The sequence below is a fragment of the Balaenoptera acutorostrata genome, chromosome 15, assembly GCF_949987535.1.
Source record: "Balaenoptera acutorostrata chromosome 15, mBalAcu1.1, whole genome shotgun sequence".
NCBI classification, from domain to species: domain Eukaryota; kingdom Metazoa; phylum Chordata; class Mammalia; order Artiodactyla; family Balaenopteridae; genus Balaenoptera; species Balaenoptera acutorostrata.
Genome location: NC_080078.1, coordinates 78,158,988 through 78,303,166, shown reverse-complemented (window position 1 = coordinate 78,303,166; position 144,179 = coordinate 78,158,988). Strand labels below are relative to the sequence as shown.

Genomic DNA, 144,179 nt, shown 5'->3' with positions numbered 1-144,179 from the left:
AGGAGGGGCAGATGGACATCATGTTTCTCCAAATGTGATTCCCTGAGAAAGATACAACATCACTTAAGCCATATTTCAGCCAGGGATGCATAACTTAAATCACACTGGGGCAGACTGTATTTTCCAAAGATGGTCACACCAATATGTGTCTCATCTCAAATACTTTTCTAATGAAGTGACATCAACATGTCTTGTCTAGAGGTGGAGTCCAGGTTCCTTGGCCTTGATCCTGGGCAGAACATTGTAACTTCTTCAACTAATAGAATTCAGTGAAGGTGCCACTACATGACCTCCAAGCCTAGGTCATAAAAGGCAATATGGCTTCCTCCATTCTCTCTGTCTCTCACTTGGATGCTTGTCCTTCTGTCCCAGCCAGCATATTGTGAGGAAGCTCAGGGCACATGGAGAGGCCTGGTATAGGTGTTCTAACCAACAGCCCCAGCTAAACCCCAGCCAGCAGCCAGCATCAACTGCCAGATATAGGAATGAATGAGCCTTCAGATAATTCCAGCCCCTAACCTTTGAGTGTTCCAGCTGAGGGCCCAGATGTAAGTCTTCTTTACTACCCCCTTTCTGAATTTCCGTCCTTTCAGAATTTGGGGTAATCTGTTACACAGCAATGTTAAGAGAACAAATCTCAAGTGAGGAACATTCTATGCAAAAACTGGCCTGCTTTCTTCAAAAGTGTTAATGTCATAAAAGACAAAGAAAAGCTAAGGAATCATTCCAAATGAAAGAAAACTAAAGAGACATAATAACTAAATGCAAAACATGGTCTTGAACTGGATCCTGTACTTGAGGGGAAAGAAAAGTGCTGTAAAGGATGTTATTGTAACAACTGACAAAATTGGAATATGGATGGTAGATTAAAGTATTATATTAAGGTAAATTTCGTGAATTTGGTAACCGTGCTTAGTTACACAAAATAATATCCCGTTCTTAGGAAAGATATGTTGAAATATTAAGGGGTACATGGAGCATGATGTTTCTATTCTATTCTCAAATGGTTTCAAAAAATAAATATTAGTAATCCATAAATATATTCACATGAAGAAAGAGAAGATGATAAAACAAATGTGGCAAAATATTAAAAATTGGTGAATCTGGGTAAAGGCGTACTGGAATTCTCTGAATTATTCTTACAGCATTTCTATAAATTTGAAACTGTCTCGCAACCTGTAATTGTGGTTGCGTCTGGGGTGGAAAAAGGAACATGGAGGAAGGAGCCCCACTTTTTTAACCCTTCAGTAGTTTTTGGAAGTATTACCTGGTTAAATAAATAACTAAAAAGTGAAAAGTAACTAAAGTTCATTTATTAGACACATGTTCTAGGCACTGTGTTACTACTTACGTGCTCCAGACCATTCTCATTTATTCCTCACAACTATGCCCATTGCACGGAGGAGAAAACTTAGTCTCCAAGAAAGGCGGTGATTCACCCAAGGCAGAACTCAGAACCAGGAGTTAACCCAGGTCAGTCTCATCTCAGAGGCGTCAGCTGGGCAGGATCTTCATTGTTTAAAGGAAGAAGAAAAAAGCATCTGGCTCTTACTGTGTGGGTGTGGATTGTCCATTGTGAAGATTAATAAGGGGTGTAGCCATTTGACCAATTAGTCATTCAACAAACATTTATTGAAAAATCTTTATTGGGCTCAAAGGCAGATTGACTATGATTTACGAGTACTGGGCGGTATTAGGAGTTCTAGAGTGTTCTGGGGTGAGTGAGGGGCAGCCAGGGTACAATCGGGAAGTATTTCTGTGTAAACTGCCTAAAGAGATTCCAGAGGAAGGGGTCTTGACTCTCCAAGTATCCAATAATTTGAGGTGAGTTATATGTTTTCCTTGTCAATAAATACTTTCTTACCTATTTCATATTTATAGTTTGTGTTCTTTTTCTAAAATTGCATGAACTTCAAAACCCATAACCACTAAGAATCAAAGAGCGATCTCACAGTCTCGGGGGGTTGAGCAGTTACAACACAGTGGCAGGTACACTGCTGGGGGAAGTAGAGGTACCATAAGTAGCCCTGATCCAGTCACTCAGAAGTACCCAGGCTGTCCTTCCCATTTCCTCACAGTTGCCCCCAAACTCCTGTTTGACCAGCAATTGATATTTTTATCATCTACTTTCTTGCTGTCCCAAAAGTGACACGGGTAACTGGCGATGGCTCTGTAGCACGTGTGTGATAGTATCAGATAATATACTGAATACTTGTCTGCTAGGCACCCCCCAGTCTGAATTTACTGAATTCATCTCATTTAAGCCTCAGAATAGTCCTATGAGGTACACACTATTATTATCTCCATTTTACAGACGAAGACATTGAGGCATGGAAAGGTTAAGTACTTTGTCCAGGTCACAGAGGCATGTGGAGGAAACAGGAATCAAACTTGGGCAGTGTAGTGTTGCCCAATACTGTGGGCATCTGCGGCTCATACCCTCCCAGAATCCCAACTTTCCTTTGGGGATTCACCCACTTCCACTTTGGACCATGTGGTTTGGGTGAAGCTGACCATGCCCCTTGGCTCTGGGGTAGGTCATGTCATCAGTCCTGGCCCATCAAAGCTAGCCATGGAGATTAATTCAAAGGCGACCCCAGCCAGGTCAATGGGAACCCTCCCTCAAAACCTTTATTAAAACTAGGTTGAAAAAAAGTACTCCCCAGGGTGGCGGGGATGGTAAGAGAGAAGCAGCCTAGAGCTACTGAGACCTTCTTTGTCACCTGCTTGAGAAGGAAGGCAATACAGGCAAATCTGAGCATGACAAAGCCCCACTGACATTGCTTGAGTCCTGGATCCAGCCATACCTGAAATGCCTGTGGGCTTTTCCATTAAGTGAGCTAATATATTCTGTCCCCCTCCCCCCTTTTGTTGGCTCAGTTAAGCACATAGTAGGAGCAGACGTTCAAACAGCAGTTGTGGTTGCTGTCATAGTCACAGGTCCATCCCCTTACTTCTTGTTTAAAACTTTCTTTAACAGCTTTATTGAGATATAATTCACATACCACATAATTCACCCATTTATGGTGTCCAGTTCAATGGTTTTTAATATATTCAGAGCCATGCTGCCATCTCCATAATTTTAGAATATTTTTATCACCCTAAAAAGAAATCTTGTATCCATTATTAGTCACTAGCCATTTCCTTCCCATCCCCCCACACCACCCCAGACCTAGGCAACCACTAATCTAACTTCTGTTTCTATACATTTTCCTATTGTGGACATTTCATATAAACGAAATCATATACTATGTGCTCCTTTGGGTCTTTCCCTTAGCACATTTTCAGGGTTCATCCATGCTGTAGCATGTGCCATTACTTCATTCCTTTTTATTGCTGAGTAAGATTCCCTTGTAAGGGTATATCACATTTTTTTTTTAACATCTTTATTGGAGTATAATTGCTTTATAATGGTGTGTTAGTTTCTGCTGTATAACAAAGTGAATCAGCTATACATATACATATATCCCCATATCTCTTCTCTCTTGCGTCTCCCTCCCTCCCATCCTCCCAATCCCACCCCTCTAGGTGGTCACAAAGCACTGAGCTGATCTCCCTGTGCTACGCGGCTACTTCCCACTAGCTATCTATTTTACATTTGGTAGTGTAGGTATGTCCATGCCACTCTCTCACTTCGTCCCAGCTTACCCTTCCCCCTCCCTGTGTCCTCAAGTCCATTCTCTAATAGGTCTGTGTCTTTATTCCCGTCCTGCCCCTAGGTTCTTCATGACCATTTTTTTTTTTTTAGATTCCATATATAGGTGTTAGCATATGGTATTTGTTTTTCTCTTTCTGAGTTACTTCACTCTGTATGACAGACTCTAGGTCCATCCACCTCACTACAAATAACTCAATTTCGTTTCTTTTTATGGCTGAGTAATATTCCATTGTATACATGTGCCACATCTTCTATATCCATTCGTCTGTTGATGGGCATTTAGGTTGCTTCCATGTCCTGGCTATTGTAAATAGAGCTGCAATGAACATTGTGGTACATGACTCTTCTTGAATTATGGTTTTCTCAGGGTATATGCCCAGTAGTGGGATTGCTGGGTTGTATGGTAGTTCTATTTTTAGTTTTTTAAGGAACCTCCATACTGTTCTCCATAGTGGCTGTATCAATTTACATTCCCACCAACAGTGCAAGAGGGTTCTCTTTTCTCCACACCCTCTCCAGCCTTTGTTGTTTGTAGATTTTTTGATGATGACCATTCTGACTGGTGTGAGGTGATATCTCATTGTAGTTTTGATTTGCATTTCTCTAATGATTAATGATGTTGAGCATTCTTTCATGTGTTTGTTGGCAATCTGTATATCTTCTTTGGAGAAATGTCTATTTAAGTCTTCTGCCCATTTTTGGATTGGGTTGTTTGTTTTTTTGATATTGAGTTGCATGAGCTACTTGTAAATTTTGGAGATTAATCCTTTGTCAGTTGCTTCATTTGCAAATATTTTCTTCCATTCTGAGGGTTGTCGTTTCGTCTTGTTTATGGTTTCCTTTGCTGTGCAAAAGCTTTTAAGTTTCATTAGGTCCCATTTGTTTATTTTTGTTTTTATTTCCATTTCTCTAGGTGGTGGGTCAAAAAGGACCTTGCTGTGATTTATGTCATAGAGTGTTCTGCCTGTGTTTTCCTCTAAGAGTTTTATAGTGTCTGGCCTTACATTTAGGTCTTTAACCCATTTTGAGTTTATTTTTGTGTATGGTGTTAGGGAGTGTTCTAATTTCATTCTTTTACATGTAGCTGTCCAGTTTTCCCAGCACCACTTATTGAAGAGGCTGTCTTTTCTCCATTGTATATTCTTGCCTCCTTTATCAAAAATAAGGTGACCATACGTGCGTGGGTTTATCTCTGGGCTTTCTATCCTGTTCCATTGATCTATATTTCTGTTTTTGTGCCAGTACCATACTGTCTTGATTACCGTAGCTTTGTAGTATAGTCTGAAGCCAGGGAGCCTAATTCCTCCAGCTCCGTTTTTCTTTCTCAAGATTGCTTTGGCTGTTCGGGGTCTTCTGTGTTTCCATACAAATTGTGAAATTTTTTGTTCTAGCTCTGTGAAAAAGGTATATCACATTTTATTTATCCATTCATCAGTTGTTGAGCATTTGGGTTGCTTCTACTCTTGGCTATAATAATAATGCTGCTATGAACCTATGTGTACACGTTTTTGTGTGGGTGTATGTTTTCCGTTCTTGGGCATATTCCTGGGAGTGGAATGGCTGGGTGATATGGTAATGCTATGTTTAACCTTTATTATTATTAGTTTTTATTGGAGTATAGTTGCTTTACAATGTTGTGTTAGTTTCTGCTGTACAGCAAAAAGAATCAGTTATACATGTACATATAGCCACTCTTTTTTAGATTCCCTTCCCATTTAGGTCACCACAGAGCACTGAGTAGAGTTCCCTGTGCTATACAGTAGGTTCTCATTAGTTATCCATTTTATATAAGGTAGTGTATATATGTCAATCCCAATCTCCCAATTCATCCCATCCCCCTTCCCCCCCTTGGTAACCATAAATTTGTTTTCTACATTTGTGACTCTATTTCTGCTTTGCAAATAAGTTCATCTGTGCCATTTTTCTAGATTCCACATATAAGCGATATTATACAATATTTGTCTTTCTCTTTCTGACTTACTTCACTCTGTATGATAATCTCTAGGTCCATCCGTGTCACTGCAAATGGCATTACTTCCTTCTTTTTATATGTTTAACATTTTGAGGAACTGCCAAACTGTTTTTTGAAAGTGGCTGTACCATTTAACATTCCCACCAGAAATGTATGAGCCCCCCTCCCCCACCTTACTTTTGCTGTGTAACTCTGGCAAGTTGTTTCAATTCTCTGGGCCTCAGTTTTCCATATTTGAAATGGGGACACACCATTGTGAGGATTAAAAAGAGATCATGCATATGAGATTTAGGGCAAATCTCTTAAGTTCTGGGCCTCAGTTCTCATCTGTGAAATGGGGATAGCAAAAGCATTTCCTTCATAGGGTTTTTCTGAGGAGGAAAGGAGACAGCTGCTAGAGAACAGGACACAATCAATACAAGGTGGCTGTACCCCTAGTTACAATGTGATTCCCTCTTTCCAACTGAGCAAAACTCGCCTGCACACCTGTGTGCTATGCACTGGACTGTGTATGTATCAACGCTCCCTTGATTTTCTTTCTTTTTTTAAAAAATTAATTAATTAATTAATTTGTTTGTTTTTATTTTTGGCTGCGTTGGGTCTTCGTTGCTGCGCGCGGGCTTTCTCTAGTTGCGGTGAGCAGGGGCCACTCTTCATTGCGGTGCGCGGGCTTCTCATTGCGGTGGCTTCTCTTGTTGAGCAGCACGGGCTCTAGGCACGCGGGCTTCAGTAGTTTTGGCACGCGAGCTCAGTAGTTGTGACGCATGGGCTTAGTTGCTCCGCGGCATGTGAGATATTCCCAGGCCAGGGCTTGAACCCGTTTTCCCTGCACTGGCAGGTGGATTCTTAACCACTGAGCCACCAGGGAAGCCCCTCCCTTGATTTTCCAGTTGGAATTCCTTTGCCTTGTGCAACCCTGGAAGATCTGTGGTCTAATCGTTGATAATTGGCTGACATTCCGGAACCCACAGAGTGTTTCAGTGGGGTGACATGATCTGCTGATGAATGACACATCCCCTTAGATATAGAAGCTGCCAAGCTTGAAGCAGGAAAGTGTGAAAACCCCATGACTGAGTCATGATCCCTGGAGTGGGATGGGGGTGGGGAGGTGGGGGAAGGAGTGGGAGGGGGCTGGATAAAATCTCAGTTCCCTAAAGGCATCCGGCCTTTCTCTCTGATCTCATCTCTTCCTCTCCCTCCTCCTACAGTAGCCATCAGTCAGAGTAAATCCCTCACATTTTCTGGAACAAGCAGTGCTCTCCAGACCTTCGCGCATGCTGTTCCCTCTGCCAGGAGCACCCTTTCTGCTCCTTACCTCCCCGTCACCTCTCATAGTCCAGTTCATCCTTGGGTTTTCAGATTAGAGGTCAACTTCTCCAGGAAGCTTTCTGCAGTGGGGATCTTTTATCTTGCCTATGCAACATTTGTTTCCTCTGGATCAGAAAACAGCATCTCAGTTTTCCTTTGAGGAGCCACTGCCTCCCCAGCTCTTATCCATGGGGTTCAGATATGGGCCCCTGGCTCCGCGGGTGAGCCTGGCCAATGAGCATACCCCATTCCCCTGGCCACAGTGATTGGCTCCTGGATGGGCACGTCATTCCAGTGAGGCCAATGAGACTCACTGGAGTTTTGTTGGAATTGTTGGGAGAGAGGATTTCCCTTCCCACTGGGGTTGCCAGTTACAAGAATTAAGCAAGCTTGGAGTTGCTTCTGGCCATCTTTGGCACCATGTGCAGAAAGCCTGTCTGAAAGCAAATCCAAAACAGAGGAAAGCAGAGCTGAAAGGTGGAGAGAGAGATGAAAGAAGAGACAGAGACATATATTTTTTGACATTGAGTCCCTGGAGTCATGCCTCAAGGCAGTTTTACATCTTGATTTCTTATAACTCAGTAAGTCATCCTCTCCCACTTTTATTTCACTAGTTTGGTGGGTATTCTTTCACTTGCAACATAAATACACCTGACTAATACTCCCTGATTCCATACACACCCTTGAGCTGGGATGGATACCCTTTCTGGGCTCTCCCACAGCTCCGTTTCTTCCATTTTCATTGCATTTAATAGACTGTATTATAATGATCTCTTTGTTCGGTTGTATCCCCCACGAGACTCAAGGAGCAGTTGTGCCTTGTTTACTGGGGTATCTCTAGCACCTAGCCACACCCAGCACATAATAGCACCTCAATAGATTCAATTTTCATTCCTTTTTTAAAAATTACAGACTAATTCATAGTAGCATATATACACATACACAAAATGATTCTATACTTTTCTATGGGTCTGTATGGAAATGCACAAAAGAAGTTTGGAAAGCTACCACCCATGCATCATGGTGTAAGTTACCTTGCATCATGGTGGTCACAGGGAGAATGTACTTATGTATCACTCATTATTAAAAATTAACTAAAAACGAAGCTTAAACAAAAGCGGGACAGGCTCTTTGTAATAACGAATGCAAACAATTCAAAAGTGTATAGTTAAAAGCGAGAGTTACCTAGCCTCTCCCAATTAATATTTGTTGAATGCAGGAATAAATGTCACAACTATAAATAGTTGATGAATGAATGATTAAATAAGAAAACATTTCCTTCCAGAGAGACCTCAATTCAAGGTGACCTCCCTGCCGCCGCCCCCCGCCCAGCCCCTAAGAGGCCAGCTGGTTTCCCTGAAAGTCTGGGCCTTGAGCCAAGGTTTTATTTCTTTCTGGACTGGGCCCCTGTCTGGGAGTCCTTTTTCCCCGGAGCCTTGTAGAATGACTCACAGGGTTTTTTGTGGACAGAGTCCCCTAGTGACCAGAGGGTCACCTCCTATTCTTCAAGCAGGTGGGTTCTGTGTAGACTTCCCAGGGACTGGGTTGGTGAAGGACAGGGGGTTCCTGAGCAACTGTGTGACCAGTGGCTGAATGCTGTTCCCTAGGAAACAGCCCCCAGTAGACAGTCCCCAGTTGTAACAGGCTGTGTGGAGAGACTGACGGCCTAGGCAGTGGGCCCGAGGTCCAGTCCTGCCAGTTGACTTGTGGTGGGCCCTTTCCCGTCCATGAAGTGAGGGAGGTATGCGGTGGACACTGGTGGTGCCCAGCTAATAACAGTCCTGCGCCTTCTTTCCTGCTCGCAGACCCTCAGTGCGGGCGGTGGGGGAAGGGACTGGATTGCCATGTGTTTAAGGGGAAGGTTGGGCCTCTCCCCATCCCCAATCCCCAATGTTTCTGTGTCCAAGTGAGTGTGCACACACACGTGTATCTTCGTGTACACACACACACACACGCACACACACGAATCTTAAATAGTCCAAGAGAATCATTTTAAGGCCGTAACATCCACTTGCTAGTAATGGGTTTAGCGTGTCATAACACCTTCGGTGTGGTTTTGGACAAGTCACTTATTCTCTTTGTGCCTCAGTTTCTTCTTTAAAATGGGAAGAGTTCTTACTTTCCAATGTTTGTTGTGGGCCTTAAAATTAAGCCAGCTAAAGGACCCAACGTCCAGCAGGAGTTAGAGTAACAGTTCTTAGACAAACACTGTTGGCTTAATTCCCCGTTTGAGGACTTTTTGTTCTTTTCGTAGGTGACAGCTAGTGACAATGACTTTATTAACTCCATTTGCTAGTCCTACTTGGAATATGTATGAATTATTATGTTAAAGGCGCATTTTGTTCAATGAGCAAGGTGATCTCATAACATTGGCGGTGCATATGAGGAGAAATCTCTAAGGACAGAGGATGTAGGCGGTGAAATATGGAGATTTACTTGTGTCTGGAAATTGCTGATGTCTGGAAAGCCATCCTGTGGGAAATACGGAACGCTGGCCCCTTCTCTACAGGTCCAGATGCAGTGGGGCCTCTGTTAACAAGAATTTTATCAGTTGAAGAATTTGGGAAACCGTGGTTTTAGAGATTCATTCTAATCCCTGATTTTGCCCTTTACCATCTGGGCAAGTCATCCTATTTCCATAAGCCCTGGATTCCTCATCTGTAAAATGGTAATGATATAACCAACCTCAGTGGTTTGTAGTAAGAGTTAACAGTGGTTCCCAGCTGGGGGTGATTTTGTCCCCCAGAGGACATGTGGCTGTCTAGAGACACTTTTGGTTGTCATAACTGGATTGGTGAAAGGAGGGTGCCACTGGCATCTAGTGGGTAGAGGCCAGGGGTGCTGCTAAACATCCTACAGTGCACAGTATAGCCTCCGCTACAGATAATTATCTGGTCCCAAATGTCAACAGTGCTGAGGCTGAGAAGCTCCAGGTTAAGTGTGTTAATGGGCCTACAGAGGGTGTAGGCCAAGAAGACTTTTTTAATTGCCTTAGAACAAACAAAGCTGCCCATAACATAAAGGCCTTCCCCCAGTCCGGTAAAGCAGAGTTAAGTGCGGGGTGTAGATAAGGTTGGAGAGCCAGAGAGAGCGCCACTGTTCCGTGTGAGCTGTGGTGGGGAGAGTGGCAGCAGTGCCAGAATCTCTGTGTGTGACCCACTGGGAGAAGCCAACTGGCTGCCAGGGGTTGCCAGGGCCTTTACTCCAAGCTGCATTGTGTGACAAGTTGGAGGTTTTTACATAGATGGTATCTACAGCTCAATGAATGTGACTCTGTTTTCTAAAGTTGCTTGTTGTTACATTTTATATAATATTAAGAAAATATCAGTGGTCCATATCAGTGGTTCTCAACCAGGAGTGACTTTTGTCTCCCGGGGGCCTTTGGCAATGTCTGGAGACAATTCTGATCGTCACAACAGTGGAGGAGGCTGCTGGCATGTAGTGGGCAGAAGCCAGGGGTGCTGCTAAACATCCTGCAGCACAGAGGACAGTCCCTTCCTCCCTGCAAAGAATTATTTGGCCCCAAATGTCAATAGGGTGGATATTGAGAAACGCTGGGTTATATCAGGATGTTGTTGTTATTGTGTACTGGGGTCTAAAAGCCACCCCAGCTGTCAGAGGATGGGGGAGGGGCAGGTTTGATGGAGTGGAAATGATAAATTCTGTTTGGACAGGTCAGGTAGTTCCTGAGATCATTTGGGAGCCAGAGGGGGACCCTAGAGAGTATTTCACAGAGCGCTTCTTGAGTGTTTCTTTTACATGCCGTGTCCTCTGCCCTCTGCTGACCACAAGGACATCTTAGAGAGAGTTCATCTCGGCTCTGGAGAAATGTCTGGTCAGTTGAATGACAGGCACTAAGGATTTTGAGGGTACAGAAGGAAGAGCCCTGGGCTGGGAGTTCAAGTCCTGACTTTGTTTCAGTGAGACCAGCAAGAGCCTCTCTCCTGTCGAGCTCTGCAAGCCCTGGACTCTCAGGGGCTGAGATGATAGGGAAACAGGATGGCGGGGACACGGGGAACTTGGGAGCAGGACTGGCACCCCTGGGGTTCCCAGGAGACAGGACACAGCTGAGGGCCAAGGAGGTCCAATAGTAAGGACTAAGTGTAAGCAGATGCAGGGCAGGGCAGAGGCCTGGCCACCTTTTAGCCAGAGAGGAAGTGATGAAGGGAAAGAGAAGGTTGTCAGGGGGAGGAGACAGTGCAGAGGATACACCTCTTGAACTGGAGTTAGGGTCTCAAGTCACATAGGGGTGGCTGCAGTTCCTGAAGTGGCTTTTAACACTGTGTCCCCAGAACCCCCTTAGTCCTAGGCAAACTGGGACAGTTGGGCACCCTGCTCAAACTACCCATTCCCACTCCTCCTTCCTCTTGCCTTCCTCTACTAGAGAAGCCAGGAAGCTAAATATTTCATTTTCCTAGCCACCTTCTGGCCAGCGGAGACCATGAGACACAGTTCAGGCCAAGCAGAAGTAAGCTGAAGTCCACTGGGAAGGCTTTCCTTCTGGAAAATAAAGACAAAGCCTTGCCAGGACAGGACGTTTGGACTTTCTGTTTCTTTTAGTAGCAAAATCCCTGAATTTTAGCTGGGTGGCCAAAGACTGCATTTCCCAGAACTCCTTGCAGATAGGAATGTCTGTGTGACTATGTCCTGGCCAATGGGATGTGAACAAAAGTGACACGCACAAACTCTGCTGAAGTTCCAGCATTCACTCTGATTGGACTAATTTAGGTCATGGCCTATCTCAGAACCAATCACTGTCACTCAAGGGAGGCAATGCTTTGATTGTCCAGGTCTGGTCACTTGTCTGTTGGGGTAGGGACAGTCTCACCTGAACCTCAGGGACTAGACATGGGGGAGGGGAAGTTCCCCAAAGAAATACTGGGTGCTGTGAGCAAACGATAGGGGGATGAATGCTGGACAGGCAAGAGGAATTGTTTTCTGTGTAGAATTCCTGTTCTAGGCCATATATCTCCCCTACGTGCTCAGGGGCTCTGGACTTCTTGGCACTCTTGTGGGTCCAAGCTGCCTTTTTGTCCAGATAACAAAAGGAGAACTAAGGCACTGACTTAGGAGACCATCAAAACCAAGAAGCAGACTTTGTGGATTGCTTTATTCCCCTTCTTCCTTGCCAACAGAACCTAATTTTGTTGTTGAAGAGCAACATGCCAGGTCCAGAGAATGAATTCTGATTGGTCTAAGCCAGCCATAGCAATCCTGTCTCCCTTTGTCTTAGTCTTGGGGTAAACTTGGGACCCAGTCCTGGCCAATGAAGCAGCAGGGAAAGTCTGCCAGGGGCTTCTGGGAAGGATTTTCCTTCTTGTTAAAAGAAAGAGAAGTTTTCTCCCCCAACCCCTTTTCTTTCACAGATGTCTTCTTATAGCCTTTGGATGTTGTTGTGACATTTGGAGCTGTAGCAGTCATTCTGAGACCATGAGGGAAAGACCAAGGGAATCCTCCAGAAGCTGACTCACTGCCCTAATACTGAGATGCTGAACTATCCAACCCTGAAACATTCCACCTGTTGGTTTATTGTTACCTGAGATTAAAAATGTCCTCATCATTTAAGGCCCTCTTAACTGAGTATACAGTTATCTTCAGCCCAAAGCACCCCAGTGGATTTACCTCCAGCCTATAAATTTTAAGGCAAGGAGGCTGCCACTTCTCAGAGATTATTTGGTTCTAAAGCTGGTCAGGCCTCTCCTACTTTGCTCTCTGAATGTTCTATTATGAAGCTCTTGCATGTGATAAACATTAATTATTCAGGCTTCCCTGGTGGCTCAGTGGTTAAGAATCTGCCTGCCAATGCAGGGGACATGGGTTCAAGCCCTGGTCCGGGAAGATCCTACATGCTGCGGAGCAACAAAGCCCATGCGCCACAACTACTGAGCCTGCACTCTACAGCCTGTGAGCCACAACTACTGAGCCCATGTGCCACAACTACTGAAGCCCACGGGCCTAGAGCCCGTGCTTCGCAACAAGAGAAGCCACCACAATGAGAAGCCTGCATACCACAATGAGGAGTAGCCCCCGCTTGCTGCAACTAGAGAAAGCCCACGCACAGCAACGAAGACCCAACGCAGCCAGAAGTAAATGAATAAATAAATTTATTTAAAAAAAACATTAATAATTCATCAGGACCCTACCGCCATGGACTGAGTTTTGTACCTTCCTTGTAAGTCTCAAAGTTGCCTGAAGCTCTTTACAAGCATTCACAACACAGAGAGTAAGAGTGGGCTGGCCTAGGAGTCTGGTCTCTAACATTTTAATTTTTGTTTCTAATTTTTAAATTTGTTAATAATATCAAACCTACAGGAAAGTTAAATGAATAAAAATAGAACAAAGTATATCTATATACCCTTTACCCCAATGCACTTATTGTTAATATTTCTATAATTTCTTTATCATTTGTGTTCTCTCTCTTTCTGTCTCTATGTTTACATAATTTTTTGAACCTTTTGATTGTAACTCCTAAGAGCAATGGTGAGTCATGGGAGGATTTGAAGCAAGGGAGAAGTAAGTGTCATATTTAGGCGTTGGCATTTGGCGATGGGAGGATTTTCTAAACATCTTTCCAGGAAAAGTCCAAATACCTCAGCTGGAACTCTGAGCTCTGTACCTTCAAGGGTTTGCTAGCTTTGGTTTCCTTCCTTGCAATTTGGGCAATAGGGCAGGGGTCCCCAACCACCAGGCCATAGACCAGTACCGGTTGGTGACTTGTTAGGAACAGGGCCGCACAGCAGGAGGTGAGCGGCTGGCGAGTGAAGCTTCATCTGTATTTACAGCCACTCCCCATCACTCGCATTACCGCCTGAGCTCTGCCTCCAGTCAGATCAGTGGCGGCATTAGATTCTCATAGGAGCACGAACCCTACTGTGAACTGTGCGTGCGAGGGATCTAGGTTACGTGCTCTTTATGAGAATCTAATGCCTGATGATCTGAGGTGGAGCTGAGGCAGTGATGCTAGTGCTGGGGAGTGGCTGCAAATACAGATTGTCATTAGCAGAGAGGTTTGACTGCACCGAGACCATAATAAATCAACTGCTTGCAGACCCATCAAAACCCTATCAGCGGGACTTCCCTGGTGGCGCAGTGGTTGAGAATCCGCCTGCTAATGCAGGCGACATGGGTTCAATCTCTGGTCCGGGAAGATCCCACATGCCACGGAGCAACTAAGCCCGTGCGCCACAACTACTGAGCCTGTGCTCTAGAGTCCGTGAGCCACAACTACTGAGTCTGTGTGCCGCAACTACTAAAGCCCGTGCGCCTAGAGCCCATGCTCCACAACGAGAGAAGCCAGCGCAATGAGAAGCCCGCGCACTGCAACGAACAGTAGCCCCTGCTCACCACAACTAGAGAAAGCCCACGCACGGCAACGAAGACCCAACATAGCCAAAAATAAATAAAGAAAATAAAGAAAAAATAAATAAAAACCTATCAGTGAGTGGCAAGGAAAACAAGCTCAGGGCTCCCACTGATTCTGCATAATGGTGAGTTGTATAATTATTCACTATATATTACAATGTAATAATAATAGAAATACACAATAAATGTAATGGGCATTTAAATGTAAGTGCATATTAAATGTAATGAGCTTGAATCATCCCGAAACCATCTCCCCACCCCGCCCCTCCCTGGTCCGTGGAGCAATTGTCTTCCACCAAACCGGTCCCTGGCGCCAAAAAGGTTGAGGACCGCTGCAATAGGGCATTGGGAAGGTGACTGCATTGGTTATGATATTTTCAACTGCAAGTGACAGCATGCCTGACTCGTAGTGGCTTAAGCAAAGAAAAAAATGTTGTTACCTTTTATAACAAAATGTCTGGAGGTTGGCAGCTCCAAAGATGTTGCAGTGGCTTGATGGTGTTCTCAAGGACCCAGGCTCTTCTCATCTTTCTTCTCTGTCATCTCCAGCAGTTGGCTTTAGTTCTCAGACTCATCACCCACGACAGCTGCTTCCAGTGCCCCACATCATGTGATCACAAGACACTGATCAAAGCAGGAAGGAAGGGGCAGGGGCAAAAGGCTCTCACCTCCTGAAGTTCTATGTTATTAATGAAGTTAATCCCCAGATTTCCCCTGACCTTCCATTGGGGCGAAGAGCTGGATCATGTGCCCATCCTGGACCAATCATTGCTGAAGGGGAATAGGATTACTGCTCTTACTTAAGATGGATCATGATTTATCAGCTGGGGCTGGAGAGCAACCTATCTTTCAAAGATCAAGGGATTTCTGCCTCTTAGCTGAGCCTCAAATCAAGGCTCTTTGGTGAGGGAAGATGTGGAAGTGGAATGGGAATGCCTGTGGTGTAGCAAAGGGTGGTGTGTCAGTTCGGGTGCTCTGTGAAGCAGATGCTAAAGTGGAGTTAGGAATGCAAGAGGTTTATAGTGGGTGGGAGGAGTGTTATACTTATGAAATATAAAATATGGGAGAAAGCAGAATTGATCAAGGGAGCTTCAGACTTCAATACAGATCTGATAAAGTCTTCATCAACAATGTGGGGAGCTCCAGAGCAAAGGCCATTGGTTAGAGGAGCCCCATGTTGGGCGGAAATGGCTGGCCCAAGTTCCCCACTATACTCAGTCATTGCCTGGGGGCTACTAAGGAAGAGGCTGGCCTTGGCTTGAAGTTTAGACAGATCCCAAAGATGCTGCAGCTGGAGGCTGTCAGCTAACTGCGCTCTTCACAGGAGAATAGCAAGTTCTTTCTTGAAGCTGTGCCCCTCCAGGACTGTTGTAGGGCGCCCAGCATCTGGCCTGGCTGTGTCCAAGGAAGTCAACTTTGAGGTGACAAATCTATTTCTGCCCAGACCAGCATCAGCCTTTACAGAAGAAGTGAGAACAATTGAGAGATTAGGCTCAATTCAGAAATTGAGTTTCATTTTTAGAAAAACATTTTTTCCCACACATAGGCTATTTTCATTATAGTAAAATTAGAAATTGCACATATGCACAAAGAAGAAGACAAAAATCAGTCATAATTCTTGCACCATTGATGAGGATAATATTAATAAGATAATAATAGGTAACATTTATGGAGTGAGGATTATGTGCCAGGCGCTATGATAAACAATTCATATTCATTACTTAATTTAATTCCAACTCTGCTGCTTGAGTGAGTTGCTTAGCCCCTCTATGCCTCAGTGTGCTCATCTGCCTAATGGGGATATATGATAATATCAACCACATGGGGTTGTTCTGTGGATTCAACGAAGTTAATCCATGTGAAGTGCTTGGAACATGGCCCGGCTCAAAAAATGCTCAATAAATATTAGCTATTATTTTCATTACAAGTCCTCATTCTTTTATCCACAATTCTGAATTTTTTTAAGTTATGAAAACCAACAGTTTCCCAAAAGTCTGGTGCCAAAGCTCATCTGGGAACAAACCCTGACCTGATCTGAGGTTATGTATAGGCTTGTTGAACCCACTTAGTGTGAGTTTTCATGTGTTTCATATCAATGAGTTTGATTACTTTTCTGAAATGTAAAAATTTCTAAATTTTGAAGCACTGATTTCTGATAATGGATTGTAGACTTGTGCTATCAATCCTCGTGACAACTCTGTGAGGTGGGTACTAGTAATATCCTCATTTTATTTTTATTTATTTATTTTTTTGGGGGGGGGTGTGCGCAGCATGGCTTGCGGGATCTTAGTTCCCTGACCAGGGATCGAACCCGTGCCCCCTACAGTGGAAGCGTGGAGTCCTAACCACTGGACCACCAGGGAAGTTCCAATATCCTCATTTTACAGACGAGGAAGCTGAGGGTCAGGGTCATTATGTGCGTTGCTCAACCCACCTGGCTAGTAGGTGAAACGGTGAGATTTGAACACAGACAGACTGACTCCAGAGCTTCTGTTTGGGGGAAATTTTTTTTTATAGTTTCCTTTACTGCAAGACTTTCCAGAGGCTTTAATCTGCTAACATGCTCTATAAATCTCCAGGAGGGGCCTACAGAAAGTGGGAATCCCCAAACTCATAGACTGTGGATGTCAAGGTCACTTTTTCACAGGGGATTTCCCAGTGCTAACACTGAGAACGAGGGAGTCCCCTCGGAGCAGATAAGGAGCCTGGGCTGACCAGGATCATCAAGGGGCCAAAGCAAGTGAACATGGGCAAGCAGGGGAATCCTTGGCAACTCCCACCCTGTCACCAATTGACTGTGTGTGACCTTGAAAAAAAATCCTACTTCCTGACTTGTAAAACAGATGAGGGTTTTGTCCAGTCTTTGAAGGAGAGGAGGCGGACTAATGCGTTTGAAGTATACCTTCAAAAAGAACTTCAAGGAGGTGCAGCTCATGCCAGCCTCCTGGAAATCCTCTGAAACACTAGGCTGGGCTGGTTGAGCTGCTCATTGGCAGGAAAGCAGGCAGGAGAAATTCCGAACGTCCCTCGAGCTCTGCAGTGCTGAGTCCCAGATCACCTTCCAACCCCTTAACAACTGAATTTTTTTGTTTTGTTTTGTTTATTTTTGGCTGCCTTGGGTCTTCGTTGCTGCTTGCGGGCTTTCTCTAGTTGCGGCGAGTGGGGGCCACTCTGCGTTGCGGTGCGCGGGCTTCTCATTGCGGTGGCTTCTCTTGTTGCAGAGCACGGGCTCTAGAGCGCAGACTCAGTAGTTGTGGCGCATGGGCATAGTTGCTCCGCGGCATGTGGGATCTTCCCGGATCAGGGCTAGAACCCGTGTCACCTGCGTTGACAGGCGGATTCTTAACCACTGCGCCACCAGGGAAGCCCTTAACAACTGAATTTGTCAACATTTCTGTTTTGGCTGTCCTACCAGCCTCTCTCAGATTATATCGGTAAGGACCAGGCTTGCCAGATTAAATTTATTTATTTCATGCCTTTAAAAGAAATGTAAAACTCAATTGTTCCACTGGCTTTTGAAGTTTTATTTTCTAGTTTTTGAAATGGTAAAAAGCTGACCCGAGATAAACAAAATTTAAGCAGAATGAAAATATCCAGAAAAAGTAAGTCTTCCTCTCAACCTCTTCCCACTGCCTCCTGCCCCCTTCCCCAGAGCCATTCACTGTCACCACTTTTACGTATCTCCTTCCAGGTAAACTGGAGACATACACAAGCATATATTGTTGTATCTATTGAGATGCTTTGGGCTGCAAAACACCCAACCTGCAAACATATGATTTACTTATAAGACGTCTGGATATAGAAACGTTTTAAAGTTGGTTCATTTAAGGGACCAATGATATCATCAAGGGTCCAGGTTCTTTCCTTCTTACTGCTCGGGCCTCGGCAGTATGACCTCTGGCCCTGCACCTCTGAGTCTTGATACTGGGTGAGTCAGAGTGTGGGCAGCCAGAATATTCTGGAAGCTACTCCTATGCCAGGACAGCAGGCAGTACTTTCACAATGCATGGAAGAGCATGTGAGCTCTGTGATCACATCCACTGAACACAGACTGAATGTATCCCCAGTTCAGCTTCTCTTTAGCTGGTCCCCCCAGTGCCTCTGCTTCCCCAGTGCCACCTGATGCCAGGGCAGGAAATGGGGGGAGGTGGAGAGACAGCAGTCTTGATGATTACAGTTAAAATTCCTTACTTTGCAGATGTTACAGAACCACATGACCCTGTGGACACATTGAAAGGGCTGTGCAGCTGAGGGACCCTGAACTTTTCCTTCATTCTCTTCATGGTAGAGCTACCTCTAGATTTACAGGAAAGCCAGACAGGACTGAGTGATGGATTGGATGTAAAAAGTGAATGAAAGGCAAAAGTTGAGAGTGATTCTAATGAGCTTCTTAGCTTGAGCAACCAGATGTTCAGTAAGGGAGAAGTAGGTTTTGGAGGATCAGAAATCAAAAGTTCAATTTTGACCATATAATGCTTGAAATTTCTATTAGACATCAATAAGTAACAATTGCACACATGTGACAGGCCTTTATTATCTCCAGACTTCTTGATAAGTAAATCATACATTTGTAGGTTATTATTTTGTACTTGCAGCCAAAAGCATCCCAACAGATACAATATATGCATATATATGTGTGTGTGTATGTATATTAGGTATAGGTATACATATATACATCTAAATATATATACATCAATCTATTTCTTTCTCTCTCTCTCAAATTTACCTGGAAGGTGATAGATGAACCTAGTAACAGTGCATGCATTCTGGGGATGGGGAGACTGAGGGCAGCAGGATGGGCATGGGAGAGAGCCTGAGAGACTTACTTCTCCTGACTGAACAAGGTAATGGAGGCTCAGATGTAACTTGCCTGAGGTCCCACAGCAAGTGAGTGACAGAGCTGCCATTTGAAATGAGCTTGGCCTGTCCCTGGAGTCTAAGCTCTTTCTATGCTGACAGACTCACTCTTTTTTTTTTGGCCATGCCTCGTGGCATGTGGGATCTTAGTTCCATTACCAGGGATCGAACCTGCGTCCCCTGCAGTGGAAGCGTGGAGTCTTAACCTCTGGACCGCCAGGGAAGTCCAGACTCACTCTTAATGGAAAGGGAAGTGAGTTACTTCAGGACACACGCTGGTCTTCTCACCTGCCTCTCCCAGGGCTGACTCCTTTGTATGTCTCACTATGGCATCTCCTGTGGTTGAACATCAGTAACTGACTGCCTGAAAGGATTCCTGTCTGTGACCAGGAAAGGCTTTGTGCTCTCTTCTCCCCTCTTTTATGGAAACCACAAAGCCTGTGGCTACAGATGCAAGTGAAAATAATCCTGGAAGGCCCCCAGACTACACACCTTCCCCAAATGGATGAATTTCTCCTGCCTTCCTTTACTTAAGGATTAGAGCTGCTTGGGATTCTGGTTGGAGAGGTCTAACATCAGTTCTACCACTGCTGGTGGAGCTGTGTGTCCTTGGGCAAGTTACTTATCTTCTCTGTGCCTCAGTTTCCTCATCTGCAAAATGATACTGAAAATAGTAACTACCTCATAGAATCGTTGTAAGGGTTCACTGAGTCAGCAGATGTATTATAAATTGAATGGTTCTCCGCCTGCCTGGGTCACCATTAGTCCACCTACATCACTCCTGCCTCACCTACTCCCTTCCCCTACAGGGCCTTAGCACATGCTGTTCCCTCTGCCTGGAATGCTTTTCCCTTTCCTCTTTGCCTAATTAATGGCTATTTGTCCTTCAGATCCTCCAACATTTGACCATAACCTTCTTGAGGGCAGGATAATTTTTGCCCTCCACTGTGGTCCCAACACTCAGGACACACGTATTTGGCATATAGTTGGCATTCATTAAATATTTGTTCAGAGACTGAGTGAATGACTAAACGAATAAATGAGGCAAATGATCTGTTAATGCTAATTCAGTCAACAAATGTTCTGTAAATGAGGAAAATAAGTACCTACCTCATTGTATCACTGTGAGGATTAACAACATTTTGCATGGGACTTCCCTACTGGTTCAGTGGGTAAGACTTCGCCTTCTAATGCAGGGGGTGCGGGTTCGATCCCTGGTTGGGGAGCTAAGATCCCACATGCCTCGTGGCCAAAAAACCAAAACATAAAATAGAAGCAATATTGTAACAAATTCAATAAAGACTTAAAAAATGGTCCACATCAAAAAAATCTTTAAAAAAAATAGTTAGGCATTTAAAGTACCTAGAGTGATGCCTGGTAGTGGTGCTGAAGATGGATTACTAGTAGCACTATTTTGTGTTGTTGTCATGATTATTATTTCCTGCAGGTGTTCTTGTGACTTCCTGGTGGGATCAGGCTCTCTTGGTCCTGTTCTGATTGGATGCTCCTCTGGGGATCCTGCGGAGCTCCACCCCAACACCTGGGTCCACTTGTCCATCCAGGCAGCTTCATCCATTCCCCAGAGGCAAGAATTTGTCCTGTCCTAAGGAAACACATTCTTGGTTTCCTCACTGCTTCTGCAACTTGGCTTCAATCTCTTTGTAGATCACCTCATCTGGATACAGAGTGTCATGGACACATTATGTGGTACCTGCCCAGTCCATTGGTGACCTCTCTCTTTGAAACAGGTGTGGGCACCCCAGGAAGCCATGCTTACAACTACATGACCCTGTCCTCCAGCCAGAGTTGACTGGATAAAGATGGGCGCCTGATTACATGAGTCAATCAGATCCTCTCTCCTGTGAATCTGGGATTATGACCTAGTGATTTTTGTGGGTAGTTGTTTAAAGGAAGGGGTCATGCACTCAGGTGCTGTGAGGCAGCCATGTTTGGTCATGGGTTTGGGGAAGAGGAGGAGAGAGAGAGGGGGAAAAGGGAAACAGAGGTCAAGGAATGTGTGGGCAGGGTGATAAAGGGATGCAGAATATTGCTCCCACAATTCCTGGTGGTTTTTCAGACGCTATTTCCAGAAATGTCTGAAGCCACTGCTCTTCCTGCCCTCGTGTTCGATATGATAACAGTGGTTCTCACATAAGGATAGCTGGGTGATGTAGTGGACACCTATTGTCTTAGCTTTTCAGGTCTTGATATTCCCCCTTCTTCCAGAAATAGCACATTGATTTTCCCAGGGGAACTACCCCCCTTTTACTTCCTGTCCATGGTGTTCAGCAAAGCTGATTCCATCTTCACCTGACTCTAAGCTGGCCCAGTCATAGCATTTTATCCCCTGAGGGTGATAAGTGGTTCAGAAATGGACACATGACCCAGTTAGAACTGATGAGGACTCCATTCTGGGAGTGAGAAGACAGTGAGAAGACAGACTCTCCTGGCCCTGTAGTTGCTGAGAGGGCTGGAGCCACTGGTGCCATATTGTTCCCGGGAGGAGAGGCTCACTGCTGAGATGGAGAGAATGTACCCGGAGCATCATTTAAGCCTTAGATCCAGCTGTGCCTGAAGCTGGCACTCATCCTGGTCTTTTAAATTAAGTGAGCCAAATGACTTCTCTTTTTGCTTAACCCAATTTTAGTTGGTTTCTTCTGTCACTTACAAAGGAAATGCTCCTCACTAATACTCCACACAGTAAGCTCCTCCTTTTCACTTGAGCTAGTTTGAGTGGGTTCTGTTACTTACGATCTAAAGATTTTGGACTAGGATTAGGATTGAGTTTCTATTCTGATGACCATGCTTCTACTCCTTTCCCAATGACTCTGTTGGTTCTTTTTCCTTTCTCTTTTGAGAACCTGCCTGGGAAAAAGAGAAGTGGGAACGCCCATTCATCAAATGATTACAATTTTAATGGTAACTCTGAAGAAGGGATTGTAATCAGCCAGAAGTGAGCTGAGGATCAATGAAGGCAGGGCTGTACAGATGAGGAAACCGAAGCTCAAACAGGTGAAGTGACTTGCCCCAAATTAGCCACGTAGTAAGTAGCTGATCTGGGATTTGAACCCTGATCTATATGACTTCAAAGCCTGGCCTTTAACCACCACCTGTTGCTGCTCAGCAACAAGAACACGCCCATATACCACCACCTGCCAACATTATATGCATGGAAAGTCTCCAAGTTTATGCTCTTTGACCTGCAAATCCCATGTCAAAGTTTTATTTTAAAAACTGAAGATGTGCTGCACAACTGAGAGTTGTGAGTCAAAACTGAAGACAACCTAAATGTCCCCGAGTGGGGATTCCATCAAGTATGATATAATAAATTATGCTAGGAAAAGCTATATTTACATATATTACAGGGTTATGGTTAAGGTCATAGGCTCTGGAATCAGACTTCCTTGAGTTCAGGAACTCTGCTGTTTACTAACCATACACTCTTAGTTAATTTACTTGATCACTATGAGCTTCACTTTCCTCTTCTATAAAATGAGTATAATAATAGTCCCCACCACAGAGCATTCTCAGGAAAGATTAAATAAGTTAAAACAGAGACTGCCTAGAAATATCACTGAGTGTAAGTAAATGTGGGTTCTGGAACTAGACTCTCTGGGTGAGGGTTCTAGCCCTGCTGTTTACTTAACCTCTCTTCTTTCCCCATCTGTAAAATGGGCCTAAGAATAGGATTATTGTGAAAAGTGAACACATACATACAAGTGAAGTGCTTTGGACAAGGCCTGGCATATAGCAAGGACTTAATAAATGTTAGCTGTCTGGTGGGGCAGGGTCCTGGCTCCTCCTCAAGGGATATACATAACAATCTGGTACATATCTCTGAGTTCTACAGGAGCTAAGGCCCCCATCCAGGTGGAGGATGGTAGCTTCAGGCTGAGCACAAGCACTGGACCCCAGACTGGTTGGAACCAGAAGGCTGATGATTCAGATTCCTGGAACACCGCCCTGTTACTTCACCACCAACCAATCAGAGGAAGGTCACACACCCTGCAGACCTCCCCTCACATTTTGCCTATAAACACTCTTCCCTGAGAAACCATCGGGGAGTTCAGGTCTTTTGAGCACAAGCCACCTGTACTCCTTGCATGGCCCTTGCAATAAACCTTTCTCTGCTCCAAAAAAAATTTTTTTTTAAAATAAATGTTAACTATTATTATTTTACCTGTTAAAGTCTTATAGAGTCACCTGTATCTACTTTTTACAAATTCTATGTGTTACTCTCAATATGATAATTGCTAATGTTCTGGAGCACTTATATGTGCCAGATACTATGTTAAGCTCTGTCCTAAGCCCACTGCCTGTTTGTTTGTTTGTTTTCCTAGATGGGCAATTCATATTTTGTTTCTCCAGTGACATATTTATAGTTGAATATAAATTAAAGGCCTCCTTGCACACCAAAGCCAGGTCCTTTGGGTGGACCTCACCTGTTTTTGTGCACCCATAGAGCTCAGATTTGTTTTTTACATTTTTTAATGGTTTTTAAAAATCAAAAACTGGGAGTTCCCTGGTGCCCTAGTGGTTAGGATTCCAGACTTTCACTGCTGTGGCCCAGGTTCAATCCCTGGTTGGTTAACTGAGATCCTGCAAGCCACTACATGAGGCCAAAAAAACAATCAAAAGCTGAACAATATTTGGTGCCACATGAAAATTATATGAAATTCAAATTTCAGTGTACAAAAATAAAGTTTTGTTGGCACACAGCCGTACCCATTTGTTTTCTTGTTGTCTATGGATGCTTTGGCCTCTGATGGCAGAGTTGAGCAGTTGTAGCAGAGACTGTATGGCCCTCAGAGCTTAAGATATTTACTAAGTGACTTTTACCTAAAAGTTTTGTGGACCTCTGTCTTATTTGAGTCTTATAATGTTTTTATCCCCTTTGTACTAATCCCATTTTAATCTACTATCCCATTTTTATTCCCTTTCTATTAAGGAGAAGAATGAGAGGTTATGCCATGCCCAGGGTTATGCAGCAGGAAAAGCTCGTCTTGGAACCCAGGTATGCTGGCTTCTGAGTTCTGGGCCTGCCCACTAGCCTAGAATCCTCCTCATTAGCTGTGCCTGAGACTCACCCTGGGGAACCCCCAGCCTGTGGCCCATCATCCTGGTTGCAGCAGAGGCTGGTCCAGCATGAGAGACTGCAGTGTCTCCTCAGATGGCCTCACGGGGCACCTCGCCAGGCCCTTTTTCCCTCTGGAGCCCGGCCTAACTCACACAGGCTGCTCTGTGAGGCTGTGGGCAGGAGACCTCTCTTGCCAGCTGTGTGCAGTTACCCCAGTGACATTCAATTGTTCCTAGGGGAGGAGGCCCATTTTTGGCAGCTCCTAGACCTGGATTCCAGGAAGTTCTGCCCGACTCCTTTTCTGTTTGTTTCCAATCAGCAAGTCGGCCTGTATCACTTTCCACTGGGTTGCGTATGTCCGCCTGCCGCTCTCACTCTCTCTCTCGCTGTCATCTTTATTTATGCCACTCTGAGCTCACTGCCGGTCAGGGAGGAAGACCTGGGGCCTATAAGGGGAGGGGACAAGATGCAGGGTGCCTCAGCAGGAGTTTATTGCTGCCCAGATAGACCCAAATGGCAGCTTGGCCGAGCCCCAACATTTCCAGGGATGCATGTCTTATCCTAGACAGAGGAGCCCAGGCTCTCAGCGCTGAGAAGAGATCCCTGAGGTGGCAGCTCAGCCCTGCAGGTGAAGAACCCATTTCTGTGTGTACACTGATATAGCCCCTCTACCCTCTGCATGGTAGTGTGGCAGGAGCTTAGAAAACTCCAGGTTGAACACGCAACCCCAGAGGCAACTGCCCAAGTACAGATTCTAGCTCTGCCACTCATTGGCTGTGTGACTTTGGGCAAATTACTGAGCTTCTCTGTGCCTCAGTTGCTGTATCTGTACTATGGAGATAATAATAAAACCTCCCTTATTAGACTGTAATAAGAATTGAATCAGTTAATACATGTAAAGGACTTAGTACTATGCCTTGCACATAATAAAGGCTCAATAAATGTAAGTGATTTTACTATAATTACAATAATAATAATTATTATTGCTATTCACCAGAGAGAAAAGGTCATATTTGTGCCCAAGGAGATATGAAAAGTAACATTTATTGAAGCACTGTTTTTAATAATGGTAAATTGAAAGTCATCTAAATACCTCTCAGTAGGGAATGGCTAAACAAACTATGGTACACCCACACTATGGATTTCTGTGCAGCAGTTAAAGAGAAAGGGGCAAATTAATATGGCCTGAGGTGTTTTCACTTCCAAAATATAGCATTCAGTGACAAAAAGCAAGAAGCTGAAGGATTTACAGACTTGAACACTGATGTAAAACACAAAAATGCAAAACAGTGTGTGAGTAATATATATATGTAAATGCACAGGGAACAATGCCTGGGACAGCACCGTCTGATATGGTCGTCGCTAGCCACACATAGCTATTTACGTTTAAAGGTAAAAGTTTACTTATTTATTTATTTTTGAATTTTATTTTCCTTATTTATTTAAATGTAAAAGTTTATTTAAAATTAAATAAACAATTCAGTTTCTCAGTGGCATCAGCCATACTTCAAGTGCTCAGTAGCCACATGTGGCTAGTGGCTAGCGGCTAGCGTATTGGACAGTGCAGATACAGCCTACCTCCATTACTGTAGAACGTTCTATGGGATGGTACTGGTCTAAATGGTTGAAAAAGCCAAACTGATAATAATGGTTAACTTGGCATGGAGGGGGCAAGGATGGCAGGGTATCATTTATTCTTTTAACAGGTATTTACTGAGCACTAACTCTGTGCAAGGCACTGTCCTTACACAGGGACCACAGCTATGAGTATATCACTGAACTCCCTGCCCTCTTGGCGTTTTCGTTCCAGTGGGTGGTATGTCAAGTGGAAACTGGTGCTTTGGTGAAAAATAGAGCAGGCTCGTGGATAAAGAATGTTGGCAGATGGCACAGGGTGGTCATTAAAGACATGTTTTAGGGCTTCCCTGGTGGCGCAGTGGTTGAGAATCTGCCTGCCAATGCAGGGGACACGGGTTCGAGCCCTGGTCTGGGAAGATCCCACATGCCGCGGAGCGACTAGGCCCGTGAGCCACAATTGCTGAGCCTGCGCGTCTGGAGCCTGTGCTCCGCAACAAGAGAGACCGCGATAGTGAGAGGCGCGCGCACCGCGATGAAGAGTGGCCCCCACTTGCCACAACTAGAGAAAGCCCTCACACAGAAACGAAGACCCAACACAGCCATAAATAAATAAATAAATAAATAAATAAAATTAAAAAAAAAAAGACATGTTTTACATTCACCTGCATTTTTTAAAAAGGAGGAGACTGCCTTACTTGTGTAGTTAAAAACTGATAAAAGGAAACAAAAGTACCTCAGCCCTGGAGAGAGGAAACCTGGATTCCTGCCCCAGTTCTGTCCCTAACCCTTGCGCCCTGTGCCTAGTGGCTTCAGCTTTCTGGTCCCCCAGTTCTGTATCTCGATGTGCATTAGACGAGGGCTTTGAGGCCCCACCAGCCCCTCCATCCTGTGGTTGGATGTTTGCACAAGTCTCTTCCTCTGTCCAGGAAGCCCCTGGATCATTGGAGTCCTTTGGAAGTGTTAACATGTAAAGACTCTGCGGGAACCTGTTGCAAGAATCATAACAAACCAAGGAGGAAAAGGACAGAGAAGAGGAGGAGGATGGGAGGGGTGGGGGGAGAGACAGGAAAGCGGGGAGACCTCCTGCCATCAGCAGAGGCTTGGATTTCCAGCAAACTCAGCCTGAGAGCTGCTTCTGCATGGCCAGGTTAAATTAACACAGAGTTCTTCTTATAGTAGTGCAGACAGACACTTTATAATCATAGCTAATGTTTATTGAGATTGATCATGCTGCAGGCACATTTTACGTGGATTAACTCCTTTAAGCCTCACTACAGCTCTATGGAGGTCAGTACAATTTATCAACTGCATTTTACAGATGAAAAACCTGAGGTTCCAACAAACTAAATAACACCCGATAGTTAGGTGGAGAGGGATGGACTTCAACCCAGAGGTCTTATCCACCGTGCTCCAGCGCCTGTGGCTTAGAGTCAACTAGAACGTGAAAGAGAAGTAAAGGCTTTTGCTTGTTGAAAGCAGTCCGTGCATGTGTTCTGGGGGCATAGACCAAGTGGGGATTAATTCTGATTGAGGATGTTGGGTCTTCTTGCTTTTGCCCTTGCCAGCCACTCCCCAAAAGCTAAAGGAATCTTAAGTCAAATCCTGTCCCTCTGCACAAAATCTCCCACGGCTCCCAACTCATTCAGAGTAAAAGCCTTTCTTTGATCAGCAAGGCCTTCTGTGATGGCCCCCACCCATGCTACCTCTGACCTCGGCCCTCCTGCTCCCCCCAGCCCACTCCAGCCACACCCGCTGTCTCCCTGCTGTTCCGCCTGGCAGGGTGTGTTAGGTGTATTTAGCCTCAGAGAGGGGAAAGGGAGGGGAGGTTTTCAGGGAAAAGGGGTGTGTGGTGGGGGAGAAGGGGGGCAGGGCTCATGCAAGGGACATAAAGAAAACCAGTGAGGTCCATGTTCCTGAGAAAAGAGACTGAGCGGAAAAGGTGGTGGAGGAGTGACGGGTGCCCAGAGATCAGTTCATGCAGGTCTTGGCAAATGTAAGAGTATTTGGATTCTCTCTTGAGGGCAATGGGGAGCTATGGAAAAGGGTTTGAGCAGAGGAAGGACACATTTGAATTTGCTTTTCCCCAGTTCACTCAGTCCTTCCTGGGGGCACGTTGCTGCTCATGGTTGGCTACAGGTGACCCTCAGTTTCACCTCCATCAGTAACTCAAACAATATATATATTTTAAAATTATGTCTTTTTCCCCCTTGAGGAATGTGTTTGTGTGCGTGTTAATTGTTTGTTTTATTTTATTTTTTTAGTGCAGTTTTAGGTTTACAACTAAATTGAAAGGGAGGTACAGAGATTTCCACATAAATTCCCCCCTCCACTGTGCATAACCTTGCTCATTGTCAATATCACTCACCAGAATGGTACATTTTTTTAAAATCAAAGATGAACCTACATGGACACATCATAATCACCCAAAGTCTACAGTTTAACTTAGGCTTGTATGTTCACTCTTGTACATTCCATGACTTTGGAGAAATGTGTAATGATGTATATACACCATTATAATATCATAAAGATTATTTTCACTGCTCTAAAACTCCTCTGCACTCCGCCTATTCATCTTTCCCCCTGCCCCCATCCCTGGAAACTACTGATCCTTATCTTGTCTCCATAGTTTTGCCTTTTCCAGAATGTCATATAACTGGGATCATACAGTATGCAGTCCTTTCAAATTTGTTTCTTTCACTTAGTAATATGCATTTAAGGTTTCCGCTTTGGGGCTTTTATGACTAATGCTGCTATGACCACTCATGTACAAATTTTTGTGTGGACACATATTTTCATACATTTTTTGTGTATACCTCAGAGTAAAACTTCTGGGTTATGTGGTAACTCTATGTTTAACTGCTTGAGGAACTACCAGATTGTTTTCCAAAGTGGCTGCGCCATTCTGCATTCCCACCAGCAGTGTATGAGGGTTCCAGTTTTTTGATACCTTTTTATACTTTTTTTTTCAGTCACACAACCATATGAACATATAGAGAAAGAGGCGAAGAAAGGTGAGGATAGGGTGACCAGAGGGGGTTAGAGAGGATGGCTGGTGGGTACCTGATCCTTCTGGATCCGTAGGCCTCAGTGAGGTGTTGACTTTTATTATTATTTCAGGGCATGGCTCTTGGAAGTTTTTAAGCAGGGAAGAAGCATAAACTGATTTGTATGTGTGTGTATATATATGTGCACTTTCATTGTTTCAACATTTAATCCCTAAATGGGTAATGAATGATTCATATGGTTCCCTCCCCCTGCAACAGGTAATTACTGTTTTATTTTTGTATGTGTTCATTTAGAGTATCTTTTTGAATACATGCGCAAATACAAACATACAGTCTTGTTTTCCTACAGTTTTTATACAAGGTAGGTATCATCACACTTATTTTTTCCCATGACAATGTGTTTTAGAGACTTTTCCATATCAGTACATAGAGAGCTTCATCATTCTTTTTTTTTTTTAGCTGCTGCGTCGTATTCTGTTATTTGATGGATCACAGTTTACTTTACCAGTCTCCTCTCAATGGACAATCGGTTTTTGTTTTCTTTCTTTTTTTTTTGCTATTATGGCCCATGTTTTGTTAAATAATTTCATACAAATGTCATCTGACACATATGCGGGGTTATTTGTAGGACAAATTCCTAGAAGTGAACTTGCTGGATCAAAATGTATATGCATTTATCATTTTGATAGATTTTGCCAAATTGCCCTTCAGAGAGGTTGGGCCAAATTATACCCCACCAGGAATTGAAGGTTCCTGTTACCTCAAACTCTTATCACTCAGCATGTTATCAAGCTTCTGGAACTTTGCCAAAGTGATAGATAGAACGTGGTGATTCCTATAGTTTTAATTTGCATTTCTTAGAATGAGAGAGGCTAAGCAGCTTTTCATATGTTTAACAGCCATTCGAATTTCCTTTTCTATGAACTGTATGTTTATATCCTTTGTTCGTTTTTCTATTGGGTTTTGTCTATTTTTCTTGTCTGTCTCTATGAGCTCTTCTTACATGAGGGAGAGTAGCTCTTTGTGGGATGAGTCGCAAGAATTTTTCTCTGACTTGTCATTTGTGTGTTTTTTTTTGTTTGTTTGTTTTTTGTTGGCCACTTTGGGTCTTCATTGTTGCGCAGGGGCTTTCTCTAGTTGAGGCGAGCGGGGGGCTACTCTTCATTGTGGTGCACAGACCTCTCATCGCGGTGGCTTCTCTTGTTTTGGAGCACGGGTTCTAGGTGTGTGGGCTTCAGTAGTTGTGGCACGTGGGCTCAATAGTTGTGGCTTGCGGGCTCTAGAGGGCAGGCTCAGTAGTTGTGGTGCACGGGCTTAGTTGCTCTGTGGCATGTGGGATCTTCCCGGACCAGGGATCGAACCCGTGTCCCCTGCATTGGCAGGGGGATTCTTAACCACTGCGCCACCAGGGATGTCCCATCATTTGTGGGTTTTCTATCTCTCTCTCTCTTTTTTTGCCATAAGTTTTTTTTTAACATAATCAGATTTATCAGTCTTTTATGGCTTCTGGTCGTTGAATCATAATTAGAAACCCTCTTTCATATTTTCTTTTAGTATTTATAGTTTCATTGTTTATATGTTTTAAATTCAGCCAAATGTTATCCCCCTGTATGTCTCATTTTGTAGCTTGCTGTTCTCTCACATTATTGATATGTAGAGAAGCTTTAGTTCATTCATTTTAACTGTTGCATGGTATGCTATCATGTGACTAAAAAAACCACTTTTTCCCCCGTTCCCCTAATAACAGCTTTAGGTTGCCTGTAATTTTTCACTGTTACACTCTATGCTGCAATGAACACCCTTGTATATATCCCCTTATGCTCACTTGCCAGAATTTCTTTGGAGTACATATCTAGAAGTAGAATTTCTGTCAATCTCTGGATGTAAAACAGTATCTGATTCTGGTTTTAGTTTGTATTTCCCTGATTGATCCTGACACTGAGCACCTTTTCATATGTTTACTGGTCCCTTGGGTTACCTCTTCTCACAGAAATGCCTTTTAAAACTCTCTAGTCCTTTTTCATTGGGGTGATTGTCTTTTTTCTTATTGATCTGTAAGAGTTCTTTATAAATTCTGGATATAATCTCCTTGTTATATTGGTTGTGAATATCTTCTCTGGCTTGTCGCTTGTCTTTTCCCTTTGAGAGGTCTTTTGTCATTGAGGGATATTCAATTTTGATGTAGTCTAATTGGTTAATCTTTTCCTTTATACTTCGTGCTTTTCATGCTTGGTTTAGGAAATCCTTTTCTCTCGAAGGTCATAAAGATATTCTTCTGTATGTTCTTGAATCATTTTAGAGTTAGAGGGAAAAAATTTCTTTTGAAATCGAAATGATGCCAAAGGAGACTGAGGTGCTTTTATGTTCATTGAAAGAGGGGTATGGGTTAAGAAAATGGAAGAAGAGAACTCTAACCTCTGCCCATCCTGTGGCCTCTAGCTCAGGGCAATATTACATTTGCTGTCATATGGGCTGATTGATTATGGCCGGGCTCTGGGATGTTTAGACCCTAGACTCAGATGTTCACTCACTGCCTTTGGTCAACACTCCTCATTCCTGCCTGTGACCCTGGAGCTTAGCTGCCACCACAGCTCCTCCCTCTGACCCCCATTACTCTGCTCAGAGTCATGCTGCTGGCTCAGAGGATGGGAGGGGGAGAAGCAGACACAGCTGTTTTTCCTTCCTGATACCATGACAATATCTGATTGCTCCAGACACCTGCCACAACATAATGTCCTTGGCTCACTGGCTTTCCCTGTTGCGGACATGGGCAGCCTTTCCTGCAATCAGTGAGTGGTATTTGGAGCCCTGTCCGTCTCTTGGGAGTTGGGATATTTTCTCACCCCAGCAGAGAATGAACTGAGCCCAGCTCTGGAATGTCAGTGTTCTGTTCAGGAGCTGGGCTGGCAGGGGCAGCAAGTGGCTTGGAGATGAGAGTCCTCTGACCTTCCCACGGGAACTTTCCAGCAACTTTCCCATCTAGGGTCATTTTAGGATATTCCTGGGCCTCTGGCACTGTTACTTTGTAAGGCCGCATCCACATCATATTAAGCATAACAAAATGCATCCCCATGGCTCAGTAGATACAATTACATGCAATCGTGTGAGTTCAGAGGTAGATGACTAGTTGACCTAACATTATAGTTTGTAGACATTTTTATTAAACCTAGACTAATTTCAATTTTTGCAGTTTCCTTTTTATATTTTGGAGTCAGTATTGGTCTCAAACATCTTTATGTGCACTTGAAACATTTAGAGACTCTGGGCTCTGGCCTTTGGGGTCCATTGATAAAACTGCCCATCCCCCAGCTTTCCTTCGTAAGATCAGATTTGCCAAGCCCGCTACAGCCCACAGAATTCCCAAGCACTTGCCAAGCACTCTCCTGCGTGTTAAATAATGAACTGCTTCCAAATCCTCTTCCTGTATGTAACATCGAGGGACATTTATAGAGATTCTTTGTCTTCTCAGCAGAATCAAGGAGTGTTTGGGGAATCCCTTTATCTGCGTAAAATCTTGGAATGTGTTCTGAACCCTCTCCTACATATAAAATCATGAGATATTTGCAGACTGCCCTCCCCTCTGTGTGAAATCAAGGAATATTTACAGAATACCCTCCTATCTGTAGTATCATTAACTGCACACAGAGTTTCCTATGTTTGGTACCATGGAATCTTTACAGAGCATCCCTGTTCTCGGTAGAATCAGGGAAATGAACACCCTCTTCCGAGTAGAATCATTAATTATTTGCAGATCCCTCTCCAGGATCACCAGCTGTTTGCAAAACACCTTGGAAAATCAAGGAAGACTCACACAGCCCTTTTCTATCTAAAGAATTATGTAATATTTGTAAGTCTCTTCCTAGGTATAAAATCATAAAATGTTTACAGAGCACTCCCTGAGTATAGAATTTTAGGGTGTTTGATCAACTTTTCCTTCCTGTATATAGAATTATGAACTATTTTTGAGGAACGCTCTTTTTTTTTTTTTAAATTTACTTCTTTTTATTATTTATTTATTTTTGGCTGTGTTGGGTCTTCGTTTCTGTGCGAGGGCTTTCTCTAGTTGTGGCGAGTGGGGGCCGCCCTTCATTGCGGTGCGTGGGCCTCTCACTATCGCGGCCTCTCCTGTTGAGGAGCACAGGCTCCAGACGCACAGGCTCAGTATTTGTGGCTCACGGGCCTAGTTGCTCCGCGGCATGCGGGATCTTCCCAGACCAGGGCTCGAACCTGTGTCCCCTGCATTAGCAGGCAGATTCTCAACCACTGCGCCACCAGGGAAGCCCGGAACACTCTCATATATACAGAATCATGGAATGTTTGCAGAACCCTTTTTGTGGCTTAAATCTTGTACTGTTTGCAGAACACTTGCTTCTATAAAATCATTGAATGTTTGCAGAACCTCTTTGCTTATCATTATGGAATGTCTACAGAGCTTCCTCGTCTGTATAGACCCAAGGAATGTTAGCTGAACCCACTTCTTCTTCTTTTTTTTTTTTTGGCTGTGTTGCGTCTTTGTTGCTGTGTGCGGGCTTTCTCTAGTTGTGGCGAGTGGGGGCTACTCTTTGTTGCGGTGCGCGGGCTTCTCATTGCGGAGGCTTCTCTTGTTGCGGAGCACGGGCTCTAGGCATGCGGGCTTCAGTAGTTGCGGCACGTGGGCTCAGTAGTTGCGGCGCACGGTCTTTAGTAGTTGTGGCTCATGGCCTCTAGAGTGCAGGCTCAGTAGTTGTGGTGCACGGGCTTAGTTGCTTGGTGGCATGTGGGATCTTCCTGGACCAGGGATTGAACCCGTGTCCCGTGCATTGTCAGGATTCTTAACCACTGTGCCACCAGGGAAGCCCTGAACCCCCTTCTTCTGTGTAGAGTCATGGAATGCTGACTGAGGCCTGTATGGTGTAGGATCATGGAATGTTACTAAGCACACTCCTCAGTATAGAACCTGAAATACTTATTCTCCATCCCCACTTACATGTTGGAGAGAAGTAAGAGATACAAAGGGTCACGGCCAGGTCATGGAGGGTCTTGAAGGTCAAATGAAGATTATGCTTTCTTCTGTAAGCTATAGAGAGCCACCAAAGTTTTTGATAAGAAGAGTGACATGATGAAAATTATGTGCCAGGAAGTTTAATATACTGAAGGAAGTAAATGGGATAAGCTGAAGGGTGGTAGCTTAAAAAATAATTTTTCAAAACAAAGTAAAAATTAAGGTACTGATGGATTTTACTAAGTGCAGTAATCTGTAGTAAATACTTTGATATAATAGAGACTCATTCTCTAGTGCAGGGGTTAGCAAACTACAACTCATGGGCCAAATCTGGCCTACTGCCTATCTTTGAAAATAAAATTTTACTGGAACACAGCTGCATGTCTATGGCTGTTTTTGTGCTACACTAGCAGAATTAGGTGGTTGTGACAGAGATTGTATGGCCTGCAAAACTAAAAGTAGTTGCTATCTGGCCCTTTAGAAAAGAAGTTTACTTACCCATGCTCTAGTGGGAAAAGAAATACCTTGAGGGGCTTCCCTGGTGGCGCAGTGGTTGAGAATCTGCCTGCCAATGCAGGGGACACGGGTTCGAGCCCTGGTCTGGGAAGATCCCACATGCCACGGAGCAGCTGGGCCCGTGAGCCACAATTACTGAGCCTGCGTGTCTGGAGCCTGTGCTCCACAACAAGAGAGGCCGCGATAGTGAGAGGCCCGCGCACTGCGATGAAGAGAGGCCCCCGCTTGCCGCAACTAGAGAAAGCCCTCGCACAGAAACGAAGACCCAACACAGCCATAAATTAATTAATTAATTAATTAATTAAAAATTAAAAAAAAAAAAGAAATACCTTGAAACATTTTTTAATGATTGGATTTTGAGGGGGAATTTTTTTGTTTTTTTACAGCAGACTCAGATGAATCCATAAACATTTTATTCATGCATTCGTTAAACCAATATTTGCCAGATATCTACCATGTGCCAGGTCTTGATTTAGACACAAAGGGTGCAAAGATGAAAAAGAGACATTTTCTTACCCTCAAGGAAATGTATAATCTAGCCATAACTGTCGCATAATTTATATATATTAAAAAAACCCAGCTGTGTGACTTTGGGCAAGTTCCTTAATCCTTCTACACTTCAGTTTCTTCATCTGTGAATGAGGGTGGTGATAATACCTCCCTCAAGATGTTGCTGTAAGGCTTAAGTAAAGCGCTTAGAACAGTGCCTGATGCAGCGTAAGTGCTATTTAATTGCTTGTTTTATTATGTACACACGTGAAAATACACCCACATGTATGTATGTACGCATAAAGCAGTGTAATTGGTGCTCTCACAGAGGTGTCTATGATCATTCTACATCAGAGAATTTTATGTTAGGATGTAGTTCAGGAAATAGAAACCACTCCAGGTACTTTAGTCAAATCAGGATTTGATACAGGATTTAGGTGCTTGCAAAGTCACCGGAAGGGGTGGAAGATTGATCAGGGTGACCATTCTGGACTTCTCTCTTTTTTTTTTTTTTTGGCCACGCTGCACGGCATGTGGGATCTTAGTTCCCTGATCAGGGATCAAAACTGAGCTCCCTGCAGTGGAACTGCAGAGTCCTAACCACTGGACTGCCAGGAAAGTCCCCATTTTGGACTTTTGATTTTAAGGTTCCTCCACTTTAAGGTTCCTTCTGGCCATGCTTCAGAAGTCACCAAACTGCTGCTGCTCCTGCCATCACCACTGCCACATCCTCCTGCCTCACACCCTTCAAACTGGGGACTAGATGGAGGGCTCCACTACCCATGCTCCTCCCATCTTCCAGGACTGGCTAGTCAGGGGCCACAGCCACAGGAAGAGGACCACTGCCTCCCTCCCACCCTTCAGATCTCATGCAAATGCATCTAGTTGACAGAACTTAATTTACCACTGGCCTCCTTGCTGCAAGGGAGCCTGGGGAATGTCATTTTAAGCTTTTGAGCCTCTTCCAGTAGAAGGAGAGTGAAATGGAGGTCAAGAGCACCCATCTGAGTATCCAGACCAAGAATTCTGGGAGATATCGCACTGGGGAAAAATATTTGAGCTGGGTCTTAAAGGATGAAGAGAAATGAGAACCCAGGGTTTTCAGGTAGCAGAAACAGAGTATGTAAAGTCATGAAAGCATAAAAAAAGCTTGGTATGGTCCACTAACGTCTATTGTTTTTGCCTACCCAGCATCTATTCCACTGGAGTAACTGCGCCTTGGTCTCCCTTTGGGGAGTCACCCTTTCCACTATCAGTCAGGGAGTTCATATGAAGTTCCTCTTGCCCCCTGGCTCTGGGGGTAGGCATGTGACCAGGTCCAGCCAATCAGCACACTCCATTCCCTTAGTCCCTGATTGGTTCAGGGATGGCCATGTGACCGAAACCAAGCCAATGAGACTTGATCATAAACACTTTTTTTGGCAGGGATTCCTTAGCTGTGGGGACCACCTCCTCAGGGGGAGCAGGTGAATCTGATGAAGCCAACCCAAAGGAAAGCAGAGCTAAGATATGGAGAGAAATTGTGTGCTGATGATATTACATGAGCCCTTGGATTCAGCTATGCCTGAAGCCATGTAACCTTGCTTCAGGCCATTATAGTCATTTAAGGCAATAAATTTCTTTTTTGTTTAAGCCAGTTTGAGTTGAAAGTCCTGACTAATACATTATGTCAAGAGAGTAGTTTACTAGTAGGAGAGCCACTACACTAAAGACTTTACAGCAGCATTATTCATAGCAGCCTCCAGCTAAAAACTGCACAAATGCCTGATAACAGTTGACTGGAAAATAAAATGTGGTATAGTCACACAATGGAATACTATTCACCAATTAAAATGAGTGACTTACAACTTCACTCCTCAATATGATTGAATCTCACAAACATAATGCTGAAGAAAAGAAGTCAGACATAAAAGAATATACCCTATGATTGATTCTATTTGTACAAAGTGAGTGCCAGTGATGTTCTTCTTCTTGATGTGAGTGCTTGTTAAATGGGTATATTCAGTTTTAAATATTCAGTGAGCTATACACTTGTGATATGTGTATGTTTCTGTATGTATGTTATACTTCAATTAAAAATGAAACAAAACAAAACAGAAAAAGTTCAGCAGGTAGAAAACTTGGTGTGTGTGTGGTGGGGCGGAAAGAATGGCAGGCTAGGACTAGATGGATTCAGGACTCAAATTATGTCATCGGGACTCGATTTCTCTTTGTTTTTTGCATCAGTTTCTCTCCATATGCCGGCTTCATCCCCAGGCTCCACATGTGGATAAAATGGCTGCCATTGCGTCAGCCTCACAACCTTTCATAGTTATATCTAGCATGAAAGAGAAAGTTGGCTTCTTCAAAAGAACAAATTTAAATGTTTGGGAATTTAGTCTCGTTGGCTCTGACTGGTCTACCCAACCCTGAACCAATTACTATTACCAGAGGAATACAATGTTCTGACTCGCCAGGCTGCCTCACCTAACAAGTCTGGAGGCAGAAGTGGAGTCAACAACCTCAGAGAACCCCACAGACTGAAAGCAGAGGAGGAGGAAATTGGAACTATTGCAGAAGTGAATGGAAGTTAAATATCTAAAAAAGTTCAGTAAATATCTGGTACCTATACTTCTTCTCCTCCTCCTCTTCTTTCTTTTCTTAATATTTGGGAAAATGCCCGGCACCCACTTTCGTAGATATAAATACTTGCTGAATGAGAGAATCACTTCCATCAGTTGAGATTCCCTAGGAGCCACCTGGTCATGCCCTAGGCCTTCCTGTCCAGGACAGAAAAGATAGTGTCAGAATTTAGAAAAGGGATATAAATCAGTCTTTTGACTGCAAAGCCATAGCTCTCTATAGAATCAATGCTCTTGAAGGACTTTTGCTAACTTTTTATGCCAGTTCCTCATATCTTACTCTCTTTCTTCAGAGGGGCTTCGTGGCAGAGGGACAGAGCCCTGGAAAAGTCTCATCATAGCAGCCATGGTTGAGGCAGGAAGTCCTTGTTCACTGCTGCAGAGAGTGTAAATTGGCACACCCATTTCAGAGAACAATTGGGAAACAGTCAGTTAAACAGAAGATGTGCATCTCCTACTGCTCAGCAAATGCCCTCTTGTATGTTTGTGCTCTGGAGAAACTTTTGCCCTGGTGCGCAGGATACATACAAAAGAGCACTCTTGTAGGTACTATTGCTGCATAGCAAACCACCCCAGACTTAGTGGTGTAAACAAGAACCATTTTATTACGCTCATGGATTTGGAAAGGGCACAGTGAGGACTGCTTGCCTGGGGCTTCAGCTAGGAAAGCTTGAAGGTGGAGGATGACTTGACAGCTGCGGTCTAGACTGTCTAAAGCTTTGCTGTCTCACGTGTCTGGTGATTGATGCTGGCTGTCAGCTGGGCCTTGACCAGAGCACCTGGACGTAGCCTCTCCATGGACGTGGCCTGGGCTTCCTCACAGTGTGGTGGCTAAAGGCTCTTAAGGTGGATGGTCCAACCAACAAGTCAGAAGCTGCATTTCCTCACAAGTTGTGCATTGGCATTTCCACTACTTTTTATTGGCTATAAGTGATTCACAATCCCACCCAGGTTCAAAGGGAGAAGAATTAAAGTCAGTTCCAGAAGAACATGGGAATGGGAAATATTGTTGAGGCCATCTTTGTAAATGACATTCTTCAAGAGATATTCAATGCAGCAACGTTTGTACTGGGCCACCATCCCTCATCCAAACCCCTTTGGGGCCGGATATGTTTTGAAATTTAAAAAAAAAATCTCAGAATTTTGAAAGGTAACATGGTACATACACTGAATATTTATATAACACCCCTTGAGAGGAATGGGTCACTCTGTGAGTAAAAATCTAAATATTTACTCAGTGGAACATATGATTATTCATATTAAGTGTGATAAAGATTATAGATAGCTTTCTGTCTATTGAGGTCAAGTTTTGCCACCAAAGAAGTTCAGGTCAGGTCAGGTCTTACTGCCAAATAAATTATGAAAAAACGTTTAGGTTTCAGATTTTTTAGATTTTGAATTGTGGCTAAGGATCTATGGACCAGTAATAGCAAAAAAAAAAGGAAACAACTTAAATTAACATCATCAAGAAATGAATAAACCTCAGTTACATGTTTCATTGTGGCTATACCTTATAAAAATATGTTGAGAGAAAGTATGACGCACAAGAGTATATTTGTGATCAGTTAGGATAAGCCAGGTTATGTTGTAGTAAAATAAACAGCCCCTGTAACTCAGATGCTTAAAACCAAGTTTTATTTCTTGCTCATGCAATATGTTCATCACTGGCCTGATGGGCTCGGGGGAATTTTCTCCTCTCTTTGGGACTCAGCTGGTGGGGCAGCTGGTCTGTGGAACATTGATGGTCACTGTGATAGAGGGATAAGAAGACACACTGGCTCTTAAAGCTGCTGGCAGGAAATGGTGTCTGTCACTTCTGCTCTGAGCCTCAGTTTCCTCTGAAAGGGTTGATTAAGGACTGCCTGGCTGGAGTTTACCAGGGAGAACCTCACAGTCAATACTCAGTCAACAGGAGTTTCTGGCACCAGAAGTAATCAATGCCAAGTCTCCTGGGGCCTGGAAAGCAGTTATGACATGTCAACGACCTTTATCTACTCACTGCCTCTGGGAGTTTGAACTCAGATAGTCACTGCTTTGTAATATTATCACAATACTGGTGATGGGCATTTATGGATTGTGCAATGGCTTCCTCAGGGCAGGTGCCTGGAACAGGAGAGTTTGAGGGGTTGGGGAGGGCATAGTGTTATTTCTGACTTACTTCAGGCTCTGGATCCTTTTCTTGTGTTTTACTTGGGCTAGTCTGTAACTGAATGTTGACAAGCATGTGAGGCCCAATTCATGCTCTCCTGGAATTTCTCAAGGGACCACCCCCACCCCGACCTTTCTTTAGGCCACTCTTCTCCTCTAAAGCCTTCAAGGGCTCCCTATGGCCCACAGGAGAAAGTGTAAGAATAGGACAGCTCCCATTGATTGAGCGCCTGCTACATGCCAGACATTTTATAGGTACTATCTCTAGTCCTCATAGCAACCCCAGGAGGAAAAACTATGATCCCCATTTTACAGATGTGGAAATGGAGGCTCAGAGAGGTGAAATGACTTGCCAAGGTCACAGAGCGAGAGTGAGGAAGAGGCAGGACTGGTTGGTCATGAGATCTTTCTGACTCTGGGGCCCCTACTGAGCTATAGGGTTAAGGCCCCTCTGATCTCACCCCATCTCTTTTCCTTTTCCTTGGAGGCACCAGCTGCTCCAGGCAGGCTGGCCTCCTCTCACTGCCCCTTGAGCAAGCATGTCTCAACTGCCTTTCAAAGGCCATCTAGAGGGCTTCCCTGGTGGCGCAGAGGTTAAGAATCCGCCTGCCAATGCAGGGGACACGGGTTCGAGCCCTGGTGCGGGAAGATCCCACGTGCCACGGAGCAACTAAGCCTGTGCGCCACAACTACTGAGCCTGCGCTCTAGAGCCCACGAGCCGCAACTGCTGAGCCCTCGTGCCACAACTACTGAGCCCACGCGCCTAGAGCCCGTGCTCCGCAATGAGAACCCACCGCAGTGACAAGCCTGCTCACCACAACAAAGAGTAGCCCCTGCTCACCGCAACTAGAGAAAGCCCACATGCAGCAACGAAGACCCAACACAGCCAAAAAATAAAGTAATTAAATAAAATAAATAAATTTATAAAAAAAAAAAAAAGGCCATCTAGAATCTCACAGGACACTTCCCCAGACTGCTGGTCATATGAGTCTTGCCCTCATCGCATTGTACCACAGTTACTCACTTTCCTGTCAGTCCTGCCAGCGGGCTGCAGGCACCTCCTCTTAGTCACCTCTGCATTTGTCATGCCCAGATGTGCTCAATGCACATCTGTTATTCATTCAGCATTCCTTCAATAATTATGGAGCACCTGCTGTATGCCAGGCACTGTGCTAGATGCAAGGATTCAGCAGAGAATAAAACAAAATCCCTGACTGCATGGAGCTTATTTTCGATACAGGAGACAGAAAAGGAACAAATAAACACATACATGTATAATACGATGTCAGGGATGAAAAGTGACCTTGGTCTTGTTCAAAAAGGCAGAGGCGCCTCTTCCCTCAGCTTCCAGAGCCCTCTGTTTCCTTGGCAGAGTCATAATTTTTAGCTCTGCCATTCAAGGTGGACTTCCTCCAGGCTCGGCTCTAGGCACTCCCTGTTATCCTCTGAATCAGCAGCCCACAGATGGTATTGAGGTGTGGTTTTAATTTGCATTTTTCAGAAGACAAATGAACGCAAGCACCTTTACGTGTGCTTATTGACCACTTGCATATCTTCTTCTATGAAATGTCTGTTCAAGTCTTTCCTTTTTTTTCCTTATTGGTTTGTTGGTCTTTATAAATCTGTGTGTGTTTTAAACAATATTCTGGATATGAATTCTTTATCAGCTACATATTTCTATTTCTTCTACTGTGCAGCCTATGCTTTCCCTTAAAGGTGTCTTTGGATGAAGAGAAATTCTTATTTTAATGTAGTCCAACTTATCAAAATTTTCCTTTTTGACTGGTGTCTGATGAATCTTTGCCTACCCCAAGGACAGGAAGATATTCTTCTATGTTTTCGTCTAAAAGCTTTTGTTTTTTCGTTTTATCGTTCGTATTTAGATTTACAATCCATCTTAAACTGATTTCGTGGATAGTGTGAGGTAGGAGTGATGTCTTTTTTTTTTTTTTTTCCCCATATGGAAGTCCAATTGACCCAGCACCAATTGTTTTGTTTCAATTAAACAAAACATTGAATGGTGGTGTATGGGTGTTTACGGTACCGTTCTTTCAACTTCCCAATGGGTTTAAAAGTGTTTTAAATAACATGTTGGGGGAGGGATGATGAAAAAAAAGGTAGAGGGACTACGGTAGATAAACAAATACTATGGAAATAATTTCAAATGCAATGTGTAAACCCTGATTTGATACTGTTAAAAAAAAAGCTATAAAAGGCATTTTTTAAAGCAAAGGGTAAATTTGGGAATGGACTGGATATTACAGGTCATTGTGGTGTGACTGTTCATTTTCTTAGGTGTGATAATGTTATTGTGGTTATGTAGGAGAATGTACTTTTTCTTAGGATTTCTGTGGAAGTATTGAAGCATGAAGTACCAATAAGGCAGCAACTAATTTAAATAATTCAGAAAAAAACTGTACATATGAATATAGATAGATAAATCTGAAAAAATAGGGGGAGGGGCAATATAGGGATGAGGGAGTGAGAGGTACAACCTATTAGATGTTAAGATAGGCTCAAGGATGTATTGTATGACACAGGGAATATAGCCTATATTTTGTAATAACTGTAAATGGAGAGTAACATTTAAAAATTGTATAAAAAATTTAAAAATCTGGAAAAATAACAATCCAAGTGGAGAGTGTACAGGTGCTCCTTGTACTTGTCTTTGAACTTTTCTGTATGTTTGAAAATATTTGTTAAAGACAGAGCTGGGTGGGAGGTGGGGGCCATTGTATGGTCCAAACAAAAGTAGTGGCAGGTCAGATTATTCCAGCTAGTTTGAGATTTCTGGTCTAAGGCCTCACCTCTGCTATCTCACGTACTCTGCATCACATCCCTATGGGGTAGGCAACACTGGGCCCATTTCGCAGGTAATGAATAGAAGCTCAGAGGGTGAAGTGACTTGCCCAAGGTCACACAGCCAGTTGAGACCAAGCTAAGATTTGAACTCACATCTGTCTGAGTCAAAATTATTTGCTTTTCTTTTTTGTTGTTTAAGCCTCTTCTCTCCCATTCCATTTCCAGGGGTGTCGGTCAGCTGAGAGCCTGTGTGCGTGTATTACTCAAATTCTCACAACAACCCGATGCAGTCATTACTAATAATACATGCCATTTTACTGAGAGGCCGAGAGGTTAAGTAACTTGCTTAAGGTCACTCAGCTAAGAATGGAAGAGACAGGAGTCAAGGAACCAGGATAGTCTGGCTCTAGAGCCCTAATTTAAAGAGTCAAAGAAACACCATAAAAAGTATAAATCACTTCAGAAACACAAAGCAGGATTATTGCTGGCTCTCACAGAATCCCTGCAAAGTCCTTTCTTCTCCTGACTGCTATGGCATTCCAAGGGGACACTTGCCTCCCCAGTTCAGCTGGTAACTTCTTGAGTTGAGGCTGAGGCAGGTTCTATTGGCCCTCACCTGAGTCTCTAGTTACTGCCTAATGCCATCAGAGGTCTTCTTGGCCTGGGGCTGATCTTAAAGCATTGTTTTGGATATGGCCGCACACTATCCTACAGAGCAGGGTACTGATTTGTCTGCAGGATGGATATTAGGGTTCAGATGGAATGCTGAAGCACTTACAACCTAGTGGTCAAGGGTGCCTTGGGAGACAGTTCATTTTTTATTTAAGCCCTTATTGCAAGGCTTGGGTGGATTACTTCTCCATCTAGGAGCCTCAGTTTCCTCATCTGTACAATAGGAATAATAAGAGCACACATCTCAGGCCTGTTGGGGTGATTTAATGAGGTAGGTAAAGCCCAGTGTCTCTCAAGGGCAAGTCTTCATATTGATAACTGTTATCATTAAGCTCCTTAGGAGTCTTTGGGATATGGAACCTGCCCAGAGCTACAACCTCATCCCAGTCGCTCTCCCTGCCCCACTGGATTGTATCCATGCTGGCCTTGAGTTAAGCTGGGGTCAGATCAGGCTTTTTAACCTCAGGACCTTTGCATCTGCTGTTCACCGTTTTATGTCACCCCTCAGTGAGGCCTTCCCTGACCACATTAGTCTGCCTCAAACATATTCTCCTGTTTTATTGTATTCATATCACTTACCAGTACCTGACATTATGATTCGTTTTTCTCCTCCCATTTGAGTGTTAGGTTCAAGAAGACAGAGATTTTGTCTGTTTTGTTCTATGTAGCATCCCCAGCGCCAAGAACGGTGTCTGGCATATGTCTGGCTTTCAATAAATGGTGAACTGAATGAATGAATGAATGGAGGTGTATACCGAGCCCTCCTGCCTACAATCCCTGCTTTTCTGTCGCAGTGGGTGGCCAGCCGAGTCAGACATCGCATACGGTCCCTTGGCTCCCAGGTTGGGGGCGTCCAAGAGCGGACCGACGGGCACTTGAGCGACGCTCCCCAAAAGCCAGGGCGGTGGCCGCGCCGCTGGAGGGGCTGTCGCCATTTGGCGACTTTCCCTGCGGGCCACTGCACCGCCGCGGGGGCCAAACAGGGGATCGCTCTGTGAGCGCGCGCGCGCGCGCGGGTCTTTTGCGACGGTGCCCGGCGGCGCTAGCCCCGCCCCCGCCCCGCCCCCGCGGCCCGGCCCGGCCCGGCCCGCCCCGCCCCGCCCCCGCCGCTGCGCTCTCTACCGGGCCGCTCAGGCCCCCGCCCGCTTCATGTGGCCCGGCCCGCGGCGGCCGGCGGCTGGGAGCGGCGAGGCGGCGGCGGGCGGCGGCCGGCGAGGCCCGGGAGGTGGCCGAGGCCCAGGCGGCGGCCCGGGAGGCGGCGCACGGAGAGCGGCGGGAGCAGGCCTGGCCCGGCCCTCGAGCGGCCGCCTGGCTGCAGCATGCGCGTCCGGCGGGGGCTGCTGCGGCTGCCGCGCCGCTCGCTGCTCGCCGCGCTCTTCTTCTTCTCGCTCTCGTCCTCGCTGCTCTACTTCGTCTATGTGGCGCCCGGCATAGGTAGGAAGGGGGCCTGGGACCCCGGGGGTGCCGCTCTGGCCTCGAGGGGACCCCGGGAACCCCCGCCCCGCCCTGAGGGGACCCCGGCTTTCAGAAGACACCCGGCTGGGAGGCGACCCCGAGCCTGGCCCTCAGAAGACTACGGGGACTCTGGCCCGACCCTCGGGAGACCCCACGTCTGGCCCTCGGGGGGCTCCAGGACATTCCAGTGCCCTGCACCCCGACGGGCTCCAGAACCCCCCTCCCCCCGCCAGCCTCCCGCCCACCCCCTGCTCTCCTTTAACCCCTTCCCCGCGGGAACCCGACCATGCCTTCACACACACACACACACACACACACACACACACGTGTGCTGGGACGCCCCCTTTCTTGCCCTGGCCTCCCTAGAACCCCCACTTTCCGCTCCTCGGCTCGAGAACTCCCGCTCCCCCTCCTCCGGGGTCTCCTCCAGCCCCGGTTCCGGGCATTCCGCGGCCCCCGAACCTCCGCGGCCCGCCCGCCCCTCCTCGCGGAGCCCCTGTGCTGGGGTCTCCAGGAGTCCCACCTTCCCGGTTCCCATCCATCCTTCCCCTCTCTCCTCCCCGGTGACTCCACCTTTTCCTGCTCTCCCTCCTACCCTTTCTTCCCTCGACTTTCCCTTGTTACATCCACCTTCAGGTCCTCCTCCCCAACACACACATTCTCCTCTTCCAAGTGGCCAGATCCCTTTCCTAGCAGGGTGGCATCCCCCACCCCCCAGGGAGGTCCACCCCCCCCATTCAGTCTACGAACCCCTGAGCGTCCCACGCCTCCTCTCCATCCCCTCCCCCTGCCCCGCCTACCCCCAAGGGCACTCCCTGTCATCTCCGCTCCCTTATCTCCTATCCTTCCCCCGAATCCTCAACACCCCGCTCTGGTCATCAGCCACAGTTTCTTTCTGATTGAAGACTTGGGGAAGGGGTGCTGTCTAGGCTCTTCCTTTCTCCCCTTTCTTTTACTTCTGCCCTCTCCTAGCCTTGAGGGTAGAAGGTGGCCCTTCAGTATCCTACGGGGCCAGGGCGGGGGGGGGGGATTTAAATTGGTCCTAGAGGAGGAGATATGACAAAGGCCTTGGGGAAATGGTGCAGGTGGGAAGGAAGAGCATGGAGAAAAGGTGGAATGGGTACTCATTCTTCTCAAAGGCATGTCCTTTAAAGGAAAGACAGCCCTGGAGAAACTGAACCCTGCCCAAGCATAGGCTGTCTAAGAGCACAGAGCAGACATTTAGGACGTGAAGAAAGATTAGAAGGAAATAACAGCATGAGGGTTAAGGTCAGAGGACATGGAAGTCAGACTTGGATTCTAATCCCTGCCCTTCATGACCTTGAGCAAGTTACTAAGCCTCACCTTTTCTCCTCTGTAAAATGGGGGTACTCATCCTAACCTCATAGGTTTTTAAGGATGGAAGTAGATAAATTCCCTTTTAAAGCACTTATCATTGTACCTGATGCTTAGAGAGTTTTCAAAAAAAAAAAAAAGCTATTATATGTAGCTTTCAAGAAAGAAGGGAGTAGATGGAAGGTTTAAGGTATGTATTTGCCTGACTTGGCATCACCATGAGGCCCTAGAGAAAACCTCAGTTTAAGGTGAAAAATGATCAGAAAATGCTGTTGGGGGTGGGGCAAGGAGAGTAAATTTTGCTGTAAAAAGTCTGGATCATTTGGATGTTAGGAAAGGGTTGATGGTTTAACTCTAGGGAAATACCCTTTAGGATTGTAGTAATGATTAGTGCCATTCTCTGTTGACCTGTCAACACTGAACTAGCTGAATAGAGAAATTTCCAGATAGAGCCGGAGATTGTCTCCTGATTTTTTTAAAAAATAAATTAATTTTGTTTATTTATTTTTGGCTGCGTTGGGTCTTCATTGTTGCGCTCGGGCTTTCTGTAGTTGGGGCGAGCGGGGGCTACTTTTGCGGTGCGTGGGCTTCTCATTGCTGTGGCTTCTCTTGCTGCAGAGCACGGGCTCTTGGCGTGCGGGCTTCAGTAGTTGTGGCACGCAGGCTCAGTAGTTGTGTCTCGCGGGCCCACGAGCGCAGGCTCAGTAGTTGTGGCACACAGGCTTAGTTGCTCTGTGGCATGTGGGATCTTCCCAGACCAGGGCTTGAACCCGTGGCCTCTGCATTGGCAGGCGAATTCTTAACCACTGCACCACCAGGGAAGTCCTCTCCTGATTGTTTTTTTTTAAGAGCATATTTCATTTGATGGTTAATATTGATGATTTGTAGTACAAACTAGATCTAGTTTGTACTACAAAGATAGAACAGGTAACATCCTACTGCCGTAACATTTTATGAAATGTCTTAGGAAAAGCATCCCTCTGGGAAGGTGTTGTATGTGGCCTGATGGATCGGATGAGGGGATAGGAGTCTGGGCAGAATAAGAACAGGTGAGTAATTAGTGGAATTAATTGAGAAAAGAGTTCATTAGCATATTGGATATTAGACTCTAATAAAAATGGGTGTGAAATGATGGATTTGAACCTAGAGGCAGTCTTGAAGCCATAACCCCTTTTGTGAAAGTGATGGGTTTTTTCTGGTGCCGGTGCATAAATCAGCTATGTCTAAATGGAAAAATATATCCCACTGGGATAGTAATCACCCTCTTGATTAGAAAGATTAGAAGCCAGATTCTAAAACAAATGGAACGTACAACTTAATTAAAATTCTTCAGCAGTAGATTTTTAGGTCAGTGGAACCCCAGTGTAAGGCAATGGGCTTGGGGCTTCCCTGGTGGCGCAGTGGTTAAGAATCCACCTGCCAATGCAGGGGACACGGGTTTGATCCCTGGTCTGGGAAGATCCCACATGCCGCAGAGCAGCTAAGCCCGTGTGCCACAGCTACTGAGCCTGCACTGTAGAGCCCACAAGCCACAACTACTGAAGCCTGCACGCCTAGAGCCTGTGCTCTGCAACAAGAGAAGCCACCGCAATGGCAAGTCCGTGTGTGGCAACGAAGAGCAGTCCCCGCTCCCTGCAACTAGAGAAAGCCCGCGCGCAGCAACGAAGACCCAACACAGCCAAAAATAAATAAATAAAATAAGTAAATTAAAAATAAAATAAATAAAGCAATGGGCTTCTACCACACTTAGATTCCTACATCACTGATAACTGAGAAAGATGCAAAGCACTTAAATATTCACTAATTTCTTCTTAAATGTGGGTCTTCTAAAGGGCAGATCTACTTAAGATTCATGTTCTGTTAGTTGGAAAGGGGAGTGGTGGGAAGGATGTGAAGTGGTTTTAGAATGGGTACATTGAGCAGTTTGGCGATTTTATTTATCTTGGCTTTCCTGTTTACCAGCTTAATTTTTTAAATAATCAGCTTTGGACAAGGGGTGGCAAATCTTTTCAAAAGGTTAAGGCAGTCTAGAGAAATAGAAGGTTTTATATGCCTTGGATTATGAAGACGTTATTTGAGACAATTGTTAAAATGAGCTTAGAAAATAATACTGGGTTGAACCACATGAAATTTACATTTTTTGCAGGTCAAAACCAGTTGTATATTGGCAGTTTGATATAGCTCAACCTAATACATTTCCAAATAATGACAATCCTGTTTTCTGGCATAACGGGAAGTGTCAGACTTGTATTTCCTTCCAGGTTTAATATTTTTCCAGTCCTGCTTTTGATTTACTTTGTATACCCTGTGGCCACGCTGTGCTCTAGGGCTAAAGAGAAATCAACCCGAGGGTGTGTTAACAGCTATATTCGGAATTAGGTAGACTTGAATTTGAGATATGAGAAAAACCATGTTAGTTATAAATGTTTTCAAGTTGCTCATGTGTAATATAGCCTAGCTACAATTTCAGCCTAACTATTGTTGGTATTTTTGAGATCTAATGCCAGCTCTTAATGTTAGTGTCCCATAGTCTAACAGCAAAGGGAAATTTTCCTGGACTTGAGGGTCATCTGAAATGGAGGTAGTGGTACCATTTGACTTAGAAAATTGGATGTGAGGAATATTACTAACTATGACTATAATGTGTTTGTAACAAATACAAAGTGCGCTTAGCTACTTTAATAATCCCCTGCCAATCCAGTTAAGTAATTTAAAAATATGACTTCATTGGCCATTATGTTTTTGTTATTAAATCAAAAGTAGTGTTTTATATCAGCATTTTAAAAGTAGAAATGAAAAGGATGGGGCAGAAAGTGTGAGGGAGGTGGTGGATTTGAAAAAGGAAGAGGAAGGGAATATGGTTATAAAAATGCATACGTGCCTCTTCTCTGTAGCCCCCTGCCCTCCACAGCCTGAGTGATTATCATTTATTTCATCACTTGTTTTACCTGCACTGTTGAAATATCCCTATTCCTTTCAGGGTTCCGAAGAGAACTTTGAACTTATTTATGATCCTTTAACTTAAAAAATCTAAGAGCTCGGAGTACCTCCATATTCCAGTCTGACCAGGTCTTTTAGAAGATAAGAGAAGTGAACTATTTACGGATGGACGTACATTTGAAGGGCTGATTTTTAAAATCTTCTTAACTTTATGGTGCTGTCACATGGCAAGGTTGTATAGAGGTTACTGACCTTTGCAAATTGTTTAGTTACTGATTTTGAGAGAGATGCCTGTGCATGGTTAGAGGCAGTAGTCTATATACTGAGGAAATTTTATTAAAGTTCCACTATTTAAATTAATTTTTCTTTTGTCTTGATTATTGAGGAAAGGAAATGGGGAATGATTTTTCCCTTTTGGCCTGCTTGGTTCCAAGAAAAGTTTGATTCATGGCTGGCTTTTGGAAGATAGGAATCAGTAATTCTAATTTGACCAAATGACCTTGAGCAAGTCACTTGATTCTCTGATCTTATACTTGGCCAGAAAACAAAGCTGTTTGAAAAACTAGAACTGCATCTTAGCCAAACTTGTAGTGAGAAGTTTTTACGTATAGAAAGTTGATAATTCATTCACATTCTATGCAAATTTTGGACCTAAGATTTTAGGTAAGATACATGTTTTATATAACTGAATGCAACTTTTTCTAATAACCCCAGGAAAATTTCAGATTCCCCCCTTGTTTTAAATATATATATATATATTTATATATATATTTAAATAAATAAATATATATTTATATATATATTTTTTTTTAAATAAATAAATAAATATATATATTTTTTGGCTGCGTTGGGTCTTTGTTGTTGCGCCTGGGCTTTCTCTAGTTGCAGTGAGCGGGGGCTACTCTTCGTTGCGGTGCGCGGGCTTCTCCTTGTGGTAGCTTCTCTTGTTGCGGAGCACGGGCTCTAAGGCGCGCAGGCTCGGTAGCTGTGGCGCATGGGCTTAGTTGCTTCGCTGCATGTGGGATCTTCCCAGACCAGGGCTCAAACCCGTGTCCCCTGCATTTGGCAGGCGGATTCTTAACCACTGCGCCACCAGGGAAGTCCCATCCCCCACCTCGTTAAGTGTAGTATGAAAATAGCCTTTTTGTTGTTGTTGTTCCTCACATGACAGTGTCCTCTAAATGCTTCAGTGCGCTTAGCTTCTGAGCTTTTCTGGAGTGAAATACGTCGTATTGTGAATGTGGGTTATTTTATTTTAGAAAATTAAAAAGCCTCACCCTGTTTAAGGACCCCCTTCTCCCCACGCGTGCCTGTACGGACTCACTCACTCACTCAGATGTTTCCTTTGAGTATTGCATCGTGTCAGTCTTAGAAGGAAACCGTATTTGGAGAACAGATTGAAGTTATAAAACTGAACAGCACCACATTTGACCAGGATTTTGGTGATGTTTTAGGTCCTTTCTGCAGCAGTTTGCTATGTCGGAAACAAAGTCTTGGGTTTGGAGTTGAAGTCTCTTGAACAGTGAAAATATGCTAGTCTTGGACAGTCTTTGGAAGCAGCCGTTTGGCCAGTATCAGTTGCCGTTCCAGGGCATCGCTACTCTAGCCAGTAGATAATTCTGCTCCAACCCTGACATTTCCCCCCAGAGCGTGACAGGCCAGTGAGAGCAGCGTATAACATCGCCAGGAGGAGGGTCTTCTTGTGTTGCCATGACTCTTTAGAGCTCTTCAAGAGAGTAGAAAGCCGTAGAAGCCGAAGTGCTACTGACTTACTTGCTTCCCTAATTTTGCAGCGTTTTAGATCATGGAAGATACGTTGTACACATCCAACTATATAAGCAAACAGAACTTTAGTAAGCAAGAAGTAGGCAATGTGATGCTGCAAAGGCCTGTCAAAGAACTAGAGAAAACTAGTGGTTAACATTGGTCAAGATAAAGGTTAATCATAAGCAAACAGATTGGGTGTTGGCTTAAAAGAAGTTAAAGGAGTTATCGTGAGAAGAGGCAGGCCTGTGTGTACTATTAGTGAAAGGGCAGTTATTCTTTAGTTTCTAATACTAGCTAAATAAGAGTATGCCTTCCTTTGCACACTGTGTGTATTTTTGTAGAAAGCTGTGAGAAAATTAAAGGAATTTAAGATCTGTGGGTCAATAATAATCCAGTATTTGAGCATCTTCCTATCATGTTACCAGCTATGGGAGATATTTGGATTCTAGACTTTTGACTGCTTCTTTCATTTTACAGATGATTGTATAAGCGCAGGTTGAGTCATTAACTTGCCCAAAGTTGAGAATTATAAAATAGCTGTAAAAATAAATAAATAAATAAATAAATACCTCTGCAGCACATACTATATGGTTGAAAATACAAGATTAATCATAAGAAATAACTAGAGAAAATAGAAAATAGTATGTAATCAATTGCTGACTTGTATGATACTGATCCTTAATGAGGTGGGAGATTGAGACACAGGCACTCATTCCTTTATTCAATAGGTAGTTTTTTTGGAGTGCCTCCTCTTGTCAGATACTCTTTTGGGTATCGGGCAGTCTAGAAATGAGTAAGGCAGAACGTTTCTTCCATCCTGGTGATTTCATTCTAGTGGGACGTTTTTGCCCTTAGTGGTGATTTTATTCTGATGGGGAGACAGCCAATATACAATATAATTTCGGATAGTGGTAGGAGTGACTGAGGGTCTATTTTATTATTTATTTATTTATTTATATTATTTTATTTATTTATTTTTGGCTGCGTTGGGTCTTTGTGGCCGCGCACTGGCTTTCTCTAGTTCTGGCGAGCGGGGCCTACTCTTCGTTGTGGGACGTGGGCTCCTCATTGCGGTGGCTTCTCTTGTTGCAGAGCACAGGCTCTAGGCGCGCGGGCTTCAGTAGTTGTGGTGCATGGGCTCAGTAGTTGCGGCATGCAGGTCCTAGAGCACGTGGGCTTCAGTAGTTATGGTGTGCAGGCTCAGTAGTTGTGGCTCTCACGGGCTTAGTTGTTCCACAGCATGTGGGACCTTCCCAGACCAGGGCTCGAACCCGTGTCCCCTGCATTGGCAGACAGATTCTCAACCACTGCGCCACCAGGGTAGTCCCTGAGGGTCTGTTTTAGATAGGGTAGTTAGGGAAAGCTTCATTAATGAGGTGCTATTTGGCTTGAAGGGGTAGAACAGGTCACAGGTCGGGGGATTGGGATGGTGATGGGGGTGTCAAGCATATGTAAAGGTCTTGAGGCAGAAATGCACTTGAGGGAAGGTTGACTGGATTTTTGTAAGTGAGAAATGGTAGGAAATGAGCTTAGAAAGATGGTAGGGGTCAGGCCATGTAGGACCCTATAGGCCATGGTAAGGGCTGTAGGATAGGAGTGAGCATTAACTTAGAAATCAGCCAGATCTGGGTTTGAATCAACTCTGACTGAGTGGGCACACTATTTTCAATTTTCTTATCTGCCCAGTGGAGGATACCATCTTTCTCAGGGTTGTTGTGAGAATTGAGTGGGATATGCATGTAAGAGGGCTTAGCACAGAGCTTGACACAAAGCTCCATATGTTAATAATTATTATTTATAACCATAGGAGATGTCCTCTTGGCCTAATGCTAGTGCTAAACTGAGAGGAGGATTGAGCTCCAGTCCAGCTTTACCAGTAGCTAGATGGAAACCTTTACTTCAGTTTTCTCATCTGTAAAATGAAGCAATGGACTAAAGTACAGATTCTAGGGTCCCTCTCAGATCTGAAGTTCCACGATTCTGAGCAAGTGTGAGTTGAACCTTGAAGGAGAAGAAGGAATAATGAGTTCTGTCAAGTAAAGACACCCCATTTAAAAAAATTCAGATCTCCCATTCACTTAGTTTCCTACCTTTAGTGAAATACTGAGCCATGGATTCTGTGAAGTGTCGGTGTATAACCATCAGACTTAACAGTTTCACTCTGTAGGGTGAATGGAGAAATTCAGACTGTGCAATGCTATTGTTTGAGGACATTTGCCCTAAAAATGAGACAGACGTAGAATGTCTGCACTGAAGTCTGTCTCTGAAATCATTGTGGCAAAGAAACAACAACAACAAAAAAGAAATTTGTGTTGTCTTGGTCAAAGGAAAAAAACTAAAAGAATTTTATGGAAATATCTTTGGGATGTTAAGACTTTTTTTTTTCCTCTTTTTTTCTCTGCTTTTTGTCCCCTGGGTAATCCTTTTAAGTTTTAATCTGCTAAATCAGTCTTTTCCTCTAGCCTCACACTTTTGCTTTTAAGCATGAAATAGAGCCCTGGACTCATTAGCTCCTGCCCCATCTTCATTCCTCTAGGTAATTGGATGTTAAATGAGAAATGAATATTACATTTTGACCCAGTAATTCTTTTTTTTTTTTTTTAACATCTTTATAGGAATATAATTGCTTTACAATGGTGTGTTAGTTTCTGGTTTATAACAAAATGAATCAGCTATACATATACACATATCCCCATATCTCCTCCCTCTTGCCTCTCCCTCCCACCCTCCCTAACCCACCCATCTAGGTGGTCACGAAACACCAAGCTGATCTCCCTGTGCTATGCGGCTGCTTCTCACTAGCTATTTTACATTTGGTAGTGTATATATGTCCATGCCACTATCTCACTTCATCGCAGCTTACCCACCCTTCCCCCTCCCCGTGTCCTCAAGTCCATTCTCTACGTCTGCATCTTTATTCCTGTCCCTCCCCTAGGTTCTTCAGAACCACTTTTTTTTTTTTTTTTAGATTCCATATATATGTGTTAGCATACAGTATTTATTTTTCTCTTTCTGACTTACTTCACTCTGTATGACAGTCTCTAGGTCCATCCACCTCACTATAAATAACTCAATTTCATTTCTTTTTATGGCTGAGTAATATTCCATTGTATATATGTGCCACATCTTCTTTATCCGTTCATCTGTCAGTGGACACTTAGGTTGCTTGCATGTCCTGGCTATTGTAAATAGAGCTGCAGTGAACATTGTGGTACATGACTCTTTTTGAATTATGGTTTTCTCACGGTACAGTAATTCTTTTTAATATTGTGGCTTATATAGAAGAGCATTCATACCTCCTCTACTGATCCCATGAATCCAGTGTTTTCCCAAGCCTGGGAATCACATTGAATAATTTAAAGTGCTATCTCTTCTTAGATTCCCTCCCCCCACCCCTTTTGTTAGTTTGAGTAATTATTAGACTATAAGTATTGTTCCGCCTCCTTCCCAGGTTACAAAGATAGCCAGGTACTTTGCAATGACTAGAAGGGAAGCTGGGCATTGTTTCTGAGGTACCTTAGTTACCATCATCAATTATGAACAGTTCTCTGAGGGTTATTAGTGGCATAATTATGATTATGAAAAATGTTGTGGAGTGTCACGTACAGGGAAATGCAGATTGTAGGAAAGCTCAGTGTTGTGTTTTAAAACTTAAATTAGAGGTGTGCTAGTGAGCACAACTGTTTATTATTTTTATTAAAGAGCTGTAAAACATTTAAATACCAGTAAAGAGGGAACTTTTTTCACCCTCTAAAAGTATGATTAATAGTCATTTAAACTTTTTGCTTAATTCTCATGTGTTGAACAACTGTATGCTTGGAAAAATGGAAAAGCAGGAGTATTTTTTTTACTCATAGAACTAGTTACCCCATTTTGAGGAGTTGTGCTTTTAGGCACTAAGCCTAAATTATACTCATGATTGTAATGTATGCGTTTTCAGATTGGTAGACCATTGACTTTTGAAGGTCAGAAAATAGTATTTTCCTAAATGCTGTGTTGGGGTCATGTTTGTATAGTTAAAAAAAAAAAATCCTTTATTCCATTGCAGAAAAATGAAAACATTGCCAACTTAGGGAAGTTAAACCAGATGGATCAGAGATGATAGTAGACTGACTTTAGCATTCTTGATGTACTTATTATAAATCTTTATATTTTAAATAAAACCATTTAATCGTTTAACTTTTAAAGAAAAACTCGTTTTATCCATATCATCATAATCTATAGAGTAATGATAGGGAAGTTCTCTGGGTTGTAATGTCCTTGTGCCTAGCACATTATATGCCCTTAAATATTTATTGAAATGAATGAAGAAACTATTGCCTGGTCAAGCTAGCCTCTTTATTGTTGGATTGCATTTAATCTGGGGGAAGGATTGCTTCTTCTGTTAATCCTGATTTTGAAGTGATTTTGAATTCATTTTGCCCAAAACTACTTTGTCTTTTTTTTCCCTTTCTATTTCTTCGTGGTAAAATATAGCATGAACTTTGCCATGTATTTTGGTAATTTAAATGTGCAATTCAGTGGCATTAATTACATTCACAATGTTTTGCAACCATTACAACTATTTCCAAAAATTTCTATTGCCCCCAAACAGAAACTCTCTTCCCATTAAGCAATAACTCCCCATCCACCGCCCCCCCTCCCAGCTGCTAATCTACTTTCCATCCTGTAAGTTTGACTGCTCTAGGTACCTCATATAAGTGTAATCATACAATGTTTGTCCTTTTGTGTCTGCTCTATTTCACTTAGCAAAATGTTTGCTGGGTTCATTCATGTCATAGCATGTGTCAGAACTGTATTCTTTTTATGGATGAATAATATTCTATCTTGTATATATCACATTTTTTCTCATCTGTTGATGAACACTTGAGTTGCTTCTACCTTTTGGCTGTTGTAAATAGTGCTGCTGTGAATGTTGGCATACAAGTATCTGTTTGAGTCCCTGCTTTCAATTCTTTGGGTATTTACCTGGGAGTGGAATTGCTAGGTCATATGGTAATTCTATTTAATTTTTTGAGGAATTGCCAGACTTTCTACAGTGGCTGCACCATTTTACATTCCCACCAGCAATATATTCCACATCCTTGCAGCCAACACTTATTTTCTGAGTGTGTATTTTTTTTTTTTAAGTGTAGGCATCCTCATAGGTGTGAAATGGTAGCTCATCGTGGTTTTGGTTTTCATTTCCTTGATGACTAATGAGGTTGAGCATATTTTCATATGTTTATTGGCTATTTGTGTATCTTGTTTAGAGAACTGTCTATTCAGGTTCCTTTGCCCTTTTTAAATTGGATTGTCCGTTGTTAAGAGATCTTTATATTTTTGAATATTATACCATTACCAGATATATGATTTGCAAGTATTTTCTCCCATCCTATGGGTTGTCTTTTCACTCTCTTGGTGGGGTCCTTTGATGTGCAAAAGCTTTTGACTTTAACGAGGTTCAATTTATTTATATTTTTCTTTTGTTTGTACTTTAAAAAATATACTACTTGGTAAGTTTTATGACTGAACTTTTGCTCCCTGCATTGTAGTCGTTTACTTTTTCTGCCCGTGAAAGTTTTCCCTAAGTTACTGATAGGCATATCTTACACAAGCTATTATTGAGCTGATTTCTGAGAAAGCAGGAGGCAATGTTTTTTGGTTTATCTTTCTCTTACTTGTTTAAGTTTGATGCTGGTTTCTTGATTTCTTTTTTTTAATTAATTAATTTATTTTTGGCTGCATTGGGTCTTCATTGCTGCGCACGGGCTTTCTCTAGTTGTGGGGAGTGGGGACTACTCTTCGTTGCGGTGCGCGGGCTTCTCATTGCGGTGGATTCTCTTGTTGCGGAGCATGGGTTCTAGGTGCGCGGGCTTCAGTAGTTGTGGCTTGCGGGCTTCAGTAGTTGTGGCTCGTGAGCTCAGTAGTTGTGCTCGCGGGCTCTAGAGCTCAGGCTCAGTAGTTGTGGTGCATGGGCTTAGTTGCTCCGCAGCATGTGGGATCTTCCTGGACCAGAGCTCGAACCCGTGTCCCCTGCATTGGCAGGTGGATTCTTAACCACTGAGCCACCGGTGAAGCCCTGATTCTTGGTCTTTAAAATGGTTACTCTCTTTGCCAAACTTGACATGCTCTGCAGATTCCATTGAATATTTCAAGTGTTTGAAGAGTCCTGTGACTCTTCTGATGAAGGGAGGGATCCATATCTTATTGATGTCTTTGTTGATTATTTTGTTCAGTAGGACTGAAATGTAACTTAAATTTAGATGTTTTCTGTTTCTAATTGCAGTTCTCTGAAAGTCCATGTAAGACAGGGCCAGAAGTTGGCACACCACATTTTTGGTGTTGGGGACAATACAGTTTACTGATTAAACATATGATATAGAAGAGAAATTTAGAAAATATTATAGATTGATGAATATAGTCCATGAAACACTGGGCTCATTTTTTTTTTCATACAGAAATGAAAATATATGATGATTTTGAAGATAGGAAAAAGTAAATATCAAGTAAAGTAAATATCACTTGGCATTTTGTTAGCCTCCAATCTCCATTAACCAGCACCTTTTATGTTTTGCTGTTTAATAAGTGGTGATACTTGGAATGTAGACCCGGATGCATGACTTTGAGTTCGGTGTTAAGTATGATTTTTTCCCTTCCCTTCTGAATGTTTGAAACAGAGCACTGTTTCCCCATACCTCCCCAGGCCCCCGCACAGGCACAGGACGGCAGGTAGTGATGAGGAGGAGCCCGCTGAGATGCTGCCTGGCTGGCTAGGAGGTGTGTGATGTGAACACAGGATTTGTTTTTTCCCTTTATCACATCTTTTTAATTTTTAAAATTATTTTATAACATTTTCCCTTTATAACATTATCAGAAAGTGAAGAGACTGTTAAAGAATGAGGAAACAGAAAAGTCTAACGTGTAAAAAACCTGCTGGACTTCTGCAACTGTGACATGGTAAAATTTGGCACTTTGATTTTTTTTTTCCTGGTATCAGCTGAATTTCAAATGTATTTATCTAAATGTGAGTGATAATGGTAGTGATTAAAGACAGGTGGGTGCTTAGAAAGTTTTTGTGTTTTGGGGCCTGTGATAAAAGAAAAAATTTACAAACGTGCCTTTGCATTTGCCTGATTTGGCTGTTTTCTTAGAGCTAACTTAATCTCTATGTGTTAAACCCTTAGAGTGTGCTAGGTTTGGGGGTACAGTGATTAATGATGTGGACACCGTACCTCTGTTAATTTTTTAAGTCTTCAGCAAGGGAGCATGGCTTCATTTTAGGAAAAAATTTTCAGAATTTTGAGTGATTTTATATTCCCAGAAGATGTGTTTAATTGAGGGTCAGTTCAGTTGATGTTAACGTACCTTAATTGCCAGGAATAACAGTGAATGTATTTTAATAGTAGACATTTAAGACAGCAAAAAAATTTTAAAGAAATTCTTGAAGAGGCATTTAGTTTAATTTTTTACCCCACTGGGCCCATTGGCTGTACATGTTCTTGTTGGTATTCATATTTACATGAATGTTTTTGCTGTTTATCTCCTGAACAGAGTCATGGCAATGGTGGTGAACAGTGACCTGAGGTTTCTTAGTAACATAGATGCTCTCTGGACCAGTGGCAGAAGGATGCATTTATATGCTGAGGCCTCTTCCCTTCCACCTGGAAGAGTGTCAGTCGTAGAATAGAGGTCTGGCACTGAGCAGGTGCTCAGAGAGCATTTGTCAGACAGGATCAGTCTGTCTTCTACCCTTCTGTGGCTTTCATTGCTTTTAGGATAAAGTTCAGATTCCTTATTGTAGTTTATAAGAATTTTTGTGATCTGACCTCTACCTCCCTCTCCAGCTTCATTTATGCCACTTCTCTCCCTCCAGACACAAGGGCCTCCCCACCTGGTTTCCAGCGTAGACTCGGCTCTTTCCTTAAGCTTTTCACTAGCTAACTCAAGTATTCCTGCCCATCCTCAGACCTCTAAACCAGTGGCAAATGCATGGGCCTCATTTCTTGTTCATTGTTGTATCCCTGCCTGGAACGCTGGTCTGGCACACTGTAGGTGCTCAATGAATACTTATTTGTTAAATCAGGGAAGTAAGGTGGAGGTGGACAGATCTGAGGTCCTGAAAAGTACAACTAGCCAATTCCCTGCTCATTTGGGTATGTTGAAGGTTGCTGTGCTAACTACTAGGACTTCAAGGTGAAGAACTAAAAAGGATCAAATAAAAACACAATGGATTTGTAAAAATATTAATTGTAATTGAAAGTATGATTCCTAGCTCAGTCTCAGATTAATTATGTCCAATCCAGTCAGATGTTTGGTTTTGTGGGGGCCTGGTTTGGTGGGCAGATGACAAGTAGGAATTTTAAAGTTTTTTTTTTACCCATTTAAGATTCAACATGGATTTTAACCCTTTTAAGTGCTTTTTGTATCTTACATAGTATGTGTATGGTAATGTTTTGAAATTGCAGATCACAAATGAATGTATTAATGGTTAGTCTTGTTCCTCAACTTGAAATCTAGATGAAAAAATTGATAAACAGGGAATTCCCTGGCAGTTCAGTGGTTAGGGCTCGGGGCTTTCACTGCTGTGGGCCCAGGTTCAATACCTGGTTGGGGAACTAAGATCCTGCAAGCTGCGTGGGGTGGCCAAAAAAAATAAATAAAAATAAAATAAAAATTAATAAACAAGAAAACACTCAGTCCTGATTTAGGAAGAAGTAGGTACAATAATTCTTATATATTGCTAGGAACATTGTGTCTAATTTTTAATTAGACAGATATTTAGGTTAATGGTTTTGGTGTTTTCAAATTTATGATAAAAGCTATACTTTTATGTCTTGAACATGCTTGTCAGTCTTTAATTTGAGAGGTAGTCTTTGCCTAGGAAATGAGAAATTGTTGTATATTTTACTTCTTCCAAGGAGCAATGAGGAAGAAACAATTTCTGGAATTGGAAGCCCATATGGATGGTATGGAAATTAAGTCTGTTATTCATAAACAGCTAGTCTCTTGTGCTCTACGCTGTTGGATGGAAGGTGGAAATAACCTTGCCTCTGTTGCTGAGATTATTTTTGAGCTGACTCGTGCCAGGCTGGCACCCATCAGTTGCTTTGTCTGGAAGGGACAACTGGAATCCTTCATTTTGTGTCTGTGTGTGTGTGAATGTGAGTGGGAGGAAGTGAAATGTTTGGTTTTTTGGTATTGGCTTGATTTTTCTGTTTCATTGTTGACTTGGCATGCCTGGCTTTTTCATTCTGCTTTTAAGTATTCAGAAATCTTAAGATATGTGTGAGTTAGAAGATTTGGATTTATTTGAATTTCATTTGGCACTATGGGAAATTAACTTTAGGTAAGAGCTACTTTTTGGGTTGGCTTTATGTTAAAGATAATTTTTTCCCTTAATTATTTTATTTTATTATAGAAAATTTCAAACATATACAAAAGTAGAGTGAATAGTATACTGGACTCCCATGAACAAAGGTATTTTGATGTGACCTTTATATTTGTGAAAAATATAAATGTGAAAGGGCCCAAAGACAGCCCCCATTCCCCCAACAAAACAAAACAAAAGTACAAGCTTAGGCTAATTAATAACCTGTATTTTTAAAACCTTTGGATAATTGGATTTCATTTTTGTTCAGATGTTTTGCTGATCCATTTACCTCAATGAGAGTTTCTTAATATGTAAAAAGGGAAGACTAAAAGTATATAAACATAGGCTTATTGTGAGGATTAAAGGAGAGAGTATTTGTCAGATGTTTGCATGGCTTGGTACCAGTTAGATGCTCAACAGGTAAATGTCCCCTTGCCCTTTCACAGTTCCTCAATCACAGTGCTCAATTGGAGTAGAGAGGGGAAGGGACACTTGGATGAACTGGTACACGGTAGAGAGTTGATTACAGCGAAGTTTCTAGAGGATTTATTTCTTTTTTCTATTACCCCATCCTTCCTTTGAACCCTTGAAGTTTAGAGCTGGAAAAACAAGGGTCAGATGTTTGCCAAGAATAAACCTTTCTGTACTGTGGTGGTACCTCTAAGGCACTCCTTAGCTTGAGGAGCAGGTGCTCTGGCTGAGGATGCTGAAGTCTCGGAGGTGCCCTGGGAGCAGATGATTACTGCTCGAGTGTGTAACACCTGTGTTCTTTTGCTTCTCTTGGCCTATTTTTCTGAGAATATATTGCTGAATTCTGTCACGATTTACATCAGCTTTGACCAAAGCCAAGTGCCAAGCTTGCAAGGGAAAGAATGGCAAAAATACCTCTTTTAGGATCTGTGTTGGCACAAATTTTGTGCTTTGTGTTTAGTAACAAGTGAACAACACCACCGATTTAATTTTAGTATTATTAGTTATATTAATTTATTAGTTCTATAATTAAAACAGTAAAACAGTCTGCATAGATTGAAGCTATAGTTTTGGGTTGTATGTGTGAAAAACTGACTCTCTTCATTGTGAATTTTGAACAAACTTACCAGTAGATTATTTATGTAAGCTTGTGTCATCAGAAGCATTCCAGAATGAATCATGTTTAGTTAGGATCTAACAAATGTTACCACCCTTGTTCTGTTAAGCAATATTTTTAAACTATTAAATCAACTTTAAGGATAATAAAGGAAATTACAGTAATTTATTCATAATCATCTTTTCATCACAGGTGTTTTTATTTCATTGTTTCCTTCTCATCTTTGTATACACACACAGAAATTTGAAAATTTTGTACCTTAGGAATTGCTAGGCTGAGAGAATTGACGTTATAAGGGTGGCAGCAATTTAGTAAACGCTATGAGTGTTTGATTTAGAATAATCTTGTACAGTCTCTTTGCTGTAACATCTTTTCCTGGTTAGTTCTGTTCTCCTCACTATAACTAAACGTAGTGTCTTTTTTTTTTTTAATTTAATTTTATTTATTTTTATACAGAAGGTTCTTATTAGTTATCTATTTTATACACATTAGTGTATACATGTCAGTCCCAATCTCCCAATTCATCCCACCGCCACCCCCAACGCCACCTTCCCCCCTTGGTGTCCATACGTTTGTTCTCTACATCTGTGTCTCTATTTCTGCCTTGCAAACCGGTTCATCTGTACCATTTTTCTAGATTCCACATATATGTTAATATACGATATTTGTTTTTCTCTTTCTGACTTACTTCATTCTGTATGACAGTCTCTAGATCCATCAATTTCGTTCCTTTTTATGGCTGAGTAATATTCCATTGTATATATGTACCACATCTTCTTTATCCATTCGTCTGCCAGTGGGCATTTAGGTTGCTTCCATGACCTGGCTATTGTAAATAGTGCTGCAGTGAACATTGGGGTGCATGTGTCTTTTTGTATTATGGTTTTCTCTGGGTATATGCCCAGTAGTGGGATTGCTGGGTCATATGGTAATTCTATTTTTAGTTTTTTAAGGAACCTCCATACTGTTCTCCATAGTTGCTGTATCAATTTACATTCCCAGCAACAGTACAAGAGGGTTCCCTTTTCTCCACACCCTCTCCAGCATTTGTTGTTTGTAGATTTTCTGATGATGCCCATTCTAACCCGTATGAGGTGATACCTCATTGTAGTTTTGATTTGCATTTCTCTAGTAATTAGTGATGTTGAGCAGCTTTTCATGTGCTTCTTGGCCATCTATATGTCTTCTTTGGAGAAATGTCTATTTAGGTCTTCTGCCCATTTTTGGATTGGGTTGTTTGTTCTAGTTCTGTAAAAAATGCCATTGGTAGTTTGATAGGGATTGCATTGAATCTGTAGATTGCTTTGGGTGGTATAGTCATTTTCACAATATTGATTCTTCCAATCCAAGAACATGGTATATCTCTCCATCTGTTTGTGTCATCTTTGATGTCTTTCATCAGTGCCTTATAGTTTTCTGAGTACAGGTCTTTTACCTCCTTAGGTAGGTTTATTCCTAGGTATTTTATTCTTTTTGTTGCAATGGTGAATGGGATTGTTTCCTTAATTTCTCTATCTGATCTTTTGTTGTTAGTGTATAGGAATGTAAGAGATTTCTGTGCATTAATTTTGTATCCTACAACTTTACCAGATTCATTGATTAGCCCTAGTAGTTTTCTGGTGGCATCTTTAGGATTCTCTATGTATAGTATCATGTCATCTGCAAACAGTGACAGTTGTACTTCTTTTCCAATTTGTATTCCTTTTATTTCTTTTTCTTCTCTGATTGCCATGGCTAGAACTTCCAAAACTATGTTGAATAATAGTGGCGAGAGTGGACATCCTTGTCTTGTTCCTGATCTTAGGGGAAATGCTTTCAGTTTTTCACCATTGAGAATGATGTTTGCTGTGGGTTTGTCATATATGGCCTTTATTATGTTGAGGTAGTTCCCCTCTATGCCCACTTTCTGGAGAGTTTTTATCATAAATGGGTGTTGAATTTTGTCAGAAGCTTTTTCTGCATCTATTGAGATGACTGTATGGTTTTTCTTTTTCAATTTGTTAATATGGTGTATCACATTGATTTGTGTATATTGAAGAATCCTTGCATCCCTGGGATAAATCCCACTGGATCATGGTGTGTGATCCTTTTAACGTGTTGTTGGATTCTGTTTGCTAGTATTTTGTTCAGGATTTTTGCATCTATATTCATCTGTGATAATTGGTGTGTAATTTTCTCTTTTTGTAGTATCTCTGTCTGGTTTTGGTATCAGGGTGATGGTGGCCTCATAGAATGAGTTTGGGAGTGTTCCTTTCCTCTGCAATTTTTTGGAAGAGTTTGAGAAGGATGGGTGTTAGCTCTTCTCTAAATGTTTGATAGAATTCACCTGTGAAGCCATCTGGTCCTGGACTTTGGTTTGTTGGAAGATTTTTAATCACAGTTTCAGTTTCATTACTTGTGATTGGTCTGTTCATATTTTCTATTTCTTCCTGGTTCAGTCTTGGAAGGTTATACCTTTCTAAGAATTTGTCCATTTCTTCCAGGTTGTCCATTTTATTGGCAGAGTTGCTTGTAGTAGTCTCTTAGGATGCTTTGTATTTCTGTGGTGTCCGTTGTAACTTCTCCTTTTTCACTTCTAATTTTATTGATTTGAGTCCTCTCCCTCTTTTTCTTGATGAGTCTGGCTAAAGGTTTATCAATTTTGTTTACCTTTTCAAAGAACCAGCTTCTAGTTTTATTGATCTTTGCTATTGTTTTCTTAGTTTCTATTTCATTTATTTCTGCTCTGATCTTTATGATTTCTTTCCTTCTACTAACTTTGGGTTTTGTTTTGTTCTTCTTTCTCTGCTTCCTTTAGGTGTAAGTTTAGATTATTTATTTGAGATTTTTCTTGTTTCTTGAGGTAGGATTGTATTGCTATAAACTTCCCTCTTAGAACTGCTTTTGCTGCACCCCATAGGTATTGGATCGTCGTGTTTTCATTGTCATTTGTCTCTAGGTATGTTTTGATTTCCTCTTTGATTTCTTCAGGTATCTCTTGGTTATTTAGTAATGTATTGTTTAGCTTCATGTGTTTGTGTTTTTTATGTTTTTTTCTTTGTAATTGATTTCTAATCTCATAGTGTTGTGGTCAGAAAAGATGCTTGATATGATTTCAGTTTTCTTAAATTTACCGAGGCTTGATTTGTGACTCAAGATGCGATCTATCCTGGAAAATGTTCCGTGTGCACTTGAGAAGAAAGTGTAATCTGCTGTTTTTGGATGGAATGTCCTATAAATATCAAATCTATCTGGTCTATTGTGTCATTTAAAGCTTGTGTTTTCTTATTAATTATCTGTCTGGATGATCTGTCCGTTGGTGTGAGGTGTTAAAGTCCCCCACTATTATTGTGTCACTGTTGATTTTCTCTTTTATAGCTGTTAGCAGTTGCCTTATGTATTGAGGTGCTCCTATGTTGGGTGCATATCTATTTATAATTGTTATGTCTTCTTCTTGGATTGATTCCTTGATGGTTATGTAGTGTCCTTGTCTCTTGTAACATTATTTTAAAGTCTATTTTATCTGACATGAGTATTGCTACTCTAGCTTTCTTTTGATTTCCATTTGCATGGAATAGCTTTTTCCATTCCCTCACTTTCAGTCTGTATGTGTCCCTAGGTCTGAAGGGGGTCTCTTGTAGACAGTGTATATATGGGTCTTGTTTTTGTATCCATTCAGCGAGCCTGTGTCTTTTGGTTGGAGCATTTAATCCATTCACGTTTAAGGTAATTATCGATATGTATGTTCCTATTACCATTTTCTTAATTGTTATGGGTTTGTTTTCGTAGGTCCTTTTCTTGTGTTTCCCACTTAGAGAAGTTCCTTTAGCATTTGTTGTAGAGCTGGTTTTGTGGTGCTGAATTCTCTTAGCTTTTGCTTGTCTGTAAAGCTTTTGATTTCTCTGTTGAATCTGAATGAGATCCTTGCCAGATAGAGGAATCTTGGTTGTAGGTTCTTCCCTTTCATCACTTTAAATATATCATGCCACTCCCTTCTGGCTTGTAGCGTTTCTGCTGAGAAATCAGCTGTTAACCTAATGGGAGTTCCCTTGTATGTTATTTGTCATTTTTCCCTTGTTGCTTTCAATAATTTTTCTTTGCCTTTAATTTTTGTCAATTTGATTACTATGGGGTGTTTCTCCTTGGGTTTATCCTGCCTGGGACTCTCTGCACTTCCTGGACTTGGGTGGCTATTTCCTTCCCCATGTTAGGGAAGTTTTCGACTATAATCTCTTCAAATATTTTCTCGGGTCCTTTCTCTCTCTCTTCTTCTTCTGGGACACCTATGATAAGAATGTTGTTGTGTTTAATGTTGTCCCAGAGGTCTCTTAGGCTGTCTTCATTTCTTTTCATTCTTTTTTCTTTATTCTGTTCTGCGGCAGTGAATTCCACCATTCTGTCTTCCAGGTCACTTATCCATTCTTCTGCCTCAGTTATTCTGCTATTGACTCCTTCTAGTGTATTTTTCATTTCAGTTATTGTATTGTTCATCTCTGTTTGTTCTTTAACTTTTCTAGGTGTTTGTTAAACGTTTCTTGCATCTTCTCGATCTTTACCTCCATTCTTTTTCCGAGGTCCTGGATCATCTTCATTATCATTATTCTGAATTCTTTTTCTGGAAGGTTGCCTAACTCCACTTCATTTAGTTGTTTTTCTGGGGTTTTATGTTGTTCCTTCATCTGGAGCATAGTCCTCTGCCTTTTCATTTTGTATGTCTTTCTGTGAACGTGGTTTTCGTTACACAGGCTGCAGAATTGCTTCTGCTGTCTGCCCTCTGGTGGATGAGGCTATCTAAGAGGCTTGTGCAAGCTTCCTGATTGGAGGGACTGGTGGTGGGTAGAGTTGGGTGTTGCTCTGGTGGGCAGAGCTTAGTAAAACTTTAATCTGCTTGTCTGCTGATGGGTGGGACTGGGTTCCCTCCCTGTTGGTTGTTTGGCCTGAGGCGACCCCGCACTAGAGCCTACTTGGCTCTTTGGTGGGGCTAATGGCACCTCTGCAGGAGACCCTCCAACACTAGAAGGTAGGTCTGGTTCAGTCACCTATGGGGTCACTGCTCCTTCCCCTGGGTCCCGATGTGCACACTACTTTGTGTGTGCCCTCCAAGAGTGGAGTCTCTGTTTCCCCTAGTCCTATCGACGTCCTGCAATCAAATCCCGCTAGCCTTCAAAGTCTGATTCTGTAGGAATTCCTCCTCCTGTTGCCGGCACCCCAGGTTGGGAAGCCTGATGTGGGGCTCAGAACCTTCACTCCAGTGGGTGGACTTCTGTGGTATTAATGTTCTCCAGTTTGTGAGTCACCCACCCAGAGGTTCTGGGATTTGATTTTATTGTGATTTCACCCCTCCTACCACCTCATTGTGGCTTCTCCTTTGTCTTTGGATGTGGGGTATGTTTTTTGGTGAGTTCCAGTGTTTTCCTTTCGATGATTGTTCAGCAGTTAGTTATGATTCTTGTGTTCTCGCAAGAGGGAGTCTAAACGTAGTGTCTTGATATAAGATTGTTTCTGGCAAGGGACTCTTGAAATGAAAGCTCTAAAGAAAACCTACTTGCTTTCTTTACCAATATGTGGAAAACTTGATGGGAAATTCTAGCCCTTGTGGCATCAAGTCAATTTAATCTCATTCTTAAATACTATTAATAAAGTTAAATAGAAGAACCTTAATTTTTATTAAATGTTATAGCAGTGTGGCTAATCTAATGTGAGAGTGTAGTATTTGATCTGTCTCCTCCCTTGATTGGATTCCACAAAGTAGAAATAAAGTCTTTCTCAGAAACCTATTTGTACTTAGTGGTTATTTTTCTCCAGTCTAGTATTTTTTTCTCCAGTTTGTCAAGAGTAACTAAACTTTGAATGAGTAAGAAACTGTTCAAAGACAGATCAGATCAACTGAGCAGAAACCAAAGTGGGTAGGTTGGACTGCCCTGGCCACACTATAATCATATACATTATTGCCATTATTTTCTTTGTTTTTCAAGTGTAAGCTGTGTGACACAGCTTGCCCTCTAAATCTGTAGTTAAAGGAACTTAATATGTAAAGTTAATTTGTGTGGCCTTCTCTAGGTTGACCTGGGCTTCCTTTAGCCCTTTGGAAGATCCCACCTGGGAGATCCCCATACCTATATGTACAGAAGGGGGACACCATTGATGTCATGCAATTCATTTTTTTCTGTAAAGGTGATTATATCAAATGCAATTAGCTCTGCTCTGACATGACTTAAGTGTTTCTAAAAATCACTGTGCTGTACAAAATTGTTGAATAAAAACCTAGAACTTATGGGAAAAATGGGGTGAAGCACATAACACTTAAAAACTAAATTAGTGTCATATTAAAAAAGAAAAAAAAGGAACCTAGTGAAACCAGTACAGTTTTACACATGTTAAATGGTTAAGAAACACCATAAGTAGGGCACTCTATGTTGATAAAGACCTGAAGTTTACTTGTGGAAGTGGGCATCAGAAGGATTGCAACTTGTGAGTTATTGTGAAGTGGAGGAAGGAGAGTTGTGCTAAAATAGTACTGGATGTTGTAACATCCAGATGTGTATGGGATACTCACTTGGTGAACTGAGGTCGCTGGTAGATGTTTGAAGTGTGTGCATAGATGTGTGTCGGTTTAGCGAGTTGTAGTTTTCTGGGTGTCACTCATGGGTGGAATTGCACATAAGCAGATGCAAATCCAGTTACGCTCAGATTGTTCCCAAATATGTCAGTTGTGTTGGAACAAATGTGTACTTTCAAAATAAGCGTTATAGCGGAACTGACTGTGAGACAAAATATGATGTAATTTGTATAAATATGTGAAACTTAAAAAAAATGATTAAAAAAAGTTTTGAAATCTCAAGCTTACAGAAAAGTTGCACATGTAGTACCATGACTTTTTCTTGAACCATTTGGTGACATTATGCCCCTCACCCCCAAATATTAGAGTGTGTTTTTCAACAAAGAAGGATATTCCAACCAAGGACAATACAACCATTAATGTTAACATTGATGCTTCACCTTTATGGCCATCTAATCCTCTGACCTCCATTCAAGTTTTGCCAGTTGCCCCAGTAATGTCCTTTATGTCAAAAGGATCCAGTTCAGAATCGCCCATTGTGTTTGTTGTAATGTTTCTTTAGTCTCCTTCAGGAAAATTTGGAAAAGTTCCTCAGTCTCTCTTTGAATTTCATGACCTTGACACTTTTGAGGATGACAGGCTATCTCTTTTGTAGCATGTCCCTTACTTTGGGTTTGTCTGATGTTTCCTTATAGTTCGATTAGGTTATGCATCTTTGGCAGCAAAATCACAGAAGTGGTATTACATCCTTCCAATGCATGTCAGGTGACAGGATTGTGGTTTGTCCCATTGCTGATGATGTTTGCTCTGATCACTTGACTGAGGAGGTATCTGCCTAGTGTTTCCACCATAAAGTGACTCTTTTCCCTTCTGTAATCAGTATGTATTTTGTGGAGAGGTACTTTAAAACTATACAAATATCTTTTTCTTCATCAGACTTTTCAGTGTATTTATTTATTTATACCCATGCTTTTTAGTTTAAAGAGTTTATTATTACCAGCATGGGCTTGTGGTTTTAATCTGTTTACTATCATTATCTTCATGCTCAACTGTCCTCATTAGGCCAATGGGAACCCCTTTGCCCTGGCATCTGTCCTTTTGTCCCTCTCATTCTTTTTTTTTTCTTTTTTAAAATTATTTATTTATTTATTTTTGGCTGCGTTGGGTCTTTGTTGCTACACGCGGGCTTTCTCTAGTTGCAGGAGCGGGAGCTATTCTTCGTTGCGGTGCGCGGGCTTCTCATTGCGGTGGCTTCTCTTGTTGCGGAGCACGGGCTCTAGGTGCACGGGCTTCAGTAGTTGTGGCTTGCGGGCTCTAGAGCACAGGCTCAGTAGTTGTGGCGCATGGGCTTAGTTGCTCCGCGGCATGTGGGATCTTCTCAGACCAGGGCTCGAACCCATGTCCCCTGCATTGGCAGGCGGATTCTTAACCACTGCACCACCAGGGAAGTCCCTGTCCCTCTCATTCTTGAACGCTTCCTTACTTTCTGGAATAACAAGGTGTTCTAGGCACATTTTATGCTTTTTTTTTTAATCCCGGACCTGGAATCAGCTATTTCTCCAAAAAACTCTGATCCTTTTTGGTGGAGAATGGCTAATTAGAAGCCAAGATCCTGGTTCTGGATGTACTCATTGCTTTTGGAGTGTTGTGACCTCTAGGCTTTCTCATCAATGTATAGAGCTCTGGAATATATGTATGTATACACACACTCTTACACACCCACACATTACATCTATATTTATTTCTCCATTTATGTATATAGAAAATGGTGAGTTCACACCAGTACCCACAATTTAAATCTGACAGCTAAGGGGTTCATTCTAGTTTTTTCCCTTTCCATATTTGTAACTCCTTTCTCTGACAGTGAGAATCCTAACTCCCATTTTCCTTACTGTATTTACTTATTTGATTAATCTCCCCATACGTAACCGTGCTGCTCTTGTCCAGTCCCTGTTTCGACATGTTTCTCACCCCAAATATAGTTCAGCTCTCTTAGCTGGGCTGTCTTCCCTCTTCATCCCACTTGGGTTCCTACAAGCCTGCACCAGGCTACTCCGTCCTGCCTGTGTGGCTCCTCCTCTCACCCCTGCTTCAACTCTGGAACTCCACCCTGGCATCCCCTCTTCCCTGTTGCATGCTTTCCTCACCGCTTCTGGCTCTGACACTGCACGCAGGCCAGCCCCCATCCTGCTGTGCTCAGACATACCTCCGTGTCTCCCCTGTCTACCCCTGGCACGGACATCTACCTAGCTTGGTCCCACCTAATGGCTTCCTTTAGCACTGAAAAAAAAAAATTTTTTTTTTTTCCAGAAAGAAAGGAAAAGGGGAAGGCATTATATAAAACTTCTTGATAAGTAAGTTCACATTTTGGGGGAAAAATTTATTTGCCCTGACCATGTCACCTAGTTTTGCATTCTGAAAGTGGAGTCACCATAGCTGTCTGAAATTCTTTTTAGGCTATTTTCTGTGTCTCCTGATGCACAGGTTACTCTTGATTTCTTCCTATAGACTCTACATTTTTCACTAACTAGAGGGTGACAAAGTGACATTTAGCCCACATAATTATGATGACTCTTCCTTCCCTCTTGAGTCTTTCTTATGATTTAGGGACTGGTATTTGAGAAACCCTATTTCCCAGAAGTGATTATCTCAGTGAGTAGTTTGTGTTGCATCTCCCCTTCTTCCAGCTCAGCAGTCTTCCTCTGTCTCCCAACGAGACAGTGGCAGCAGGTGCTGCTTCCACTTGTTGAGCCTTTCTAGAAGTGTTTTGTATATTTTATCCTATTAACACCCTAGCTCTGTGAGACCTAGATGTTTTATAGATGAGGAGACCAAGGCTTGGAGAAGTTAAACTGTTCAATGTCACAGAGCTTGTTTTGAGCCCAAGCTTCCTTTTTCTCTAGAACCTATGCTCTTGAATAAGCCTATGCTACCTCTACAGTATGAAGATAAATTTGATTATATTTTTTCAGTCACTGTTTTTGATTCCTTTTGATTTAGGAAGAAGAAGTGTAAACTCTTTAAACTTATAGTTGGGAGAAGAAAAATAGATGCCATTAGCTGTGTGGAAATACTGACACTTAAATGACTGTATTACTGGAATAGGCCCAAAGAAGTGGTAGGTGTGAAGCCTAGATAAACCCTTTTTTTCCTCCCTCCCCCCACCCCGATCTGGGCACAGTTCATCTCTTTGTACTTAGAAAGGGCACTTTGAAGTATGAGGATCAAAGCTTTTTGAACTTCTTTTGGGAAACTAATGTGAAAATTAAGTTCTTAAAAAGTATACTTAGGGACTTCCCTGGTGGTCCAGTGGTTAAGACTTCGCCTTCCAATGCAGGGGTTGCAGGTTCAATCCCTGGTCAGGGAGCTAAGATGCCACAAAAAAACCAAAACATAAAGCAGAAGCAATATTGTAACAAATTCAGTAGAGACTTTAAAAATGGTCCACATCAAAAAAAAAAAAAAAAAGTATACTTAAGCTGTCTGTTGCTTTTTAAGGAAGAGCAGTTTAGACTTCTGCTTATTTATCAGCCCATCTCAGTGCCATCATTTTTTGGTGAATGGAATGATGTGGCTAATTGTTATGTTTTGTTGGTTTATTTTTTTTTCAGCTCCAGAATTTCTGCCTGGTTTGTTTAAAAATTTTCCATCTCTTTTTTGATATTCTCATTTTGTTCATACATCATTTTTCCTGCTTTCCCGTAGTTTTTTTTTGGCTGCATTGGGTCTTCGTTGCTGCCCGCGGGCTTTCTCTAGTTGCAGGGAGTTGGGGGGGCTACTCTTCGTTGAGGTGCGTGGGCTTCTCATTGTCGTGGCTTCTCTTGTTGGAAGGAGCATGGGCTGTAGGCACGCGGGCTCAGTAGCTGTGGCTCGCGGGCTCTAGAACACAAGCTCAGTAATTGTGGTGCATGGGCTTAGTTGCTCCCTGGCAGGTGGGATCTTCCCAGACCAGGGATCAAACCTCTGTCCCCTGCATTGGCAGGCAGATTCTTAACCACTGCGCCATCAGGGAAGTCCTCATTGTTATGTTGAAAGTGGGTTTCCATCATGTGGTTTTGAGTTATTTTCCAGGTACAGAGATGAATTGTTTTGTGCCTTTGTCCCCCTTTACAGCAGCTCTCCCTTGTGACTGGTGTTAGGTATTTATGAGGTAGCTGTCAGGAATTGGGGAACTTCCCCCCAGGCTACTCCTTATGCGAAGAGTTGTTCTCTATGCAAAGCTGCAGGACTGCATTTGCACTGCTCTCTAACCATGGAGCTGAGCTAATCATATCTGAGCATAAACACAGTCAAGTCAGTCAGGCTTTTTGAAACTGGTGAGGAAAGTAAACTTGTTTCTTGATGATGTATAACCATGAGAATAGTAAGGATGTTTATACTTAGAATTCCTAGAGTCCTAAAAATCAGAGGTATAGAATTCTTTCTTTCCTTTATCTCTCTCTCTTTCCCCCTTTCCTTCCTCCCTCCCTGCCTCCCTGTCTCTTTCTCTATCCGTCAATCAATCATCTGGCTTACAGGCCTTTTAGAAATACAAGTTATGTTGTACCGCCGTTGTGCTCTATTTAGGACAAGGCCGTTGTGCTCTATTTAGGACAAGGGGAATTCGCCTGCCCCTGTGAAATGTAAACCCGCAGTGAGTTCTGGAGTCACACCTGAGCTCATGTCCCATCTCTGCAGTTTGCTGGTTTTGTGACTTCAGGCAAGTTTACTGAACCGTTCTGTACTTACTTCAGTTTCCTCATGGGATAATATCAGTTCCTACCTCATAGTGAAGTGCTTAGCAAGGTCCCTGGCAATGGTGAGCATGCCCAATAAATGTTAGCTGCTATTATGATTGATAGTCTGCCTATTGGGAGATTGTAATCTTAGATGTGTTTTCAGGACTAAGTCACACATACAGGATCACAACTTAAGAGAGGAAGAGGATATTCAGGGTTACTGGAACAAACTCTGTATTGTACAGGTGGGGAAATGGAATCTGAGAGATGTTACAGGATTTACTCAGTCTCCCAGGCAATACCAAGCCTAGAGCTGATTCCCAGTCTGGTTGTAATACCAGGGATTTTCACCAGTCTTATCAGGGGTTCTTATAAAGTTGGCATTGAATGATGATGGTATGATGATACCAGGATTTTTTTTTTGGTTGGGGATAAGGCAGAGAGACATTTGTGTATAAATAGAAAAAGCACACTCAACATACCTATTGTTTTTATAATGCAGACTACAGTGAATAAGTTTAAAAAAAAAACTTGGCAGGTGGGAATACACCAAAGATAGTGAGAAAGCATGATTGTAGGGGGCATAGGTTTAAAACAGTTGAATTACCGTCTGTTGTCCTTACAAACATGGGGTAAGTGGGATGTCAAGGTGCTTTGCTGCTGGGAGAACCAGGTTATGTGCATCTTTGGGGTGAGCAGAAAGATAAAACAGGTACAAAGAGCATTGTAGGTCTGTAATCAGAGTGAGATGGGGATCATTACAGGTCAGTTGCTGCTAGGGGTTTTGTATTATTTTTTATTTTTTTAAGTATGTATTTATTTTGGATTATAAAACGAATACATTCACTGTTTAAATTTGGAAAGTACAGCAAAGCATAAAGAAAATAAAGATAGCTTAAAATCTCAACCCAAAGATAATTTGCTGTTAACATTTTGGTGCTCTTTCTTTCTTTCTTTTTTTTTTTTGGTATGTGTGTAATTTTTCAAAAACATAATTGAGCTCACATTATGTACAGTTTTATATACTTAAAGTGTTAAAACAATCTAGAGGCAAAGTGACTGTCATGTTTTCAGTCCTGTAAGAAAATCTGGACTTTACCTTATGCCATAGAAGAACATTCTTTGGTGTGTGTTTCATGTAGTAGTAATGCCTAAAGCGGGCTGATTGTGCCGCACCTTCACTTTTATCAGAATGACTCATATTTCCCCACCTATAGGAAGTCTCAGAAATGAAAAGAATAGTAATTAATTCTCAAGGAAGTTTTGCCGGGTTCAACTAGCATCATTGGGTTCAACTAGCATCATTTGATCGCTTACTTACTTAGGTCTTATCTGCTATCTGTCTAATAATATTCTAGGACCAGAGTACAGGCATAATCTGTTAATTTATGTTAAATTAACTGGTTGCTAGATAACGCCAGGTAACTACAGTTCACAGCAGAGAAAGCAATCCATTCTTGCCAAGAAAGATTCACTTTGGTCATATGCAGAAAGGAAAGCAAATATTCAAGGAATATAAATTACAGATAAATTGGAAGTCTGAAAGTAAGGATTCTTCCCTAGAATATTTTGTGCTTCCATGAATTCATAAAAGTAGAATTTCAGAAAACAAGAACAGTTGTTAAATAATGGGTACATATGTTGGACATACCAATCAATGTGCCTTCTTTGGAGCTAAATATTATCACATTGAAAGATACTGGCAGTAAATTAGCTATTACTAATACCACACTTTAAGTGGTTTATAGGAATTGAAAGATGTCTCCTTCCTACTTTACATGTATAGATACATTAAATTTAACTTCAGGAATGTGCTTCCATTTAATATTTTATAATGAAAATGCTTGTCCTTTTTAAACATTACTTTTCTAAGATTGACTCTTTACACTAGAGACTTGAAAATGTTTAAAATGCAGTTCTGTAACATAGTGGGTTAAAAGTAACACTTGTTCTGGGAGGGGGAAGTGATCATGGGGACTGACTAGGAGGGGGCTTGAGAAACTTTCGGGGTGATGGTTGTATTTCATATCTTGATAGGGATTTGGGTTACACAGGTGTGTGCATTTGTCAAAACTCAGCAAATGTATACTTGTTCATTTTATGGAATTTTACACCAAAAGGGGAGTATTTATGCAGATATCGATATCTTATTAATGATATGTATGTTGAAGTATTTAGAGGGCAATATACTGATCTCTGTAATTTGCTTGGAAATGCATGAAAAAATAAGATGAATTGATGGATAGGTAGATGGATGTATTTGTGATGAGAAAGTTAAGAGTAAGGGGGGGCAGGAGAGGGTTGGATTGGGTGTTTGGGATTAGCAGACGCAAACTATTATATATGGAATGGATAAACAACAAGATCCTATTGTATAGCATAGAGAACTACATTCAGTATCCTATAATAAACCATAATGGAAAAGAATATGAAAAATAATATGTATATATGTATAACTGAATCACTTTGCTGTACACCAGAAACTAACACAACATTGTAAATCAGCTATACTTCAATTAAAAAAAAAAAGTTTAGTAGAATCAAGATGGTGAGTATATGGGTGTTCACTGTAAAATTCTTTCAACTTTGCTGTATGTTTGAAACTTTTCATAGTAAAATATTGGTTAAAAATGTTACAAATTAGTATCTTTTTTTTTTTTTTTTTTTTTGGCTGCGCTGCTCTGCATGTGGGATCTTAGTTCCCCAACCAGGGATCGAACCTGTGCCCCCTGCATTGGAAGACAGGGTCTTAACCACTGGACCTCCAGGGAAGTCCCATAAATTAGTATCTTTAAGGTTCTAGTTACCATAGGGCAGAAATGGAGCCATTTGAATCTGACCACTGACTTGATCATTTTAACTTTGAGATTGATAGAGAGCAAGCTAAGAATTGTTAGATTCTCCATCTTTACTGTGTTAAGGCTCTCACAGTCTTTCTCATTAAGCCCAAAGATTATTTTTCTGATTATTGTACTGTCTTGGATGTGAGCAAGTAACGTAAATCCTGTATAATTGTCAAAGGTAGGACCTGTGTTCGTTTCTACATACAATATCCAGTGGGTCCATAAACACTACTTTGCCAAGGCACTTTCTAAGGCTAGTGCTCAGTACAAACCTGTATTTTTCTATTCTCCTCCCCTAGTCTACAAACTTCAATCTGGATGTTTTCTATTGTCCTGACTTCTAGTTCACTAATTCTCCTTTTTTTTTGCTATGTCTAATCCAGTATTAAACTTGTCTACTAAATTCTTAATTTCTTAGTTCTTAAATTTTTATTTGATACTTTTTTAAAAAAATTTTTTGGCTGCGTTGGGTCTTCGTTGCTGTGCGCGGGCTTTCTCTAGCTTCGGTGAGCGGGGGCCACGCTTCGTTGCGGTGCACGGGCTTCTCAGCACGCGGGCTTCAGTAGTTGTGGCGCATGGGCTTAGTTGCTCCGCGGCATGTGGGATCTTCCCATACCAGGGCTCGAACCCATGTCCCCTGCGATGGCAGGCAGATTCTTAACCACTGCACCACCAGGGAAGTCCCAATACTTTTTTATAGATTCCATTTATGGTGAAATTCTTCTTTTTTCTCCCCATCTTTTTTCTTAATTTTTTTCCTCTCTTTTCTCGACTGTACTTATTTTTAAAGCCCATGAGTGATAACTCCAATACCTGGATCACCTGTGGGTCTTTTCCTATTGTCTGGTTCTTCTTTTGATATTCAGTCATCTGGTGTCCTGTCACTTGGCATGCCTGGTAATTTTGATTGAAAACTGGATGTTGTGTATAAAAAATTGTAGTTGGCCTTACATGATTTTATTCTTTTCTAGAGAAGGCTCACTTCACTTGCTACGCAAATAGGATGAGAGCTGATCCCATTTATCCTATTGGGCGGACCAAAGCTAGGGTGTGGTTTTTGTAAGGCTCCATTTACTTCTGCTTTGCCTGCTCTTAGGGAATAGCCCTGCAGGAGTTCCAACTGAGAACCTGGGCTGTTTACCATGGCCCTTCCTCCATGGTGTGTCCTGAACTTTAATCTTTGTCTCCTCAGCACATGGGATGGATAAAAAACCCCAGCTGTGCTCTTCAGAGGCTTTCGGCTTGGTTTCTTAGCCCCCTGACCTATGCAGCGTTGGGATTCTACAAAATCTCATAAAGGGACAACTGGCTCAGTTCTTTTCATTAGGATCCTGGCCCCTTAAGTCTCCATTTTTGTTTCTTAGACCTGAGATAACTGCCAAAAGCTCTCCTGGTTTCTCTGCCTCTTAGTAGTGGCTTCAGTCCCGTGCCCGGACTGTTTGCCTGCTTCTTCAGCCTTGTTCTTGGTACCCAGAATTGGCAGATACCTGGAGGAACAAACCAACTGCAGTGTGTGGCTCACTGCCAAGGGATTCTCCCTTCTCCAGGATTTTGTCTCCTCAAGTCCTGGTTGCCTCAACAACTCTCCAAAGTCTTCAGACTTTTTTTTTTTTGTATTTTATTTGGCTTTTCTAGTTGTCCTCTGAGGAATCCCTGGTCTACAGTAAGCTACTCAGTAATAGTCAGAAGCAGACACTACTTTATATAAATCTTGCTCATGTGTTTTTTCCTTATGTTGTAGAAAAGATGGTATTAGTCTTTGCTTCATTTATAAAGGAAGACATGTTCAGTTCAAAGGGAATTGAAAAGAAATATGATCTGTTTATTAATCTAAAAGTGTGGGCTTCCCTGGTGGCACAGTGGTTAAGAATCCGCCTGCCAGTGCAGGGGACACGGGTTCGAGCTCTGGTGCTGGAAGATCCCACATGCTGCGGAGCAACTAAGCGCGTGCGCCACAACTACTGAGCCGGAGCTCTAGAGCCCATGAGCCACAACTACTGAAGCCTGCGCGCCTAGAGCTCATGCTCCGCAACAAGAGAAGCCACTGCAATGAGAAGCCCGCGCACCGCAACGAAGAGTAGCCCCCACTCACCGCAGCTAGAGAAACCCCGTGCACAGCAATGAAGACCCAGCGCAGCCAAACAAATATAAAATAAATTAATTAATTAATTTAAAAAAAAATCTAAGACCGAACTAGACATTAATAAACATACTTATACATTACTACTATGCTTTTTCTCTAAAAATATTAATGATTAATTTAAAAGTAAGTGTTAGGCACAAACAAGTTAAATGAGTGGTCTAAGGCAGACTTTCTCAGTAACGGCACTAGTGACATATTGGGTTGGGTAGTTCTTTGTTGCTGGGGGCTGTCCTGTGCAGTGTGGAGTGTTTAGCAGTATCCCTGGCCTTTTACCCACGAGATCCTATAGCACCCCCGTCCCTCAGCTGTGACGACCAAAAATGTCTCCAGATACTGCCAGCTGTCCCCTGGGGAGCAAGATCACCCCTGGTTGAGAGCCACTGGTCTAAGAGGAGGGATTAGTTTTCCTAATTTGATATATTACCAGAGAAGTGGAATTGAATTTTGAGTTACCCGTTATTGTCTTTCACCACTGGACTAATTTCCAGCTTCATTCTTGCCTGCTTATTTTATGGTAGACACTGGGGCCCTAAAACTGTTACAAGAGTAAATAGATTTTGTCCCCATTAGCTTGCCTGCTGTGAATTTGAAGCTTAGGTCACATGAGAAGACAGACTTGGTTTTCAGGTGATAGTAAGTGTCCAGCCCGTGTGTGGTGTCTCCTTGGGCTTCTGCAGAGCAGTACTGTTGCCCTCTGGTTTCACGGTGATCTAACACATGTACAGTCTAACCTTGACAGGAGCAAATTAACACAGAGAAGTCCACTCAGAATGTAAATAACCATTGGGAATTTAAGGGACACAGAGCATAAAGAGATCAGAATTAGGGCTAAAACTAAGGGTTAAAAGTGGAAAAGACAGCTTAGAAGAAAAGTGAGTTGGAGTGGACATTTCTGACACTGGCAAAAATGATTTAAGCTGTTTGCTACTCTTTCTCTGCAGACATTTCCCTGTTTTCCAAATCATTCTGCTTTGATGCCAAGGCTCTTATTAATAATGCATGGCTTTTTGATGGTACTCCCATCGTGCCTCTTAGGTGCTGAGTCAGAGAAGATTGTTATAGCAGCAGCTCAGCACCGGTGAAGAGGAGAAACCCCGCTGCAGTGCTCAAATGCTGCCATCTTTCAGGCACACATATCTTGTAGCAGCTTTTCCACCTTAATTACTCTAAAGCTTCAATTCAGAGGATACTTTTTTCTTATTCTTAAAGGCTTTAAAAACTATCCAGAAACGTCTATGACATAAGGTTTTTGAGAGCTCTTAAAAGCGGGTCTGAAAAAAGAAAAAAAAAATTGGTCTGAATGTTAGTGTGAACTGCATTCGATTTCTGGGACAATAGCTGTTGTTTTCCCACTTTTCTAGCTATTGTCTGGATATGTCTCTTCTGAGTTCCCTAATTTCTATTTTGTACAATTTAAAATGATATTTTTCACATTACCTTTATGATAGGCAGCTGCTAGGAGTCAGATATAAGAGAATAGAACAAGTAATTAATTGCTCGGTGAGCACTAGGGTCCAGGCTTGGAGCCAACATTTTTCTCCCCTGCCTTTGCCAGCCCACAGCCTTCTGGATGGCCACTCAGAGCCTGACCTTCAAGAGCCCAGATGCTGCTGTCCCTGCTGTTTTCAAATGCAGGTCTGTTTGGGCCACAGAGTTTTATTTCTGGTTGGTTAGGAAGTAACCGTGTTAGGATGGGCCCTGGAGAAAAAAGGAATTTTTGAAGCCATTGGGTTTGTGGTACGGCTTGAGGGGATACCCCGCACGCCTGCTGAAGCTCCTGTTGGAGATGGTCACGTGGAGAAGGGGTAGCGAGGTCTGCGGTGAGCGTCCTAGCCTCTTACTCAGGTCAGCCTTTAAACCATGACACATCTCAACAAACTTGTTAAATCAGTTTATTGATGTGCTGTGGTGCTTTGAGTGCTTAAATCGGGATTTTCCCAGAGTGATAGTCCTCATTGTTGCCATGGGTTTTAAAGGTAGCCTAGAAGTTATTTACCTCTCTTCACCATCAGAATAACAATATGGATAAAAAAGAATAATTGTATGGGAACTCTTTGTAATATCATCACAATTTTTCTGTAAAATTATTCTAAAATAAAAGGCTTATGAAAATAATAACTGTGACTCAGCAAAGGGCCACTCTGTTCTAATCACTAACTTTTGGGTCTGACATTTGTTATATCCAACCTTCACAAGACTGTGAGACGTTCAGTCTTGATCTTAAGACCACACTGCTGAGCGGGGTCCAGACTCAGACCTTGGTCTTATCTGAATGAAAGACTAATCCTACCCCATTTCGCTTCCTCTCTGTTTATAGGGGAATGGGGATAGAATTATTTGAACAAGTGACTCTTCAGTGCGTCATTTAAGTCTACACATAAGCCTTGATTTCTTTCTGTTTTAGCGCCATTAATATTGCATGGCACGTAATTGATTTGCGTGCTCATGTTCTTGGTATGTGGCCTCCATCAGTTCAGGGACCAACTTTTTCTTTTTTTCTTTTCTAATTAAAATTAATTCTAAGCTAACATGTGAGTGCTAACCATACACAAGGTCCTGGTCTTAGAGCTTTGCATTTGTTACTCATTTTCCTTACCCGATGATGTAGGTGTTGTTATTTCCCTCATTTTATAGGTGAGGAAATTGAGGTACGGAGAGTCTAAGTAACCTGACCAAGGTTCTTCAGTTACCATGTGATGAAGCCAGCACTCAAGCCCAGGTGGTCTTATTCTGGAGGCCAGGCTCTCAAACACTAAGCTGTAGTCCCATCTTAATGTCTTTGGATCCCCATTGCTTCGTAGTAGACACTTAAATGTTGATGGGTGGTTAGATTAATAAATTAATGAATATAAAAGCAACTCCTTGGAGGGTGGAAACAATGAAATTCTGATTTTATAAAGTATTTTCCTTTTTCAGTTTAGATCAGAGGGTATAAACTCAAATGCTGGTGTCTGTAAGCACTAGACAGGCCCTGGTGAGGATTAGAGTCAACTAAAAAGGTGTATTCTGTTAAAAGGAGAGAGCCACTAGGCTACTCAGCACCTGATGATTGCATTAAGGTGGGAATTGCATGCCCAATTTTGCTAGATCTTCCAATATTTCAAGAAAATCTAGAAATCTGGACTTTTATGTGAATAATAATAGCAAATATTTAAATAAATATAGTGCTTATTATGTTCTGGGCTTTATTCTCAGTATGTGACAAATATTAACTCATTTAATCCTAAATGAGGTAGGGATATTGTTATCCCCATTTTATGGATGAAGAAACTGAGGCACAGAATGGTTAAGTAATTTGCCCAAGGTCATTCAGCTGACTAGGACTTATCCCTAGGTAGTTCTGCTCCAAAACTGATACTTTTAACCACTAAACTCTCTGGAAGTTAATTCACAGTTTGAAAGTGAAAGGAAAACCGGAAGACACCTGATAGGCCAAACAAAACACATTTGTGTGTAGTTTGCAACTTCTCATCTGAACATTAGCTATTTGTGAGATGGAAACAATTTATTTCTAAGATAACTGCTTCATTAATCATTTTCAGTTGAGAGTTTTTACCTGCTATATACAAACTTATTTCTATATCATTTCTCTATATCTTTATTTTTCTCTTACAAAGGAATATAAGGTTACATAAAAGGCAAACATTATAGAAATATATAATCTTAAAAAGTAAAAAATTCTGCGTAATCCCACCTGTTGCTCCAGGTAACCGCTATTTAAACAGCCTGCTGCATGTTCTTCTAAGCTTTTTTCTAAACAAAAACTAATGTGTTATTAGTTTCTGAGTCATTTCAGGTATACTAGTGTTGTTAAATATCAAAATTGTATTTGTTAAACCCTCTGCCTATAGGGCTGGTTTGTTACTTGGTAAATTCAAAACCTGGAGTTCTTACAGATTTCCTTTCAGGTTTCCTTGGTATTCTTGATAGTGGGGCAAACAATTTACTATCATTCTAACATCCTTGACTTTACTTGCATGGTACAGTTTTCTTCTTTAAAATATTGCTTAGAAAAACTAGAGTTGCCAATTTTGTTAGCACATGGTTGGTTGTTTTTTTTTTGCAAACATATCATTTCTTTAACCTACTTCATCAAAGCAGGAGTTTTTTTTACTAGTTCTGGTCTTTTCAGCTATGAGGGTAATATGAAAAGCAGTATTAACGGGATATTGGAATAGTATAGGAAATGTATTGAATATTAATTAAAATGTCGATTTTTGAAGATTAAAAATAAAGTTCAGTAGGATATGAATAAATTGGAGATTACAGCTTAAAACAGGTTTTGCATTGTGAGCACATATGATATTTATTACTTAATTGCAACTCTAGACTGGTGTTTGATTTTTTAATTGAGAAATTTAACTTTGGAAGTATTTGTCTGTATTTGGATGTGTTAGAAGCCAAAATTGTGTTTTCAGATTCTTTTAAAGTACGGATCCTAGTTTTTCCCATCTCTTTTGTTAATTATTTGATTTTTACCCCCTACGATTAGAATAGAAATCTTGAATTTAGCCTTAGGCTCACAAACTATACCATGCATACTCTTCCAACTATATTTAACAAATATTTATTGGGCTGCTACAGTATGCCAGGCACTGTTCTAGGCACTGGGATACATGAACAAGACATACAGAAATCTCTTCCCTCATGGAGCTAATATTCTAATGTATTGAGGTCAAGTCAGACAAAAAAGAAAATTACGTACCATCATAGGTGATTGGTGCTATGGAGAAAGATAAACAGAGAGGGGAACGGTGTGGCTACGTGGGTTTTTTGGAGGGTGGGGCAAGGGCTGCAGTTTGAAATATAGTTTGGTTAGGGAAGGTCTTGCTCTAGTTGCACAAGCAAAGCCGTGCCGTTGTCTGCGGGAGAGCAGCCCCGCCGAGCCGCGTGGGCAGTGGCCTTGAGGTGCTAGCTTGCCTGGGGTACCCGCGGAACAGCAAGGAAGCCACGGTGGCTGGTGCAGAGTGAGTGAGTCAGACAGTGGAAAGAGAAGCCGGCAAAGGGTCGAGGAGAGGTGCAAATCATTGCGAGCAGGGGAGGACAGACCCACGCCGTAAAGGGCCAGCGGTAAATGTTTTAGGCCTTATAGTCTCTATAGCAACCCCTCAGCTCCGCCCGCCCTGTAGCTTGTAGCGCTGAAGCAGCCACAGACAATACATAAACCAGTAGGAGTGGCAGTGTTCCAATAATACTTTGTTTACAAAAACAGGCAGTGGACAGGATCTGGCCCCCAACGTTTGCTGACTCCTGATTTAGAGCCTTGTAGGCCATTGTCCAGAGTTTAAGTTTACTCTGAGAGAGATGAGAATTCATTGGAGGGTTTTGAAGAGGAAGGAGTGAGACCATTTGACTTCTGTTTTAAAAGGATGCTGCTGGCTGCCTGGTTGAGAATGACTGTAAAGGGGGTGAGGGTGAAAGGGTAGAGTTACCACTAAGCAGGACAGGACGACTACAGGTGGAGCAGGTCTGTGGGCGGGAAGGACAGTGATTTGGCTTTTGACCAGGTAAGTTTGGGAGGACTGTCGGACATCCAAGTGGAGATGTGGAGGATGCAGTTGGAATACAGACAGGGTGTTTGGGGAGAGGTCCAGGCTGGACTTACAAACCTGGGAGTTGTCAGCATAGATGTGGTACGTGAAGTCCTGAGACTGGATGAGAGAAGCAGGGGAGCAGCGGTAGCTTTGTCTGCACTGTTTTGGCACTTTGGGAGTGTTGATTCTTTTGACTCTTAAATGGATTTTATTTATTTATTTTAATTTTAATAAAAAGATTTTTTTTTATTGAGGTGTAGTTGATTTACAATATCATGTAGGTATCAGGTGTACAGCACAGTGATTCATTTATACATGTGTGTATATACTTTTTGAAATTCTTTTCTTATATAATATTGAGTATAGTTCCCTGTGGTATACAGTAGGTCCTTGTTGGTTATCTTAAATGGATTTTAAATACAGAACTTTTATGCCCCTTTGGTTAGGTTTATTATTTATCACCTGTAATTTTATTTTTATAATTCTAGTTTTTACATACAGCTTTTAAAAAATTGTGGTAGGGGCTTCCCTGGTGGCACAGTAGTTGAGAATCTGCATGCCAATGCAGGGGACATGGGTTCGAGCCCTGGTCTGGGAAGATCCCACATGCCGTGGAGCAACTGGGCCCGTGAGCCACAATTACTGAGCCTGCGCGTCTGGAGCCTGTGCCCTGCAACAAGAGAGGCCGTGACAGTGAAAGGCCCGCGCACCTCGATGAAGAGTGGCCCCCGCTTGCCACAACTAGAGAAGGCCCTCTCATAGAAACGAAGACCCAGCACAGCCAAAAAATAAATTAATTAATTAAATGAATTAAAAAAAATTGTGGTAACATAAGCAAACTTAAAATTTCCCATTGTAACCACTTTAAGTATACAGTCTAGTGGCATTAAGTAAGTACCTTCACAATACTGTGCAACCATCACCACTGTCCATATCCAGAACCTTTCCATCATCCCAAACAGAAACTGCACTCCTTAAACAACAATTCCCCAGTTCCCCTTTCTCCTGGCCTTTGGTCATCACATTCTACTTTCCGTTTCTATGAATTTTCCTGTTCTAGGTACCGCATGTGAGTGGAATCATACAATATTTGTGCTTTTGTGTCTGATTTAGCATGTTTTCAAGATTCATCCATGTTATAGCATGTGTCAGTGCTTTTATTACTTTTTAAAACTTCTTTGAATAATTAATATCTCTTATACTGGGTCTTATTTCTAAGAGGAGTTCTTTGCTACAGAGCAACCTCAATAACCCAGCCTCGTGTCCCAAAATACTCATGGTCTGTGTGTCTGGAAAGCTTTAAGAGTTTGTGAAGTGCCTCTTCAGCCCATGCAGCCTTCTTTCTTATTTGTGCTACTAGTAAAACAGTGACGATTATATTGAGGAGCTGGATGATTTACTCTCTGGCCTACATGATTTGATGGATTTTCTGATATTATATGGCATGTTTAATCAGAGGATAAGCTTGTCTCATTTGGAATAGATAGAAAACCTGAAAAAGTGGCAGCTTAAAGGCAGCAACCAAGTCAGAATAGATTCCTTCTGGTAAAAGGCGGAGAGGTATTTGGGGGAGGGTAATTTTACGCTGGCTCATTTGACAAATTGCTGAGCTTAGGGGCAAGTCCTGTAAGTTTGCCTCTCCCTTCAAAGCAATTACAGTGTTATTTGCCATATCTCCTAAATAACCTCTTCACTCTGCTTGATAGCAGCAGTGTTTATGGCAGGGAGTGCATTGAGGAAAAATCTGGCTCTCCTTTGGGCTTGGGGATTGAGTCTGCTGCAAGCTTAGCTGACAGGTGAACAAGGTGTCGTTTGTTTAACCAACATTCGGTCTCATAGGCAAGGCTCAGTGATGTTCCTGCCTGGAGTGAGAGAATGACTAAGGATAGAATGAAAATTAATGTTCAGCTTCACTTTGGGACTGGCAATTGCAGAAAAACCTTTGTTAGTTAAAAAAATAAATAAATTAACAAAATTGGAGGCAAGAAGTCTTTTTCAAGACGCAGTCCCCGTTTAGTCATTACCAGTGGACCTTTCAGGTCATTTCCCATAGTTCACTGAGCCATCCCAGCAGTGCTGAAAACAGTCAGCTGTGATGAGAGTTGAAAAGGAAGATCAAAGTATCCATTGTTCTCTCCTTTTGAATTGTGGTTGGCTTTGGATCTTGGCCCTAGGTTTTATTTTTTAATTTTTTAAAAATAAATTTATTTATTTATTTATTTTTGGCTGTGTTGGGTCTTCGTTGCTGCGCGTAGGCTTTCTCTAGTTGCGGCGAGCTGGGGGCTACCCTTTGTTGCAGTGCGCGGGCTTCTCGTTGCGGAGCACGGGTTCTAGGCGCACGGGCTTCAGTAGTTGTGGCATGCAAGCTCAGTAGTTGTGACTCGCGGGCTCTAAAGCGCAGGCTCAGTAGTTGTGGCACACGGGCTTAGTTGCTCCACGGTATGTGGGATCTTCCCGGACCAGGGCAGATTCTTAACCACTGCGCCACCAGGGAAGTCCCCTAGGTTTTAAATTTTTTCTTTTTTCTTTTTTTATGTCATCATCTAGTGGGCAAAGGATGAAATTAGTGTGTCTGGGAGGTTGGAGGGGACTCTGCTTTGGGCTCCAGGAACCCTGAGAACTTTCCATTTTTGCCCCTGTTAGCAGTAACAGTGTCTGTGTTAAAGTATTTTTGGAGGCCAAGGGTTTCCAAGGTCTTAGTAGCAAGCTTAGTGGGAGCTTTTAAGCCAGGTCAAAGCAGTGATTAACTCCCAAGTGGTTTTTCTTTTTCTTTTTTTTTGTAATAAATATTTATTTAATTAATTTATTTATTACTTTTGGCTGCATTGGGTCTTCATTGCTGCACGTGGGCTTTCTCTAGTTGTGGCCAGCAGGGGCCACTCTTCGTTGCGGTGTGAGGGCTTCTCATTACAGTAGCTTCTCTTGTTGTGGAGCACGGGCTCTAGGCATGCAGGCTTCAGTAATTGCGGCATGCGGGCTCAGTAGTCGTGGCTCGCGGGCTCTAGAGTGCAAGCTCAGTAGTTGTGGCGCACGAGCTTAGTTGCTCTGCGGCATGTGGGATCTTCCCGGACCAGGGCTCGAACCTGTGTCCCCTGCATTGGCAGGCAGATTCTTAACCACTGCGCCACTAGGGAAGCCCTGTTTTTCTATAAAATGGAAATAATAATACTTGCTTCAGCAAAATTAAATGAAACCCCTTGTCTCTTAATTTTCTTCTTGATCAAGGCTTGTGCTCAGGACGAAGTTTTGAGAGGAGTGTCCTTGTTACACTGTTATATCTGTCTCACTTTGCCCTTTCAAAGACCTGGTGAGCTCCTGGATGGCTTCCAGGGCTCAGCGATTATGTATCTTATCAAGTATACATTGGTAGGCATTTTTCAAGACCTCATGGCCAGCTGATTATAAGTCTTGCCCTTCAGAGGTAGTGCCTGCCTATACCAGAGGGTGTATCCACTTAAGGACTCCTGGCTGATGTCTAGCTTGTGGCTACAATAGGAAGGCATTTGCATTCTTTGAACAGTAGGTGAATAACTCAGGAAAGGGCCTAAACTCTTGTCCAGCCAAATTATTACCCACCTGTCCTGGGCTATATAAATAATGCTATGATATGCATTCAATCCTATTTGAGTCCCAGGGTTGGTTCTGCTTTTCTGTCTTGCTTCCCTTGGGCTGTCTCTGGGAAATTAGTAACCAAGTTGACCTTCATCTTCTAATTTAGCCCAGGAGCCCTAGGCTGTATCTGATTGGCATCTGAGGAGGGGTGAGATCTAGGCTCTCTTCCAATGTCATCTGATTCTCTACCTTGCCATTCTCCTCTGCTCTGAAGAAATAAAATTTGTTTACTCTGAGTGCTAAGATGGAAAATGTCTTTAGAGCATATGCTAACATTTGATTTAAAAGATATTTCACCTACCACATTAACCAAATCCATATGTAATTTTGGAGGGTATGACTCTTGTATTGTGTTCTGGTTATATTTAATTTTTGTTTTATCTGTTCAGCTGCATCATAAAAAAGCAGTTTCAACTCTTTTCCTCTGCAGAGAGTTCCACTTCAGAAATCAGATAAAGATCAAATAGAATTTAAAAAGCCTGACTTTAACATAATCACCAAGGGTTTGCACCTAGCATTTGGGATTAGAGATTTGTGTGTTTACAGTCTAAATGGTGTGAAAGGGAATTAAAAAAAAATAGAAATAATAGTACACTTTAGCCAGTGTTGAAGTTTCAGTGGGTTAAAGAATCGTGCTGTCCTGGAAATGCTGCTTTGGGGAAACTGGAGTGGAGGTGTGGTGCTGAGGGGGGAGGCGGGGTAGAAGGAGATTGTGAGCATTTTACCCTATTCAGTGTCTAAGGTGTGATCTTAGGGCCAGACTTTGGGGAGGGAGATTACTTTAAGACTTCTCATACTCAGGGTGAACTTGTACTTGAGTGTGGATCATCTTTGCATGATAGGTGGTGAGGCTGTGGTCATCCTTGAAGCCTTGTGGTTCCCTGTCTAGCCCACGCTCCCTGACTGACATCAGAAAGTTGTAGCGCTTTCTGGCTAATACTCTAAGGTTCTTCTGAAAAGATTGCAGAAATGCCCCCAGGAACAAAGAAGTCATCAACACTGTAGCACCTTTTAAAAGCTAGGCACACACACCTCATAGGCTGGTTTTAGGATACCCAAGTCCCATAATTAGAATGATGATGGCTTTTATGTTGTAGAGGAACACAGAAGTAACTCTCTGTTTCTCAGGATGACTCCCCTTCCTTACTCACCAGAAAGCAGCAGCGGCTAGTCATCTTAAACACAGAGAACGAATGTCATTGAACCTTATTCTTTTAAAGAGTGAAAACTATTGTTGTGTAGTTTTTTCTCTGTCCTTCCCTCGAGATGGGCCAGGACAGGCCGTTCACAGTCTTCTGTCCCTTGTGCCTACCCTCCCTTCACCTGGCTTCCTACTAGTTTTATGTGTGCCAGCTGTAGTCCTAGTACCAGGAGGCCTTCACAGACTTCACAGCCACTGCACAACTGCCAAGTGCAAAAAGTGTGCCCATAAGAGCAGCAGGGCTTTTTAAAGAAGGAAGAGATCAATTGGCAGGTACATTTGTACTGGGTCTTGAAGGGACTCATTCATCCTCTCTCTTTCTGGTTGGGGTGAAGAATGAGGTTGGTACAGTCTTCAATTAATAGCTTAACTTCATCTCTGCTTTTATTACTGCTCCCAGCATAAATTATTTAGCACAAAGGCAGGCATAATCTTATAAAATTACTTAGTATTAGTGTCCTGCTGTGAGCATCATTTTCTTGTGTTGTGCTCTAACCACAAATTAGCAAAAGACACTTCAAGAAAATCTTCTGTGGATCCACTTAGAGGGGTCATGTGGGTAGAAGGTTATAGTTGGTGCTACCCGATCTTTCTTTTTTTTTTTTCTTTTAGGTGAATTTTTCTATTATTCTTATGTACTTCACAGCTCTCCTAGAACAGTTTTTTTTTTAAACTCACTTTTTAACCTGATAATATTTCAATTCCTTAAAAATTTGCCAATGACCCCATCAATAGACTGAGTCATTTTATGAGCAGGGATCCAGAAAGTGCCAGGCTTTGTTTGGGGAGCTAGAGTTGGGGTTGGGGGGAGAGGCAGTAATAAAACTCTAGCCAGAAGACTCAGGGCCTACAGTTGAGTTCAAGAATTAGGTTTGTTTTAGGGTGGCCTCAGAGTACAGCGACCCTACGCTAAAGATGAGTCACTCACTCACCCCTTTAATGATTTGCTCGATCGTTGAAGTAAAGTCTAGAGCTGAAAATTTTGCTCCTCTTTAATAGTGATCTAATTGTGAAAAGCACAGATGGCCACTGACAGTTTATGAATGTTATGCGTTTGCTGATTTTATTTTATTTTATTTTTTGAATATTTATTTATTTGGCTGCATTGGGTCTTGGTTGCGGCACGCGGGATCTTCGTTGCAGCACGTGAGATCTTCTGTTGTGGTGCACGGGCTTAGTTGCCTCACAGCATGTGGGATCTTAGTTCCCTGACCAGGGATCGAACCCATGTCCCCTGCATTGGAAGGCGGATTCTTAACCACTGGACCACCAGGAAGTCCCGGCATTTGCTGATTTTAAAAATAACTGTGAGAAGGGAAAACCAAGGTGAGAAGAGAGACTAAAAATCAAATGGCCGTGTTAGATTGTGGATTGTCAGCAAAAGACAAAAAACAAAATCCGGGCAATACTAAATTTGCTCAGGTAGTTATCTCTTATCATTCAGGTTTTCCTCCCTGTACACTGAGCCCCTAGTACATTCATTGTAATAGGTTATTGGTCAGAGGCACCTGCTGACAAACCCACAGGGTCATAAGCAACTTTGAACGCCTGGAGAGCAGAGTTGTTGGGCGTGGTGAGAAATGTTAATTGGCCTCTGCTAGGATTCTTATCCCTTGATAAACTTACTCCCTCTGGCAGTCTTGTTAATACTTAAAAATAAAGTGCTAAATCTATTACAAAGGACCGTAATTTAATTTTTTGACATTTCAGTGCTGTATGGTTGCCGGCAGAGGGTCAGTGTCATAAGGTCTTTGGACGTACTGCAGTGTTTTTGATTGTGGGGTGTGCAGGCCTAGGAATTGTCTTTTGTCTGATAATAAATCCAATCTCAGGAATTAGCCATTTTTCTTTTGGCCAACCTACAACTGTAATTGAAGAGAGCTGCAAACAAGCCAACCTAAGGAATATGTGAAGGCAGAGGGAGGCGCAGCTGGGTTTGGTCTTCACTGGAATCTTCTCTCCTCCCCTCCCTTTTCATCCCAAGCACATGCTTTTTCTGTGATAGCTGGTTTCTCCTGGGAAGCTTTCCTTGTTTTCGTGCCTTTAAGATCCAGGCAGTAGGAGCAGAGTTGTCTGAGATCCTGGAGAACTGCTGATGTCCATTGTGGCTGGAATTGGGGAGTGGCAAGATCAGAAATTGCAGAGACAGGGGACAGGTTTTATGGACTCAAAAGTCATGCTAAGCATGAGGAATTTGAACTTGACCTTGAAGGTGGTAGAAAGCCATTCAAAGATTAAGTGAGGGAGCAGGAAGATTTATTTATAATTTCTCTTCAGCTTTCCTGAGGAAAAGAGTAAATGCAACTTTTGTTTCCAAAAAGAAAATAAAGAACTGGGGAAGGGGGCATAGAATAGCCACTAAATGCTTTAAGTTTTTATGTGACCATCACTAAGGGTATTTACTCCCTGTATTATAATTTTTGACCCATTTACAGAATTCTTAGTATAGTATTAGTATACTTTAATTTAGATTTAGTTGGCAGTTGAGATACATCCAAAATCAGACTTCGCCCCCCCAATTTTTATTATGAAAACATTCAGACATACAGAAAAGTTAACGGAATAACACAGTGAACATATTACCCTCCATCTAGAGTCAACAGTTATTACCACTTCGCTTTATTTATTTTAACTCTGGCTTTCTTTTTTCTTTTTCCTCTGAGCCATGTACAATTAAATTGTAAGTAGACATCAAGGTTTTTTTTTTTGGTTTGTTTGTTTGTTTTGCCATGCCGTGCGGCTTGCTGGGATCTTAGTTCCTGGATGGAACCTACGCCCTTGGCAGTGAAAGTGTGGCATGCTAACCATTGGACTGCCAGGGAATTCCCAGCACCAAGATATTTAACTCTAAATACCTCAGCAGGCATCTCTTTAAAAAATAAGGATGTTCTCCTGTATAACCACAATACTATTATTGCAACTAACAAAATTAACAGTACTTTCAAAATATCTTCTAATATCCAGTCCATATCCAAATTTCCCCAGTGGTGCTGAAAATGTTACTTATAGCTTTCCTCCCCCCAACTCACATTATTATATCATTATATTTGATTATGTCTTTTTGGTCTCTTAGTCTGTAGCTGCCTGCCCTGTCCTCCAAGCCCCCAGGAACTTTCTGAAGAGTCCAGGCCAATTGTTTCATAGACTGTCCTACAATCTGGAATTGCCTGGTTTGAGTTTGATGTCTTCCTTAATCCCCTGTATTTTTTGTAAACCAGAAGATCTAAAATCTTGATTAGATGTAGGTTAAAAGTTTTTTGGCAGGAATTCTCTTGAAGGTAATGTTACCTTGTTTTAATGTTAGCAATGCCCAGTTTGATCCCTTGGTCAAGGACGTCTGTCTGATCTCCCCATTGTAAATGTGTACTTTGCCCTTTGCAATCAAGTAATCTGTGGGCAGAATTTGTTTTTAATGTTCCAGAGTAGTCTTACAAGTTTTGAACACGATTTACACTTTACAGCATTCCCTTGTAGAATAGGTTGGCCCTTCTGTTTCTGTGGACTTGGTGGGCCTTGCATTGCTGTAACATGTGAGCATCACTTAGCTGAAGAAAGAAGAGTTATCGTCTGATCATTCGGGATCAAGTGAAAGGCAAAGCGATATCATAGATGACAGCAAATGAGTGGCTCAGAAGACCCCTTTCTAGGACTACAGTTTGATGTTTGCTAAAGACAAGCCATCTGGTCTGGAGGGAGGGTTTCATACCCACAGGGTGTTAAGGGAAGACCGTGTTTTGCTGAGTGTTTATGCCTCAGAGTCAAGACATTTTCAAGTGCTTTCTTTAGTAATTTTTGTCTTTTTGTAGAAATCATGGCTCTGATTTCATGTGTTTGACAATTGGGTTGCTAATTTCAGCTAGAATGATGCCTTCTGGAAACACTTAAGTTCCCAAAGAGTAGATAACCCTATTAGTCTGTTACAATCTAATAGGCTAAAAATAATACGATTATCATATATTATCCCCATAGGACATGGAGAATAATCTCCTTTCCAAAAGAGGATCAGGAGGGAGACCAAAGAGCTGTCTATGGAAAAATACTTTGGGATCGTGGGATGGATGGAGAAAACTTGCTTGATGAAGTTATAACTAGAAGCACCAGAAGTTTTAGGATAATTATGAATCATTTGGGGTTAGGCGAAAGTAGAATAATGGTTTGGGGTTGGGGTAATTATTTGGGTCTGGAGCAGTAAAGAGGGGGGAATCCTTAAGAAGGCAAAAGCTTGGTTGTGTTTTTGTGTCCCCCCCCCATATAAAAATTACGATCATTGTTTAAAAAAATGAAAACATCATTGTTTAAAAAAATGAAAAGAAAAGGACCATGTCCTAAGGCAGCATTCCTAGAGTTTGTTCCTAGATATTTAATAGGTGCTGTGTGAAAAAGGCATTCTTAGTAATTCTGGAAACTTTGAAATTTTGGATCAACTCAAATAGATTTGGTTAGTGCAAGAATTTCCACTGCAGGAACAGACACTCTCTTTATCATACCAGGGTTTTTCTGACTGTCATGGAAATGCCGCCTTGTAACAACAGCAAAGGAAGTACAGAAGACCCATAATTCTACTGAGCAGAAATGGCACTGTGAACTTCTTGGTGTACAATTTCCAAAATTGTTTTATGCATTTATTTAACTCTGTGTCTTTTACTTTAACACAAATGTGATGTCCTGTATACATTGTTACACAATATGATTTCTTTTCATGAAGTAATGATTGCTTAGTTTTCCATGGTATGACTCTGCCACAGTTTTTTCCTCTAGTCCTTTTGTTGCTCATTTAGGTAGGTTTGTGTTTTGCTTTTATAAATAATACTGAGATAAACATCCTTGGACATACTTCGTATTTGTCAAGTTATTTCTTTAGGATGAATACCTGAAAGTGGGTTTAAAGAGTGTGAACATTTCACTTTGACATAGTACATCGCCAGGTTGCCCTCTATGGGTTATATCAATTTATGTTCCCTTCAACAAGGTAGGAGAAGCCTATTCTGCCACATCCTCACCAACATTCATTACTGTCAGTCTTTTGAATCATTTAGACAAGCAACTTTTAGCCTGATCCTAAAATCTTATGTTACATATTTGCAAAGGGATAGAAGAAACTGAGTTGTAGGCAGATAGCATTTCAGAGTTAAAGAAATTCACCTCTTTACTATAGAATTGTTTTCTTTTAAATCATCATGAAAATGCAATTTTTCAACATGGTCAGAGAGGAAGAGAGGAAATATAGGGAATTAGAAGCCCTGTGTGGACCCATGTTCCTTCTAGATCACTCCAGTGTGTATGGAGAAGGCGGTGGCTCTGGGAATGTGCTTTCCCATCTCATTCAGGCTCCACTCCCAGCTTTATCATGAAGAGGGCTAAAGCGCCGTTGTTCTGGAAAGGAAGGCCGACAGTGTAAGGACAGCCAAACCCTACTCCCTATGGAAAAGAAGGAGTGAGAAGGTAGACAAATGTAAATCTGAGGTGTTTCTAAGTCAGTTTTTCCCAAATGAAGAGAGGAGAAGACAGTGAGTTTATAATTCTGGGATTTTGAGCTGAAAGAGACTTTGCAGTCTAGTGATTCTCAAGATCCAAAGGGAAGGGAGAAATATCAGAATTTACAGGGGTTTGTGTGATTTGCAAAAGCACATTCAATATTATATAAGTTTATGTCTTGAAGATATTCAGTGTAAATATAAACATTTTTATTTGCAGAAGATCTCCTATGTATATCAGTGATGGGGGTCAGGCTTGGTAGAAAAGGATAAGGAAACTGCATCTAGTTCAGTAATGCCATCGTACAGATGGGGTGGTCGAGGTCCGGAGAGGACCACAGAGCCAGCCAGGGACAGGACTTGAACCAATGTCGTCGGCCTACTCAGTCTAGGAATTTACCCTCTACCTTTTTCCCTTAGAATATGAGGGTTTTTTTCTCCTTCCCCTCATGTCTGTTGTTTGTGCATTGTAGATATACTCTACTCCCAAGAGAGAAATCTAGAACACCTTGTCCATGCGTAAATTCTTGGTTTCTGTAGGCAATTCTGGGCTAAGAAGCTCTCCTGGCCTTCAAGGTGGGGAGGACTTAAGGAGAATGTGGCAGCCATTATTGGCAACCTTTCTAGAACAGAATGTGGATGTGGAGATAGTTCAAGTGTGGCAGCTGCACACTTTATACACCCACCTACCCCCTCTCCCATTAGCCTGACAAGCAAAGAACGGAACTGTGAATATCTTGTTTATAAATGTCATGTTAGATAAATTCAGTCTGGCTGGAGGAATCCTTTATTTTTCCCTACTGTATATTAACAACAACAACAAAAAGCTGTTATAGAGAAAATTGGAAAAACAGCAGAAGGAAAATAGTCAATTCATATCACTGTTACCCCCTACCATCTAAGCATATTAGTAAATTTGCCTCTAGTCATTTTTTACCTTATGCATGTGCTTATTCTTTAGCAATAATTACCATAATATAACAGAAATTTTTTTCATATTGTTAAGAGTATGATAGTCTATGCTAGGTGTTCCACATTTATTCTGTTTATAAGGTTTCATGGCTTTTGCTTTTAAAGTTGTATAAGATTCTACCAGGAATATGTATTACTGTTAACTTATCTGTTCTTTAATTGTTGCTTTTGAGTTGTTTTCCAAGTTTTTGTTTTTAGGAATAATTTAATTTAAAACTTTGTGCATAGAATGTCCTCATATTTAGGATAATTTCCTTGAAATTGCTAGATCAGAGGATACAAGTATTTTTATGGCTCTTTGTTGAATTTGCAAATAGTTTTCCCAAAAGGTTATACTTTACACTTACACCAGAAAAGTTAGTCAAGTATCAGTTTCACTATGCTGTCTTCTGGCTTATAGAATCTTTCTTATATGGTTGCAGAAAAACCAGTCTACTTCTCATATGAGAAAACAAGGCTCACCTCCACCAAACGGCCATAACAGCATGCTGTGTGCTGAGCTGTAATTCAGTAATTTAATAAGTAGCTAAGTGTCTACTGTTTATCAGATATTGTAGATGAAAAAAAGAGTAAGACAGTCTGTACTCCTGAGGAGTTTACAGCCTGCTGGAAGAGATAGGCTCACATTTATAGGGGTCATGGTAAGAGTTTATGTATCAGCTGGGAAAGAGTCAAGACAGTTCTAATCTTGGGGGTGGGATGATATCAGGAAAAGCCATGAAAAGAGCCATTAAAGCTTAGTATGAACAGGTGTCACCAGAGAGCATTCGTACAGAGGAGTGTGAAAACTGTCACACAGTTGCTCCAGAACGTTAAAATAGATGTGCCGAAGGGTGTAAATTTATTGTCAAAAAATTCCTTGCGTCTTAAAAAAAAACCCAAACAGCTTTCTTTTTTTCTTCAATGTTTGTCACTGTGTACCCACACCTTGGATCTTCATCTCTCTGTATAGCATGAGTATCCAGCATTTTAAGTAGATCTGAAATGCAAAAATTCGTGATTCATACTAAAGCTTCAAACTGATAAAATTTTAATAAAACTTAATAAAATTCTAGGGATGTACCAGACTATACCATGATCATTGGCACCACCACTGAAGTGGAATATTGGAGGCCAATCATGTATGAGTTCAAGGTAAAGATTCAGATGAAAGGAATCAGCGAGCAGAGTGTGGTGATGACAGCTGTGGGTTCACAGGACTCCTGGGCATCCAGAACCTGGGAGATGATAGAACATATTTGTTAAAAACCTGGACTCTGGAGACAAAGACCTGTTGGGAAACCTTGGCTCCAAATAGTCAAGTTACTTATATCCAGACCTCAGTCCCCTCATCTATAAAATGAGAGTAATAACCTACCTCTCAGTTTATTGTGAGGATGAAATGGGATAACGCAGAAGGTATTTAGAAAGGCACTGGCACGTAGGGGACTCAAGAAATGCATTGCTTTTTACAGGAATCTGTCTCTTTATAAGCAGAATAAGTGGATTCATTCTTTACAGAACACCTATTGTGCAGAGCAGTGAACACTGATAATCTCTGATTTGGGGAGTAGAGATCAGTTATTTTTCAGGTTCTGGTATTTCTCAGAAAATATTGGTCCAAAAAAGCTGTGCAGGTTTTGCAGATATTCTAGCATGGCAGAAATCAAACTTCAACATTCCTATGACATATTCTGTTCTTTGTTTCCCCTTGATTTTTATTATATCTCATTGGTGTATTTTATATATGGGGGCAGGAAGAGAGAGTGAGCAGCATTCCTGTTTTCTTCTATTTATCCCTTTTCTACTTCTGTTCCCTTTATATTCTCTCCCTTTCCCCATCCTTTATTTTATTTTGAAATCATATGAATGTGAGTGGGGTGTAATCCTTGGTCCATCGATTTGTTCCATTGTTTTCCTGGAATGTACTTGACCCTGTTAGAAACCATACATTGTTTGGCCTGTAGGGGGTGTTCAGAACAAAGATACCAGATGTGAGTCAATCCCGGGAAAGAACACCTAGTCTGATGGGCCCACTGAACGCTAGGCCCACCTTTGCCCGCCCCTGCCCCAGCTCTCCCCGGCTGTGTATCAGTAGTACCGGCTTTATATCGTGATGTCTTTCACTCCATCTGCTTGCTCCAAGATTTGGCAGACAGGGTATTCCTGCTGCTGCTTCATGTAGAGCGAAAATACAGTCTTTGGTAAGATTTGGCACCCAGCTTGTAGTAACCAAATGGGATTCTACGTACAGCACCTTATTCAGTTCATCCAAAGAAGTTTCTCCCTTTAAGGAACTTAGGTCTGGATACTAAAAAACTCAGTCTTTTATCTGGAGCCGTGAATTTGAGTAGGGGTGTATTCACTTGTTTTGATTGATTCCTACTAGTTGGCCCACCTGAAATGTGATCCTGGACTGTTTCTTCCATGTCACGGCCCTAAGTATAGCACCTAAAGCCCTTTGTCATTCTGCTCCCCTCTGCTTTTCTAACTCCATCCCCACCCCACCGCGTCCTCGTCCTCGCATTTTGGCCATACATACCCTTCATTCCAGCCATACCCGACTGCTTTTAGTTCCTCAAATGTATTTTCTCCCTTTGTGCCCCTTCATTTGCCCTTCCCTTTCCTATTTCAGCGCTCTTCTTTCAGGACCATATCCTAGAGTCACCTCTTCTTGAGAGTATGTTCTGATCCCCTGCATCACTATATGAGTTACAGCCACTCTCCTGTGCCCCCTTACAGACAACACTGGCTACAGTTTCCTTGTCTGGCTCTTTGACTGAAGATAGTGACAAGGACTGTATCTTATTTATAATTATCATTTTATTCACAGAGTGAAGGGCAGTTCCTGGCACACAATAGATGTATAATGAATGTTTACCTGGTTTGCCTTTCCTCTGTTTCTTCCTATAAAAATATGTGTCTAAAGTTTCACCTTATGTCTTGAACAGCCAGCATAACACACACATGTGCACACACACACACACGCTATTGCTCTTTGCTTTTTTCCAGTTAACAATATATCCTGGAAATTAGTTCATAGATTTTCCTTTTTTTTTTTTTTTTTTTGGTAAATGTTATGGAAGTATAGCTTACATATTAAAATGTGCACAAGTAAGTGAGCAGCTTGATGACTTTTTCCAAAATGAATATACCTATGAAACCAGTATCCAGGTCAAGAAATAAAAGATGACCAGAAGCCCCCTTTCCAACCCTCCTCCCCTGCCCCACAGATAACTCTTCCCTGGCTTCTGACACTACAGAGTAGTTGTGCCTCTTCTGGGGCCCTGTGTACATAGAATTACACCATCTGTGCCCTTTGGTGTCTTTGTTCCATGTGATGTATGAGACTCACCCATGTGGTTGCATATAGTTGCAGTTTGTCTCTTCTGGTTGCTGTATAGTTTTCCAAGATTCAAATAGGCTACACATTTTTAATCTGTTCTACTATAGATGGACGTCTGGGTTCTTTCCAGTTTGGGGCTATTTTGAATGGTTCCTCATTCTTTTGTGTAGCCTCACGGTACTCCATCCATGTGAATGTACAGTAATTTATTCAACCAGTCTCCTTAGGGTGACATTTAGGTTTTTTCCCCAGTGTTTTCCTATTACAAATAATACTGCACAAGGTTTTGAATAAACTTGTGCATTATATTAAGGAACATTAAAAAACCAAACAACTTCATGAGGAGTGAGAGTACCAGAGAACATTTTTAGGGAAAAGCTAATCTATTTGGCAGCTCTGCCCAGTTGGTGAAAAGGAATTGCTGAACTTTTCTTAAGAACAGGTTCGTGCAATGAAGCTGGTTAACTCAAAACATTTTGAGTTCCTCTCATAAAGGAGAGAGAAAGGCTTGAAATCCCATATCCACGCCTTCTTGGGCACAGCTGAGTTTAGAAGTCTCCACTGTTCATTGTCCCGACTTAGATACTCATTTATTCAAGTGTTCATTGTGCATCTTCTGTGTTCCAGACACACTGTTCTAGCCACCAGGGGCATAGATCCTTGCCCTCACGGAGCTCACATTCTAGAGGGTGGTAACAAGACAAATGAGAAAATGTGTAATAGAAAAATAAAGCCGGGAAGGAGGCTGCAGGTGGGGCTGTGCGCACACACACACACGTGTCTGGGTGTTGGTGTTAAGACAGATTTTAGACAGTGGTCAGGAAAGGAATGGCTTTCTTTTTCTACTTCTTAATGCTGTTTTAGCTTACCAAGCCAGATGTAACAAACATTAAGGATACACATGTTTAGGTTAAAACAAATTGTGAACTGTTAAGTTTATAGAATCTTCTAATTGTCATTTCCTCCTGGGTTCGTTGTGTCAAATGATTCTGCTAATCTGGAAAGTCAGATTTCATTATCTAGTGAGGAATTTTTTATGAGTCAGAGTCATTTATTAATGTGTGTGTTCAAGTGAAAATCGTGTTGATTCATAGGGATATGGAGGCTGACTGGAATTCTGATGGAGAGAGGAGAGGATGCCTTCCTGTTAGGAGGCCGGTGCTTTGCTCCCGGAAACTCTCCAGTTAAAGCCACGGCCCAAGGCTGCTTACATTGGCATCTGGACGGAAATTTCCAATTATATAAACCTGAATGGGGCTTATTTTTCTCAGCTAAGTTATGATCATAAGAGATGCCTCAATCTAGAAACAGGGGCTGGATAATTACCATTTCTCGTGAAAGTGTAAAAAAGCTACTAGTAAGCCTGGATTTGTAGTAAATGTTATTTTAGCATTTATCACACTGCATTATACCTTCTTATTTAATTGTGTCTGTACCTTATTCTGTGTGGTCCTGCTCATCCTTGGCCCACAGTGGCCTAGTACTGTGTGTAAAAAAATAAAAAGCTCACGGGAAAGTTGGGGCTCAGTAGGTACTTGTTGACACAATTGAGGACTTAAGAACCATGTGCCAATTAAATTTTTTTTTTTTTACCTGTGATTCAGCTACAGTTGATCAGGAACACATTATTGGAAAGTACCATTTTTCAAAGAACGTCCATCAAAGTGGTATGGAATGCCTAACCTCACCTCTCTCTGTTTTTGACTTCACTAACTATGTGACCCTGGGTAAATGACTTCTGGAGGACTTGACATCTTTATCTTGAATAGGAAATCAAGATGATATCTACTTCACAAAGATGTGAATTTTAAATGAGATCATTTAGATTGAAAGCAGCGTGCATATACACCTCCTAGTTTAGGCCAGAACCATGGGCTAAATTTAGTAACAAGACTTTTAATAGGGACACTTGTAAGGTCCTACAGTTTGATCTCTATAACCAACTGCATGAGCACAGAACAGAGGAAGTGTAGCTTAGCAGCTAAAAGGATTGAGTATTTTGCCTCTAGCAAGCTTAATGTGAATCAGTAATATGGTGTGACTGCTATTTACCAACAACACTCAGCAATTATCGATTGATTATCTACCATGTAATGGAAGTTTTAAATTCTATTAATAAAAACACCCAAAACAATTTCACAAAGTGAGTTCTGCAGAGAATCACTTGATGCTACTAGTTATATTATGTGGGGGAAAAGGGGCTGGTTTGGGAAATGGTGGATTAGATTATTCAGCCTCTCCGCTGTAGGATTTCTTTGGCCTTGAGTTATTGTGCATTTGCATCTCCAGGAGGGGGCTTGAGATGACAGCGCTTTGGTAACAGATGGAATATGGCTGCTGGTAGTTCTGCTTCTTTCTGGGCTCATCAGACGGCACCTGGACCACTGTCAGCACGGGCACCGCTCTTTGTCGAAGTGTAGACCACTGGGCGGGTATTCAGAGGAGAGCAGCCGGGATGGGGAGGGAAGGTGTGGTGATTGCAAGGGCAGGGGGCTTACAGAGGGAGTGGGGCTGTCTAGCCTGGGGTTGCAGGAGGAGGTCAGGTGGGGTAGAGGTGAGGGTGGGGGGAGGTTGAAAATGCCTGTCTTCCAATATCTGAAGGGACTTCACTGTTCTGTCAAGGGGCAGGATGAGAACCAGTGGGTAAAAGTGACTGGAAAACATTTTGGACCCAACCCAAAGTAGAATCTTCTTTGAAGATGGTTTTATTTTACTTACTGACTCTGTGTTCTTGGAAGGCATAGTTTTTGGGTGGTGTATGAGGAGGTATTGAAAAGTGTTCTTTAAAATCCCATCCAACCCTGAGTCTGTGAATTTGTGATTGTTTTCTTTTGTTTGGCAAAATTTGTGTCTTCAGCCTTTTGTTTTTTCAGCCTTGTGCTAATTCCTGTGGATAATTAGAAAAAGCATTGATAATACGTGGTTTGTGTAAATTTGTTAATTGAATGACAAGACTAACACACGAGACAGTTGTTAGCAAACTAAGACAAAATGTAAACAAAAGGCAAATTTTTGACAGTCTTTAACAGTACCACAGAAATTCTAGAAGGGGAAGACTGGAGAATTATATAAACTGGGGTTTGAAGGATTAATGAGATTTGGATGGCAGAAAGGAGAGCAGAAGCATTGCAGATCAGCAGAAGCCCAGGCATGCAGGCAAGAGACGTAGAAGGCTTTTGAGAAGGAGCAATGTGGCTAAATCTGTAATTAAGAAAGACCCACCTGGCAGCTTTGTGTAGGAGATAAAGACTTGAGAGCTATCTCCTTAAGAGCAATCATTTAAGTCATGTGGGTGTGTGAAATCTTTGGGGGACAGGTTGTGGCTAGAATATGGATGAGCAAGTTCTTAAGCTCAGTGGTTAGAGCGTAGGTACACCTGGTTCAAATCCATCCCTCAGTGACCTTGGTGAAGCAAGGTGGAGAAACTGAAGCCTAGAAGTTGACTCTAAGTTGGATAGTATTACTTGCCTCTTAGGTTATGAGGATTAAATGAGATAAAGAATTAGGTAATTAAGTGCTCAGTAAATGTTACTCACTATTATTTATTAGGTAGGTGAAGTCTCCCTAGAGCCTTGGTTCTGGAAATGTGGTCCTCTGACCAGCCACACTGGTATCACCTGTGAGCTTGTTACAAGTGCAGATTCATGGGCCCCACTCAGACTTACTGGATCAGGGTCTCTGGGGGTGGGAGGCGTAGAAGCAGGCTTCAGAAAGCTCTCCAGGCAATAGGCAGGGAAAGATTTGAGAACTGCCCTAGAGGAATCCTACAGAACTAAGAAAGGGAGGGAATTTTTAAAAGAGGGGCTAACAACAGTGCCCTTTACAGTGTAGAAGATAAAAAGCTCAGAGAAGATGAAATTCGGGAGAAAAGAGATAGTGTATTTTTTGCAGTGCCTAACTGACAGCTTTACACACAATGTTCAATAAATATTTGTTTCTATATTATTGAAGACAACTGGTTTAGTAGTATGTTGGGGATGGAAGGAAGATTTAATATAATATGTATAATATACATAAGTCTAAGTGATTAAAAAAATGGTACAGAACCACATTAGAAATATGATATTGGAAGAAGTTTAAATCTTAGGCTTAACTGCCTACCTACCTACTATGACCGGGCACAGTGCTCTCTGCTGTAAATAGAAAATGAGGTGCTACTGTTTTTTTCAGAGGCTTCACAGCATGATACTTTCTTTAAGGATTTGAAGCTAATTTTTTTTCCTGTAACTTTTTCTTGCTACAGAGAGTAAACACTGTATGTGATCTATTCTCAGCCAATGCCAGGAGTTAAGCATGCAGTTGTCTTCCAGTCACAACCAGGCCTAATCTGAAACTGCTCCCTCATTTCTAAAAGCATTCTGAACATTGATTTCTTTTGTTAATTATTTTACGGCTCTGGATTTACCTTAGAGATGATTAGAAATCTTTTGAAAGAGTTTATGTCCCCGTTTAATGTGGGCCACCTGATGTTTTCCACATTGAGAGTTGTGCCAGTTGATTTGTCCCTGTCCCCACCCCCATCACAAGTACAAGCACCACACACAATAGCTTGAAATAAAGTAAATAGACTTCTAAGCTTCATCCATTTAGTCGTTATTTACTGCCCATTATGTGCAGGACACTGTGATAATAATGATGAGACAGTGTCCACAGAATATGTCTTGCTGAAGAACCAGGACCACCCAAGGCTGTGTGTATTGAGTCTGGAGGAGTGGCCCAGCCTCTCTGTTGCATACCTGCCTGGGGCCTGGTTAGAGGTCAGTCAAGTGTTCAGATGATCCCTAGCACACGCCAGAGTTTAGACTTATAAATGGGCCACCCTTGAGATCACTTTCCAAAGATGACAATGATTGGGCAGTTAATATGTTAAGAATATGGGTTTTTTTTGTTTTGCTTTGTTTTTATTGAAATATAACTTGCATATAACATTATTTTAGTTTCAGGTGCACAACATAATGATTGGATATTTGTATGTATCATGAAGGGAATATGTTTTAACTGACACCTGGACCAAGTCCCCTGCTCCTTTCCCATTGCTTTGAACTTTGGGGCTGAGGTGGGTGGGTAGTGAGGACTGCTAACATTCTTTCGTTATTTTCTTCTTCTCTCCAAATAGCGCAAAGAAAAATAGCTGGAACCTTCATCCCCACTTTCAAAAGATAGCCAGGACCAGACCCTACATCTAACTGTTTCCAGAAGGCAGGGAGGGCAGTTGGTGGTTTCCTTTCTCTGAGGATAGCGATTGAGTATTGAGAATGTGAACCTAAAGAGAGCAGAGATCTTTTTCAGAATGTTTTAACTGATCCATAAAGGTCTCTCTGATCATAACAGTGCTAGAATACAGCTTGGGTATTTGAAGACCAGGTAGAATATAATTTTTTTTTTCATTTATGGTTTTTCTAAAACTGCTGAATATGGACAGAAATACCCCTAAGTTCTACTAGCTACCCAAGGAATATTGGTGTCCTGAAAACGTAGAACCCAGTATGGAAAATAGAAGTTACGGCATTTGTAGGGTTTTAGAGCTGAAAGAGGTTTCAAAAAGAAAAGGGGAAAAAAAAGAAAGAAACCCAAAGTTACATGGTGTCTTCTATGTGTTTTATGTTACTGATTGCTTTTGAATTAACCTCTTTTCCCTTCCCGTCTGTTTCCTGCAGTGAACACCTACCTCTTCATGATGCAGGCTCAAGGCATTCTCATCCGGGACAACATGAGAACGATCGGCGCTCAGGTTTACGAGCAGGTGGTTCGGAGCGCTTATGCCAAGAGGAACAGCAGCGTGAATGACTCAGGTATATTTTTAGTAAAGAGGTGGTCTGCTCAGAGGGCCTCCTCCCAGGAGTTCAGCTAAGCGGTAATGATGGACCCAGGAGTGAACATTTCTGCCTCGATCTTTGGAACTTTTACCTGTAACTTTTATTGTCTTATAAACACTAAGTATATAAAGAGGGAAAAAGAACACCGAGGTTAGATGGCTTGCCTAACATTATATTGTAAGAACTTGTTCCTGAATCGTGGTTTTGACTTGAACTACTTTTACAAAAGACTGTACATAGCAAGTTCTTCACCTTTGAGAGGAGGCTGTCTTTTTTATGTCTCTCTTTTTAACTCTTCCAAAAATTGAACAGAGGCAGTATTTCCAGATGGTTAAATGGGTCTGTCGTGAGGCCTCTCCAGTCTCCAGCCAGGGATGGTTTTTATTTAGAAAATAGATTCTGAGATTTCATTTTGCTTCGCATTCATGATTTGCCACTTATTTCTTTAACTGAGGACTAATGTGCTTTCCCCGTGGCTTCTTACTGATTTCACTCAAGCCTAGTATTATAAAATATGTATATTTTTAAAAATATTCTTTCCTCCAAATCAATCCTTTTTTCTTCTCTAGTAAGTTCTAAGATTGTCCAGAGCTCACCATAGAATGTGAAATTGCTTTGCAACCGTTGCAGGTGAGAATTATTCTGGGGTGTTGGGATCTCAAGAGAAAGCATTGCCTCTGAAAGGGAAGTTAAATCCTGAGAAGAACTGACCACGTCCTAATTTATCAGTCTGTCCTGCTGGCCAGTTTAGCAGCAACCAAGCGCTACAGTTAGCAAACCCATAAGCTTCGGCACTTCCTTTCTTCTTGTTCACAAAGAGCCAACGATCAACTTTTCAGAGCTTTTCAGTCAAATTGTGGCCTCACGGGACAAACTGCCTGAGCTCTGTACCGTACCTGGAAGAGGAGTCCCTGCAGCTTCTGAAGTCAAGGGAGGAGGCCAAGCACATTTTTGTTTCCTAATTCATCCTGTGTGGTGTTCGGTTTTAACCGATGATCCCACACACATTGTCTCACTTGACTCGGATATGGCTTCATCGGGTAGGCAGGATTTGTTACTTCCATTTTTCACATGTACAAGTAATCTTGGGGGTGTTGGAGTGGCTTGGTCATGTGACTTTCCCTAAACCCTGCCTGAACCTGCTTCTAGTTGGGTGATAAAACTCGGGAGTCCTTTGACTGCCATTCAGAGCTCTTTCCCCTGTATCACTCCAGATAAAGGAGCATGTGTGGTGTCATGACCTTTACCCAGTCCAAGTGTTCATGCCTCTCCAAGGTTAGAGGATGCTGGGGCTTCTCTCTGGGCCACTGGTGAGGTAGTCTGTTTTCTCGCAAAGTTAGAGGGTGCGCAGCAGGTCTCCATCTCTGCACCACTGCTGGTCTTGCAACACAGGTCACGCTAATTCCCTGAGGGGTTGTTTTCCCTGGAAGTTGAGCAGAGAGTGAGTTGCACCCTTGCAAGGCCTATCCAGGGACTCATTGTTACTTGAATTTGCATGTGTTTATCCTCAAATTATCATACACTAAAATAATTCTTCCCAGCATCCCTCTGGTTGGACTAGTTAATCATCCATTTTGTGTTTAATGTGTCTCTTTTCCTCATAAATTGGAAGTCCTTGCTGTCGAGGCCTGCTTGTGATGGGGTAGATGATTTTTTTTTTTTTTTAACTTGGAATCTTTATTCTTGATGATTTTGTAATAGGCTTACCCTTAGTTTGGTTAAGCAAACTCTAATTTGGCTATGAGAACTCTTTCAAATTTGCTAAAGGAACTATGATGATAAAATTATACAGCAAGTTGGGAAAAATACCCATGAAATAACACAACTTTTTATAAAATTGTCAGGTTTCAGTTCCAGTAACCCATAAGACAGGGCCTAAAGCCTATTCACAGTCACATCATTCCAGAATGAGGAGCTATCGCCAGAAAGTTTTTATGGGGTGGGAAAAGGAATAAAAGGTGGTCAGTGCTGATAAATACAGGTTTAATGATACAGTGCTCTTCACAGACAGCTACAGAGGCTATAAACTCTTATCCAGAAACTTACAACCATACAACACAGACCACTTAGCCAGATCTAAAATAAACTGGCTTCTTGTAACTACCCTGTAAACACTTCAGCCCTTCTTCCATCCAAAAATGACCCTAATCTCACGTGAAAACGGTTATATTGTAGGGGAATCAGAAACCCAGCTTTGTGGCCCAAAGTAAAAACCAAAGGAAAAATAGCAGTTCAGTGGTTAGCTGGTGAAAGCGGGAGATCTGGTGCCCTTCACCGCGCTGCCTTGCTCTTCTTACTCTTGCTCTTTTTGTCCCGCTTCTCCAGCCCATCCATGGTAGCTCTCAGTAGGTTTGAATAAGCCGTCTGAAGCTTAATCACTTCCTCGGAGCTCACCACAGTGCTGATCTTCCTTTTCCCATCAGTAGCTCTTAACAGACACTTGTCGTCTGAGGGCTCAAATCCCTCCACAGAACCCTTCCTTGGAATGGGTTTATTAGTTCTACCATCATCTGCTCGCTCTCCAGCGGCACCATCCTGGCGCTGCTGGCTCCGCTCCGTCGGCATAAACGCCCTGGGGTAGATGATTTACTTGCATTATCTCACAGGCTCCTCACAAGAACTCAGTAAGATAACGACTGTGTCCCCCTTTCAGGGATGAAGGGGTTGGAGTTACAGGACTCAGTGCAGCAGTGGGGTTGGGATTTGCTGACCTCTGAACCCCAGCAGCGCTCCTCATTGCCCGTGTTGCCTTTGTACTACCCCTGGTACCTGGTACACTGCGTGGCACATAGGAAGCATAGAGTAAATGAGTTCTGAGTGTGTGAGTGGATAGATTTAACAAGAAAACACATTTTAAGCGCTGTAACCTAGTTCTGAGATTACCGTCTCGATTGGCTTCTGTGTTACTGGCACATCCTTTGCTGAGTAAGCACGGAAGAGGAAACATCGTTTCACTGGAAGTTACCCAGTAAAAACCAACTATTCTTATTCAGTTCAAAGTAATTTTCTGCCTAGCACAGTCAGAAAGAGCATTTGGGGCCTAAAACTGCTGAGACAGCCAGATGACCACCACCGCTGACCTGGCCACTCCCGCCAGGAGCGCCGTGGGTTGGGTAAGAGTAGCCTGGACTCAGGTAGTTCATGAACTGTGTTGCCCCGCTCTGGAAAAAAAGTGCTGTGGCACACGCCCATGTTCAAAGGCCTTCAGGAGGCCAAGGGTGGCTAAAAAGCTAGTGTGTCGTTTGAGTAATGCTAGCTTGCTTTATGCTTGAAAGCTCAAATGGCTGCTGCCTAAAAAGAAAGTACTTGGAGGGATCAGGACTGGGACCTGGAACTAAGCCTGAGACAATGACCTGGAGAAGCTTCTTGTCACTGAAAGCCGCTGGTATGCGAGATTGTGAGTCCTGTAAAATTTACTCAGAGCACTGGGGGGAGACGCTCAAGACAATATTGGCATCAGGAGAGAATTCCCGGGTTCATCCAGCCCAGCCACTTAGTTGTGTATTTGAGGTGAGTGGTTGGGTGGCCTGGCGTTTCTCATTCTTAAGTACGAATTTCCAGGTGTCATTCTACGCAGTCACTTTTACCCAGAGGGAGATTTCTTCCCTCTGTATTCACGCGCACATGCACACCAACCTCCCCGCGCTGATGGCCTCAGTCCCCTTCTGGTCACATACTCAGAAAAGTATTCTGTTGCCCACATCCTTCAAAACAGGTCTGTTGTCGTAGACAAATAAAATGAACAGAGTCACTGCCAGTACGTTTCGTACTTTATTCAGTGAGGCCGATATTCTTAGGCTCTTTCTCTCTGGTTTTTGGCTGCTCAGTCCATAGTTGTCTTTACGTCTCCTCTCCCAGCAGGTAGTCAGCCTTAAGTGTGCTAACTCTCGAAGAATGCAAATTCTTTATATTTTACAAATGCTTGTCCTGATGACGTCTTTCTGATATGTATATATTTCCACTTTTTTTCAGTCAGAGAGGCAAGGGTTTGGCCTTTTCTCAAATGGGAGGAGAAAGTAGTGATTCTTCTTGGCATCCGTTAGTCAGCGCTTTTCAGTCCCCGCTCAGCTGGATTTGGTAATTTGAGGGAGAAAGCAGAATTTTACCACCGCCGTGTACTGGGGTAGCCATGTCAACCTGGAGGCACACTGGACTCCCCTGGGCAAGTTTACAAGATGCTGATGCCTGCCCCCACCCCTGACCCCCAGAGGGTCTTATTTAATTAGTCTGGGGTATAGCCTGGGCATAAGGGTTTTTAAAAAGCTTCCTAGATGATTCTAATATGCAGCCAAGGCTGCTGAACCACTGATGCAAAGCAAAGTTGACCGAGCAGGCCATTTGAATCTGCAGGTAGGAAGGATGTCTCTTGTGGTCCCATGTTATAAATGTAAAGGCAGCTGCCTTCTTTGCCGTCTACCTCCCTCGCTGGAAGAACATGTCCTGATTCGAAATGGATTAGATTTAAATTAAAAAGTAAAACCGTGACCATAGAAATTCAGCAGGCTGGCTTTTTCTCTCAGCAGTTCCCTCATGCAGTAGGGTCATGTGCTTTAGAAGACGAAGAAATGGGTGTTTGGAACCCCTGAGGAGAGTATGCAGTATAGTCCTCCCATTTCTAGGCGGCTGGAGGAGAGCTAGGACTCCGCAATAACCAGGCACAGTTTTACCAGGTCGTGAGCAATTAATTTCCTCTGCCTCTTCCAGTTTAAAAGCCTTCTACTACTAGTGGAAAGGTAGATTTTGTTTAAATTTTTATGTAAAGAATTTAAAATTAGAAATGAGGAAATTAGTGTTTTGGGGGTGTGGGTGTTTTCCATGGTGTAGGGCAAGGTTATGGAGGACTTTCACTTAGGAGTTGTGTGTTTCAGGTTTTCTTTTTTAAAAATGACATTATTAATTTAGTAACCAGAAGAAAAGAATAAGTGGTGTTTTGTTTCATGCTAGCTGCTAATGAAACAGGAGGGAAGGGGGCAGGGCACAACCCTTAAAAGAATGACATAGCCCTTGGGATACGACATAAACTGGTTAGAACCAACTAGGTCCAAGGTGGCGGGATTCGACTTCCAGTAGACCTTGAGCCTCATTATATACTCTCCGTAATACATTAGCTAAATGACACACCCACAGGCGCGTGACAGTTCCGAGGCTGATCATAAAATGTCAAAAAGTAGGCGGTGGCCCAATTCCTGGAAATCTCTGCCCCTTCCGCCAAAAAGTTGGAATTATCCTCCCACTAGTTAGCCTATGAAGTTACCCAGCTCAGAAAGACTAACAACCCCATATTTCGAGGCCTCGCACCTTCTGAGATGGTCCACACTCTGTCTGTGGTGTGTGTTTCTTCCAAGGCCATTCTCGCCTTTTGCGATGGACTGCATTCTGCCTATGGAATGTGTATCTCTAAACAAATCCACTTCTTACCTATCACTTTGTCTGTCACTGAATTTGAATTTCTGTGCTGAGACATAACCTGAGCTTCAGTAAGTCCTGAGACGAGGTGCGTGATCTCAGTTAAAAGACAGTAGGTTCATGGGACTTCCTGGCGGTCCAGTGGTTAAGACTCTGCACTTCCAATGCAGGGGGTGCGGGTTCGATCCCTGGTCAGGGAACTAAGATCCCACATGCTATGGGCATGGCCAAAAAAAAAAAAAACAAAGACAGTGGGTTCAAGTCCCAATCTGGGTTGTACAGTTTCACTACCAGGCCTATTATATACATCAGTGTTGGAAGGAAGTAGAAAGGAATTTATCTGTGTCCTCAAACAGACCCCCAAAGTAGGATCATTAAGGTTAGACCGTGTCTTGTCTCCTCTCCCACATGTTTTTTTAACTTCTTGTTCCCTACTTAGGTTGTAGCTCTAAGGCTTGGTTCTGTCTTTGCCCAGAATTATTATTCTGTTTTTGTTGATTTGCTTATGAAAATGCCTATTGTAATACTTCTGGAAATCTCTTTGCCAGATTACTATGATGCCGTTTCTTTTTTTTTTTTTTTCCCTTAAAAAGTATTTATTTATTTATTTAGTTTCTCACACACACACACACACACACACACACACACACACTGTATTTTATTTTTACAAGACATAAATAAACTGACACCAAGCGTTGTAAATGGATGACCAAAGCAAAAGCAACAATGATTGCAATTACCAAACACGAAACACACTCATACTATGTCATAATATTGACATTCAGTCCAGTAATCCTCCACTGTAACAGCTCCTTTACTTTGCAGTGAAAATTGATTTGTATATTTTACATGGGACTGAGTGAACTGATGAGGATGATTATAATTTTTGTGATGCCGTTTCTAACCAATTTCTCCCTCCACACATGCGCACATCACAGACCTACACGTTTTCTAGAACACGTGAAAACTGCTAATTTATTTTCTTAAAAAGAATCATTTTATGTACAAAAAAATGTGTGTGTATATATATATGTATATAATTAAGCAAAATGAGAATCACCGAGAGTAATGATTAGCATTGGAGGTTCTTGACGTAGCTTTTTGAAGTGTTAATACCTTCAGAAAGGGCTCGATTTAGGATGGATTTGCATGTGTGAACTGAGGACTTTGGGCTAATTTCTGTGTAAATGTAATTTTACCTTTAGTGTTCATGCTGACTTGGTTTATGTCTTTATATAAATGCAAGCTTATTGTTTTTCAGGAAAGCTGCAACTAAAAAGGACAGAAAGCATTCTGTTCCTTTCCTCCCCTGTTAAGAGACTTAAATATTACTGTATTCATGAGATGATATGAAACCTATTATATATATATGAATCCTTGTATTCAGCCATATTTATAATAAATACTCATAATATAAAAAAAAAGAGACTTCAAATTCTCTTCAAGTTGCCTCTCATTGAGTTTCGTCCTCTGAGTACTTGTAGAATAGGCAGCCATATGTCTGTATAAAAGGATTCACTGTATTAGCCATTTGATTCTTGGAAGCCCTTCCATAGTGCTTTTTAAAAAATATCCTTGTTGAAGATTCTAGAATTCCAGGGTGCAAAGTGAATGTGAATAGGAAGTTTTAATTTTCATAGAATCAGCATGAATCCAAAAGGACTGGTGAAAGAGATTTTCATACTCTGAAAAAATAGTGCAGTGTAATGGAAAGATCACTAACCCAGAGTTTAGTCGGGTCTCTGTTATGCACTAGCCAGGTCTCCTTGTACGAGTTGCGTATACGGTGCCTCACTCTCTTTATCTCTCAAAAGATAATGAGGTTGGAGGACCCCCTTCATACCTCCCCCTAAGAAAAAGGCCTCTGCTTTACTCTTTAACACGTCACTAAAATGACAGTAGATAAGGGTGTGTGTGTGTGTGTGTGTTTAATGGTGTAAACCCCTGAAAATGAGAACAAGAAAGGAGGCCACAGCAAAAAATTTTGGAAGTTGGAAAGCAGATGGACCAGTGATAAAGGACTTAATGGACCCAAGAAAACGGACTGCTAATGTGGCAGCAAGGAAAGCCAACAACCACTGCAGTTTATACCCCAGAATCCCTCAGAAGCTCAAGAATCAGCAACATCAAGTACTTTTGGAGATAAGAATAAAGGTGGCAACTAAGATAAAGGTTGGTTGAAAGCTGTTTAAAAAGCAGTCAGATACCCAGATTCCTTCCCCCATCCTGGCAAAGTACTAGAGACTTGATAACCTCCAGAGATGGTAAAATAGAGGGTACCTCAACTGGGGGGACCTGGCTTGGTTTAGGGTGCCCTAGCCTTTTCCTCTTCCTCAGTTTTAGGGTGCTTGCAGCAAAGACCATATGATTCTGGCAGGAGATTAGAATAGACTTCTCTGGGGAACCTGACTGGACCAAGAGGAAAGACCCAAAGATATTGACACTGGAGGTTTCCAAACCAAACTTTTGGCCAGAACACCCTCCAGTGAAGAACCTCAGTCCAGACCCTTCAGTCAGCTTTCGTTCCCCACTCTTAAATATTAGCAGATGGCCAAGCATCACTGTGCTAGAGATCAAAACAAATATGAAGCAGCAAATTGGAAGAAACAGAATATGCTGGGAGGAGAAAACTTAACTATCACATATGTTCTCAAGGGTCAGAGGAAAAGGATTGCAAACATGGAACAAGATATTGAAAAAAAAAATGAACATTCAGAAAATTAAAGGGACACTTTGAAATAAAAACTGTAACAGCAGAAAATGATAATTAAAAGAAGAACTGGGTAAAATTGAGGAAATCTCTCAAGGTAGAGCAGAAAAATAGCAAGATGGAAAGTCAGTTAGAAAAGATGAGAAAATTATAGGGCCAAGAAGTCCAACATCTGAGTCCTATTTTCTGTTCTCCAGAAAGATAGCACAGAATACAGAAGGGAGGAAATCATCACCACAATAATACCTCCTCCCCACCCCAAAATTTTAGAACAGGACATGAATTTCCAAACTTTAAAAGCCCACCAAAAGGTCAACACGGTGGGCCAGGCACACCAATATGAAATTTCCTGAACAAAGAGAAAGTTCTTTACACTTCCAGAAAGAAATTACTTCACCTTTCACAAAGATAAGGAATGGGAATGGCTTCGGACTTAACAGGCACAGGGGAATCTAGAAGGCAGTGGGATAGCACCTTTACAATTATTTCCAGCCTTGAATTCTATAAAACCAACCAACCGTGTATCAAATGAGGAAGAATGAAAATAATCAGCTCTACAGGGTTTCAAAATCACTGCCCTTTCCCCCTTCTTAGGAAGCCACTGGAAGAATGTGCTCTACCAAGTGAGAACAAGGGAGAAGCTGAACTTAGGAAAACTGAGGTTCGATACTATAGGAAGATGAAGGGACTCCCCAGGACACTGAGGAAGGGAGATCCCAGAGTAGCATGTGCACATCAGGCTCACAGGAAAGCCTGTCCAAACTGGTGTGGATCGGGAGGTGCTGGACCTTCTTAAGGAAGAGGAAATTGAGGGAAGACCTGATGCCTGTGTCTTCAGGGGAAATGAAGTGGTAAAGGGCACGATGTCAAGTTGTCATCATTTCACATAAAACTAAGCAAACAGGAAAAAACAAGACAGTCGCTCCAGGAAAAAAAAATTATGCAAGAAAGGAAAAGTAATCATAACTTTCCACATTTCTCAGCTACAATGAGTATTTATCAAATCGTCATAATATAAATACTGAAGGTTGTCCTAACCACAATTATCATATTTGACTGTAGGGAGACTGGAGGATGGAAAGCGTATGTGTGTGGTGGGGGCAGGGGAGGGAGGGAGCGCAGTCTTCAGCCCCCGCAGTGAGAAGTCAACAGATGGATCTAAAACCGAAGCATCGAGATTGGGTGTGCAGGCTGATGGAGATAAATACTGAGGTAGTCGGCGAGGAAGTGAGAGCGGTGCCTCTAGGAGAAAGACATGGGAGGGGGCCCTGTGTTTTTTTTAAATTACGTTGTAAGGTTATTTGACTGTGAACTGCCTGCATATAAAGCTATAACAACAGTAAGAATAGAAACACTGGTGAACTAGTATCATCTGGTTAACATTTTTATTGACGGGTTCAGATTTTCGCTGAAGAGCTAGACCAGCGGCCTGCCTCCCCAAAAGATGACATCTAAGAAAAATACTCCTTTGGTAGGCATCGAAGAGTTGCAGGAGTGATGGCATGTACCAGTCTGAGTTGCCTTTTTTTCTTACCTCTCTAGATTATCCTCTTGACTTGAACCACAGCGAAACCTTCCTACAAACCACAACTTTTCTTCCTGAAGACTTCACCTACTTTGCAAACCATACCTGCCCCGAAAGGCTCCCTTCCATGAGTGAGTAGAGCTCTTCCTTATCTTCCTCTGCTTTTAAAACTGTTGCCTTCTTATTTGAGTAAACTAACAGGGAGAGTGTTCTTGAGCTCTCAATATGTCTACTTATACAAAGATTGTAAACGCCTCCCGGCCGTTGGAAACAGGGATTATGAAAGTTACTTGTGCCCTGGCTCCTCTTCAGCACTTCTGTAGGGTGGCCTGTGTTCCTGGTGCCGTTTTCTACCACATTTTTCACTCTTTGCTTTACACATGCCCCCTCCTTTGTAACTCGGGGTCTGTTAAGATGTCCTAGAGAAAGTGTAGGCAACCAGCTTTGTCTTTTAGTATAAATCACACTGATTATATGACTTGTTCGCTATGAGGGAAGTTATTTTCTTAACAAAGTGCTAGTATAGAAAATTCTTGGATCTTTTCTTTCTCTTCCTTTTTCTTCTTCCCCTCCCCTTCCTCTTCCCCTTTCCTTTCCTTCTTAGAATCTCATGTATAATCTGAAGCAATGACAATGTACTGTTATACCTTTTCTGTACCTTGGGGCTTCTTGGACAGTCCTCTTCTTGACTTGAGTCCGAGATGATGAGAGTTCTGAGTTTGGACGTGACCAGTCGGGGTCACTGATCAATGAATTGGGACAGTGTGTCTATACGTGCCTCAGGAGCACACAGCGACGGTGCCAAGCTCAGCTACTTTTCTCCTTCCATTTTGAGAAGTTCAGCTGCTGTACACCCTTGGCAGAAGCAGAACTCAAAGGCTCAATTTCTTGATTTGCTGCTTTACCCAGTAATAGTAATAGTGATTTGCTGAAATGCAATGAGTTGGAAAGCAGAGGAAGGGACCCCCATCCCTGTTAAAAACACAACCCACTGAAAAAGCACTGAACTGCTCCAGAGATTACAACCCTGAACATAGGAATAAGACTACCATTTTCTGGCCTCTTAATTAATTATTTTTTTCCCTCCTCTCTTCAGAGGGCCCCATAGCCATAAACATGAGTGAAATTGGAATGGATGCCATCCATGAACTCTTCTCTAAAGACCCAACCATCAAGCTCGGAGGTCACTGGAAGCCATCGGATTGCATTCCTCGATGGAAGGTAGGGGGTGAGGTCAGACCCCAAGTGCTGGAAAGCCTACCTGCCATCATCTGAATCACCATGGGTTTCACTCTGACCTTTTGTAATTTGCACCCTACTTACTACTTAATGCAAAGTATTTGCATTTGATGGGAACATACTGGAGGAATGGATTTCCCTGAGGACTCTTCTGTAGCCACAGAAATTCACATTGTTCTGATGACTGAGCCAGGACCCTTTTTCTTCCTGACAGGAATATTGGCTAAGCAGGGGATGGGGGTTGGTAGGTCTCTTGTGACACATTTGCAGAAGCCATCTTCACAAATTCAGTGCTTCATGCCTCATTTGGCATTGTTGCCATGAGTCTAGCGGAATAAAAAGTGGAGTTATCTAGCTTGACACTGAGAATTGTTTAGTTTTTTTCTGCGTGACTCTAATCAGGAGACATCGGTAGTGTGGATCAAGCTTATGACACTGGCTTAAGTCCATTCTTTCAACAAGTATTTAGTAAAGTGCCTGTTCTGTGCCAGCCCTGTGAGATGCTGTGGTGCAGCAGTGATCCAAGCACGTCTGGAACAGATCAGTGTTTCCAGCCCATCACAGGGTTATAAAATCAATTTAATGACCAGCATTTAAAAAAAAAAAATATATATATATATATATATATATATATAAAAGTGCATTGCATGTTTTAAGGGGAAGTACTGTTTTGTGAAGCGTGTTTTAGTCGTATGTTTCTATATTTGTGTACTGGGTCACAGTGAATATGAATGTATGTCTTTCTCTGGGTTGTGGTCTCGAATTCATTTGCAGGCCCACTACGTACATGGTATGGCACGTGTAAGAACGAGGTCCACTTACTTCCAAGGGTCGACTTGCCACCAACAGGTCTTCATTTAGAGAAGCTGAGGATAAGACAGCTCCCAGAACTCCCCAAGAGCTGGTCCCCGATTCTGCAGAAGTGCCCTGCTGCAAAGCAACAGATGAGGGGACTAACAGGGCGGCCTCTTTTGCTGTGACCCATTGCAGGTGGCAATCCTTATCCCCTTCCGGAACCGCCATGAGCACCTCCCGGTCCTGCTCCGACACCTGATTCCCATGCTCCAGCGCCAGCGCCTACAGTTTGCATTTTATGTGGTGGAGCAAGTAAGTGGTCCTTTCTTCTCTCTTCTTTCTCTTCTGAGACAGCAGTTTAGAGAGCTTCAAGCTAATGCATCCTTGGTGTAAAGATCCAGTAAAACTGAAAGCTCACGACTGAGTCGCCCTGTGGCAGGAAGGGGAGCAGAGGGCAGTCCTGCTCCTGGTTTGAGATGTTGCTCAATATCAGCAGATTTGAGTGCAGCGTGGAACTTTGTTTACCCTTGAACAAAGGCCTCTTGTGGGCTGGTTTTGCTAGAGCTGCTTTAAGTGTTGTCTTTAGGCTCCAGACCCAGGAAATTCCCCTTAAGATAAGGAGCCACAGGTCGAAGTGGCAGTGTTGTTCTTCCTTCCGTATATGGGGCTGGGTACCCTTCTAAATGCTGTTACATGGCTGACTGTCTGCCTTTACAACAGCCTTGGGAGAGAGGAGCTTGGGTTTATCTTTATCACCCCTTTTTATTTCCGAGGATGTCAAGGCCAGAGGTCAAGGGATTGTGAGTCACTGATGAGCTGGGCAGGACCCACCTCCCTTCTGGCCCAGTGATCTCTCAATAAGCTCTCCTTTAGGCAGGGCTGAGGCAGCAAAGATTGTGCTTCAAGAGTCCTTTTAAAAATAAAGGTCTGCTTCTTTTAGGTTGGCACCCAGCCCTTTAATCGAGCCATGCTTTTTAATGTGGGTTTTCAAGAAGCAATGAAGGACTTGGACTGGGACTGTCTTATTTTTCATGATGTGGATCATATACCAGAAAGCGATCGTAACTATTATGGATGTGGACAGATGCCAAGGCACTTTGCAACTAAACTGGATAAGTATATGTATCTGTGAGTATCATTTCCTCTTAATTAAAGAGGTTAAATCTAAAAGGATGGTGAGAGATGCAAAGATGGCAAAATCCAATTAGCTCCAACCTGAATGGCAATCAACTGATGAATGGATAAACAAAATGTAGTATATCCATCCATACAGTGGAATGCTATTTGGCAATAAGAAGGAATGAAGTACTGATATATGTGACAACATGATGAACCTAGAAAACATTATGCTCAGTGACAGAAGCTAACTACAAAAGACCACGTATTATATGATTCCATTTATATGAAATGTCCAGAATAGGCAAATCTGTAGAGACAGAAAGAAGAATAGTGGTTGCATAGAGCTGAGGGGAATAGAGGGAAATGAGTGACTGTTGATGGTGGGTACAAGGCTTCTTTCAGGGGGGTGATGAAATTAATTAAAATAGATGGTGGCCATGGTTGCACAACTCCATGAATATAGTAAAAACCATTGAATTATACACTTTTAATGGGTGAATTATATGGTATGTCAATTCTGCATCAATAAAACTGTTATTAAAAAAATCAATTAGAAAAAAGTTCAATTAGCTACTCAGATTGATGCGTCTCGTCCTGAGGAAACAGTTTCAGGTGGTTCAGGGCAGTAGCACAGAGTATTGTTTTACTTAAGACTTAGTTCTCCAGTGAGATGGCCTGTTCTAGGCAAAAAAAATCACCCTTTAATGCACAGATGATTGATACCATACATCTTCTTTTAGGCTTCCTTATACCGAGTTCTTTGGCGGGGTGAGCGGCTTAACAGTGGACCAGTTTCGGAAAATCAATGGCTTTCCTAATGCTTTCTGGGGTTGGGGTGGAGAAGATGACGACCTGTGGAACAGGTACTACCCTTCTTCTGATGTCTTCTAGAAATGCTACCTTAGACTCTCCAGACCATCACTGTCTAATAGGAATTTGATGTATTAAGCCATGTATGTAATTTTCAATGTTCTAGTAGCTACATTTAAAAAGGTTAAAAAAGAAAAAGGTGAAATTAATTTATCATATTAATAAAAATATTTTGACAATTATATTTATCACAGTATATCCAAAATAATACCATTTCAACATGTAATCAATATAAACTATTAATGAGATATTTTACATTCATTTTTTTCTGACTAAATCATAGAAATCTGGTGTTTACTTTACACTCATAGCACATTTTACTGAAACCTCCCCAAACCAGAGGTCAAATGTTAGTTATGTGTACACAGATTTATCCATGCCATCAGATCAGGCTTGTATTATGTAAGTTTGTATGAACAATCCTGTGTGTGAGTAGTGTAAAATAGTATTTTTACAGAGTAAGTAAATAGTAACCTAATAAGGAACAAATAACCAAAAGAATTTCTACCTTGTATCCACTTTCTATCTCAGCTTTAAAAAAAGAAAGGGTGTGTTGGTTGTTAATGCAAAATAATATTTGCTGGTAAAAATTCAGATGATACAGACGTGTCTAAGCCAGGGAGTATAAGTCTTAATCCCCATTGTTGCCCTGTTTCCTTCCCAGGAAGTAGCCATTTGAACAAGCTGTTTCTTTCTGTAGACTTCTTTCTATTCATACATAAACAACCCAGACACATCCCTTCTCCCCATCCAACCATGTTAGAGAGCCACTTTATTATTTTTAACAATTGCATGGTATTTCTTTATGTAGACAGACAACAATTTATTTTAATCCTCTCCTGTTGATGAACAATGTTTAATTTTGAACACGTTTTGTTCACGTGTGAATATATCTTTAGATTAAATTCCTAGTTGCAGAACTGCAGAGTCAAGAAGTAAATGCACTTTTTTTTATTGAAAATTTTTTTTTATTAATTAATTTATTTTTGGCTGCATTGGGTCTTTGTTGCTGCACGTGGGCATTCTCTAGTTGCAGCAAGCAGGAACTACTCTTTGATGCGGTGCGAGGACTTCTCACTGCGGTGGCTTCTCTTGTTGCGGAGCACGGGCTCTAGGCACACGGGCTTCAGTAGTTGTGGCATGCGGGCTCAGTACTTGTGGCTTGTGGGCTATAGAGCGCAGGCTCAGTAGCTGTGGCACACGGGCTTAGTTGCTCCGCGGCATGGGGGATCTTCCTGGACCAGGGCTCGAACCCATGTCCCCTGCATTGGCAGGTGGATTCTTAACCACTGCGCCACCAGGGAAGTCCCAAGAAGTAAATGCACTTTTAAATTTAACTATCTTTGATAGTTATTGTCACATTTTCCTCCAGAAAAGATTGCAAAAATATTCTGACCAACAGCGCATTAGCGTACAAATTTTCTTACACCACCAGCAACATTAGATGTGAACAACCTTTTAAATGTGTGCCGTGTTTCGGCTCTAGTAGCTCCATGTGGCTTGTGGCTGCTGTTAGGCAAAGCAGCTCCAGGCAGTTCTTTCTCAGCCTGTTAGGTAGAAGTGGCATCTCATCCTTTTAACTTGGGTTTCTTAGGAACCTAGTGAGGATGAACAACTTTTCCAGACAGTTAACTGGTTTGACTGGTTTTTGAATCCAGTTGAGCTCCCCCAGGATATCTGTCATAACTCTCATCTTGCTCTTTCCTCAGCTCAGCAAGGAGCCCCTCAGTGCAGGAACCTACAGCTGGTTTTACCCAGCGCCCCGCACAATTCCAAACACACAGTAGGCATTTCATACATATTTATCAAATGAGAGTGAGGACACATCTTCACACAGTCGGCCCTCCGTACCCATGGGTTCTGAAGTTGAGGATTCAACCAACTACGGAATGAAAATATTAAAAAAAAAAAATTCCAGGAAGTTCCAAAACGCGATGCTTGGATTTGCCACATGCTGGCACCTATTTACATAGCACTGTATTGGGTATTATAAGTAAGCTAGATTTGGTTTAAGGTATCCTGGAGGATGTGTGTGGATTATATGCAGATACTATGCCATTTTACATAAGGGACTCGAGCATCCACAGATTTTAATATCTGTGGGCCCGGTGCTGGAACCAGTCCCCCACCCAGAGATTGAGGGCTGACTATATATCAAAATGAGAGTATAATTTGGAGTCGAGGAGGATGTTGAAATATGAAAATGATCATAAATATCGCATAGATATCCAGAGTCTACCCCATGTATTGAGTATTTCTTGGGGTCCTATCAAGTTTCCAGTAAACCCAGCCTGGGAAATCTTATATTTATCATATTAAGAATAAATATCCTGAACACCTCCTCTAAATTCTTCTTCCCTCATAGTGACTTTTCATAAATTGTGAAGTTTTACATCTATATCGGAGGACATCGTATAAATTAGTTCATCTCCCTGGTGATGGGGGAGGTGGGCGGAGACATAAGGTCTCTCTAGGGGGAACACACTGTGGCTCTGACTTTGCTGACTTGCTCTGTAGTAGGTCATGGAAGGACAGGTGTGCCCACTGGGGAGAACATGTTTTTGATAGGAGCCAAACAAGCCGGCCCAGAGGGAGTGTGGTTGTACCTGTCACCAAGACCCTGTGTCAAACCTCAAGAATTTTGAATTTCTTTTTGAATTTCAAATTTCTTCCCTTCTTCAAAACGTTTTTGTATTGTAGACTTCTTTTCTAAAACTGTGAACTTATCCAGAGGGGAAGCAATATGAATATTTAGATGCAGAAGTTCTGTTGTTCAATTTGGGGTTCTTCAGCCTCAGGATAGGTTTGGTCACCTATGGGACTTGATCATTTTACCCAAAAGCCCATCCTCTTTGTCTTGGACAGAGTACAGAATGCAGGCTATTCTGTGAGTCGGCCGGAAGGTGACACAGGGAAGTACAAGTCCATTCCTCATCACCACCGAGGAGAAGTCCAGTTTCTTGGAAGGTTGGTGCAGTTTATTTATTCCTTGTACAAATATCCTGTGTACTTCGCATTTCCAGGTGTCCCCGAGCATTACAGCCCCTTGTCTTGCTCCCCACCCCCTCCAAGGTCTTGTTCGGACAGCTGTTTTAGAGTTCCTGTATATATTTTAATTTAAGTGTGAGGCAGGCGTTTGGGGGCAAAATCATACCATTGGTGAAAAATTTTGATAGTAAGATCTTTTAAGGAAATCACTCATTCTGTGTCTTAAGCTTTGTCGTCTCCTCTGTAGCCTTCAGGGAGATGGGGAAGAATCCACTCAGGTAAAGGTTTCTGTGTAACTCACAGTCACATGACAAAAAGTTTGGCACCCTCCCTGCAAGCTCTGGTTCTGGAAGGGTGTCCCTCAGCTTCTGTTTGTGTGGTTGCAGCTGCTTTATGACCCTCTGTACGTTCAATAAGGAAATTCCAGATCGGACTGAGCGGGGCATGTGGGCGGAGTGGCTCTTTCTGTCTTTTGCTAGTAGTGGGGAGCAGTATTCTCTAGACAGTCGATCTGGCTGCGTGAACTCTCTTTTCATGGGAGTAAGCAGGCACTGAATACAGACTGAACTTTCTCATCCCGTGTGTCTAACAGCTTACCTCCCACTTCCCCACTCTGTGGTCTTGGGCAAGCCATTTAATATTGAGAGCCTTGGTTGCCTCATCTGCGAAGGGGCCGGCACATTAAATGAAATAATGCTGTAAGTAAAACACCTCACATGAAATAGGACGTGTTTCTAATTCTAATGACGACGTGTAGCCTGGAGGAGCTGAACGGCCAGTCACCCGCCATGTGGGGCAGGAGCATCGCTTTGGGTTGTGCCGCCACCTGTGGTCTGCCCTGCTCCGTCCGTGCCGTGAGGAGCTTGGACCCTCGCTCAGAGCCACCCCTCTGTTCTCTGCTTAACAGGTATGCGTTGCTGAGGAAGTCCAAAGAACGGCAAGGGCTGGACGGCCTCAACAACTTGAACTACTTTGCAAACATCACATACGACGCCTTGTATAAAAACATTACCGTCAATTTGACACCCGAGCTGGCTCAGGTGACTGAGTACTGAGACGAGGGGAGAATATATGTTTGCTTCACCCACCGCCCCCAAGAAAGCAGCCTGACGACATGTCTCGGGGCTCCGCAGAGGAAGAAAACAGAAATCCAGTGTGGATCCGTGAGGGATCACAGGGTTCAAGGAAAAAATGTGAACAGAGCACACGCACATAACGCCTTCACCGTTTGGACCCACTGGGCTTGAGGGAGTCAGCCGGGAACTGACTTTCTCTTTTCACAAGACAAACGTCTGTCCTGCTGCTCTTCTCCCCCATCTTCTGCCCTGACGTCCCATCTCCTCCACAATCTCCAGAACCGGAACTGTGATCCGCCACCATCCCGCCACGAATGGCCTTGGGAGCTTCTTGGCCTTCAGAGGAAAGAGGCAGACCCACCACAGGGCAGCTGTGTTTTAGGAAGAGCAAAGGAAACTCCACACAACCATTCTTCTACGTCTCTGGTGTTCTCTTTGGTTTCATTAAAAAAAAAAAAAAAAAAAAATTACCTGCTTTGGGTGGGGGTTGAGGGGGGAGGGGGGAGGGATTGGGGAAGATAAATAGACATATAACAATCACTTCTTGAAGAAGTATAATTGTAAATAAGCCATGTAAAATGCCTTTTTTAAATTTAATTTTCTAGCTGGCTCCAATTCAAACCGAGGGTTTATACATTAGATCCCGTATTTGTTTGGCAGATGCAGAAACTCAGCTAAAATGGAATAACATCATCTCCCAAATTGCTGTCACTCTGGAAGGGAGTGGTTATAGGGCATGTCACAAAAGAGCAAAACAGTCCAGTCTTTATCACCGGTAGCTAACTTCTTGTGTCCCCCTCCCGTTCCCTTTTCCAAGTCTTGCTCCCGACTTTGGCTCTGGATTCTCTTCCCTGCTGGGCACGTCCACTCTCATCCCAGTCTTGTGCTGAACAAGAAGCTGCCGTGTTAGAACTGCTCCCCCGCTTGAATCAAACCCCTCAGGTGGGCCCACTGTGCACACACCCCTGGATCTCTGGACTTCCTGTCTTGTCCTTTCATCATCATAAAGAGAGAGTGTGGGTGTTGGTTTTTCCTACTTCCGTCTCTCTCTCTCTCTTTCTTTCGCTTGCTCTTATGGAACTTGGCCACAGTTTCTGAAGTCTGTGCCTAAATTACCAACCAGCTTCAACGATTCCTTTGAATATTTCCCTTTTTGGTTTCTGGAAAGATTTGTTGTTAACACTATTAACTAAGACATAGAATAATGAGCAACTGAATTATGAAGAATTCAGCCAGGGAGCAGGTGACACTCGTGTGCTATGGGTCAGCTGGGATCCAGGTTAGACCAAATCCAAGCTTTGGGTTAGACTAACAAAGCTGCCGGACGGCCGCAGGAGCCCAAGTGCTCCATTCACGCCCCCGTTTGCTTTTTGAAGTCAGACTCTAAATCACATGTGAATTTGTGCCTTTCTGTTTTCGCCTGAGCCAAATCCCTCATCTCATCGTCCCCTTTGGCTTCTGCAGAATTCTGAAAAACGCCAGGTTTTCCCCCTCCTTTTCCATAAAACATATTTATATATCATTATTAGGAGTACTTTCTGAAGTGTACTTCATGTTTTTTTTAATTGCCTTGTTTGCCTTCAACTTCCTTAATTTTCATGGTTTACATGGATGTGTGTAGAGGCTGTATTTGTGTATATACACATGGGTTGGGGTTTCTTCCATTGCGTGTGTTGGTTCCATGGACGTATGATCCCCACAGGCTGTGGGAGTGATTGGCCAGGCCTTGTTTTTTTGTTGTGTTTTTGTTCTTTCGAAGAGGAGAATGCTATTTAGAAAATAAACTGCATTGCAAAGCTCTTACCGGCTCATATGAGAGAGCAGGTTCCTGCCCTTGAACACGCTGGTAGTTGTATCATAATGTTTTAAAAGAGTTTTGAGCATTTCTTGCTTTAAAAGACCTTCACGAGGAACATGACACACAGAAGTTCTTTTGGCTTTCCTTTGATGTATGGTGCATAAAGCAATAAAGATTTCTTTCCCCCCTTCCTTTGCGCACCCCCAGGCCTCTGGGCTGGCCTGGCCTCTTCTCTCTCTGAGGGCTGTGAGCTGCTTTCAGTGTGACAAAATTATGATGTCATTTGGAAGAATTTGCCAGGACAGACTGATTCTTGGTCAAGAATGGCTCGTGTATACTCGGCAGCGTTGTAAAATATTGTTTGAAGCCTTTCATTAACACATTTACCATCAAGAACAAAATGTTGGCAAAAGGCTAACACCTGATTTGAAAAAGAAAATGCTGATTTGAGGACAAAAGGAAAAGTCTCTTTCCACGGCTCGAAGTAGGGTCATTTAAATCATCCCGCAGTCATGTGTGAGTTTGTTTTATTCGTGTGAAAACTCTTGCTGTGCACTGTTAAGTCATTTATCCACCAAGCTGAGTATCGTGTGGGGAAAGGTAAAAGTTAAAAACACCGCCAGGCCTGTGTTCTGTTAATAGTGTGAAATTCTCATGTTAAGAAAAAAAGAACAATAAGAACCAAATGTGACCTTGCATATATTTTGACAGCTGAAATTCTTTAAGGCTACCAATGAATGACCCCTTAAATCAGTCTTGTCTTTTGATTGCTGCGTATAGGAAGAAGTTTTCCTTTCACGCTGTTTTGTTTTGGGGGGCGGGGGGGGGTTATCAGCAAAACTATTCATTGTGACGTTGCAGGGCCTCTTGTGATAGCCTCTCTACCACAGACATGAAGAGCTAAGCAACAGCACACGTACTGATTGTATCCACTCACCGATGACCATTACATTGAACGTAGCTCGCTTACTTCCATCACTACGAGTTTTTTGAGCTTGCTCTTATGTTTTAAGAGGTGCCAGGGGTACATTTTTGCACTGAAATCTAAAGATGTTTTAAAAAACACTTTTCACAAAAAATAGTCCTTTGTCATTACATTATTTACTCATGTGTTTGTACATTTTTGTATGTTAATTTATGAATGATTTTTTCAGTAAAAAATACATATTCAAGAACCAAACCTTGGTGGTCGTCTGTCTTTGTCTGGAACAGTTTGACTTCTTAGAGCCTTGGCTTCCAGTTTGCCGGGCTGACCTCCAGGTGGTCCTGAGAGCCCGAGCCCTGCAGTCAGACCAGTTGAGTGAAAAACGCTGCTCATGTAGCCAAAGCATCGAATCCCACCGTGCTACCAGGCATCCGCCCACACTTGGGTTTTCGTTCAAGAACTGGCCCAGGCGATGCCCATCAAGTCGAATAAGACACCTGGGCAAGGGGTGGGGTGAGGGAGTTTGCCTCCAGAAGGTCCTCTGAGGCCAGTCCAGAGTTTGCCGTCTGCCTGATACTGCGTGGAGTATAATCGTAGCTTCTTTTTGTTGAATGTTTACCGCTCACTAATATTTATTGCGTGGAAAGTTCTGTGCCCAGGTGCTAGGGATATAATGATTAGCAAAATAATAAAGGGTCAGTGGCTTCATAAAGCTTACTATCCTCTTCTCCTCCTGCACTCCCAGATGGAGGGTATGATTTAACTACAACCACGGTAAGTGCTATAAAGGGGTGACTACGGACGATGAGTGCACGGTAGGGAAGGCGTCCCTGAGGTGCGGTGGGTGAGCTGAGGGGAGATGAACAGGGTACCCCGGGAGCTGCGGGAACAGAAAGCCGGTAAGGCGGGAGCAGAAAGGGCGAAGGGACGCAGCGGGCAGTGTTAGGCTGGGGAGGCGGACGGGGCTGGACCTTGCAGTGCAGGGCCCTGTGAGCCAAGATAAAGCTTTCGGGTTTTATGTTTAGAGCAGTGGATTCAAGCGCTTCCAGGAGGTGGGGCTGTGTGTGATGTGAGTTGAGAGTAATTTGAACAGAGGCCTCTGGCTGCAGGGAGAATGGCGGATTGTAGAGAAACAAAGGAGTAGGAGGACCAGGTAGGTGAATGCAGTCATGGTGGGGCGTGGTGTGCAGGACGGAGGAGAGGAGATGGAGGGTTGCTGACGTAATACAAGACCTGGACGTGGATTGCTCTTGGGATGGAGGAATCCACTAAGCTTCTAGCTTTGCCACTTGTGTGGATGGCAAGGCCATTTTCATGAGATGAGGGCACTGGATGGAATTGGACCAGGTTCATGGGGATGATCATGAGATCAGTCATGAGTGTGCTGAGTTCAGGGGGTTTTGAGACAACCAAGCCGAAACAGCAAACAGGCTGTTCTGCGTGTGCTGGCTTGGGGACTCAAGGGAATAGTCGGGACCACAGATGGATTTGTGAGTCTCTGGGGTAGGAGATAAGTGAAAATCTAGGAGTGGATGAGATTGTTTAGGGACGGAGTAGAACAGGACGCATAGAGGGAGAACAGAAGGTGGCCTTGACCCAAGACTCTAAGATCTCCATTAATAACAGTTGGGAAGAAGAGGATTAGTGAGTGGGGCAGAGAGGAAGAGTGATAGGAGGAAGACAGGAGTGGATAGGACAGGAAGGTCAAGGGAGGAGAGATGTTCAAGGGAGTGGTCAATAGCACTGAATGCAGCAAAGAAGGGATGCCAGATGAGGCGTGAAAATTAAGGATTAGCATCGGGGAGGACACTGGTTGAGGCTAGAGCCGTTTTGCTGAAGTGGAGGTGCAAGGGGAGCCGCACTGGAGAAGACCAAGGAAGGAGGAGGTGGAGTAGCAGCGAGTGCAGGCGTTTCTTGAATTTCCTATAAAGGGATGAAAAAAGAAGGCTGGTACCTGGAGGAAGTGTGTGAGGCTCAGGGCGGGTGTTGATTTTGGCTTTCCAACAAGAGAAACTTCAGTGTGTTTTTGAACCCCAGGGAGATGCCCGCCAGAGAAAGATAGCTGAATATACGTGAGACAAGGAATAATCCATCAGGAATGCTCCTGAACTAGTAGCAGGGGGTGAGATCAAAGCAAAACCCAGGAGGAATTAAGAGCCCTTCCTGTGCCATCTCTAATTGGCAAACAGCCCGTGAAGACCCATGTTGCTGCTAAAAGATCCAGGATCCTTTCTAGTAAATCACGAGAATCAGAATTTGGCCGAATTGATTTCTGGTTCTACCACTTCCTCCCCACTCAAAATTTTTTTTAATTTGGGGTAAGTCCAGTCATAAAAATAGTAGTTCCCATTTATTGAGTGCTGCTTCTGGGTCAGGCGCTGTGCTAATTAAGTGCATTGTGCACTCTTAATCCTTAGCCCTGCAAGGTAGACCCTGCCCCTTTCTCTAAAGCGGGGTTTCTCAATCTCTCCTCTTGACACTTGGGGGCGGATAATTCTTTGTACGGGATGGAGAGGGGAGGGTTGGCATGCTCTCTGCAATGTGGGCTATTTAGCTGCACCCTTGGTCTCTACCCTTTAGATGCTGGTAGCATAGCACTCCCTCCTCCCAGTTGTAACAACCAAAAATGTCACCAGGCATTACCATATGACCCCAGGGAGAGCAAAATCCCCAATTGGGAACCATTGCTCTAGAACTGAGGAATGGAAGCCACCAAAGCCACCACTTGCCTGAGGTCACAAAACTAGCCGATGGAGCCAGCCAGGATTTCAGCACCAGGTCATTTTTACCCCAAGGTAAATGCTCTTAACCCCTAGGCTACTTGTGATGCAACTTCTTTTTCTGCACATGTGCTCTTACTAGCTTTTGTTCACAAAGACAACTCACAAATATTTTTATTATAAAAGTAATATGTGAGCACATGCTTGCTGAAAAAAATGTTTTAATTCTCCCTTTAATGTTAGCAGTTTAGCTGGTGTCTGTATGTACCTATATGCCTATGTGCATGTATAGGGAGATAAAGACATGTATACTTTTAAAGAAACTTAAATTGTATTACTTTTGGCTTTGTATATTACTATTTCTTGGTGACCTCTTCTCTGTGAATGAAGAGCTGTCTCAGGGTTCAAATGTCACTCCCTCCGGGAAGCATTCCATGGGCACCCAGTCTACTGTGTGTCAGCCCTCGTTCACCTTTCTTTTGCTTCACAAGATTTCTTACTCTGAATCCTACTATATGGTTATTCGTTCTTTGTTCACTGACTGTCGGCCCCACTCAAGTGTAATCGCCATGAAGGTAGAGACTGTTTTATTCCCTGCTCTATCCCCAGTGCCAAGAACCAGTCCTGGCACATAGTAGGTGCTCAATGAATATTTGTTGAATGAATGAATGAACAAACCTATATTATTCCTTTGAATGGTCACATGTAGTATGGATGGATATAATTTATTTACCTATTCTACTCCTGATGGACATGGAGGCTGTTTCCAGTTTTCCACTATCACATTATGTGCACCACAGTGAACACAGCTGCCCGTAAATTTGGGTGCATATATGTAAGCAGGTCAACTTGAGAGAGTCCAAAAAGTGAAATTACTGGGGCGAAGAATTTGCACATTTTAAATGTTGATGGAATACACCAATTTGTCCTACAAAAAGGAAGTCTGAATTAACCCTTCTACCATCTATGAATGACCATGCCCTTTATATCTTTAACCCCCTGGAATTGATATTGTGTATGAGATGAGGTAGGGGGGAGGGTGCACATTTTTATTTTTTTCTGAATGGACTGCTAATTGTCCCAATAGTATTTATTATAATATGTAATTTCCTCTTTTTTTTTTGAAATACCATGTCTCATACATTAAATTCTTTAACAAGATTCTTCTTTTTTTTTTTTTTTAGTTAATTAATTTGGTTGCGCCGGGTCTTAGTTGCAGCAGGCAGGCTCCTTAGTTGCGGCTCAGGGGCTCCTTAGTTGCAGCTCACTGCCTTCTTAGTTGTGGCATGCAAACTCTTAGCTGCGGCATGCATGTGGGATCTAGTTCCCTGACCAGGAATCGAACCCGGGCCCCCTGCATTGGGAGCTCGGAGTCTTAACCACTGCACCACCAGAGAAGTCCCCTTTAGCAAGATTCTTGCATTCCACCAAGTTCTTGGTCTCATTCTGCTTTACATAGTTTATATTTATCCCTATAGTATATTTTCAAAAGACAAGTATCTCTCATCTTCCATATCCTCCTCGAACTTTTAAATGTAAGCTTTCCTAGAAGTGGAGTATACATACAGAAAAGTCCATAAATCATAAGTGAATAGCTCTTTGAATTGTTAGAGTGAACATATCCATATAACCTCATGATTGTTTATTATTAAAAATTTCTTGGCTATTTTTATGTATTTTCTTAATCCAGTGAAATTTAGATTCATTTTGTCAAGTTCTATTAAAAAATCGATATAGGATTATGATTGACATGACATTGAAGTATTAGTTTTGGAAGTCTTAGTACCTTTAGCGTATTAAGTCTAATCTCCAGAATGACCAAATCCTTTTGCTCAGAGGAAACATCAACCATTCCCTCTAGCTGCGACCAACTCATGATCCTGCAACTATGTTTTTATTAGTCAGTGGATTCACAACCAAAATACTATGAAAAAAGACAAATCCCTAAATGATAGGCAAACAAATCTGATGGCATCTTTCTATTTTGCTGTATTATTTTGTATTTCATTCCATTACAATTTTTCTTTTGACAGAAATGTCTGTGATTTTGTCACCAGCTAGAAATCTTGGCTCCAAGTTACTTCTCCTGTGGGGTAAGTTGGTCTTAAGAATTAGGATTTACTAGGGACTTCCCGGGCTGTCCAGTGGTTAGGGCTCTGTGCTTCCACTGCAGGGGGTGCGGGTTCAATCCCTGGTCGGGGAACTAAGATCCCAACATGCCATGTAGTGTGGCCAAAAAAAATTTTTTTTTAATTAAAAATTTAAAAAAAAAGAATTGGGGTTACTGATAGTAAGAACACCTTAGATTTATACACGGCGTTTCATGGTGAAGCTGCCACTATGAAGGAGGGTCCATCGGCTGACCACCTACTATGCACCAAGCATTGTGCTAAGTAACTCACATGCCTTTGCACTTACCCTTCACAGTGACATCATATGGAAAGTATTGTCACCTCCCTTTTGCAAAAGAGAAAACAGGACCAGAGAAATGTGACTTCACTTAAGGCCCCAAGGTCCTGAGTGGGATTCAGAGATGGGTGTGTCTGGCTCTGTCTACATTCATCTTATCTCATCTGATTTTTTCCATGTCGAATTGAGATGGTTCGTTCTTTCGTTCATTCAGGAAATTTTTGAGCACCTACATGATACCTTAGGTCCTGCTGTATACAAGTCCTGGACTGGGTGCTGGAGATTGAGCAGTGAGAAAAACAGAGTCCATATTCTCCAATCCAGTTGGGGAGAAAGACAAACACAGACAAAACCCACTTCATAGTATCTATCAATATATCATGTTAGGGAGTGACAGGGTACAGCTAAGGTTTCAGTTCTAAACTGTTTTGCCTCCAATAAGTGTTGACAAGGATGTGGAGAAATTGCATCCCTTGTGCACTGTTGGTGGGAATGTAAAATGGTGCAAATGGTATGGAAAACAGTCTTTCTTTGAAAAATTTAAAATGGAATTACCACAAGATCCAGCAATTCCACTTCTGGGTATATATCCAAAAGAATTGAAAGCCTCAGAGAGATAGTTGTACTCCCATGTTCATAGCAGTGTTGTTCACAATAGCCAAAAGGTGGAAGCTACCCAAGTGTCCATCAACAGAGGAATGGATTGGTAAAATGTGGTACATATAATGGAATATTATTCAGCCTTGAAAAGAAATTCTGGCACATGCTATAAAATGGATGAACCTTGAGGCCATTATGCTAAGTAAAATAAGCCACTCACAAAAAGACAAGTACTCGACGATTCCATTTATATGAGCTTCCTAGAGTAGACAAAATCATAGAGACAAGAGCTAGAATGGTGGTTGCCAGGGACTGAGGGGAGGGGGAAATGAAATTTTGCTGTTCAGTGATAATAGAATTTCATTTTTGCAAGATGAAAAGTTTTGGAGATGGTTGCACTACAGTGTGGATATACTTAACAATACTGAACTGTACATGTGAAAATGGTTAAGATGGTAATTTTTACAGTATGTGTATTTTACCACAATTAAAATTAAAAAAAATCATAATTATAAAATTCTGCTTCTCAGTAACCCCATCCAATAAGAACTGCCATTTTCCCCACTTTAAAAGTCCTGGTAGCCCCTAACATAGTAGGTTCTTATTAAATATTTGTTGAATCCATTTGTAAATTAAAAGAAAAAACTTTTGCCTCTGTTCTGTTTTTGATCATCTGTTCAGATGACAAACATAAATGTTTGTCAGACATAAAATGACAGACATAAAGACAGAATGACAGACAAAAGCACCATGTCCCCCATTGCTCTAAATCTCTGGTTAGCTCTCTCCAGCCATGGGCCAGGATCAAGGAATGGACAGTTTAATATTGTAATCAGCACATCCTTCCTGTGGTGCACCCTTTCTTCACTATCTGGCTTGCTTTTCCGTGTTTCTGTGTAATCTGTCACTCTTTGCTGTCACTTCCTTTTCCTTTGTGTTGACAGAGCTTAGCATGTTTGTCTATTCTTGTTGGGCGGTTTGATTTCCTTCTGCGGGATTGCTATTACGTGTTACATGGTGATAAACTGGCCAGTACACATTGTTAGCTTTATTTTTCCTGGACTTCTTTTTGTTCTGTGATCTTCCTTCACCATTCATATTTCTGTTAATTTTTAGCCTAAAATTTTTTTTTCTTTTTTTGGCCACGCTGCTCAGCGTGTGGGATCTCAGTTCCCTGACCAGAGATTGAACCTGCACCCCTTGTGTTGGAAGCACAGAGTCTTAACCACTGGACCACCAAGGAAGACCCTTTAGCCTAAAAATTGACAAAGGTTGGCAAACTCTGGCCAGCCAGCCTCTGGTAAATAAAGTTTTATTGGCACACAGTCATGCCCGTTGGTTTACATATTGTCTACGGCTGCTTCAAGTTACAACGGGAAAATCAAGTGGTTGAGTTGTGACAGGGACTACGTATGGCCCCCAGAGTCTAAAATATTTACTATCTAGCCCTATACAGGAAAAATTTTGCCAGCCTCATGCCTAATTAATTCAGTTTAAAAGATTAAATTTTGTAGGTGTATCTGGCATATCTTAGGTAGGGTAGTAAGTCAAGAATTGGAGTGCATTTAAAGGTGACGCTGGGGACATTAGCTTTGGGGATTTTCTCTTGTTCCTGCCTCTGCTGGGAGCACTCCATCCATTTCAGGTGTCTTCCCTAAACACCCAGTTTGGAGCAGCCGACTGTCCCAGTTCTGTGTTATTTTTCTTTATACTACGTCACTAGATGAATCTGCTTGTTCATTTATGTGTTCACTGGTTTATTATCTTTCTTCCCCCTCTACATTGTAAACTTCTGGAGGGCAAGAATCTCAGGTCTCCTCGCCATCCAGGGTAGGGTGTGACAGTAGATGGTCTTAAAATATTTGAGAGAGAGAGAGAGAAAGACAGAGATGCCTACCCAGCTACCCAGGCTTCTTGGCTTTTCAATTTGTCCTTCTTACAAAAATATGAACCACTGCTAAGGAAATGGAGCCCCCGAGACGTGAAATGACTTCCCCAGGCTGTGGAGTTCTAGCTGTGGAGCTAGTTGTAGAAGTGGAATCCAGCTATAGAGCATCTTTCCCAGTCCCTCTTCTTTCTAGAATTAAGAGCAGAAGATTTACATCTCCCTCTCCCCTATTCCTTCCCCCCGCCTCTCCACAAAGCAGGGACCTCTTTCCCACTTGGCTACTTCACCAAGCCACCCACCATTGTCCCAGAGATCAATCACACAGCGCCTGTCAGGGCCACATGCAGCAGTAGTGGGCAGCTGAGGGGGGCAGGGCAAGGTGGCGGGGAGGCAGAGAAGGACGCAGAGCTGTGCTCTCTTGAGCTGCACAGCTCATAACCTCCCAAGGAAGTTTTCTGCCAGAATGGGGAGCAGAATTCATTTCACAAGTGGCATAAATTACCCTTAACATGTTTCCCTTGAAGCTGATTCGCAGGTGATGGTAAATATGAATCGTTACTCAGCCATCATGATCGTTAAAGGAGCCGTTCACCCCCACTGTAGCATGGGGTCCTGGGGCCAGGTTAGGAGGGAGCGCTGGCATCTGTCACGTCAGGCCTGGGGTGTTAGCATGGTCAGTGGTAGTGTCAAGGGCTGGCATCAAGGGCTGTGGGAAGTGCCTTTGTCTCTTCCCCATAATTTCAATGCCTCCAAAGCCACTCCAGATAAACATGTAACCTAAGACAAGTTTGCTAAGCCACAGTGGCTTCGCATAGCTGCTTCTCCTCCATCACAGCTCTGCTCCCATCCCACCTGCAAATCAAGAGATTTGAAAGGGTCTGAGAGGTGTGCAAAGACCAGAAGAACGCCAGCAAGACCGTAAGTCCCAACAACCTTCACTGCCAGGGCTGTGGGTCTTCATGGTTTTGGTCAAAATCACATGAGAGTGTGTTTTTACTAATCTGATGCTGCACAGCTCTTAGAATTGGAGGATCTGATAATTATCATTCAAATCATCCCTTCCTGGGACTTCCCTGGTGGTGCAGTGGTTAAGAATCTGCCTGCCAATGCAGGGGACGCAGGTTTGAGCCCTGGTCCAGGAAGATCCCACATGCTGTGGACCAACTAAGCCCGTGCGCCACAACTACTGAGCCCGCGTGCCACAACTACTGAAGCCTGCGCTCCTAGAGCCCGTGCTCTGCAACAAGAGAAGCCACTGCAATGAGAAGCCCACGCACCGCAACAGAGTAGTCCCCGCTCACCACAACTAGAGAAAGCCCGCGCGCAGCAACGAAGACCCAAAACAACCAAAAATAAATAATTTAGGGGAAAAAAAAAGAAAAAGAAAAACAAATTATCCCTTCCTGAGAGACACTGCCGGGCTGATTGCTGGTAGTTTTCAAAATTTCCACAAAGCCCCTCCTTTACATACTTTTGAAACCCTGACCAGGAGCAGTGACCTGAAACAGTGAAACTACTCACATATTCTAAATTTGGAAAGCGCCGCTCTCTGAGTCTGAAGCTTCCTGCGTCTGAGCCTTCTCCCTTGCTGGCTCCCCAAGTCACAGTGAGGCCACTTTCTCTCACTCACTCACTAATTCTTGTATTTATTCATCAAACGTCTCTGATGCTGCTGACCAAGGGCTAAATGCCAATAGACCAAGATGAAGACCGCCAAGACCCCACTCTCAGATGGCTCTTGGCCCGGTGTGGGGAGACGGACAGCTAACTGATCCGCTTCCTAACAGGCCAGTATGAATGATTTATCTTCTGGGGGTGCAGTGAGTACCCAATGTGGGACCAGTTCAGAAAGCTTTGAATATCACAAAGAAGAGTTTGCTGTCTATTCTGTAGACAGTGGGGAGCCAAGGAAGGTTCTTGAGTGGGAGAGTGGCAAGATTAAATGTGTAGTTTAGGTTCATTTTTCCGGTTGCTTATGAATTCATCCATCCATCCAACAGATGTTTACTGAGCATCTACTCTGTGCTACACACTGTGCTGGGTACCTGGCTTCCGTCTTTAGCAGTGAACAAGACAGATATAAATCCCTGCCTTCGTGGAACCAACTTTCTGGGGAGGAAGGGTGGATGGACAATAAACAAACAAATAAATGACTGAGTTCCAGCTGTGCTTAGAACTGTGAAGGAAATAAACAGGGAGATGGGGTCGAGAATGACCAGGACACAGGGTGGGGCTCCTTCAATTGGATGGTCGGGGAAGAGACCCCTGGGAAGGTGACAATTCAGCTGGGGTTAAAAGAAGGGCAGTTATGACAAGAACAGGGGAATGGGAGAGAGGAAGTGCAAACGTCCTGAGGCAGGAGAGAACTTGGCTTGTTGGAAGAAGTAGAAGGAAGCCAGAGCAGCTGAAGGGGAGAGGAGGAGGCAAAGACGGGGCCTTGCAGGCAGTGGTGAGGACTTTGGTGATTGTGGAAGGGCAGCCAGGAGCACTGGAAGGTTTCAGCAGGCGAGTGACATGTTTGGATTTACGTTTCCAAAAGTTCCCTCTTGGGAGCTCCCTGGCTGTCCAGTGGTTAGGACCCGGCGCTTTCACTGCCGAGGGCCCAGGTCGGGGAACTAAGATCCCACAAGCTGTGCGACGTGGCCAAAACAATTTTTTAAATAAAGTTCCCTCTGGCTGCTGTAGGGAGCAATGTGGCAGCAGAGAAACAAGCAAGGAGGTTGTAGGTGAGGATGGTGGTGGCTTGGAGCGAGGTGGTGGCAGTGGAAGTGGACGACTCAGGACACGTTTTGGAGGTAGCGGCGAGGGGCACGGAGGAATCAAGAGTGATGCCTGGGGGGTGGGGTGGGAGGGAGGTCCAAGAGGGAGGGGATATGTGTATACATATGGCTGATTCTCTTCGTTGTACAACAGAAGCTAACACAGCATTGTAAAGCAACTATACCCCAATTTAAAAAAAAAAAAATAGTGATGCCTTTGGAGCCTGAGCCACTGGGTGGTGTCACCAGGAGCAAAGACTGGAGGTTTGGGGTGGGGCTGGGGGAGGAATAAGTGTTTGGAGAAATGCAAGATGTCTTCCTAGGATGTTTCAAGTCGGCAATTCGATATTCCAGTCCAGAGCCCGGGAGAGATCAGGATGCTGATGGGAATGTGAGATTCATCACGCGTGTTTATTTCAGGCAGCAGAATGGGTGAGGTCACCAAGGGAGGGGGAGGAGCGCCACCGGCAGGGGTCCAAAGACAGGGCTCGGAGGGGACATTGCTGAGAAATGATAATGAGCATGGATGCCACGATTGGACTTGGCAACAAGGATTGTGACATTGAGAGTCATTTGGTGGCACAGAGGGTGGAAGCCTGGTTGGGGGACACCGAGGAGGGGGTAGGGTGTGGAAGTGGGCCAGGGAGTGTGGACTCTCACCAGGTATGGGGGGGAGTGGAGGGAGGGGCGCTCGTGGTAAGGTGATGGGGTCAAGGGAAGGCATTTTATGTTTTTTAACATGAGGTCCTGGGAGTGGGGAAAACTGAGGCTGCACAAAAGAGGCAATTGTTGGAAGAATATCCTGAGCGGGCAGGAGCAAAGGGCACTGCACCCCCTGTTCCCTGGCTGTGTCTGCTCTCCCCCTGTGTGGCCCTGGGCAAGTTACAGGGAACTTCTGGGCCTCCCACCCCGAAATGGGCCACACAGGCCCCAGATGACTCCTGTGTTGAGATGGGCTCCTCCTGGGTGGGTTGGGTCCCAGGGACAGAGTGGCCTCCAGCATGATGGCCAACAACCCCAGGGAGGCCACCAGGCTCCCCCAGGCCCACCTTGCTGCACTGACCAACGCTGCCCTGCTCCAAGGTCCACAGCCAGGCCTGGCTGGCCCCTGGGGGCTCAGTCCAGAGTGCTGTACTTTGTGGGGAAGAAAATGAAAGCTTAAGAGTCTGAGGGGCTACCAGGCCCAGTCAAAGGGGCTCTGGAATGAGAAGGGCCTGGATTTGATCCTGGCTCTCCCCCTTCCTGGCTCTGGGACTTTGAGCAAAAATTTTTCCTCTTTGGGTTTTAATTTTCTCATCTGTAAAATGGGTATCATCATCATCATTGGTTGCTATGAGGATTAAATGTGATGATATCACTAGAATCCTTCCTTCCTCCCTCCATCCCTTCTTTCATCCCTTCCCTCCTTCTCTCCTTCCTTTCTTCCCTCACTCCCTCCCCTTCTCTCTTCCTTCCCTTTTTCTCTTATAGAAGCTAAGTTCTGCCACAGGAGTCTCCCTCTTCTTGGGTCATGTTATCTGTGTGGGACCTGGGCACCTGAGCTTCTGATGAGGTAGCCTTGGCCTCTGCTTCACCCACAGGAGTCTGGGCTAGTGGGGTCCACAGGGGCTTCCCACTGCCTGCATTTATCTGTCCTGCCCTCTGCCCTCAGGCCTGGGCCCAGTATCAGCAATGGGCCAGGACTCCACACAGGACAACACGCACGCTGAGGGCTGAGGTAGTGTAGCCGGGACTGCCGGGGGATCAAAAGGGCATGGGTGCACTTCACAGCCACTGGGGCAGGACACCAAGGAGTGACCCTGCGAGGGACACCTCCCCGGGGAAGCTCTTGGCTGCTAGAAATTAGCTCTGGGCCCAACCTGGTGACTCAGGAGACCTGTGTTGGGTCCAGCCGGTGTCTTTCAATCTGCCTCCAGCCCTGCAGGCCCTAGAGACAGACGGGGTGGGGAGTGGGGAGGGGGGTGTTGAGCCCTGGCTCTGCCTCTTATTGGCCATATGACCTAAGGTAAATCATGCAAACTCTGGAGCCTGGGTCCCCTCATCTGTAAAATGGGGATAATGGTGAAGCCCTTTGACTAGGAGGATATAAAAGGCGAATGAGACCAAGCCAGTTCCCTGCTCACAGCCCTCCAGGGCGCCCGCTGCACACAGAGGGAAGTCCTGTCTCCTCGTCCCACAGGCCCTGCAGGCCCTCCTGTCCCCTCATTTTCCCTCCTTAGCCATTAGGGCCTCCTCGCCGTGCCTCCCTCTCACTGAGCTCATTCCCACCTCAGGACATTTGCACTTGCTGGTCCCCCAGCCTGGCATGTCCTTCCCTCAGCTACTCCCATGGCTGTTCCTTCAACTATCCCCTGAGAGCCACCTCTTCAGAGAGGCCGGCCTGACCCTCACCTCATCACTCTGTCTCACTCCTGTTTCATCCACTCCAGAGCACATCACGTCAGACTCACATTTATTTGTTTACCTGTTCCTGGTGTGTCACTGAAATGTGAGCTCCACAAACGCAGGGACTAGACCTGTTTAGTTCTTGGCTCTTCCTAAAACCCAATAGTAGATGCCCTACATGTGTTAGCTACTATAATCTTTTCTAGAACTATATCTAAGTCCCTCGAGGTATGTAGTGCTATGTGGGTGGGGAAAGGCAAAAGAAGGGCCAGCTGTTAAGTGGCTGGTTTCCCATGCACTCATTATTTCATTTATTCATTCAAAACCATTTCCCTGGGCACCCACTGTGTGGCAGGCTCCAAGCAGGGTGCAGGGGATAAAGCTCTGAAGCAGAGGATTCTAGCTATGCCAAGTCTCATGCAAAGAGCAGTTGGGCCCTCAGTTCCCAAACCTTCCATGGCTCCCTAGTGCCCCAGGCCGAGTCCACACCCCTTATCTCCACATGTCCGCTCTCCTTTCTCTGGGTGCAGCCAGCTTTTCTAGTAGGACCTGAAGCACCCATGGCCACTGTGTAGTTTTCCAGCCTCAGGTTCTCTTCTCTTGCTGCTCCCCAGCCTGAGATATGCCTTCTCACCCTGATCCGCGGCCGAGCTCGTCAGTGTGTTCACACAACACGCGGCTGTTGCCTACTCTGCCCCATGGCCCTTCCAGGCCCTGCTCGCATCCCCGTTCCCCTCCCAGCTCCTTGGAGCCTTGATGCCTACTCAGTTATGGGTCATCAAATCGGACCCTCAGCCTGTCAGCCATTCTTTGTCTGAACCTTCTCCCATCAGGACCTTACACCTACCCCATGGCCTAGTGGGGATGATCTTACCCCTGTTTCACAGAAGAAGGCACCAAGGCACAGAGAGGTTTCGTAACTTGCCCGAGGACACACAGCTAGTACGGGGGACTTGAACCCAGCAGGCTGACCCAGATGCATCATTCTTATGCCATATCAACCATTTAGCCAGGCCTTTCCAGAAACCCTTCCTGTTGTCAGCCTGTAGGGAACATGCCCTTACACTTCCCACCTGCCCTCCTGAGGCTGCCCTCTGAAGCCCTGGACCCCCATCTATAACCACAGGCCCCCATGCTGGGGTCTTTATAGCCATCGTCCTGTGTATGGCTCTCATTATCCCTTAACCAAGGCAAGGAGCAGGGAGATCACATCTGCCCCAGGCTGGAAAGCAGGAGATCTGGGTCAAACCTGGGCTCTCTGAACTAGAAACCCATGCCATGCTCCCCTGCTGGTCTTCATACTTAGTACCACCATAGCCGACCACCACGGCCGGCCACCTGCTATCAAGCTCCTACCGCTTAACACCTGGTTCCCATGTGGCCTCACACTGTCCTGTTTTTCACCCCATTTTAGAGATGAGGGAACTGAAGCCCAGAGAGTGGGATGATGTAGCCAAGGTCGCTCAGCTGGCGAGGGGTGGGGGGCTGGACTTAGAATGGGGCTGTGGGACCTCAAAGCCTTTACACAGCTGCCCGGTGTGTCCAAGTGACCAGGCTGCCCATGTTTCTCTCCCTGACCCAGGGAAACTTGAGTCTCCTGGGAAGCTCCAGACTTTCAATTGTTTCCAGCCAGAGCTTCCTGGGAGCTGACAAGAGGGAGCCACCCACTTGGGCTGCCCCGTGTCCTTCCCATCTGGCCGTGAATGAGCCTTTGTGTGACCAGGTGTAGCCCCTGTCCACGCCATCAGACTTCCTGACGACTCAAGTGCTCTCAGCTGTGCCTGGCCTGGGAGCTCACCACCCAGTGAGCAGACAGGCCTGCTCCAAGGCAGGCTCTAGGGGTTCATCAGCCCCCGGGCCTTTGCACTTGCTATTCCCTCTGTCAGGAGAGACCTTTCCTCAGTTTCTCCCACAACCAGTCCCTTCTCATCCTTCAAGTCACAACTCAAATGTCACCACTTCAAAGAGGCCCTTCCTGACCATCTGGCTCACCAGAACTTGAGCTCTAAGAGGGCAGGGGTATGTCTGTTGTGTGTGGGAGACCCACAGTAAAGGAATTAACATTTCAGCAGTATCCTTTCTGCTAGTGATAACGCGCTGTAAAAATATTCAGGTAATTGGATAGAGAGCGTCTGGGACAGGGGGCCTTTGAGGTGGTGATATCTTTTTTTTTTTTTAAGTCTTTATTGAATTTGTTACAATATTGCTTCTGTTTTATGTTTTGGTTTTTTGGCTGCCAGGCATGTGGGATCTTAGCTCCCTGACCAGGGATCGAACCCGCACGCCTGCATTGGAAGGCGAAGTCCCAACCACTGGGCCACCAGGGAAGTCCCTGACGTGGTGATATCTGATCAGAGACCTGGATGAAATGGAGGAGCCATGCCAATATCTTGGGGGAAGAGAGTTCCAGACAGAGGGAACAGCAAGTGCAAAGGTCCTACAGCAGGAATATGCAGATGAGTGGGAGGAGCTGCGAGGAGGCCAATGTATCTGGCACAGAGTGGTTGAGAGAAGAGCAGGGGTAGATTTTTCCCTCTAGGAGACGACCTGGCAATGTCTGAAGACAATTTTAGTGGTCACCCTGGGGCATCAGGATGTGCTTGCTGACATCGACTGATCGGAGGCCAAAGATGCCCAAGTGCACAGGACAGCCGCCACTACAGAATGAGCCTGTCCAAACCTGGCTGGTTGAGAGATGCTGGCCTGGGGTGCTGTGTCCCCGGGTAAGCAGCCTCAGGCCTGCCTACTGTGCGCTGGTGCCACCTGGTGGCCTTTTGAGGCACTGCAACAGCTCCCAGAGGAGCCAAGACTTCAGAAATGATCCCTCCAGCATTCCTGTAATAATAATGCCAATAGTATCGAGCAAGCGCTTGCCCATGGCCATGGTGTGCCAGGTCAATGCAAGATGTTTTATCCAGATGAGCCCAAACTCCACATCCACACTAACAGGCAACTGAACGGACGCATCTGAAACTGAACTCTTCCCCCAAACACTCAGGGAGTCAGTTGTCTCCGACTTCTCTCTGTCTGTCACCCCCATGTCCCTCTCCTGCTCAGAACCTTCCATTGTTCCCACTTCTCATTCACAGAGAAATCCAAAGTCCCTAAATGGCCCCAAAGGCCCCTGCCCTTCTATTTAAAATCAAAAGACACCAGCCTGCTTTCCCCCCCTTCTCACCCTATTTTTTATATACAGCAAGAATCACCAAGTGATATATATTTATTTTGCCCATCTCCTCTATGTGAACAGCTCCCTGGGGGCAGAGGCTGTCTGTTTGGTCACTGATCTCTCTCCAGCATCCAGCACCATGCCTGGTACCCAGTAAGTGTGCAACAAATATTTGTTGAATGAATGAATGGATGAATCTGCACAACCCTTCCCACCTCGCACTAGAACTTTGTGGGTTTTAGTCTCACTTCCATCACCAAGGCTGTGTGACCTTGGACAGGCTCCTTAACCTCTCTGGACCTCAGTTTCCTAACAAGAGTAAAAACAGTACCCTCCTCATTGCATTCTGAGAGCGTTAAATGCGTTCCTCCACAAGTGTTTAGAACAGTGTGTGGCGCCCAGTGGGTGCTTAATAGAGGCAGTCCTGTACTTCAGTCGCCATTCCCGGCCTCCTTCCTCCTCCCCTCTCCACCCCTTCAGCCCCTAAAGGGAAGGACTTGAGTCTCAGTCTCCTTCTTTGTCCTTTGCACATAGTAGGTGCTCCTTAAACGCTGGTGTTGAAGGAAGGACATAGATGATTGAGTGCCTCCTGTTTGCCATGCACCGTAAGACAGGCTCTCCTACCCCATTTTATGGGTGAAGAAACTGAGGCTCCCACAGGTGCAGAAGCAGGACCTGTCCCTCGAAGCTGGCAAGGTGCCCTCCTCCCGTCCAGCTCTGAGGGTGAGGGTCAGGGACCTTTGGGAGCAGAGGGAAGGAGTGTCATTCTGCAGAGTGACCAGCAGGGGGCAGCAGAGATCTGGGCCTCCTCTGAGGCTCCTGAGAACTGGGTCCTCGTGGCTCTGAGAGTGAGCGCCTCCTTACGTTTCGCACCCTAGGCACCTCGCTTGCCTCACCCTAGTCCCAGCCCTGGTCTGAGAGGTCCTGTCCTACCAAAGAGATGCCTTTCTCCTCCCCTGCATCGAGCGCTGTGCTCAGGGCTTCCCACATACGTTAACTCAGCCCTCAGGACAGACCGAATGAGGGGGTCACTGTTATTGCACCATTATTCAGAGGCGGTAACTGAGGCCGGACAGCTGAGGTCGCTAGCAGAGGCAACGCTGTTCCACAATGCGTCTTCAGCGTATGGAGGCAGATCGCGAGCCTTTGGATCATAAGCTATGATTGTATGCATTTGACATTTGCGTGGTCTCCTTTGGGGAGGGGGTGTGTATCCACACAGTGAAAAAAGGGAGGCAGACATTGTGCCAAGAGCATAATTATTTGTTTAAAATATTCATGGACCCTCCATATCAGAGAATCAGAAACTGTGGGAGGACAGGGGAGCTGGGATGGCCCAGAGAGGGGAAGCCTCAGGGGATGCTTCAGGGGAGGGCAGGAAGCCTACCTGATTTTTCCAGAGGAGCAATAGTTACCCATCTGGAAGCAGGAGGATATTTCAGACGGAAGGGGCAGTGTATACAAAGGCCCCGGGCTGGCTCAAGGAACCTCAGTAGCCAAGTCTGGCTAAAATAACATCAAAAAGATGGGGTGGGGGGTGGGGGACTTCCCTGGTGGCGCAGTGGTTAAGAATCCGCCTGCCAATGCAGGCGACCCGGGCTTGAGCCCTGGTCGGGGAAGATCCCACATGCCGTGGAGCAACTAAGCCTGTGTGCCACAACTACTGAGCCCACGTGCCACAACTACTGAAGCCTAGAACCTGTGCTCCGCAACAAGAGAAGCCACTGCAATGAGAAGCCCGCGCACCACGACGAAGAGTAGCCCCCGCTCGCCGTAACTAGAGAAAAGCCCCCGGGCAGCAATAAAGACCCAATGCAGCCAAAATTAAAAAAATAAATAAAATTTTTAAAAAAAGATCGGCAGGGAGTCAGGATGAGGTAGATGTTGGGGCTCAATTCACTGCGACTGAGAGACAGGGACAGACACCGGACACGCAGTGTGCCATGGGGTCTCAGAAGGCCACCCTCCACCTCCTGCGGGAACCTCAAAGGACTATCAATGTCCCCCTCTTACAAATGGGGAAGCTGAGGCTCAGAGAGGTGGGGCAACTTGCTTGGCCGGTAAGCCGAGGGCTGGGATTTGAACCTGCTTTTTGAGGAAACATCATGAACTCAGGACCGACGTTCAGTGAATTTTGGCTGAATGAATAGATTGAGTCCTTCGTGTGCCTGGCGCTGTGCTGAGTGTTTTCCCAGCAATGTCTTACTGAATCCTCAGAAATAACTGTGATACTAATGAGAACCTACCGTATAGCACAGGGAACTCTACTCAATGCTCTGTGGTGACCTAAATGGGAAGGTTTTATATATATATATATCTGATTCACTTTGCTGTACAGCAGAAACTAACACAACATTGTAAAGCAACTGTGCTCCAACAAAAATTACTAAAATAAACTAAAAGTTTCCTCAAAAAAAAAAAGAAAGAAATAACTGTGATGGAAGTGCTATTATTTTCCTTTCTTTTACAGATTAAAAAACCCAGAGCTCAGAGAGGGCAAGTGATTTTCCCGAGATCACACAGCCCACAAGAGCCAGAACCAGGATTCAAGCGCAGGCCCTCAGGCTCTGGAGTCTGCCCTCTTAACTGTGGCACCAGAGTCTCCCAAACTCTAGTCGGCTCTGAGTTTTGTGTTATTTGTGCTCTCTGCCTTCCTTAATCTATATTTTAAAGGGACTGCCCACCCGCCTTTCTTCTAAACTAAACCTGTTTCTGTACAAAGGAAACTATATATCATTAGCAGAAATGGAAAACCTATGTAATGAATTGAAGATAATGATGAAAATAAATACAATAAGAGCTAAACAACACCATTGCATCCTTGCCAGATGCTTGCTTGCTTGCTCGCCCAGTCTGGAAGCAGAGCCTGCTGGAGCTTTGTTAGAAGGGATGAGAGGGTCAGCTAGATGATAAGGAGCTGTTAGCAGCAAGGAAGCATTTTCCTTGAGGTGCTCAGAGCAGTGCAAGAGAATCCCTGTGGGGAAAACTGCCTTCCTCTCTGGGACCTGATGCCCCATGCGACCTAGAACAGCCCACAGCTTGACCCCAGCCCAAACCCTTCTCCTCCGGTCATCCAGGCCCTCCCAGGCCCTGCATGTGCCCAGAGTCTGTGCCCAGGGTGGGATGGGGGATCCTGGGAACAGAGCCTGACTGTCCCTCTCACCTTCTGCTCCTCCCTGGCAGAGCCCCTCAAGGAGGGTATACAGCTGGCACTCAGCCAGGCCTCCAGAGCCTGGCCTACAATAACTCAATGTTCGGTGTCTGGTCTCGTTTTGTTGTTTTTAATAGAAAAATGTTCCTTGCACCACCAACTCTTTCCTGGGCGGGATTTGGAATCCATTTCCAGATGGGAAATAATTTTAGGGAAGAGGAACTGCTAAAATTATGGGCCATTCTGCTGCCAGCTCCCACTGGGACGAGCCAGCCTTGGTCCTGGAACTTTCCTGAGGTGGGGAAGCTTGGTCTGAGTTGGGGAGAGAAGCCAAGATGGATTGTTGAGACTGGATGTCTCGCCTGGCTGAGCTGTGGTCAGGTTACATGGGCACCCGAACCTTCTCGGCTCCTGCATTCAGGGGCTGCCCCCTGGTGCCAGGCTCCTCTCCCGTCCTCATTCCTCACAAATATCCCCGATCAAGCATCTGAATCTGGCTGCCATTTTGCAGGAAATGCCAAGGCTAGAGTGTGCTGTGTTACAATCAGCCCCAGGGAAATCAACAGGTCAGACGGCCCAGGTTCTGCAACAGGTGAACTGTAAGGAAAAGAAACAAATGGCAGGGGAAACAAAAATTAAAAGACTGAAAACATATCAATTTTTGGGGGGGGGAGTGGCCACGCTGCACACGGTTTGCGGAATCTTAGTTCCCCGACCAGGGATTGAACCCAGGCCCTCAGCAGTGAAAGTGCGGAGTCCTAACCACTGGACCGCCAGGGAATTCTCAATCAATTTTTTTTTTTTTTTAAATGGGCGAGAAAAAATATAGCCTAGGGATACAAACAGAAGTGATAAAACTATAAAGAAACACAAGAGTTAACGCTAAAAGTCAGGGTCGTGGTTCCTTTTGGAAGGAGGGAGGGGCTGTCCCGGAGTAGGCCAGGGCTCCTGCAGGGGCTTCTGGGGTAACTGGTCAAGTTCTGCTTCTTCACCTGGAGGTGGTCACAAGGAAGTTTAGTTGCCTTACCATAAATCATTAAGGTATATGTCTGTACTGTGTGGTTTTCTGTATTTGTGTTTTATTTAAAAACTTAAAACAAAACAAAACAAAACAAACCACAGACATGTCCCCATGCAGATGAAGGAAGGGAGGTTTGGTGGAGTGAAGTGGCTTTCCCATGGGTGAGTAGAGAGCTGTGATTTGAGCCCAGCCTATATCCCGAAGCTTGTTTATTCGCCATATATTTGCCAAGCCCATGGTCTGTGCCAGAGGCCTGGGAGTGAGAGAGACGCATTCCTGCCCTCACAGTGCTGAGAGGCTGGGCATTGGGACAGGTCAGGGACGGGGACCCCCTTCCACCAGGACACCTAGGGGTTCTGGATAAAACATGGCAAGGAGCCTTTTAAAGGGATGGCTGGGCTCGCAGAATTGAAGGGAAATAAACCTTCAGGGGCTACAAGCAGAGAGGAATTGAACAGTGTAGCCTG

General features: G+C 43.2%; 1 protein-coding gene across 1 annotated transcript; it reads left to right on the top strand.

Annotated features, from left to right (window-relative positions):
* The first annotated feature begins 44,149 nt into the window (after window positions 1-44,149).
* B4GALT5 (beta-1,4-galactosyltransferase 5) lies at window positions 44,150-121,357 on the top strand. Its single transcript, XM_057530162.1, has 9 exons — window positions 44,150-44,481; window positions 103,001-103,135; window positions 112,818-112,931; window positions 113,897-114,021; window positions 115,030-115,146; window positions 115,775-115,962; window positions 116,694-116,816; window positions 119,689-119,790; window positions 120,719-121,357. Exons 1-9 carry the CDS (start codon window positions 44,367-44,369, stop codon window positions 120,864-120,866), a joined length of 1,167 nt encoding a protein of 388 aa, XP_057386145.1. The 5' UTR covers window positions 44,150-44,366; the 3' UTR covers window positions 120,867-121,357.
* Window positions 121,358-144,179: the final 22,822 nt, after the last annotated feature.

What these genes read in the sequence shown, in the direction of transcription:
- B4GALT5 (XM_057530162.1), top strand. Translation starts at nt 44,367, where the DNA reads ATGCGCGTCCGGCGGGGGCTGCTGCGGCTGCCGCGCCGCTCGCTGCTC. An exon ending in CAGCAGCGTGAATGACTCAG is followed by an intron (nt 103,136 to 112,817) that starts GTATATTTTTAG and finishes TTACCTCTCTAG; the next exon opens with ATTATCCTCTTGACTTGAAC. An exon ending in GAAGTCCAGTTTCTTGGAAG is followed by an intron (nt 119,791 to 120,718) that starts GTTGGTGCAGTT and finishes TCTGCTTAACAG; the next exon opens with GTATGCGTTGCTGAGGAAGT.